The sequence below is a fragment of the Cajanus cajan genome, chromosome 8, assembly GCF_000230855.2.
Source record: "Cajanus cajan strain Asha chromosome 8, NIPB_CcT2T_4, whole genome shotgun sequence".
Taxonomy (NCBI): domain Eukaryota; kingdom Viridiplantae; phylum Streptophyta; class Magnoliopsida; order Fabales; family Fabaceae; genus Cajanus; species Cajanus cajan.
In genome coordinates, this window is record NC_138524.1 from 5848026 (window position 1) to 5991752 (window position 143727).

A 143727-nucleotide genomic window follows, 5' to 3' on the forward strand; every position below is an offset into this window, starting at 1 on the left:
TAGTACCTACTTCTTTACCATTAACTTTTTTTATTTGATATTTTAAATTTAAAGTTAAAAAATAATCGTACAAAAGTATATATTACCTCTTTACCTTAAAACAAAATTCTGTAATATTATTTATATATTACTATTTTAAAAACAAATGTAATTTCCATCACTATCACAGGGGAGGCCCCAAGGGGGCTATTTTCTGGGCTTCAAGGCTAGGCCCATCTAACTCTAACAGGCAACAGCGTTAATGAACAATCTTTGGTCTGAACAATCCGATTCATATATAACCAACGTAAGTCCAACTACGTTTTTTTTTTTTTTTTCAGTTTTCTCTTTCAGCCATGTGTAATCTAATTCCTATTCCGATAACAAAAATGGAAGCAAATTATAAGAAATCAAATAATAGATTCTCATGCAAGAATCAAATCCCATAACGATGTGGTAGTAATAGTTTTTCATGTAATAATTTTTCTCACTTTTAGCTAGCCTACACCCTCAGCCATTTTGGTTTGGTTTACTTAAAGGTGATAGATTTATTTTTTGTTGATGAAGGCCTGAAACCGGCCCAAAACTCAATAAACGAGTAAACACTGTGGGCTGTGGCAGAGCCATCAGTTAAGTGAAAGGCAGATGATAAAACACCTCCACTCTCGTATAAACACACCCCCTTTTTTTTAAAAAAAATATATAAAATGTCTAAATTACCCTTTTAAAAAAATAAAATTCCTAAATTTACACCTCCCTTCCTCGCACCTTCCTTCCCCGCACCAAAACGGCACCAGAACTGGCCGTTCTGCAAGAAGAACGGCCCGTTCTGATTGCAGAATGCCCCGTTCTGATTGCAAAACGCCCCGTTCTGCCAGCAGTACAGGCCGTTCTGGTGCCGTTCTGTTGCAGTGCAGGCCACCGCGTCACTTTTAAAATGGCTACCTTATGACTGATTTTAAAACTCCGATTTTAAAAGTCATTTTTTGTACTAGTGTGTCTTTCCATAGAACAAGTAAAAATCTTTCTCTTACAAGACCACCTGCTGACATTGCGCACCCCTCTTCTTTCTCTTTCTGGCACTCTCCTCTTCTTTTTTTTTTTTTCCCGCACCTCGCACGCCCCTCTTCTTTCTCTTTCTGGCACTCATCTTCTTCTTCTTCTTACTGTTACGGAAAGTTCTTTCTGGAATTATATAAAAATGTTCCGAAAAATACTTTCCATAATATTAAATTCTTATTCCGGAAAGTATTTTCCGAAAATGTTTTGTTACATAATTCCGGAAAGTACTTTCCATAATATTAAAGTTACTATTACGGAAAGTTTTTTTCGGAATTATATGAATAATAATTTTACTTTTCTAGAAAGTATTTTCCGGAATGCTAATGACTGTAAAAGTACTTTCCGGAATGCTAATGACTGTAAAAGAACCTTTCTTATGCTGGTTATGGTGGGGCTAGTCCTTTTTTTCTATTCAGAATGACTGTAAAAGTATATTGCTTAATGACATTGAGCGGAAAAAGGCTTTGAGAAGAAGAGGGGCGTGGAGTGTGGGGTGCGGGGAAAGGGGGGTGCGGGGAAGGGAGGTGTAAATTTAGGAATTTTATTTTTTTTAAAAGGGTAATTTAGACATTTTATATATATTTTTTAAAAAATGGAATGTATTTATACGTGAAGGTGTGTTTATCATCTGGCTAAGTGAAATTTATAAGAAGTCGAGAGCAACATGTTGGATCATCATATCCGCGGCCCAGATCCATCTTCGTCAAACCATCCGCAGCAGAATTTCTCAAAGGTGATGAGAGAGTCAATATAATTAGGTTGCTTCAACATAGATGCTCTAATACTCTTAACTATTTTATATTTAAAATTATATATTAATTACGGACACAGATTATAAATTTAGTATAAAACTAAATAAAATACCTTCATTAAAGAATCAATTGCATTTTTAATTTTGTATTGGCAGTAAGCATTCATCGTAGAATAAGTTGATATAATTGGTAATCAGTCACACGGTCATTAACAAGTTATTTTTCATTGGGAGTGACAATAGTAATTTCTTTAACTGTGTATCAAACTATTTATATATTTTAATATGGTGTTGAGATGTGATGTGTAAAGGATATGATGAGGTTTCTGGTTTGTGAATGTATAGAGTTATGTGGTGAGTTGGAGACAAAAAGGAATGTGAAGGGCGTATAATTATATTGATACTTTTCTTGCATCACTTCACTTGCACGCCGAGTTTTTGTATCATTCGCTTCTCAATTATGTTATGCGTGATTCCCTCACATGCCTCCCACTCTTTTCCATTTCTTCTTTCTCAGTTCTCAGTTCTCACACACCTCCGCTTTATATTTTCATCAAATTAATTATATACTAATTTCAAATATATTTTTAATCTCTAAAACATAGATGACTTTCAATTTTAATTTTTATAAAAAATTATTTTTTTAAAAAAATTGTATAAATTATTTTTAAAAATCATTGTAAAATAATTTTAATCATTATAAAATAAGTGAATTTTGATTTTAATTTCTCCAAAAAAATAATTTTATTTTTCTAAAATATTTCCAGTCTCTAACAATGATTCTAATATATATATATATATATATATATATATATATATATATATATATATTATTTATTTTAAACATCGATAATTTTTTTTTGAATTTGTCACACTCTACTATACTATTAATAATTGTTGGTAACACTTGAAATGATTTCTTAATTTTTTGATAGATAAATAAGTATTTAAAAGTATTTATATAATAATAGGGACTAAAAATAATATTTTTAAATTTTAGAGGATAAACAAGATATTTTTAATGGAAAACAAAATTAAAACTCTCATTTTGTAAAGACTAAAATAATATTTAAATCATAAAATTATTTTAAAACCAATATAAATATGTTTTTAAATATTAATTATAATAAGTAGTTTTTTTTGTCTTATTCTGAGTGTCGATGTCTGTTTGACTATCAAATTATTTTATGTTGCAGTTCTTAAGAACTATTATGCTTTTATTTTGTTGAAAGATTGTTAGTAAAAATCTTGATTGAAAGAGAATGAATTTTAATAATTTATACTTTATTATTTTTGTGTCGTAGTATTGAAGCTAAAATATAAATTTAAGATATGGATTCTTTAATTAAAATTTTCAATTGTTATAAAAAGAAAATGGTGAACCAACTCGTCAACTACCAACTCACCCTTAATCAAGCGTGACCCAATATTTTTAACTTACTTTTGGCAAATAGTTAAATTTATTCAGCCTTATTTTAAAAGGTTGGGACTAAGACGACTAAAATGAGTGAGACTGATCTATTTTATCGTCATTTTGCCAAATAGTAAAAGTTATTTTAATAAATGAAAAAATTAAACAAATCATTTGACATTTAATTAACAATCACATAAATATTGATAATTTTAGACAATGATTACTTATTAACACAAATCATCAATTAATAAATAAGGGGAAAAAAAAGCTTATTTAACCCTAAATAAAAATATCATCAAAACCAACAATAATGGGTTGAATGACTGTGTTTGTACACTAAACTATGATAATAAGTTTGATTTTCATGGATAAAAGTATTATCAACAAACTTTAAATAAAATAAAATTATAGAAACCAAAACTTAAAAAAAAAATTATGCAGAATAAAAATATTTTTTAAAATATAAAAATAAAATGATTTAAATGTAAGTTATCATGTAATTAAATAAAATTATAAATACATAAAATAATGCAAAATATTTTTATCAAGTCCTTCAGTCATAAATCGTCATATAATTAAATATTATAAACTTGTAATAATTACTTTAAAAACATATATATCTATAATTAAAATTTATAAACTTTGTTAATAATTACTTTAAGAAAATATATCTAAGGTGATTTCTATCTGATCAACAATACTCCACATTGACGGTATCAAAATCAAATTCCAAATTAAAACTATAAAAAATATAATTAAACAATTTACCATAATTGACTATACTTTTCTCGTACACACACTTTATATATTTTGCAACATTTAATTGTCTAGTACACACATTTTATTTATTAAAATTTAATTTGCATTTTTTATATTTTTTTCCAGACGACAAATATGTTAGTATATATATATATATATATATATATATATATATATATATATATATATATATAAACGTTTCCTATATTTAGCTACAAAATTTTAAATCATGTACTATTAATTATAAACATTTTAAAAGACATCTACTAAGTTAAGGAGAGAAAAGTAATTTAGAATCTTTCTTCTATTGGTTAAGAAAAATAGGAATATTCATTAATAGAGACAAAAAAAAAGTATAGGGTAGTTTTGAAAGAAAAAAAATATAATTAAAACTACAACAAATTTATTGCTATCAATTACGTTCTTATTTATATGACTCAACTTAAAATAATTGTATGTTTTTTTATAAAAGACTTAATTCATATTGTTTTGTGCATTAATTATTTTTATACTAAAATACTTTTCGATTAAAGTGTGTTCTCTTAGTTTGATAAAATATATTAATTATAAACTTTTTAATTTTAAAAAGTACTTTCTTTGTTCTCTATTATAAACAAAACATATATAATTTTACACATATTAAAGAAAATAGTTATCTACATTAAATTTTACTAATTTCATAACATTATTCCTAGTTTATCTTTGTTATCAATGCTAAAAGAAGTTGTATAAGTAAAATGTCATGCATTAAATGAGAGATATTTTAGGAAAATTATCATTAAATGAGACAAACGTAGTTGAAATTTATTTATATTTAAGAAAAAATGTGTATTTTTTACTTGTAATAGAGAACATAATGAGTATACACTTTAATTAATTAGGAGTAATATAGGACATATACTTTACTTAATTAGAACATATGAGTATTAATTAGGAAAAAAAGTAATATGATAGTAGTTCTAGAATAATATATGTATATATATATATAGGACACATTTATTGTTATCTGTGATAGCTTGGACACACCAAAATAAGAAAGATTTAGAGATTTGTACAAGTATGAAATTGTGATGATGACTTAAAATAATCCATTTGTACTACCTATAATAACAAGATGTATTTTTTTTTGTAGCTTATCATTTGAGAACTTTATAAAGTTTTTCAAAAAGTGTGCAAAGTTAGAATTAATAAAGTACATTGAAAAACATTGTGTTGGTTTGTGGGATTAGACGTTAATCCTAGAAGCAATCAAGTATCTCAAAACTCAAAAAGAGTTATCCACAAAAGATTATGACCAATGAAAAATTGTATGAAGTGTCATGGAGTAGTGTCGTTGCGACATGAAATTTGAGAGGTGTTACGTTGTCAACTAAATTAACAATTGTTCTTAATACCGTTGAATTAAATAATTGAATCTTATATATAGGAATGAGTGTAGTCTATTAACCATTTTTCTTAATTTTTTCGAATTAGATATTTGGATCTTTTATATATATATATATATATATATATATATATATATATATATATATATATATATAAAGGTAGTATTTTACAAAATCAACAAAAAATATTTCATAAAATTAAAAATAAGAGTCACTAAATTTATAGAGACTAGAAGGTAAAAATATTAATTTCAAAATTTTGAGAATAAGAAACATTTTTTAATAAGATCAAAATCAAAACTAATCCATTTTATATAAATTAAAAACATATTTAAAAATAAGTTAAAATATATTTTTTAATCCCTATATTTTCATTTATTTTATTTTCTAGTCATTATAGTTTAAAATAGACATTTTAAATTCTTACATTTATCTTTTTAATCATTTTTAGTTCTTATAGTTTAAAATATATATTTTTAGTACACATACTTGTAGTTTTTATTGTTATATTTTTGTGACGTTATCTTATTTGTGTTGACAGATATATTAATTCAACTGTGTCTGATGATTATTTTGTTGAATTATTCTAAATTAAATTTCTCGTTATTTTATGTCTTTTTTGTACTATCACCTGCAACTATATATATATATATATATATATATATATATATATATATATATATATATATATATATATAAATTAACTATAAGTAATAAGAGGATTGAAATTTTGCATGTATAGTGACCAAGAAGATTTATCTTAAATTATATATACTAAAAATAATTGATAAACAAACAAATATAAAAATTAAAAAATCTATTTTAAACTATAGTGATTAGAAGATAAAATAAATAAAATTATAAAAAATACAGAAGCATTTAAACCCTGAACATAATAACTTATACAAATAAATTAATTAACTCATTATAATATTTACATGTCATTTTAATGCATATGTAAAGTGCAAAATCACAAGTGAACCATATGTACAAATGACTAAAATGGTTGCTTAGTCTCGTGAGTAGTTATGAAGGAAGCACAACTTAGAGTGTATTACGAAGGAACCCAACTTAAAGTGTATTTACGAAGGAAGAGTTGAACATAACCAAAGTTTCTTTCGATCTATGAATATTGCTACTTCATTGTTTTTAAGTTTAGAAAGTAATAGCAGAGAAATCTTCTAAGAATAGCCTTATAATGTGTTTTATCAATAGGAAATTTAAAACGAGAAGTTTTTTTGTTCGAAGAATTTTCAATTTTTTTGAAAAGAAATATCTTATTTGAATGAAAAATTTATAAAAAAATTTAAAATTTAAAATATTTGTAAATTTTTTTAAAATAGTAAAATTTTAAATTCGTGCAAAAAAAAGTAATAATTTATTTTTTTTATATTTTTTTTATTTCATTTATATATTTTATCTTATCTCTTATCTCTTCAAAAATATTTTAAAAATTATTAAACATTATCTAATATTAATTTTTAAAAATATTAAATATTTAAAAAATTAGTTAATATTTATTTTTATAAAATTTGATTTAAAAATTTTAACTTATAAATATATTTTTTAAACTAATTTTACTATGGTAAAATTAAATTATCATATTTTACCTAATAATTTAAAATTTAAAAAATTTAAATTGACTTATCTAAACAAAATATTTTAAAAATAATAAAAATTAAAATTAAAATAATTAAAATACAAAAAATTTAAAATTTATTAAATTTGTAAAATTCCTCGTCCAAATACATTATTATTATTATTGAGACATTTGAATAATTTAAAATGACATGTTAAATTTTAAATTTTATTATCATCATTGTACATGCACATAAAATAAATAAATATTGTGAACAAACATTTAGTCCATATAAGAATGCATTCAAATACTCACTTAGCCTTGAGTATGTTTGTTTTAACTTTTTCATTTTTCTCAATTTTTCTACATGAAAAACTTCATACGCACGTCCAATTCAGCATTCAAACAAACACACACAGCCCTGAAACACCATTAACCATTGATAGTAGATGATAAAAAGGACACTAAATGAACTTATTTTAATTTAATTATTTTTGTTTAAATACTTTTTTTTTTCGAATTAGTTAAATTTTTTTTAAAAGAATGATTATTTTCTTGGAAAAAATTGTATCCAAACACGTGCTCACTCCCCAATGAACCTACACTCTTGTTGTGTTGGTTAGTTTTTTTTTTTTTTTTCATTTACCAAAAGAAAAACGATAATTGGTCTCGAAAAAGTTGTATTTTCATCAGCATAGCCTCACCTTGTAGGAGATTAGATGTATGAGTAGAACAAAATTGTCGTATTTCGTGAAAAAATGGAAAGAATATATGCATAGATTTTGGTGCAGGTTGATTGCTAACTAGCCATAACTGATAGTACCAACTAATCATATAGTTTTGTTTGGTCACCCCTCTTCAACCATATTTATCTTTCACATGATTCAATTTCTATACATTGGCCAACCACTAAGGTTGTCCCTATCAAAGAACCCTAGGATTTGGTGGTCTCCTTCATGTGGAACCCGTTTCCATATCTAATTCTTCTTATGGCTACGTCCCATCTCTTTAATATTTCCATTTTTAAATCAAACAAAAGTTTTTTCTATCCATTTCACTTTGATGCTTCCCTTATTCAGCAAGCAAGAATTACATTGATTTTACTTACTTCCTTTTTCTTTCCTAAAACTAATTCTATATTGTTTTCCCTTTTTCTTTCTCACTTTTCAATCGTTTTAAATATTAATTTACACCAAGAAAAAAAAGGCCAAACTAACACTCTCCTCAACTATAATTTACTTCGCTTATATATTAGACGAGTAAAATAAAAATAAAACAGGATAATATAAGGAAAAGCAAAAATTATTATTTCATTATCTAAAAATATTTATAATAAAACATTATATTATATAATTATTACTAAATGTTATTTCATTTTTTTTATTATAATGAAAAATAATTGTTTCGCTTATCAGAAAAAATTACTGCATAAAACAAAAAATAATTGTATTGACACGATTTCATGTAATAATTTTTTATTAACTTTTTTCTTTCTATTTTTTATGATATGGTGAAAAGAAGATACTTCAGTTTAGGGGAAAAAAAAAAACTTCAAACTAAAAAACAAAACTTACATTTACTCGATTCAAAAAAAATAAACGTAATTAAATTTTATGATCTCAAAGACAAAGAGTGTCTGATGTGAAATGCTACTATTTTGCTGTATTTAACTAAATTTGTTTAAATTTTATACTTTTGATGATATAAAATCAATATTACGATCTTGATTAAGGATTTGAATCTTGACATTAATATTGAAATAGATTATGTTAATAAGTAAAGACTCACTTACGACAGATGTTAATTACGAGTAAATATTTTATAGTAATATTATGGATTAAAAAAATAATCTTAATGTTTAAATTTTTTTTAGGCAATGATCTGATATGAATACAACCGAGTCTAAAGAAAAGAAAGGAGACCAAAATTTCAATGTAGTTGTCTTAATTGTTTTGTCCAGATAAAAATGAAAATGAAAATAAAAATAAAAATAGAAATCCGTAACGTTTGGTGAAAAGGTGCGATGCAGCTGATCATGGTCTATCTAACGGAGTTTGCGTGTAGGTGAAACCAGCTCCAGCGCAGTGCGTAAAGGCAGAGAGAGAGAGAGAGAGAGAGAGTGAATGAGTGAGTTACAAAATGAAGAGTGACGAAGCCATTTCGCCATTATCACTCATCTCTCAGCAAAAGCAATGAAGGTCTAGGTCAGTTCCTTCAATTTCATCCTTCCACTTTTCGAATCCAATCCCTCTCTCTCTCTCTCTCTGCTTCTTCGTCTCTTTCCATTTTTTAATCAATTATCATTGCTGATCTTCGCAGTCGTTGCTTTTCTGGTTTTGATCCGTGCATTTTCCTCTGCCGTTGCGATCTCCGAAGCTGCGATATTCTCCTGCCTCGATTGCGCACTTCATGTGATTATTCTCCCTCTCTACTCCTTCCGTTTCTCTCTTGTTTCGTTTCCGAAAATTAAAATTAAAAAATACAACTAAAGGATTTGTAGTTTGACGAGGAATACACTGTCATTGCGTTGCTTGAATTTTCATAGGCTCAGATGCCAGAACGACATTCCTCTCTCACGCGCTTCTTATCCTCGTCATTGAATTTGAATCTTCGTTTCTTCCATAGAGATCTCGCAGATTTTCTTACTTTTATGTGATCTCAGCCGATAAGAAGCACATTTTTATATTAACGTAATAGATTGTTGGCTAAAATTTTGTAAGCGTTGATAGGAATGCCTTTTCATTTTTTTATTTTGTCATGTTTCTTTACTGCATTTGTTAGTTCTGAAATTTATTCATTCTTGATGTAAAATGCTAGATTAGGCATGCTGGATTTTTTTTTATATTTTATTTTGGAATGAATGGATTTAAGCAATAAATTACTAATCGAAGATAAAACAGAATTGGAAGAATTATTGGCATCTTCCCTCACTGCATCTGTGTATTTTTTTTTTTTTTTTTTTGCAGGTTTGCATTTTAGGAGTAGCTGAATCATATGAGGCGGATGGTCTTTTGTTAATTGCTTCAACATTTGTTGACGAATCTGCCCGAGTGAATCTGCCAAGATTGCAGAATAGATTTTTGTATATATATTGATGTTAGTGCTGGGTTTTTTATTTATTTATTTTGTGTTTGTGTGCTTAATTGTCTTTGCGCTGATTCTTGTAATTGAATTTGCTCTGAATTCACTATGCAGACTGCAGGTTACTTGTCCGGCAGAAAGGATTGAAAATGAGTTGGAACCCACACATGGAGGTCCATTACAATAGCATTAGCTATCCCTATAATACAGCAGGAAGCTTTATCGAATATTTTGAAGGTCTCACCTATGAACATGTCAACTTCATTTTTTCTGGTGCATCACATGCTCAGGTGCCTACAAAAAGTTCATTTATATTCTGTTTAAAATATTTATATAAACCTTGGTTTGATGGAAACTGTTCTTATTTTCTTGTTTTCTTAATGTAGATCTGTGTTTCATTATTTTATCTGGAACTTTGTTGTTGTTCTTTCGATATTAATGAAAGTCTGAGAGATTCTTAATATTCAAGTAAAGACATAGAATTCCATTTATATGTGCAGGAGAGTTCATACCCTTCAAATTCAGGCTTTTACAAGTTTGGACTATCTGAACCCGAGAATAATTCATACTATCGTTACAGTCATGGCTATGAGGTAAATCATCACGAACAACTGGTGGACGAGTATAGGAGACCTTCAGAAAACTCATTGACAGTCAATGAACAGACAGCAGCAGTAAGCACAGATTGGGTTGAAGGTGGAAACAGCGACATGCGAGACAATTCTATTGAATGTACGTTTGTGATTTTCATCTGAAAATATTTTTTGTAAACATATAAAGGCCTTGGAACAATTGAAGCAACAAATGGCCCATCATTTTCCCTGTCTAAATCTTTACCCTGTCTTTTTGCCTAGAAGGAAATAAATGCTAAAACTTTTAACTATTGTTGTAAGGAAAATATGGCCTTGGGTCCTCTGTGGGGACAGATCTATAAAACATGTAAGGGGGGACCTGACATGTATAATTGCATTGAAATATAAGTATGTAGAAGTCAAAATAATGAGCCTGAAAATTGAAGTGACACAAGTGTTTGAGACTGAGAATTAGTGACAAAAGTAAAGTAAACATAGTTTACAACTTATAAATGTTAAATAAACTATGAGGCTCATCCCCCGTTGGATTTGTCTCTGATCCTCTATTAATGCTTTGTTCCACTCCTTAAAGAAAGAGACCAGTTAAATGAGTAGTCCCACTTTGGTAAGCCATCCAAATATGGTAGCCCTTGCGTAGAACAAATATTGTAGGACTTTTTTAAGCTCAGTTCCAAAGACAAGGCAGTAGATTCTGTTAATAGCTTCATTTATGCCCAGGCAAACCCCCTTTTGTAGATCTGTCATTTGATAGCTTTGTGTCCCTTCTCCCTGCATATAAAATGTTTGCTCAATTTAATTAATTTTGTCTCTTTTCTTTCAGGTCCTCGAAGACATCATGGTAATTCAAATGATTATCAGGTATTTGACTTCAAGATTCCTGGTTCCTGAAATGATTAAATACTACGAACATCTAACAAGTTTATGCAGATGCCTTTAGCCATTCATCAGTTGGAAGAATAGTAAATGATTATCTAACAAGCCATTTTGCCAAATTATGCAGGTCATTTGGCAAGACAATATTGATCCCGACAACATGACCTATGAGGTACGATTGAGAGTCTCTGATTCCTTCTCTTTCTAGGCATTATATAGTATTTCCTTAAGTACAACTACTATATATTCTATTTCTTTGGATTCAATCCTAGATATATACAATAGTTAATCTTGTAATTATTTGACTAAGGGAATGTACTTTGGTTGCCATTTATTTTTATGTCTCTGGTTGTTTTACGCATCCCAGTACACATTATTCTACATGGAGATAGCTACTCTTAGAAAATATTGTTTGGCCAAATCATTTCATAAAATTTTTGCAGTTGTGTCCTTATGAGCTAAATTGCGTTACATGTTTTAATTACAATTGGTAAAATCCATATGTTCCTTCTACTGCTGGTTTATTATTTCCAGAGAAAAATAAATGTTAACATTTATGTTAGAAAATTGTCTCAGTTGCACGTGTTTTTCAACTGTGTGGCAAATGGTAGTGTGATCTTCAATCATTATAGTATGTGAACATCTGTATAAACAGCAAATTAGCAATTAGAAAAAGGTGGAAGTATAGATTCCATATATTTGAGTTTATAATTTTCCAAATATGAATATGGTATCATTTATTGCAGGAACTTCTTGAATTAGGAGAAGCTGTTGGAACTCAAAGCCGTGGTCTCACCCAAGAACAGATCTCCTCACTTCCGGTGTCAAAGTACAAATGTGGGTTCTTCTTGAGGAAGAAGTCACGGGATGAGAGGTAATATTTGGGTTTCTGGATTCGTTATGTTTTAATGCAATTATTGCTTTTCTTCTCCTTACACTTTTTGTATAAATTTTCTTTGTCATGTGTCTAGCTTTCAAAATCCTTGTTTGTGCTTTTTATTCTTGAACTCTACTTGTTCTATGTTGAGTATTTTCAATCAAATAGTTCTATTTCTTGGTCCAAATTGATGTTCAGGTGTTTTTGATTGTTGCTATTCAGCTTTTTCTTTGGGTTAAATTTCTATTAAGCTTACCAAAAAAGTCTGTCTCGCACGATCAGTAAATGAGAACAAAGGGTGTGTAAAATAAAATGAACAAAGTTTAGTATTGTATCTCTTTTCTTTCCTTGTATAAAATAGAAGTCGAGATGGGAATAAAAACTTAAAAACTCCATGTATTATGTCTATTGCGTGCATTGAAATTATAACTTGTGTTCTCCCAGCTAATTTATTGGTCTCACTTGTCTTCTTGTTTAGATGTGTGATTTGCCAGATGGAATATAAAAGAGGGGACAAACGTATCACCTTGCCATGTAAACATGTTTATCATGCTAGTTGTGGGAACAGGTGGCTTAGCATCAATAAGGCAAGATATTTACTAATTTATCATGAACTCAATAAGTCCTTTTAGAGCCAATTTTCACGTCTGCTGAGATACTTATCTTTTTGCCTTTTCTGTCGGGCTTTCTTTTTACAGGCTTGCCCTATATGTTACACGGAAGTGTTTGCCGACAAGTCAAAACACAAATAATCTGGAGCGGATAAATAACATGCATATGTTTCTGTTTCTCCTTGAGTGTGGGGGTCTTTCATAGAAATACATTTATTTGTTTTCCCTTTTCGTAGCGAGGTAAGCCCTGGATTTTAGTAAAAATACATATAGAATCCGAAAGTTTTATATAGCATATGGACATGTATAATTATCATGGATGTACTGGAAAGGCTGGATTATGGTTTGTTTTCATAATATTTAATTCAGTGTGTTATGATTTCACGTAATTATTATCTCCTGCTGCTGATACAGCGATATTGGAAAGGCTGCAGTGTGCCAGTGTGAACATGCATTAACCATTTTCATGAAAATTTCTTTTAACACCTTGCCAAGTGCTATATAGTTCACCATTTACATTAGAAGAAAAAACAAATACTTTCTTGTAGACAAATAATATTCAGGTACGTTAGGCACTTGACCCTGATTAAGTTGTGCCGTCAAGGAAATAACCAATGTTGTCTGCTCAGAGAAGCTTTAACTTCTGATTAAACAACCTATCAAATATTGTATTCTTCACGCAAGCAGTGTCTCTTCTCTAACTTGACTTTTTTCATAGCTCATATTATGGGAAACTTTGGTTTTTATTTTATAAACTCTCATTAAACTGTTTTTTTAATAGATTTAAGGTGTATAAAAGTGTGATTTATTTTTTTTTTTGTTTGGGGGGGGGGGGGGGGGGGGGAGGGGTGTTGGGGGAGGAAGGGGTTATTAGGGTAGAAGAAAGAGAACCTAAATTCGATACTCACTGCATTTTTGTAATCTTTTTTGTGGATAAATAAAAAAAAATCAATTTGTGGATATCTTGTGACTTGATTCTAAATTTGAAGGAGAAAATGTTTTGATTAGATTTAGTTTTTTTTTTTAAATAAAAAGTAGTGGTAGAATTTAGTTTAAGATGAGTTATGATAGATCAAATAAAAATAGTAATTCATTAAGGATAGAAGTAAGATAACCTAGATTTGATTCTAGGTGCGTCTTTGTAATTTTTTCTATGGATAAATAAAAATAAATTTAATTTACGGGTTTTATTTGACACAATTCTAAATTTGAAGAAAAAAATGTTTTGGTTAGGTTTAAGTTCTTTTTTATTAACAAAAAATAAAAAATAGTGATAGAATTGGATTTAAGATGAATTATGATAGATAAGATAAAAATAATAATTTATGAAGGATAGAAGCAAGATGACCTAAACTTGATCTTTGTCGTGTCTTTGTAATCTTTTATGTGGATAAACAAAAATAAAATCAATTTATGGATATCATTTGACTTGATTATAAATTTAAAGGAGAAAATGTCATGGTTAGGTTTAGTTTTTTTTTATTTACAAAAATAAAATAAAATAAATAGTGATAGAATTGTGTTTCAGATGGATTATGATAGATTAGGTATAAATAATAATTGATTAGTAAAAAATAAATTTGATTTGTGGATATCATTTGACTTGATTCTAAATTTGAAGGAGAAAATGTTTTTGTTAGGTTTAGGTATTTTTTGATTTACAAATATAAAAAAATAGTGATAGATTTGGATTTAAGATTGATATGGTAGATGAGATAAAAAACAATAATTCCTTAATGTAGGAGCAAGAGGGCCTATATTTGATCTTCGTTGTGTCTTTGTAATATTTTTTATGGAAAAATAAAAATAAATTCAATTTGTGGGTATTATGTGACTTGATTCTAAATTTGAATGAGAAAAATGTTTCGGTTAGGTTTAGATTTTTCTGATTTACAAAAAATAAAAAATAGTGATAAAATTGGGTTTAAAATGGATTATGATAGATCAGATAAAAATAAAAACTCATTAAATTCACTTTAATTTATTAAAGTTTCATTTATAAATTCAGTAATTTAAAGATTCATTAACAACTTTGTTATGAACATATATCTCATTCATCTATAAAAATAATATTTATAAATTAAATAATTAAAATTGAAACTATCAAATTTAGAAAAAAAATCTTATAAGTTATTACATTTTTATATAGTTTTTTAAAAATTTATAAGACTTTTTTTTTTATCTATCAAAACATGTTTTTTTTTATTTATATAATTTCAATTCAATAGATTTCACTTATTGTAATCCAATAAATTTAAAAAAAAATAGTTGATGAATTATTAATGATCAATAATATTAAATGGTTACTTTGAATATGATTTATTATTTATTTTTATCGTAATGGATGGATTGAATGAATTTAATTAAGCATGATGAATAAATGGATTCTTTTACCTTAAGTAAACATTATTTCCTCTCATTTTCTTTGATTCCAAATCTCCCATTCATGCTGGAAACTACAAACTCTATCCAATATGATCATGACTTCACATGTGAAGAGCAAGTCAATTTTCTTAATGGAACAAACAAGAAATCAAATTCCAATTATACATTTTTTCCGTCTTGATAAAGAAGGAACACTCTTATACTATCTTGGTTTATTCATTCAATGACTATAAAGATTATCATATAGTTTTCTTCTCTTTTTGATTTAGTGGAAAAATACAAAATGAGGGTACTAGTCTAAGCTATCCTTGAAAATAGTGGTGGACCTACATTATAGTGAGTGTGAATAGATACACCTCCTTATGTTAATTAAATTATTAGTGTATGTTTTAAAATTTTGTACTTTGCACCCCTTAATTTTACATACTAAACCCACTAATGATTGTTTTTGACATTTATGTTTTGTTCTTCATATATATATATATGATATGATGATTATTAATTTTTATTTTTATTTTTAAAATTGTTTACACTAACCTAGAGTCTTGGATCTATCACTACTTAAGAAGGAGGGTATCTAAACTATGAGAAGTATTTCTCCAAAAAAATTGGAGAATCAACTCATGAACACCTCATTTGGCAAGGAAATCAACTATAGAATTAACCTCACAATACACATGGTAAAAAGATTTGACCCACCCACATGTGGATGCAAGGGGGACACCTCCTAGGACGCATAATCTTCATAATCTTTGAGTTATTAGCCTCACAAGCACTAGTGCAAAAATTAATTTTAAAATTGAGATTTTAAAATCAATTAAGAGAGAACCAATCTTAAAAGTGACGCAATGACAATTTTGTAAATAATGTGATTACTTTTAAGATTAATTAAATTTTAACCAATCTTAAAAATACTTTTAAGATCATTTTTTCTATGACTGATCTTAAAATGTATGTCTGATACAACTTTTAAGATCAGGTATAAAAGAACTAATATCAAAAGTGATGTACAAAATTGGTTCTTTTTATCTTGAATCTTAAAAGTTGTATCAAACATACCTTTTAAGATCAGTTATAAAAGAATAGATCTTAAAAGTTTCTCGAGTATGAATGAAATGCATTCTTCCTATAACTACTTGTGCCTCCATGTCTGTTGTCTCTCTTGGTCTCCTTCGTTCCTCCTCATCTCATCTCATCCAAGTCCCAAACCCAATCAAAAAATCAAAAATCTGATTCCACTAGGTTCCATTTCAAAAAAAGATGGCTCGCAATGAGGAGAATACATAATCGATGTTGAATCGCTTCATCACAATGAAGGCAAAGGAGAAGGAGAAGTCTGTCGATGGCACTAGCAAATCATACATGAGATTGGGCACAAAGTGGTGGAGATCTAGAATGCAGGCCTTGGGGAGCATCGCCTTTGCAACCTCAATGATGAGATCAACAAATTCATCCACGAGAAGCCCCACTAGGAGCGTTGCATCCTCGACCTCGTGCGGGCCCAACCTCGCTAAGCATTCTGCTAACATGAATGACCTCAATGACGACATCGTCAATGTCCCCAACCTCGATGACTGCGACCTCGACAACCGCTATGACATTTAAAAGTTGATACTTTTAAGATTGATTATTCCATAACCAATATTAAAAGTGTACTTTTATGATTGGTTAATAACTGATCTTAAAAGTCCAAATTTCAAGATCATATATTTTAAAATCGGTTAAAAATCAATTTTAAAAGTAAAAAAATTTAATCTTAAACGTCTTTTTCCCACTAGTGAATGAATAAATACAATGTCTTTATTCTTGCAAATACTAAAAGTCCATGTCAAAGAGCAAAAAGTTTTGCTATGACAACATCACCCAAGCCTTTATACAAGGAGTAACCAACTATCCAACTAGCTCAAACTATTTAGTGGCTCATGATATATACACTTATATATATATATATATATATATATATATAAGTACACCTCATTTTTTTAAAAAAATAATTAAATTTCTAAAATATCCTTATTTTTTTTTTTATTTTAAATTTTACACCTCCAATATTCAATTTAGCATTTTTTTTCTTCTTTTCCACACATCTCATTTCCTCCTCTTTTCAATTTTCACATACACCCCTTACCTTTCCCCCACTCCACTTATTTCAATAGGTAGTTTTAATTCTTTCAATTTTACGTTACTCTCTTCCCCCTTTCTTTTTCAATTTTTACACTATTATCCTCTCCTTTTCTTCTTTTGATTTTCACATGCACTCGAAATATAGACCTAGTTTTTGACAACATTATAGGTGTGTTTTTCTTTGATCACTTTCCCTTATTTACATGTCTAGAAAATATAACATCAAATAGTTTTAATGTTCTAGAAAATACTTTTCAGAATCGTAAAATTAATGTTCCTAATAATATTTTATAGAATTATGTTTTTATTATACTTCCATAAAATACTTTTTGAAATTAATTATGTAAAATAACACACTTCTAGAAAGTACTTTCCAAAATATTAATTTTACTATTTCAAAAAATACTTTTTAGAAATGTGTTATTTTACATAATTTTGAAAAGTTTTTTCCATAATAGTAAATTTAGTATTTTAAAAAGTACTTTCTAGAAGTGTGTTTTTTTACACACTTCTGAAAAGTACTTTTTAGAACACTAAATTTATTATTTCGAAAAGTACTTTTTAGAAGTATGTAAAAAACATAATTCCAAATTTTTTTTTCTGGAACACTAATTTCATTATCTTAAAAAATACTCCAAAATAGTGAAATTAGTGTTCTAAAATATCTTTTCCATAACATTAAATTTAATGTTAAGGTTTTTGAAGGTATGAAAGGGGAGGAAGTGTTGGAGGAAAAATGTGCGTTTAACTTGGTAGAAACTATCGAGGAAGCCGCATGTAGCTACAATGCCGTCGCGCACAAGTTCTACAGTTCAGGTGCATGTGAAAAAAAATGAAAAGGTGAGGGGAAAAGAGAATAATGTGAAAACCAAATAAATAAAACTATGTACTAAAATAAGTGGAGAATTAAAGGAATACAAAGGAATGCATATGAAAAATGAAAGGGAGAAGGAAGAAGGTGTGGGGAAAAGAAGAAGAAAGTAGTAAATTAAAAGTTGGAAGTATAAAATTAAAAAATTATATAATAAAAAATTAAGGATATTTTAAAATTTTTTGAAAAAATAAAGGAGATGTATTTATAAAAAAAGAAAAAAAAATATATTATGAATCCTATTTAGTTTATAAAAAGGATCGAGAAAATATTAAATATTAATTGTCATATCATCTACTTCTTCATACTAGGAGTAACTAACCATTCAACTAACTTAAATTATTTAGTTTATAAAAAAGATCGAGAGAATATTAAATATGAATTATCATGTTATTTATTTTAAATTAGACTATGTTTAACATTACAATTATAATAATAAATGGATGAATATTTAATTGTTAGACTAAAATTACATATTTTTATAAAATTGAATAACTAAATATGCATAATTAAAAATTAGAGGATGAAATTACATATGAAATAAAGATACTCAAAATACAATTTAGTCTTAATAATTATATAGAGATTACAAGTTCATAGGTACACTACAAGGAAATGACTTATGCCTACACACAAAAAATGTCACTAAAAATCTAAATTCCATAGGTAAAGGTATCATGGACTTTGACCTACAGACATTGCAATTATCAACTTTGAGGGGGCATATAGCTACAACTAATAGCCTATCACTATAAGTTTTACCTACAGACATAATTTTACCTACAACTACATTTAACTGTCACTATAAGAGCTACCTACAATTTACAATATGCGTGGGTAAAAGTCATTGACTTAAATTTACACTCCCTACTATAGGTAAACACCATTAAATTGTACTTACATGTATGACTGTAGGTAAAAGTCATTAACTTATTCTTACATGCTCTGACTATAGGTAAAAGTATTTTTTTATTTTATTTATATATAATAAATATATATATATATATATATATATATATATATATATATATATATATATATATATAATATCTCTTATAGAGAATATGTATACTCTATATAAAGTGTAATTCAAATTTGATTATTATCTTGTATACAAAAAATGATATTAAAGTATAAAAAAAAGTCAAATTTCATTAACTGATATATTTAATTTAATATTTTTTTCTTGCTAAATTTCATTAAATAATAAAAACTATATATACAAAACATAAAAAAAAGGAAAAGATAAGTAGATGACTTATTCACATACTAGTCTAATATGGAGATTCTATATCAATGTCAACAACCAATAATTGTTAGTACATAAGTACTGAACCCTGTAAAATAAAAATTATAATTGATTGATTTCCAGGCCCAACTAATGAATTTAGGAGCTTAATGACTAAAGGGGGGAAAACTATTCATAAACACACAATCAGGAAAATGTAAGATTTGTACTTTAACTTAAGACAATAAGCCAGCCATCTTCCAAAATGTGGGAACTGAAATTTAGATTAGTACATGAGTAATGAGGATTTCAATATGCACTCATCACTATATAATAACTAGAAAACAATGTGTAATTTGATCACAAACTTCTTTAAGTTTTAACTTAGTATTTAGTACTGCAGTAATAATCATGAGTCCAACATATCACTCAAAATGATAATATTAAAACACCAAATTCAGGTTTTGAAAAAGATTTAAAAATTAACCGTTTTCAAGAAGTTTAAAAAATTATAGAGATGCAAGAAATAAAAGAGATTAGACAACAAAATATTGCTCTAACATCTAACAATATAATAGGAAAGAAAACTATAGATAGGGAAGAATAAGGATTAACTAATTTTGGAAACAATTTTTTTAGCCATCATATAAATATATCATGCATCAGCCACTATCAAGATTGCATGCAACACCAGAGCTACGAATCAATGATGCAGTATTGAATTATTGTGCCTGGTGCTAAAGCTATACATAATTAGAAAAATTCAACTTAATCAATTATTCACTACATTAAAACGAAGGTATCATTACATGTAAGCACACTTTGATTCTCTTTCCTTCACCTCAAATTTGTAATCTCCGAAAAGGCAGATACTTATACAACATATTGCTCCTTGAGTTCCTGGAATTATTAATCACTGTAGCTGCACAAGGCCTTATTTTGCATTAGTATTAATTTTGAAATTTTACTGTGTACATAAAACATATTATACCCCAAAATAGATCAACTGGTTATAAAGAACCCCATCACAACATGAAGATAAATAACAACTTTCAATATTTCAAGTCAACCATATAGTTATGCCATTAAAATAGAAGTGGATTAGTTAGGCATGCATTAAATAGGCAACTCTACAGAGTATGACAGTTCATCATCAGTAAGTTCAATAACTTGAGGAAATCTAAAACGGTTAAATCCCCTAAACAACTCTTTTCACAATATCAGTTTGAGTCAATGCTTTAAATGAAGGGTAGGCTAATTTACTGAAAACCCAGAACTTACTTTGTCCATTGTGTAAATATAATGCTCCCATAAATGGGTACAAAGCCAAGCTCCACCCATTGGCCATATAGCCCAAACGGGCTGATCTTGATATGGTGATGTTTTAGCCCATATGTCTGAAACATGATGTGTAACCCAGCCATTTGCTTCATAGTTCACCTGTACGCAAGATCAAATGAAAATCTAGATAGAATAATAAAATTCATGATATTCTCTCTAGAACTATATATAAGCAAAAAAATGCTTAAACTTTTGGGACTAAAATATACACAAACTTCAAACAAGTCAATTTTATTTAATATTTTTAATACAAAAATATCTTTAAGACAATAATGAGAGTACTATCTAAGATAAATATGATTAAGATATTTTAGAAAATGTAGCGTATATTTTATATGAAATCGTAAAAATCAAATACATTTAACTTTCTTAATTTGTGTGTATTGGTATTCTTTACTTACATATAAGTATAGAGGGAGTAGTATGCCAGACTATATTTTCTTTTGCGCTTTGCTATAGATATGCTGGTATGGGGGGCACGCTACAAAGTTTCTTTTAGGCAATAGCTTAGAAGCATAAAGGATCTCTTTCTTAAATAGAATGACAAGAAAAATATGAAAGAAAGAGGGAAAAGAACAAAATACCTTTGCGGTTTTATTTCCATTGACTGACAAAGAGGAGATGAAATCAAATAAGGGCTCTTGACACTCGTGTAGGTTGCAAGAAAGGGATGGCCAATAATTCATTTGAAGATTAATGTTCAAGTGAGAAGCAGCCCTGGATGACATAAAAAAAAATAGACAAATTACAATACATGATTTGCCATTATTTCACTTAAGATAAGCTAGGTGGGATCATCCGCTGATTTGCCATTATTTCATCTTGAACAGAGTCATCAAGCTGTTGCACATCATAGTTTCATAAGAACAATACATGATTACTTGGGTGGAAACTGTCTTATGTTTAAGCATCCAACAAAAGTAACAAAATTATTTACCTTCATGTGAGACAAAGAAGAATCAGAGGCATTGACTGCAGAGGAATTAAAGGAAACAAACACAACGCACCTTACAATTCTAAAATCCACTTCTTGGTGCTTTTTGTGAACATCAAGTTACGAAATAAATTACCTCTTTCTCGTTAGGGAAAACGTCCTTGATGGCCTTTCTGACCTCTTAAACAGAGGAAACATCTACGCCTCTCGGAACGTTGATTCCGTGTTTGTTCATCAATTCGGCGCCCTGGTTTCCATAATCAACGCTCGTCAATCAACTGAATCAAAAGATTTTCGACAAATAAACATCCACGGTTCCACAAAATATACATTCAAGGAACTCCAGATTTGTCATCCACAAAAATGATTTATTATTACTATTATTGAAAAGAAATACACCAATGGAAGAGCGAAATGAATCAACAGATTCCGTAGAAATTGGAATCGATTCGTAAATTGCAATGATAAGAACAAGAGCGGGGAACGCAGAGAGACCTGGTACTCATGGATGTTGAGGCGGCGGAGCTTCTTGTGCTGCCACTTTCCGGCACGGAGAGGGACGAGAGACGAGCTTGTTGAGCAATCCTCTCACCATAGTTGTTGGGGATTTGGAGATCGGAGAGTGACGCTATCTGAATGAATTTCGAATCGATTCTACGGTGCAAACCTCTCTCTGCCTTTAAACTCCTTCAATTCGACGTTCAAACACTACGCAGCCTAAGGCAGGAGCGAAGACCAGACCCTAGAAACACTCCTGCAATGGGAAGCGGTGCGGGCGTCGTCAGGGCTTAACTTTTCGCCTCTCTTGAGGATCTTGACTTGGCCCATGACGAGGCTCGCGCCAGTGCCTGAGCGATCGTTATCATAGAGCTTCCGCCGACGAGCGTGAGAAGGATTGGGGCTAGGGTTAGGCTTTCTTTGTATGGAAGATGAATAGAGGGGCATTGTGACCTTGAAGACAATCGTGGGATTATTTTGTAGGGTCAAGATAACCCCTAAAATTACAACTTTTTTTGGCGGTTTATTAAAACCGCTAGAAACAAATCGCTACTAATTGACTAATTTTTCTTAGTAATAAGTCTTTAAACTCTTTTACCTACATTGACAATCTATTGGTAAAAGAACTTTAAGGTGTATCGAGTTTTACCTACACCAAACAAAAGTAGGTATAGATTTTTGAGTTATACCTACATTAAAGATTTGTAGGTAAATTTTTTTTTTTAATTTTACCTACACTAATTCAGGTTTATAGGTAAAAGTGTCTGTAGGCATAGGTTATTTTTTTTGTAGTGGTATTAAACAAAATGCACATTGATGGGAGAACCGAATAAAAGCAACTTGTATCGTGATTAATGTCTGAACTAACTTGGTAAAGTTGTGGCCAAAATTTCTAATAGCACAGTACTGAGTGAGACTTGTTATATACCTATCTTTACAAAGCCACCCCAAGCCCGCAGGATTGCGTTATTTGGTCAATTAAGAGTTTGTCTGATTTTTATTACACGAACAAATGATCGATTCATTCCTCTCCATTAGGCCACACACGCGCACTTTGAGATCCAGTTATTTCTGAATAGGAAAAATTTAAAAATAAGCACCAAACCACCAAGAGAATACAGAGAAAATGGAGCTGTTTCACAATTTCAGGAAGACCCAGGTTCATTTTTCTTGTCAAATTTTGTTTTAGCATAATTGTAGTACCCAAATCACTTTTTCGTGTTCAAACTCAATGGCTCAATATTGCTTCTATTACACAAGCAATGATGATAACTTCTCACAAAATCCTTATGGTGTGTTTGGATGAGGAATTTATATGGGGTAATTCATTTATTTGAAGAATTTTAAATTCTTTGAGGTGAAATGCTTTGTTTGGATGATGAATTTACAAAGAATTTGAAATCCAATCATTTGTGAAATTCCTTAAAATAGTAGAATTTCAAATTCTCCCAAAAATGGGAGAATTTGAAATTCTTCATATTTGTTTTTCTTATTTTTTCTATATATTTTATCTTATCTCTTCATTTTTTTAATTATTAGATATTCAAAAATATTTTTAAAATTGTTAAACATTATCTAATATTAATTGTTAAAATTATTAAATATTATCTAATATTAATTTTTAAAATTAATAAATATTTAAAAATGGATTAATATTTATTTGTATAAAATTTAATTTAAAAATCTCAACATATAAATATATTTTTAAAATCAATTTTACTATGATGAAATAAAATTATCATATTTAACCTAACAATTTAAAATTTAAGAAATTTGAATTGACTCATCCAAACAAAATATTTTAAGAATAATAGAAATTGAAATCAAAGTAATTCAAATACCAAGAATTTAAAATTCCTTGAATTTGTAAAATTCTTCATCCAAACACACTATTAGACTTTCTAGTTCTTCAATGATCTGATATTCAACACTCAACAGTAATTTCTTTTCTGAAAATATAATTAATCTTATTGTTTCCAGTTTTCTTGTTTGATTTAGTAGAAATAAAAAGGACTTTTTTAACCATTATGTTCGTCTCATAATCTAATAATACATTGCCCTAATGACGTAAGGAATTTAAGTCAACGAATGCAGCAAATGGAGCAAACTGCGTAAGCTCCAAAATTACACGACTTTGATAGTTTAACTAACAATTGTTACATCGGCCACCCGATGCATATCAATAACACATGATATCAATATCAAACATTGCATATGTATTATTAATTATAATGAATTGGTTAAATAAAGTGAAAAGATGTTCTAACTGCAGAATTTGCAATCTGATTTATGAATTGTAGGGGAAAATGTCAACGTACATAAGTAATAGGAAAGTAGATATTTGAAAATCACGAGGGCTTTGACTAGTATGATTAATTTTGATGAAAATGGAATAAAAGCAATAAGAAAATGAGGGAGAGATCAGGTAGTTAGAAAGGCTAATCGAATGAGGAAGAAACACTCGTCAAGCAAGCAATATGTTAATTATCGCGTTGTCTTAGTCCTAGCTAGTAGATAATTAACAAAATATGTATATATCTTACAAGTAAACCTAATCATTAAATAAATAAGATTACGTTAGAAATTTACCCAGTCAGTTTACATTTCGAGACTTGGCAATTTTCTGTTACAATAACCATGCATGAGCTTTCGAAGTGGTTGATCCACTTATTCTGGCTTAAAATAAAATCACTTGATGGAAGAAAAAAAAATTCCATCAAAGCAAAAGGTTTACTTTTTGTTTTTTTTGGCAAGCAAAGAATAATTTATATTAAACATGAGGTAGAAGGGTACCTCAACCCTAGTACAAAACATCTGCAAGACATTGTAATTTTTCATCCTGATAAATCTACCCCTCTTTGAGAAACTCTTGACTAACATTCCTTAATTTTTTTTTCCCATATACTTTGTTAGTGTATTATAATCAATGTTATTAGAATTGAAGCGAACATCAACACGATCAATATTCACTTCGACCAAAATATTGAGTGATAAATTATTAGTTGAATCGGTAGATTACTCTGTATCAACACCTATATAATATAATGTTTAAAATTTTAAATATAATTTATATATTATTTGTGTCACATTATAACCGAGCATTATGTTAATGATGGTCTAATGGTAACTTAAAGTGCCTAAGAAATTGGGTTCTGGGTTTGATTTCCATATACATACAATTTTAAGTTCTATATTTTATATTAAACAATGTTTATCAAAAGCATGCAGCAACTATAATACCACACACTTGGCCACACACAAAGGTCCTTGGGCAGCAGCACAAGTCACTGCATCTGTAAATTCATAAGCTTTTTATTTATTTATTTATTTATATAAATATCTATCATTTTCAAACACTCAAGTGACACTCAATATTTTTTTCTAACAGATATTACTCTGATAAGAGGATGCCGCCAGAAAAAATATTTCTCACTTGTAAAAATAGTTATTCATAATCAAGGTGATAAGATTTTTTTACACATTTTATATTTTGCTTTATCTTATAATGACTCATTTGTAAATTATTGTATTTTATTTTTTAAAAAATTATACTAAAAATTATTTACAATATTAATTAACCAACTAATATTTTTTTTTTTAAATTTTGTTTTAGAAAATTAGAGAATCATCTGTGCACCTTTTTTTCTAATCTACACTATTTATACTAATATATAAAAGATGCTTTGCTCGGTAACTGCTTTTTTTCCTCCACATTTATTTGATCATTATATTTCTCAATTATTAAGAAAAAGGAAAGTTAAAACTAAAAATTTCTAATAATTATTTACAAGTAAGAAGTGTGTTTCTTTCCTTGGTAACCTATACTATTAATATATATATATATATATATATATATATATATATATATATATATATATATATATATAATATGGGGAATGCTAATATACTCCCACCTATTTTTTTAGTGGGAGTATGTTAGCAACCTACACCAAAATTTTATTACAAAAAAATCACTTATTTCTTTTGATTTGGTCAATTTGTATAAAGAATATTATAGTAATTTAATTTAATTTTAAATAAAAATAAAATATTTTTTTTCTCTTATTAACTTCATTCTCTAAGTCATTTTTCTCTCCTATTAAATTCTTTTTCCAACTCATTTCTCTTTCCTATTAAATTCTTTCTCTAACTTATTTATCTCTCCTATTAAATTTCTTCTTTAACTCATTTCTCTCTCATCTTTCATGATGTCTCCCCCCTCTCTCTCTCTCTGAACAAATAAAAATTAATTAATAAAAAAAATAAATGAATTGGAGAATGAAATTAATAAGAGAGAGAAAATATTTTATTTTCATTTAAAATTATATTAAATTACTATAATATCTTTTGTAGGAATTAACTAAATCAAAAGAAATGAGTGATTTTTTTTATATTAATTAATTTTTATTTGTTAGAGAAAGAGAGGGGGGAGACATCATGAGAGATGAGAGAGAAATAAGTTAAAGAAGAAATTTAATAAGAGAGAGATAAATAAGTTAGAGAAAAAATTTAATAGGAAAGAGAAATGAGTTGGAGAATAAATTTAATACAAGAGAGAAATGACTTAGAGAATGAAGTTAATAGGAGAGAGAAAATATTTTATTTTCATTTAAAATTAAATTAAATTACTATAATATCCTTTATACAAATTAACCAAATAAAAAAAAATGAGTGATTTTTTTGTCATAAAATTTTGGTGTAAGTTGTTAACATACTCCTACTAAAAAATAGGTGGAAGTATATTAGCATTCCCCATGTATATACTCACTAATCATATCAATTATTTGTCTTGGCTTCCACATGCAAGTGAATGTGGAAAAAAAAAATTCCCCGTTTTTTAATTTGATTTTTGGCACTTAAGATAGTTACACTTTAGTATTTTACTGTCCTGAATTTTTGACATATGGAATAAACAACCAAAGATAAATTATAACCATAAGACAGATTATATAATTAATGCTCGTTTAACATTTCACACTTTGGCCTTTTGCTCATTATTTACCTTGTTGGACGCGCTATTCCAATGTTTGATCAAATCTATCAAGTACTTATTCAGCTATGGCATCATCAACTCCCTACCTGACTTTGTTGAGTTCAAGTTGAAATATATAAAACAATGAAAACAATCAAGAGTGTTGCATCAGCCTCAAAACCTGGTCTAATATAATTATAAAACATTTAGCCATGTCCGTTAATGCATTTAACAAACAAATCTTCCCATTTATGATGGAAGCTGCTAACAATATATAAAGGGTTAGAATCCTTACTTTGCTTACCAACAAGTAAAGCATAAACCACAAGTCTTCTAAGTCATAAGGCACAGACAAGGGAAGCACACTAGCTAGTAGAGATGGGAACCTCAGGTGAGCCGAGGCAGTGGCCTCGACTCATCTATGCCCTAATATTTTGCATAATTTCTAGTATGGTGGTTGCTGATGATGACAAGCCTTACTATGGAGACCCACCATACAAGTATCCAACAACACCACCCTATAATAAAGACTACCCACCTTACTATTACAAACCACCACCATATTACTATTACCAATCATCACCTCCATATTACTACAAATCCCCATCTCCTCCATATTACTATCAATCTCCACCTTCTTATGAATACAAATACCCTCCATATTACTACAATTCTCCACCTCCTTATGGATACAAATTCCCTCCATATTACTACAAATCACCTCCACCACCTCCTTATGAACACAAATTCCCTCCACATTACTACAAACCTCCCTATTACTACAAGTCACCTCCACCACCATATGTTTACAAGTCACCACCTCCTCCACCATATGTTTATTCATCGCCACCACCTCCTCCATATTACTATAAATCTCCGCCGCCACCTCCATATGTTTACAAGTCACCTCCACCTCCACCATATGTTTATTCGTCCCCACCACCACCTCCATATTACTACAAATCTCCGCCGCCACCTCCATATGTTTACAAGTCACCTCCACCTCCACCATACGTTTATTCGTCCCCACCACCACCTCCATATTACTACAAATCTCCACCTCCACCTCCATATGTTTACAAGTCACCTCCACCTCCACCATATGTTTATTCATCTCCACCACCTCCCCCATATGTTTACAAGTCTCCACCACCACCTCCATATGTTTATTCATCTCCACCGCCTCCTCCATATGTTTACTCATCTCCACCACCACCTCCATATGTCTACTCATCTCCACCACCACCTCCTGCATATGACTACAAGTCCCCACCTCCACCATCTCCTCCATATTACTAGATAGATCAATCTCTACCCCCACCTTCACCACTTCTCCATCTTGTCCTTCATCCTTCCACCGTATCATTATAAGTCCCACCACCTCCATCGTCTTCACGGACTACTCCATGTTACTACAAGTCTCCAATTCCACCATCCATTATCATCACCTGCTCCACCATATTATCTTTTACGTCAATAACTCAACCCCGGTCACCCATGTATATACGCTAGGGGTTACAGCTATTTGAATTTTTCAATAAATTATGTTTAACATTGTTGCAGTTCGTCACCAAGTTTCATATAATAATATGGTACCTCTGCGCTATAGCAAGAGCCATGTATTAATGCTTGTAAGTTGTACCCATGTATCAGTGAGTGTCATATTTTGTTATTTGTTAATGTTAGGTTTCCATTTCCTTCTCTGTATGCGTTCATATATTTTTCGAAATTAAAATATTGATTTGATCAAAATCTAATATGTCGCCAAAAGGCCGGAGTACGTGAAGTTGCTCTTTCTCTTATCTCTATGCTCGCATGCAGTGAAGTATTAGTGTACTTCTCTAAGATGCCACTCTGTTAAACATTTCTCATTAAGCATTTTATTATATAAAAAAAATCTCATCCGGACACTCACAACACCTTTATGTAAAGATGTAACTTCATTTTGTTATTTCAGACTATTTTATAAAGAAACCAATTGGTTTTGTTGTAAAATAGTGTATTTTAATATTCTTTTGTTAGACACATTAGTATAAGCATAAAGGTAAATATAAAAGAATATGAAAATATTAATCATCAATTAATTTAAATATCTTATTATGTTACTCATATTTTACTTCCTTAGAAATTATATATATATATATATATATATATATATGTATATATTAATATTTATTATATGTCTATTAAAATTAAAGAAATATATCAAAATAATTAATACCTGTATAATTAATAAAGACATTTTAAATTCCAACTTAATAGTCAGTATAGATTTTGAAAGAAAAAAAAAGACTATTTTTAATATTCAAATAAAATCAAAAAAATTAAAAGAATAAAAATATTTTAATAATTATTAATCATTATTAAATTTTCACAAAATTCAATCATTATATATTATTAAAAATTTAATTTGCAAAATAAAAGGAAAAACTTGGTAATATCAAAAGTAAATAAATATACCAAAATAATTAATACCTTAATAATTAATAAAGACATTTTAGATTCTACCTTAATAATTTGTAAATATTTTAAAAAATGATTATTTTTTAATTATATTTGAACATAACGAAAAAATTAAAATAATCAAAAAAATATTTTAATAATTACTAATCATTATTATATTTTTATGAAATTTAATTGTTATACATTATAAAATTAATTCCGCACAATAAAAGAAAAAAATTGGATTAAAAAATATATTTTATGTAAAATATTAAGGACTACTATATTAAATGTATGTGTCATTTACATAATGTATTTGAGTTCAATAATAAAAAATGTGTTATCTAATATGGAAATGATTATTTTTTTATTAAAAGGTAACATATTCTTTTTTTATTTACCAAAATAGTTTATATATATATATTATATTATTTTAATTATATCTTTAAATATTTATACCTTCTAATATTTTTCATTTTAATTATTTTGGTTTAAATTGGTTAATATGTTAAACACAAAATCGAATTGTTTGAACAATGCTAGCTCAAATTTGATTCTTTGCGAAAATAACTCTTAATTAGACTCCGCTTATCTTTTGACTAAGCTAGATTAGTCTAAGGCAAAATCTTAGAGCACTTGTATGAAATAAAAAAATAATTAATTATTAAATTTTATATTTGAGGCCAAATTTATATTTTTATTTTATATGTACATTTAGGAAAAACAAAATTCATGTGTGTATTAAAAAGTTGTTGATTGTCAACTTATACCTAAGTATCATTATTAACCACTTCCAATGTTAACATTCCATTCAAATTTAAATGAAAATAATTTTTATTGGTTATTTCGTTTGTGATTACCATTAACAAAAAGTTAAGGCTAATCTTTAAAAAACGTTAGGTGTATCTTTCAAAACTAATCTTATTATCTTATTTTATGGTCAATATATAACAATTTAAAAAATTATGTTAATGGGTGAATTGAAAATTTTAGTTACTAATAATAAAAGTGGAGATTCAAATATATGTTATAATATTTTCAACAATTTTTTTTCTACAACTTATAACAAAATATATATTTATTTTTTAATATTATTTCTTTAACTTATTCAATATTATTATATTTTATATCTATTATTATTATCAATTTTTAATTATATAATCAATTAAATATCAAATGATCCGATGTATCAAATTATATCATGCAAGGATATCAAATTTACCAATAATTCAAACATAATATACTATATTTAATGTGGTCACAGAATGTTGACAACTCAGTAAATTTATATAAATTTTACTATTTTATATCAAAAATCTAGAATCCTTTTTACTCTTTTATATTTATGATAAATTTTGAAATTTATAAGCGGGTTTTCTTTTGGCTATTGATAGATATTTGAATCATTACTATATTTTTAATCTCATTCTTGTATCTATTGGACTAGCCAAGTTCACCTAGATTTGTTATTTTTTCCCTTTCTTTGGCGCTGGACTTGGTGAGCCTGAGTCAGAGCCCAAGACGTGGCTCATGCTTGAAAACCCTTGGATTGCAAAGCACTGTTGTATGTTGTTTTTCAATCAACATTAAAATCCTTTGATTGACAAACTACGTACAACACCCTAAGATCAAAAAATTGCACCCATGTTTCATGCCCTTTGATTGGAAACCCGCATTCATGTTTTGAACTTTTTTTGCGCCAAGAATTGTAAGGTTTTAATCTAAAACACCATTTTTTATTGAAAAATCACGTAAAATACCTTTCGATTGAAAAATCGCGTACAACACTAAAAATTTGCACACAAGTCAAACAATTTTAAATTGATAATTATTTTTTATTTTATTTTAAAATATAATAAACAATGAGTTAAACATAAATAATGTAAAAAATTTAAATAAAAAATAAAAATCATTTAAATATTGATATAACTTCGTTAAATGACATATTTATTTTATTGGTATATGTTAGAGAAAGTACCAAAATCCCTTAATCTCTAAAGTTATAGTAGCAACTCTCATATATATGTGTGCGTATATATATACTTATTTACTAGTTCATTGTATTGTTTTATTTTAATTATAATATAATATTTAAAATGTGTATAGATATTTACTTTTGAATAATAATATGAAAAAATTCAAAATAATATGAATTTTAATATACACATCTTGAGTATAATATCACATGATTAAATGGATGAATTAGTTAAATTTATATTATATAAAAAAATTATTATAGGTATAAGATTTGGTATAAATTTTTATATCTAGTATTAATGGATCTTGACTCTCTTTTTCTCTCTCTCTACACACACACACACACACACACACACACACACACACACACACACACACACACACACACACACACACACACACACACACACACACACACACACACACACACACACACACACACACACACACACACACACACACACACACACACATATATGGAGAAATTAAATGACACACGTGTAATTTTTATTTATACCATTTAATAACTTTATATTAGACGTGAATTTGTCAATTCAAATATTGAATTTTAACTTTATATTACCTTATATGTTTATGTCAAATTTTGTTAAAATTGATCAACAAAATTTAAGGATAATCAAATTGTTTATATTTTAGTATATTTTAAAATATATATTATCTCAATTTTGATTTATATGAATAAGATTTTATGTAATAGCTGATCATAATTATACTAGTGTCATTTAATTTTTCCTATATATATTGGCAATTTTTATTTATTTATTTTATTTATTAATGTATATCTATAATAATATATATAAATGATATACAACCTTCTTTATACACATTTCATTAAGACATTTTTATCTTCATAACTATCTCCAAATCACCCATTTTCTTATTACAAAGCACCCATTATTATATATATATATATATATATATATATATATATATAAAAGGAGAAATTTTTTTACTCCAATACTTATTCTGTTCAATAACTCATATTCTATATCAAATTTCAATGATCCAATGTTACATTTAAGGTTTTTAATGGTAGATCAAGTTTTTTTTGCAAATTTTTAAAAAATTTAAAAATCATTTAATATTTCATGAGTATCCGTGTATTTGAATTAATGAAATGAAGTATCAAATGATTTTCAATTTTTTTTTAAAAATTGCAAACTTGATCAATGAATCTAAACATTTAAATTCAATAGTTAGATCGTTAAAATTTAACGTAAAACATAAATTATTAAATAAAACAAGTCTAAATAGAATTGTCACTAAAAGAAATAAGTTTTTCTGACAATTTAGTAGATCTTTACTAACATTTTATATAAATGTCGGTAATAATATTAGCGATACTGGATACGCCAACTTTTATTTAAATGCTGGTAAAAAAAATAATAATCATTTATATGGCTGCTAAATAATAAATTAATTGCCACAAAAAGTTAATTTTTGTGTAGTGTTGTAGTAATACATGTCTCAAACAGTCGGTTCCACGCATATCAATAGTTGTTGATATTGTCCAAGTTGGTAAACCAAAATGATAAAAATATGGCTCACATTATATGAAGATACGAGTTTGATCTCGTAAACAATGTAAAATCTTTGTGAGTGAACACTATGTAAGTATTTCTGTAATATTGTTTGAGTGTCGTTAATCTATTCCGGATCTGATGAACTTTTAGGCCCGATTCATATAAACTTTTTTTAAAGAAAATAATGAATAATACTGTTATGAGTGTAGATTTGAATCATTCCCGTCTCATTTATACACGATTGCGGAGAGAAAGTGTGAACGTACGGGCCAACGACGGCTTCACTCAAAATTCAGAACAGTATTTAATTTCCCTCACCATACGAAATAAAGTCTTCAAAAGTGAGCTGGGTACAGGACATAGAAGTAACCTATACCAAGTAATATTAATTAAGTTTTGAATAAATAATCAAATATAATTATATATATATATATAGTTAGAAGGGTATACACTCCCCGTGTCTGCCCTCCACTTACAAAATTATTATACATACCAAATGAACCATTAGAAACAACCTTCATATGTCTAATTAATTAAAATTAACAATATGATATAATTATTGTTTTGGCCAATGAGAAAGAAGACGCTATGTCAAACGAAAAGACGTTCCAACCTGCGCTGGTAGGAAGCAAATTGTTTATGTATACAACAATTTTAATGGGCATGAATAATCGCAAAAAAAGTATTATATATGAATGACTTTTTAATCAAAGTATGTCTCTTTATTAATTACACCTGAATTAATATAAATTAAATAGAAAGTGTCGTTTTTTAATTACTTATATAAATTATTTTAGTCATATTTTTAATTAATTTGAGACTTGAAATAATACTATGGCTTCTAAAGCTAAATATTCTCCTCCGTGAGGCCACACGTACGTTACCTTTTAGGTATGGGAAAAATCTGATTATTTGAGTATCTCAGTTATGACATGAACCTCTTTTAATTTTCAGGTGCATGATCTTTTTTTCCATTTATGTAGCGCACATTTTTACTACAAGAAGCTTAATTGCACCATACGTAACTATAAAATTAAACTAGAAGAATGACTCTTAAAGTTCCTTGGCTATGCCTATGAGTATATATAGTATTACAACCACAAACATGGGTAAGAATCAATACCAAATGGAAGATGCATTGTGATCATTAATTTCGTGTTCAAACTTCAAACCCATGGCATAATTATATTTCTGCAATAACCGGAACCGAAGCAGCGATAGCTAGATTTTTTGTAAAATTTTTATATACGTACCTAGCATGCAGTTCTATTTTCTGGTTCTGTTAATATAATTTCACGTCGATCCTCTCAAGTTTTCTCTTCAGACTAGCAAGAAGTTGAAATTCAAGGGAAAAATTAACCTTTGTATCCATCTACAAACTGCAGTTAAATGACTTCGAAAGTATAAATCGGTTATGATCCTAAATCCAAAGAGGGGCTAAACTAATTAATTTGAAAAAATTCGTAGAAATTAAAAAAAGAACTAAAAGGAGAGTTATCAGCTGGTAGGTATAGAGACTAATTGAATTAATGAAACAGATCACACGCGTTCAACAAGGAAGCAACATAATAATCAAATTAATTATTTTTAGTCTTACGATATCAAATCAAATAAACAATACATAGAATAGTACGTATTACAATGTTCAACACAAAAATAAATAACATTACATCAAATCTTTCCACAGTCGATCAATTTCGAAACCTGGAACTTTTTATAGATACATTCAGAAAAAACATTGTACGAGCTCACGAATGGATTTTCTGCTGTAGTAAAACAAAAACCTAGTCACAGGGTGGAACCGATCAAAGGAGCTATATTAGAACAAACTTTGGTGGTGAAAAAATCGAGGCAAATGGTCTACATACCTGATATTGATTAAAACAATTAATTTAGACCTCCTGGCTTATAAAGCAATTATACCAAGTCAAAAATTGAATTATTTAAGCCACGATGAGAATTTTCTACAGTATTAACATTCGTCAAGTATGTTAGTTAGCCTGTTGACAAGGATGTCTCATAAGCTGAATCAGTTTTCACCGACGATCTTAGCATAAAATAGCAATAAGTTGAGACGAGTTTATGTTTTTATAATCCTTCCATGTGGCCATCTGGAAGAAAGAACCAAAGCTAATTATAAAGAAAAGACATTTTAAAGAATTCGGGCAAGTTTTGCATTTGACTTTATCATCTGTTTCACACTTGAGGCTCGAGATCATTGAGCCTGTTCTCCATATAAAGATAAGGGAAATAATCAGAGTTGCCTGCAATGACGCGCTTTTGTAATTATTTTTTTAAATCTAACTATAACTCATTCATCCGTACCATCACCAACTCCCTTCTTGACTTTGTTTCCATTGTGGAAAATATGAAGTCGATTAATGGACAACCACAACTTCAAGTTGACATGTTAAAATAATGTAAATATATTTTAAAATTTTCAGCCAGTCTGTCATCTAACAAAGATATGATGACGGCAAACACTATATAAAGGCTTAGAATCCGTAGATTGCAAAGCAAGAATTAATAGAGTAGAACAAGAAAAAGAAGAAGGGGTAGTGCTCACTTAATCAGAGAATATGGGAACGAGGCAATGGCCTCGACTGATCCATGCATTGGCATTTTGCCTTATTGCTATCACTGTTTCTGCTGATGATTATAAGCCTTACTATGGCCAACCATCTGACAACTACTATCCACAAACACCACCATCTTACCAAGTAAAACCACCACCTTACTATTACAAGCCACCACCATATTATTACAAATCTCCACCTCCACCACCACCTTATGTCTACAAATTCCCTCCATATTACTACAAGTCCCCTCCACCACCATCTCCCTCACCTCCTCCACCCTATGTCTATAAGTCACCACCACCACCATCTCCTTCACCACCTCCTCCATATTACTACAAGTCCCCTCCACCACCATCTCCCTCACCCCCTCCACCCTATGTATATAAGTCACCACCACCACCATCCCCTTCACCACCTCCTCCATATTACTACAAGTCACCACCACCACCATCTCCTTCACCTCCCCCACCATATGTCTATAAGTCTCCACCACCTCCATCCCCCTCTCCTCCTCCACCATATGTTTACAAGTCCCCTCCTCCTCCATCTCCTTCACCACCTCCTCCATATGTCTACAAGTCTCCACCCCCACCCTCTCCCTCACCACCTCCACCTTATGTTTACAAGTCTCCCCCACCACCATCTCCATCTCCTCCTCCACCATATGTCTACAAGTCCCCTCCACCTCCTTCTCCATCCCCACCACCTCCATATGTTTATAAATCTCCTCCACCACCATCACCCTCACCTCCTCCTCCATATGTCTACAAATCCCCACCCCCACCATCCCCATCACCTCCTCCACCATATGTTTACAAGTCACCACCACCTCCCTCTCCATCACCACCACCACCATATGTTTACAAGTCTCCTCCCCCACCATCTCCTTCTCCTCCTCCACCATATGTTTACAAGTCCCCACCTCCTCCATCCCCTTCACCACCTCCTCCATATGTTTATAAGTCACCACCACCACCATCTCCTTCCCCTCCTCCACCATATGTTTACAAGTCCCCACCTCCCCCACCTCCTTCACCGCCACCTCCCTACGTTTACAAGTCTCCACCACCACCGTCTCCCTCTCCTCCCCCACCATATGTATACAAATCTCCACCTCCTCCATCACCTTCTCCTCCCCCTCCCTATGTCTACAAATCTCCTCCTCCTCCATCTCCCTCACCACCACCTCCATATATTTATAAGTCACCTCCCCCACCATCACCTTCACCACCTCCTCCATATTACTACAAGTCTCCACCTCCACCATCACCTTCACCCCCTCCACCCTATGTCTACAAGTCACCACCACCTCCATCCCCTTCGCCACCTCCTCCATATGTCTACAAGTCTCCACCCCCACCATCTCCTTCACCTCCTCCTCCATATTACTACAAATCTCCACCCCCACCGTCTCCCTCGCCTCCTCCACCCTATATCTATAAGTCACCACCACCTCCTTCACCTTCACCACCTCCTCCTTACGTGTATAAGTCTCCACCACCACCTTCTCCATCGCCTCCTCCACCATATTACTACAAGTCGCCTCCTCCACCATCACCTTCACCACCTCCTCCATATTACTACAAGTCTCCACCTCCACCATCACCTTCACCTCCTCCGCCATATCACCCTTACCTCTATAACTCACCCCCACCTCCCGTATATTAAGTTCGCGGCTACAGCCATTTGATTTTTTTTAATAAAATCATGTTCAGCATTGTTGCGGTTAATTTGTAATTAAGAATTTATTTATAATAAGGTCTACACTGAAGTAAGCCTTATTTTGGCTGTAGTGCAGTCCATGCGTACGTGTGTATTGGTGTTGATTTAAAAGTTTGTATTAATCTCTTTTCCCAAATTTACATTTAATATCATATTCTGTATTTCTGTTCTTCGTTTGTTTTTGTATCCATTTTCCGCAATGCATTGTGAAGATATCATCAAGAAAGCATTCACGAGTCATGACTTTTTATGATAAAATTTGATTCGATTGCACTCTTATGTTACTAAAAGGATAAATCCAGCATTTCACACCCTCCCTTTCTTTTCTTTCTGTAAGTTCTGAGACACAAATTTAACAATCGGATATTGTTATTTTGACAACTATATACCAATTATTATAGATAGTATATTAGATAGTGGTCTAAATTATCGGTTATAATTATTTAATTAAATTTTAATACAAATAAACTATGAAAATTGAAAATTGTTTAGCGTGAAATATAAGAAATTTATAAAAAGAAAAGGCATGCAATGGAATAGTAGAAAATTTGATTTTATAACTAACTTTTTTCATATAAATTCTTTTAAATTTTTATTTAATATTATAAATTATATAATTAATTTAATAGTATGTAATTATATTTAAATTTCAATTTTTTAGGTGAAAAATTTTAGGTTGTTTAAGAAAAATCTCAATTTCTTGATAATTATTGTTAAACAATCCACATTAAAGTTAGAGACCAAAAATTGACTAATAAGACTTATTCTATTTCTAGTAATAAGTGTTATTAATGTTTTATTTCAATCATAATTCTAAAAAGGTTTTTCAACCTCAATTTAAATTAAATATCATGGATAAGTTGATCAAACCATAACAAGTATTATGTATAAAGTAAAACGATTAACTGAATAAATATATTTTATTGAATGAAAATACAAAGAGTTATATAAGTATAGTAGCCACTTCAATCTTCAATGATATAGACTTAGCCACTCATAACTAAAGACTACACAATAAAGATTTTATTTTTGAATGATTCATGAATACAAATATGCTTTCTCACAAAACCCTTTTTAATCTCTTAAAAATTGTGTTAAAAAAACCTAGATATCCTAAAAATCCTAATTTATAACATTCTAAATGGGCTTTTGTTCGTGTATGCTCATTTAGAGCGCCCATGTGACTCACTCAAGCGAGCTTGTTCGATCCTTCTAGAGATGATCTTTGACTTGACTCACTTGGAGCATCTATGTGATCGTTCTAAGCGAATTTCACTTACTCAATGCAAGTAGCTTGCTCACTTAAGCGAGATAACACCCTCTTCTAGGGAATATTCTCTAACTTGACTCGTTACAAGCGAGGTTTTGGTCATTTTGAGCAAATTTTAGCTTACTCAGAGCAAGCAATCGAGCACTCTACTTGCTAGAGTGAGCTAATTCCATCTCCTAATTGTATTATCAGACTTAACTTGTTCAAAGCAAGTTGTTGGGTGTTTTAAGGAAATTTGGCTCACTTAGAGCGCATCCAATTGATCTTGGAGCAATGATTTCCATTTGAGATTTGTAACTTCTAAATTATATTTTCCTCATAATGTCACATTTCCACTAAAAAATATTAAAATATATAATTTTAAACAATTATATCCTAAAATAAAAATAACTTTTGACTAAGTATTTTACGACAAAAAAAAAAGATTTTAAAACAGAAAATATATTTAATAATTATGCAGCATAGGAGAATGGTTGCTTATGCTTCAAGGCAGTTGAAGATGTATGAAAGGAATTACACCATACTCATGACCTAGAGCTAGAGATAATGGTACTTGCCTTTAAGATTTGGAAACATTACTTGTATGGTGTCAAGTTTAATGTCTTTAGCTATCATAAAAGTCTTAAGTACTTGTTTGATCATAAGGAGTTGAATATGAGGTAGAGGAGGTGGATGGAGTTCCTAAAGGATTATGATTTTCAACTGTTGTATCACTCAGGGAACGTCAATGTAGTGATGGATGAATTAAGCAGGAAATTCATCCATGTTTCTTCACTAATGGCCAAAGAGTTGGAGTTGATTGAGTAATTTAGAAATTTGAATCTCTTCGTGGACTTTGCTTTGAATCACATTAGTTGTGAGTTGATTACCATAGCCAATGAGTTCTTGAGGCAAATTGGTGTGAAGCAGTTGCAAGATCAAGATTTGTTAAAGATCTTGGGGCTACTTGGTTCAAAGTAGGTAGTTGGCTTTGAGTTGGGCAATGATGAGATTTGAGATTTAAGGATAGAATTTGCCTATCTCAAGATTAGAGTTGAGGAAAACGATATTGGAGGAAGCTCATAAGAGCAAGCTTAACATACATCCTAGTATGACTAAGATATATCAGGATATCAAACAGAATTATTGGTGGTTTGGTATGAAAAGATGTGACAAAGTATGTGACAACTTGTCTAACTTATCAGGAGGTTAAGATTGAGCACAAAAAACCAAGAGAGTTATTGTAATTGTTGGGGATACCAGAATGGAAGTGGGATATCATCTCCATGGACTTCATATTGTTGCATTGCCTAGGTTGGCTAGGAACAATGATGTTATCTTAATGATTATTGATAAGTTGACCAAGTGTATGCACTTTCTTCTTATCAATAAGAAGTAGTCCTTGGAGAAGCTCACTCAGTTGTATATCATGAAGATAGTACAATTACATTGAATGTCTTCTAGTATTATCTCTAATCAAGATTCAAGATTTACTTTTAGGTTCTGATAGAGTTTGCATCAAGTTTTGAGAACAAGGTTGAGATTGAGTTTCACCTATCATTTACATATAGACAATCAATAATAAAAAAACAAGCCATTCACTTAAAGACTTGCTAAGAATTTGTGTTCTAGATACAATTACTTTTTGCTAGAGAAAAGAGATGTATGTTACCATGTCAAAAAAAAAAAAAAACGACATTTCAAATTGCATTATAAAAAATTACAAGAAAGGAAACAATATGATGCAACATTTTTATTGGGTTTGAATAGTTTATCGAAAAAAAAGTATTATGGATAACTTTTTAATCAATCATGAGGAAAGAATAATAAACATACTACTATATAACTGGAGAGAGAAAATACTTTAAGAGAAAGTACAGGGGAGAAATATTTTATAATTTTCCTGTGTTTGAGAAAAATTATTTCGAGATCTTTTAACATTCTTCTCATGTATAATATGTTTATTTATATAACTATTTTATTTTTTTAATAAACATAATTCATGCATTATTTTAAAATTAATAATTAAAGGTTATTTTATATTTATAAAATAATTTTCAGTCATTAAATATTATTTTAATATAAATAAAAATTGAATTTAAAACACCGTAACATAATTATTTATTAAAATGGAACATTATGTATTATTTATATAACTATTTAACAAAACATGTCTGATAAAACATGTTTAATATAAGATTAGCCTAGTAATTAAATGAAGAGAAATTAGAATAATTAAAAATATTAGAACTTAGGTTCTATTCTCAGCAACCAAAGATATTCTTAGATATTAATTAAAAAAAGTTATTTAAGAAAGACTATAAACCGACGTGGGATAACTGAAAATAGAAATAATAAAGAAGATGCGGGTGACACATGTCGTGAATATATAATGTTGCGAAGTAACTTGTAATTAAAACCGGAACAAATTAATTTTTTTTTAGAGGGAATTAATGATCCACAAAATAAAAAATTAATAGGTATTTTGTAATGTAATTAAAATTTTTTTTAGAAGATATATACTGATCTTGGGATTGAGGTACAAATTTGTAAATTAAGATAATATGTGCAAATTTTTAGATTTGATTCTTGTGATTTTACACAAGAAGTATGCACCATTATTAACAACATGTCTATATATAAAATTAAATCAGAGAAGAATCACTCGGGTGTGTTTGATTTCAGAAAATATTTTTTATTTTTATTTTTAGAAAAATAATTTTTATTTTCTAATTTTAAAATTAAAAAAATATCTTTAATTTGAATATTTTAACAAAATTTTATAAAATATTTTTGGTATAAACTTTACGATCAAAATTACTTTATATAAATTAGAATAATATTTTGTTTTAGAAATATTTTATTTTTTTTCACTCTTTCTTATATTTATTCTTATTTAAATATCCTAAATTTTATTTTAAAAACGTATAAATATCTCTTATATATTTTTTTATATTAAATGAACAATTTCTTATCTAATAAATAATAATTATATATCAAAATAAAATATATATTTTATCTTTATAAATAATATATGAGGAAGGTTCAAACAATACCGATGTAACTTTTACTAAATGTTACACCGCTCAATAACTTTATATTAAATGTGAATTTTGAAAATCCAACCGTTAGATTGAAAGTTTATATCTCTTAGATCATATATATCAAATTTTATATTAATCTAAAATGATTTGATACTTCATTCTCATAAAACAAAATTGACGTAATATATTCATTTTAAAATATACTAAAATATGAACACTTTGATTATCTTCAAGTTATTGTTCAATTTTAACAAAATTTGATATATATAATCTAAGAGATATGATCTTTCAATCTAACCGTTGAATTTTCAAAATTCACATTTAATATAAAGTTATTGAACAGTGTAATACTTAGTAAAAATTATACCGATATCATTTAAACCTTCTTCATAAAATATATATATATATATATATATATACATATATTTATATAATTAATACTGCTTATCTTAAAATATGATAACCAAAATTACTGCTAGCATAAAAAAAAAAAAAAAAAATCTAGTCGCGGAGTGGAATGATCAAAGAATTTCAGAACAAGCTTCTGGTGGTGAAAAATACAAGGCAAAAGGTATATACATGTGTTATTATGAAAACAATTAAGACAGGTCTATTGGCATATGAAATATTAATTATACCAAGTCGAAAATTAATTTTTTTAAACCACATTGAGAATTCTCTACAACCTTCTCATTATCTGTCATGTATGTTAGTTAGCCCTTGAGTTGACAAGGATGTTTTATAAGCTGAAGCAGTTTTAACTTTTCTCCAACAATATAAGTATAAAATAGCAACAGAGATAAATTAATGTTTTTATGATCCAGAAATATGGCCATTAGAAAGAAAGAAGCAAATATAATATTATAAAGAAAAAGATATATAGAGATTCAGGCAATTGTTCTGCATTTGACTTTATCAGCTTTTATCAGATTTTAAGCTTCGGATTATTATAATGTCCAGTTCTATATATGTAAAAGGCAAAGGAAATAATCATAGCAGCTGTCTGCTAGGACGCGATTTTATTATATTGCTTATTTAAATTTAACTATAACTCATTCAGCCATGCTATCACAAAATCCTTTCTTGATCGACTTTCTTCATACCCCGTGTTGTGAATTAAAATATGAAGTCGTTTAATGGACAACCACAACTTCAAGTTGAAATTTTAAAATAATGTAAATATATTTAAAAAATTTAAGCCAGTCTGTCTTCTAACAAAGATATGATGAAGGCAAACACTATATAAAGGCTTAGAATCCGTAGTTTGCAAAGCAAGAACTAATAGAGTAGAAGAAGAAGAAGAAGAAGGGGTGAACACTTAATCAGAGAATATGGGAACGAGGCAATGGCCTCGACTGATCCAGGCATTGGCATTTTGCCTTATTGCTATCACTGTTTTTGCTGATGATTATAAGCCTTACTATGGCCAACCATCGGACAACTACTATCCACAAACACCACCATCTTATCAAGTAAAACCACCACCTTACTATTACAAGCCACCACCACATTATCACAAATCTCCACCTCCACCACCTCCTTATGTCTACAAATCCCCTCCATATCTCTACAAGTCCCCTCCACCACCATCTCACTCACCTCCCCCACCATATGTCTATAAGTCTCCACCACCTCCATCCCCCTCTCCTCCTCCACCATATGTTTACAAGTCCCCTCCTCCTCCGTCTCCTTCACCACCTCCTCCATATGTCTACAGGTCTCCACCCCCACCCTCTCCCTCACCACCTCCACCTTATGTTTACAAGTCTCCCCCACCACCATCTCCATCTCCTCCTCCACCATATGTCTACAAGTCCCCTCCACCTCCTTCTCCATCCCCACCACCTCCATATGTTTATAAATCTCCTCCACCACCATCACCCTCACCTCCTCCTCCATATGTCTACAAATCCCCACCCCCACCATCCCCATCACCTCCTCCACCATATGTTTACAAGTCACCACCACCTACCTCTCCATCACCACCTCCACCATATGTTTACAAGTCTCCTCCCCCACCATCTCCTTCTCCTCCTCCACCATATGTTTACAAGTCCCCACCTCCTCCATCCCCTTCACCACCTCCTCCATATGTTTATAAGTCACCACCACCACCATCTCCTTCCCCTCCTCCACCATATGTTTACAAGTCCCCACCTCCCCCATCTCCTTCACCGCCACCTCCCTACGTTTACAAGTCTCCACCACCACCGTCTCCATCTCCTCCCCCACCATATGTATACAAATCTCCACCCCCTCCATCACCTTCTCCTCCCCCTCCCTATGTCTACAAATCTCCTCCTCCTCCATCTCCACCACCACCTCCATATATTTATAAGTCACCTCCCCCACCATCACCTTCACCACCTCCTCCATATTACTACAAATCTCCACCTCCACCATCACCTTCACCCCCTCCACCCTATGTCTACAAGTCACCACCACCTCCATCCCCTTCGCCACCTCCTCCATATGTCTACAAGTCTCCACCCCCACCATCTCCTTCACCTCCTCCTCCATATTACTACAAATCTCCACCCCCACCGTCTCCCTCGCCTCCTCCACCCTATATCTATAAGTCACCACCACCTCCTTCACCTTCACCACCTCCTCCTTACGTGTATAAGTCTCCACCACCACCTTCTCCATCGCCTCCTCCACCATATTACTACAAGTCGCCTCCTCCACCATCACCTTCACCACCTCCTCTATATTACTACAAGTCTCCACCTCCACCATCACATTCACCTCCTCCACCATATCACTCTTACCTCTATAACTCACCCCCACCTCCCGTATATTAAGTTTGCGGCTACAACAATTTGATTTTTTTTTCCAATAAAATCATGTTCAACATTGTTGTGGTTAATTTGTAATTAAGAATTTGTTTATAATAAGGTCTACACTGAAGTAAGCCTTATTTTGTGGCATTGTGTTATCCCTCATTCATTAATAGTAGGGACTAAAGTGAGGGTCTTATTTTGGCTGTAGTGTAGCCCATGTGTTTGTATTGGTTTTAATTCATAAGTGTGTATTAATTTCTTTTTCGAATTATATATACATTTAATATCATATTTTGTTCTTCGTTGGTTTTTGTTTCCATTTTCCTGGATGCATTGTGTAGATTCGATCAACAAATCATTCACGAGTAATGAATTTTTATGATAAAATTTGATTTGATTGCACTCCTGTGTTACTAAAAGGATATATAAATCGAGGTTTGCTCATTGACACTCTCCCTCTCTTTCTCTTTATAAGTTCTGAGACATAAATTTAACAAGTGGATATTGTTACTTTCACAATTATATACCGATTGATATAAATAATAAATTAGATAGAAGTATAACTTATCAAATTTAATTAGAAAATTTTGAGTTATAATTATTTAATTAAATTTTAATATTAAACAAATAAACTAATGAAAATTGAGAATTGTTTAACATGAAATATAAGAAATTTATAAAAAGAAAAGACATGCAATGGGCTAATAGAAAATTTGAATTTATAATATGAGAATAGTCGGAGATGGATTCACTAACTTTTGTCATGTAAATTTTCTTAAATTTTCATTCAATATTAGAAATTATACGATTAATTCAATAATATGTAATTATATTTAAACCTCAATTCCTTAAATGAGAAATTATAGGTTGTTTAAGGAAAATTTCAATTCCTTGATAATTTTTGTTAAACAATCTGCATTAAGGTCAGAGACAAAAAAATGACTAATAAAACTCATTTTATTTCTAGTAATAAGTTTTATAAATATTTTACCTATATCATAATTCTGAAAGGGTTTTCCAACCCTAGTTTAAGTATTAAGTATAAAGTAAAACGATTAACTGGATAAAAATATTTTATTGAACGAAAACACAAAGTTATATAAGTACAATAACCGATTTAATCTTTAACAATAGAGATATAACCACTCATATCTAAGACTTATACAATAAAGAAAACAATTTTGAATGATTCGCGACTACAAAAATATTGTCTCATAAAACCCTTTTTAATCTATCAAAAATTGTGTTAAAAAAAAACCCAAATACAAAAATCTCCTAAAAATCCTAATTTATAACATTTTAAAATAGACTTTTGTTCGTGTATGCTCTCTTAGAGTGTCTATGTAGCTTGCTCAAGTGACCTTGTTCAATCCTTTTAGAGGTTGTTTTTGATTTGACTTGCTTGGAGCACTTATGTAACCGCTCTAATCGAATTTCACATGCTCAACACGAGTAATTTGCTCACTTAAGCGAGCTAGCATCATCCTCCAGGGTATACTTTCTAACTTAACTCATTACAAGCAAGGTTTTGGTTGCTTTAAGCAAATTTCAACTCACTTAAAGTGAGTACTCTACTTGCTTAAGTGAGCTAACTTTATCTCTTAATTGTAATCTTTGACTTAGCCCGTTTAAAGCAAGTTGTTGAGTACTTTAAGTGAATTTGACTCACTGAAAGCATATATATCCAAGTGATCTTGGAGCGATGGTTTCTATTTGAGGTTTGTAGTTTTCAAATTATATTCTTCCCATGTCACATTTCAACTAAAACAATATTAAAAATATCTAATTTTAAACAATTATATCCTAAAATAAAAATAACTTTTGACTAAGTGTTTTACGATCAAAAATAAAATTTTGAAACATAAGATATATTTAATAATTATCTAAATTAAATAAAAATTATATACATATTTGATAATTATCCTATATATGGAATTAATTGTGAATCATTTTTAGTTTAGATGTCTAATTAAATAGAAACAAATTAGTTAAATAGACTTGTTCTTGAAACCGATCGTATCATGTTATCCATAAACATAACTAATTAAAGATATGCACTTGTAAAGTAAAAATAAAAAGGAAACAACACAAATTAAAAAAGAAAAAACAAACTTTAACAACAAAAAATTTGAGACATGATTCTAAATTATTTTTGATACAATTTTCGCTTGTTTTAGCCAGTGTTTTATAATTATTTTTCGTCTTTTCTTCTAAACTTAAACACAGGCATGTCTCTTATTCAGGGGCAGTGTTGGCTAGGTTATTTCTTTTGCGTGTGTCAAACATCAAAGTTTAAATTTAATCACAATTTTCTTAAAAAATATTAAATTGAATTAATAATTAAAATATTCATAACAATTAGTCACATATTATGAAAATTACATTTATATAAATTAAATAATTAATCAAATATCATGATTATTGAAGATACCATGTTGGCTAGAGATGAGAACATAATAATATATATAAATGAAGAATGATTTTTATTTTATAAATCAATTTTATAAGATTATGATAAATTTTAATTGATTTTAAAAATAATAATAATTAGTCAAATGCGTGTGGTTGACCACTAATATCACAATTGATTTTGTTACCCAACTAGACAACTTGGGCGTTATACATTGAACCCACAACCTCAATTCCTAAAGACGTATATAACCAAATAATAGGACTCATTGTGCCAAAGAGATCGGAGAGAGTAACAGAGATAATCGGTGAAAAGAAAATCAAATTTGGTTTGGATTTGGCAGTGCCACAACGCAATTATTTTGCATAATCGTGTGATCAAGTAATCTATACGTCTAACACAATGGGACGACAAGGAGAATAAACAGAGATCAAAGATGGAGAAACCGAAGGAAATAATATATCACACTCTCCTTTAATTTCATTTAACATTATGGATAATAATATTGTGAATGTCAGTTCATTTTCTCATAATTATGGATATTAATTGACTAATTATCGGTGATTGTTTAATTTTTATATTATTTTGTATTTTAATTTATATATATATTAAATAAAAAATCATTACCAAAAAAGAAATAAAAAGTGGTACTCTTCTAAAAATGGATCCTGAGTAATTAAGTTACTCACTTTCTGAGTGCATGGTCCCTCTTTTAACTTCCAAGTTTAATTACCAGATTAAAATTAAACAATCCATGCAAGAAATGGCACAAATTTAGTAGTGGGAGTTTCAAACTACTTGGATGAACAAGTTAATCCAAAACCTTAGCTATGAGTATAATACAAGGGACACAAACGGTTAAATTTTATCCAGTTATTTCAGACTTGGAAAAATATATATAATAAAAGTAAGCATCAATATGATCAATTGGGAGATGCACCGTAATCCCTTTCCATAATCATTTCGTGTTCAAACCCGTGGCACAATTAGGCTAGCAACATGAATTAAAGGAAAAATATAACCATTCGATATAATTTTTATTCATCTGATAATGCAATTAATAAAGTGCAGCAATGTGTGTTGAGAATTGAGATATGCAATTGAATGACAAGTATAGTTCAATCAGCTTAGAATCTGCATGCTCCTAACCACATTTCTATGGAGAAACCACTGTAATAAACATCAGACACATGCAACATATCAATGCATATGACAATCAATTTCTGATTAACATACAGTGTCATGAATTGAATATAATGAACTCAATGTAAAAAGTCCCGTCACCTGAACTTGCACTGTACTAATTAATGTAATTCGAATTAAATGGGCGGTAATTGAAGACTACAAGTGGGATTAATTTGATAAAACTGCGCAAGAATTTCTCATAAAAATAAATAACAGTATGAGAATTATCAGGGAGTTGGAGGTACTAATTGAATTAAAAAGAAACGTGCATTCAACAGGTACGCGACGTGTTAATCAAAGTATATATTTTTATAGTCTTACTGTCAAATCAAATAAACAATACATTATTACATGTTCAACACCAAAATAAATAAATATATAACATTATTTCAAGATATCTTTTCACAGTCGAGATCTACCTTCCGATCGACACCAAGAACTTCTTATTTACGAGACAATCCACGAGCTTTCAAATTCACAAATTACAAAATTACTGCTAGCATTATAAAAAATCTAGTCCCGGAGTGGAATTGATCAAAGAATATTAGAACAAGCTTCTGGTGGTGAAAAATACGCGGCTAGAGGTATATACATGCATGTGATATTATGAAAAGAATTAAGACAGGTCAATTGGCATATGAAATATTAATTATACCAAGTCAAAAAATAATTTTTTAAAACCACATTGAATTCTCTACAACCTTATCATTATCTGTCATGCATGTTAGTTAGCCCTTGAGTTGACAAGGATGTTTTATAAGCTGAAGCAGTTTTAACTTTTCTCCGACAATGTAAATATAAAATAGCAACAGAGATAAATTAATGTTTTTATGATCCAGAATATGGCCATTAGAAAGAAAGAAGCAAATATAATTATAAAGAAAAAGATATATAGAGATTCAGGCAATTGTTCTGCATTTGACTTTATCAGATTTTTTCAGATTTTAAGCTCAGGATTATTATAATGTCCAGTTCTATATATGTAAAAGGCATAGGAAATAATCATAGCAGCTGTCTGCTATGAGCCTATGACGCGCTTTTATTATATTTCTTCTGTAAATCTAACAAGAAGGCATGCCATCACCATCTCCCTTCTTGACTTTGTTCATACCCCGTGTTATGAATTAAAATATGAAATCGTTTAATGGACAACCACAACCACAACTTCAAGTTGAAATGTTAAAATAATGTAAATATATTTTAAAACTTTCAGCCAGTCTGTCATCTAACAAAGATATGATGAAGGCAAACACTATATAAAGGCTTAGAATCCGTAGATTGCAAAGCAAGAATTAATAGAGTAGAACAAGAAAAAGAAGAAGGGGTAGTGCTCACTTAATCAGAGAATATGGGAACGAGGCAATGGCCTCGACTGATCCATGCATTGGCATTTTGCCTTATTGCTATCACTGTTTCTGCTGATGATTATAAGCCTTACTATGGCCAACCATCTGACAACTACTATCCACAAACACCACCATCTTACCAAGTAAAACCACCACCTTACTATTACAAGCCACCACCATATTATTACAAATCTCCACCTCCACCACCATCTTATGTCTACAAATTCCCTCCATATTACTACAAGTCCCCTCCACCACCATCTCCCTCACCTCCTCCACCCTATGTCTATAAGTCACCACCACCACCATCTCCTTCACCACCTCCTCCATATTACTACAAGTCCCCTCCACCACCATCTCCCTCACCCCCTCCACCCTATGTATATAAGTCACCACCACCACCATCCCCTTCACCACCTCCTCCATATTACTACAAGTCACCACCACCACCATCTCCCTCGCCTCCTCCACCCTATGTATATCAGTCACCACCACCACCATCCCCTTCACCACCTCCTCCATATTACTACAAGTCACCACCACCACCATCTCCTTCACCTCCCCCACCAAATGTCTATAAGTCTCCACCAACTCCATCCCCCTCTCCTCCTCCACCATATGTTTACAAGTCCCCTCCTCCTCCATCTCCTTCACCACCTCCTCCATATGTCTACAAGTCTCCACCCCCACCCTCTCCCTCACCACCTCCACCTTATGTTTACAAGTCTCCCCCACCACCATCTCCATCTCCTCCTCCACCATATGTCTACAAGTCCCCTCCACCTCCTTCTCCATCCCCACCACCTCCATATGTTTATAAATCTCCTCCACCACCATCACCCTCACCTCCTCCTCCATATGTCTACAAATCGCCACCCCCACCATCCCCATCACCTCCTCCACCATATGTTTACAAGTCACCACCACCTCCCTCTCCATCACCACCTTCACCATATGTTTACAAGTCTCCTCCCCCACCATCTCCTTCTCCTCCTCCACCATATGTTTACAAGTCCCCACCTCCTCCATCCCCTTCACCACCTCCTCCATATGTTTATAAATCACCACCACCACCATCTCCTTCCCCTCCTCCACCATATGTTTACAAGTCCCCACCTCCCCCATCTCCTTCACCGCCACCTCCCTACGTTTACAAGTCTCCACCACCACCGTCTCCATCTCCTCCCCCTCCCTATGTCTACAAATCTCCTCCTCCTCCATCTCCCTCACCACCACCTCCATATATTTATAAGTCACCTCCCCCACCATCACCTTCACCACCTCCTCCATATTACTACAAATCTCCACCTCCACCATCCCCTTCACCCCCTCCACCCTATGTCTACAAGTCACCACCACCTCCATCCCCTTCGCCACCTCCTCCATATGTCTACAAGTCTCCACCCCCACCATCTCCTTCACCTCCTCCTCCATATTACTACAAATCTCCACCCCCACCGTCTCCCTCGCCTCCTCCACCCTATATCTATAAGTCACCACCACCTCCTTCACCTTCACCACCTCCCCCTTACGTATATAAGTCTCCACCACCACCTTCTCCATCGCCTCCTCCACCATATTATTACAAGTCACCACCACCTCCGTCACCTTCACCGCCTCCTCCATATTACTACAAGTCTCCACCTCCACCATCACCTTCGCCACCACCATATCACCCTTACCTCTATAACTCTCCCCCTCCTCCCGTATATTAAGTTTGCGGTTAAATCAATTTGAATGTTTTTTCAATAAAATTATGTTCAGCATTATTGCGGTTAATTTGTTATCACTCATTCATTAATAATAGGGTCTACACTAAAGTGAGGGTCTTATTTTGGCTGTAGTGTGGTCCATCATGTGTTTGTATTGGTTTTAATTCAGAAGTTTGTATTAATTTCTTTTTCCAAATATACATTAATACCATATTTTGTTTTTCGTTGGAGTTGGATTCCAGTTTTCTCTATGACGTTATGATCATGATGAAATTCACGAATCATGAACTTTTGACATAAAATTTGATTTGATACGTACTCTTGTGTTACTAAAAGAAGAATTCAAGATTTGCTCACTCGCACTCCCTCTCTCTCTATATCTCTAAGTATGCCACTTACAAGAAATTAACAAGCAGATTCTTTTTAGTTTCAAAAATAAAATATTCTTGTTCACCCATAGCACCACGACACCTACGATATAAAGAGAGAATATACGTTATACATTTGTCAATTGTAAATAGTAAAATGGATAATATATTTGTATAATAACTAATTAATCTAATCAATTTCTTTCTGTATATTAAACATAAATAATTATTTTTCCTGAAAGTGCTTTTAAAGATTATTTTTTGGTGGAAGAGTTTTTTTTAGAATTTTTTTAACTTTTTATTAAAATTAATTTTTATTTACTTTATCTATTTATGAATTAAAATTTAATATTTTTAAAATAAATTATCAATAATTAAAAATAAACTCATGTCACAAAATGTTATTTATATTAAATCGAAAATAAAATTTATATATTTAAAAATAAACAGTTTATTCAAATTTTAAATATAATTTATATATTCATATTTAAATATATTATATATTATAAAATATATTTATATATAATAAAAATTTAACGTGTGAAATATACACATGTTGAAATATCAATTTAATGTTAATTAGGAAAAATAAAAAGAAAGATTGTTTGAAGAATGCATTTTTAGGGATTTGGAGTAAGAAAATAGATTAAAAAGATAGATGAAAAATTTATAATAAAATATATCAAAGACTAATCCACTACTTTCCTCACACGTATTCTTCCTAATTATTATTTAATTTTAGTAGTTATCAAGTTAATTTAACAACAAATGAAAATATTTTAACCTTAATGTGTTAGAAAAGAAATTTTAGATTTCTTTTTAAAAATCTAATTTTTTTGGTACAATTAATTAAACAACTTGCATTAAGATCAGAGGTCTAGAACATTGACTAATGATTCTTATCATATTCATAACATTAAACGTGTGTTATTAGTGTTGTTCTTTATATTGTAGTTTCAAGAGCGCGTTTCTCAGTCTTAATTAATTCTATGTGATCATGCTTTGCATGATCAAACCAAAACATGCAATAAGAAGAAAGAAAATAATAACTAACTAAATAAAAACTTTAATTGAACAAAAATAGTAAAGAGTTACAAGTAGAGCCAGACAACTACATCAATCTTTAACAAAAAGAGACTTAGCCACTCTATGGTTAAGGAATTCACACAAAGACAAAAAGATACCGTTGAGGAATATGTGATTACAAAGCTCTCACTCTCAGTCTCTCTAAAATAAGCTAAATACAAAGCATTCTCTATTTTTCTTAAGCCTTAATTTTATAATGTTGTAAATGAGTTTTCTTAGGAGCATCCTTTCTTAAGCGACAAAATTGGATCACTTAAGCGAGCTCATTGACATATCCATATGGGCTTATGGTGTCCATTTGCTTAGAGCGACCAGTTAGCTCGCTTGAGATAATACCTTATGAGTGCTCTAAGTGCTATCTTTGCTCTTACTCACTTAAGTGGCCAAGTGACTCGCCCGAGTGAGCATATGTTTGTTTAGGGTGTGCTTTATCTTTGCTTTATGTGGAAGTTCCTTATGCTTAGTGCTTTCAATCTTGTCTCGTTAAGAGTTGGATCCCTTAAGCGAGCTTATCATCCTTAACGTCTCTTTCTTGTTGGCCTGAACTCCTCCCTTCATTCTTATATCTCAAAAATTAACAAAAAGAATCAAAAGACCCTAAAACTTTCAAAAACTTACTAATTAAACAAGATTAAATTAAAATATTTTTGATAGACACGTGGCTCTAAATCATATAAGATAAACTTGAGAATTACCTAAATTGAGTAAAAGATATTGACATATTTAACAATTATCATAAATAAAATTATAAAATTGTGCACTATACAAATATCATAACCTTTTTAGTTTGGATGATATTAATTGATAAAAAAAGTAAATAAATAAGTCAAACTAGTGGTCTTTCTCTTTGTCTTTCATGTTTACTATAGTTTAAAATTTAGCGTGTTTGATAACTTGTTAGTATTGAAAATTTTACATTAACTAATTTGGATGATATTAATTAAAGAAAAATAAAATAAAATAAAATAAACAACACAAACTAGTGATCTCTCTCTTTGACTTTCATGTTTACTAGTTAAAACTTAGTGTGTTTAGTTATTTGTTAATATTAAAAATTCTACATTGACTAATAATATAGCTAAAAATAATATATATAATTTTACAAGTTGATTTATGAGTTTAATTTAGGTCAAAAACTCAAAATTTAAAATTGATAGACTTTTGAGTTTGTGCAAGCATAACAATTGTTGCAAACTAATTTAGTGGTAATTAGAAAAATATATGGTTTGGGTTTTAAAATACAAAAAATAAATAAAGCATTTTTAGGGTTTCAATTTATGGAAGCAAATTAAAGATCTATTGTAATTCAAATTTAAATAATGCCAAAGATTTATTTCATTTACCTCTTTCTCACATGTATTGTTCAAATTATTCAATTTTTAGTAATAATTTCATTAATCCAACAACCAACAACAATATTTTAACCTTAATCACTTATTGAGAAATTTTAAGTTTCTTAATTAAAAATTTTAATTCTTTGGTAAAGTTAATTATACAAATTACATTATGATTATGACTAAAAGTTTAAAACATTGACTAATAATTATTCTTCTTTCATTCCTAACAATAAGTGTTATTAGTGTTATTTTATAGATGATAGTTTTAAAAAGATTCCTCAACTTCATATAAAAGGGAAAAAATGTCTATTTTTGCAAGTGTTGCAAGTTTTTTTTTTTCTAGGTTTGGAGATTTGGTTATTACATTCGGATTCTTGGTTGAGGGTTTGTAGATCCTATGATTGTGTTGGGTTTGGAGATTTGGTTGTTGTAATAGGTAGTGAAAGTGTCAACAAAATTTGATGAGAGACCTAGTGGTCACGATGCAGTAGAATTATTAGTCACGATAACTATAATGTTATTGTTATGGTTTAGGATCGAAAGAGAAGAGTGTAACTAGGGATAAATCAGGAAACATAAAGGAAAAAGAAAAATCATTTGAAGTATTAATTTTACAAGAGTTAATCATTCATACATTGTTAGTGTAAAGTTTTTTTATACTGACAATTAATCATATCTTTTAAATTATTTTTTTATTTTTATTTTATTAAATAAGTAACTGACGTGACACTATTAAAAATATAATTAGTTGCGCGTGTAAATTTTTTTTACATTAATAGTGTATAGGTGATTAACTCATTTTATAATTATTATATCTAATTACGAAAACTATGTTTTTTATGGTGGGAGAGATCACACACTCTCTCGTTATAACCTTCACCTAAATATATCATCATTTTAAAAATAACATTACAAAAAAGAACATGATAATTAGAAATATCACATAATAAAAAATAAGATATTATTAAAAAAGAGTAAATTACTTTAATAAAATTATATCAAATGTAAAAAACTTTAATAAGCAGTAAAGCCAGTGTGGGATGGAGGAAGCATAACAATTTCATCAAAATTCATGAAAGGATATTGATGGGCCGGAGCAAAAGCGGGCCCAGGCCCATAGGAGTGTTTGAATTTAAAAGCAGGCATAGCAAGGCGAAGAAAAAAAGAAAAAGAAATCGGTGAAAGATGGTGTCGACGGCGATTGAGGAAGTGCGAACACTGTGGATTGGGGATTTGCAGTATTGGGTGGACGAGTCGTATCTGTCTCAGTGCTTCGCACACAGCGGCGAAGTGGTTTCCATAAAAATCATACGCAACAAGGTGACGGGGCAACCCGAGGGGTACGGCTTCGTCGAGTTCGTCTCGCACGCCGCCGCCGAAGCCTTTCTCCGCACCTACAACGGCACGCAAATGCCCGGAACGGAACAGACCTTCCGCCTCAATTGGGCCTCCTTCGGCGACGCTGGGCCCGACCACTCCATCTTTGTCGGCGATCTCGCGCCCGACGTCACCGATTTCCTCCTCCAGGAGACCTTTCGGGCCCATTATCCCTCCGTTAAAGGGGCCAAAGTGGTCACCGACCCCGTCACGGGCCGCTCCAAGGGTTACGGCTTCGTTAAGTTCGCGGATGAGGCCCACAGGAACCGCGCCATGACTGAGATGAACGGCGTTTATTGCTCCACTCGCCCTATGCGTATCAGCGCTGCTACGCCTAAGAAATCCACTTCTTTTCAACACCAATATGCTCCGCCTAAAGGTATAATCCCCAATTTTCCATCCACTCTCCACCTTAACTTTACTTTATAAGTGGCTACCACTAGGAGCAAATCAATTTGCTTATATATAATTATTGATTTGTCATTAAAAACATCATGACCTTACTTAAATCTTTATGTTTTCCTGCCAAGTCATTGTGTTATCATGGGGTAATAGGATTAATTTTACCTCACAGATGATAAAGAGTAAATAAATGTTATTATTACATGTTTGTTCGGAGATTTGTTATTGATTGTCTGCTTTGGGATATGGACATGGATATGGATCCTAGAAAAAAAAAATGTATATAGCACTGTGGTTAATTTTAAGAGTTTTGCTAACCAAATACTATCCTTAAGACATTCGTTAAGGACCTAAGATGTAAAATATTCTTATTGAAATGCATAATAGTTACATGGGAGTATGTGTAGATGCACTTTTCAATAAAAAAATTGCTTTTGATTTTTAATCCGTGCCTTAGGGCACTAGTTAACATTTTTCTAATTTTAATATTGTAATGAAATTATTGAATTCTAGTAATAATATTGTTGGGACATGTCCACCCAGCGTCAACCTGGATGCATGGTTAATTATGTTTACAAAAGTGATTAATTTTGTCTCGTATATGGATAATAGTAATGACTATTGTTATCAATGTGGTTAATATTAATCACTTGTGGTGGATGCCGGTGGACGTATCCCATTGAGATGTTGAACTTTTTCCATAATCCTTTTATTTAATTTTTATTTTTGTACAACTTAGAAGAGACACTTAACTATGAATTACTTTGCAGCAATATATCAATATCCTGCGTACACTGCTCCGGTGAATACTGTTGCCCCGGAAAATGATGTGAACAATACCACTGTAAGTTGGATACATCACTGACCTATGATTAATGTGGTTTTATTAAGGTGCTCTTACTTACATCGTTTTGTGTTGCAGGTTTGTATTGGTAATTTGGATCTTAATGTGGCGGAGGAGGAGCTTAAGCAAGCGTTTGTGCAATTCGGGGAGATTGTGTCGGTCAAAATTTATGCTGGCAAAGGATATGGTTTTGTTCAATTTGGAACTAGGTTTTATTTTTTTACCCTTAATCTTTAACATGTAAATCTTTATGGGGTTACTCTAATATTTTGAAACTCAAAGGGTAGATGATATGATTTTGACTGTTGCTACCTACCCCCTTTCCAAGGCAATAAGTTTCATGTGGCCTGATGTGATGTGATGTGATGTGATGTTACTCTGCTTCTTATGAGGTCTTCCATCAATCTTAGTTTCTTCTCCTTCTTCTTTATCCTATTGTTAATTGGCTTTTTAACCTGTTCTGTTATTTGTCTCTGTAGAGCTTCTGCTGAAGATGCCATTCAGAGGATGCAGGGGAAGATGATAGGTCAACAAGTGATCCAGATTTCTTGGGGTAGTAACTTGACAGCTAGACAGGTGATTTTGCTTTTGGAAATGATTCATTTATTGACATACTGATTATTTAGTTTGTCATGTTGAAACTGGATGTGGCACGCTTGTAACATGCATTTTAATTTCAAGAGCTACTGCAATGTGTGCAACTATATTAAATCTTCCAATACTTCTAGGTCGGTAATATAAATATGCGTACTCGATTCTAGCATATATTTTACCGGCCTTTATTATGTTTAGGGTTATTCCTGAAAACTTGATATTTAACTGAGTTCAATAGCGTCATGAGATTCATGTAGTCAACCTCACCTAAGGAATACAGCTTTTGTTGTTGTATTATGTTCTGCCATGTTTAGTGGTTTGGCAATTGAAAGATATGTTTGGAAGATGACTAGATGAGTCTAGACCCTACTCGACAATCGTGAGATTATGATGGCTGCGGAGGTTGGTTCAACTAGTAGGGTTATTGAATGTCAATAAAATGGACTTAGATTCAGATTCAGCTGGAGGTCTTTCGTTAGTGGGCTATCCCAATCGCATACCAATCTGGGTTTGGAGCCACTTTCCTCACCTGAAACTTTGATTCACCGAAAGAATAAGGTAACGAGATTGTGAATTGTGATGTTATGTGATGACACAAGGAAAGATGATACCAAATGTAAATATTAGCGCAATGCTGAGTGGTTTCAGTTGTAGTTTAGATGAAGTAGTATAATTTAGGATAGTTGTGGCGGTCACACGTGAATGCTCAATGTGTAGATTGAGGCTCTGAAATTGGACAATAAACAAGAATGGGACTAAAATTTAATTAAATAACATAATATCGCAGAAGGGCCTAAGGGGTATTACTATGGTGTAAATTGTTGTCTTTTCCCCACTTCTTACTGGATACCAAACCTTAGTAGCTGGTATATGGATTCACCTTTTAGTGTTTGTTTGATGTGTAATTATGTTAGCACTGAGAACTTTTTTTAATAAAACAATTCTAGGACGTACCTGGTGGCTGGGGCGCACAGACGGATCCAAATCAATGGAGTGCCTACTATGGATATGGACAAGGTTATGAAGCATATGCTTATGGTGCTACTCATGATCCCTCCTTGTATGCGTATGGTGCATATGCTGGTTTTGCACAATATCCTCAACAGGTAAGTTAGCTTAAATTTAGTACACACACACTGTATATGGTTGAGAATAACTTTCTGGGGCTACTCATGCATATTGGTTACTTGCTTACTTTTCAGGTTGAAGGTGCTCAAGACATGTCAGCAGTGTCTGTGCCAATGGAGGAGTCGTATGACCCCCTGGCAATGCCTGATGTTGACAAGTAAGCTTCTAGTTCCGTCTCCATTTTCAATTTAAAAGTTGGTTATAGCTTTTGCCAATGGGAAAAAAAAATGTGTATTTATTGAATATTTGATTGCTCTGTCAGATTAAATGCTGCATATCTTTCAATACATGGAAATGCCATTTTGGGACGGTCCCTTTGGCAGACGACCTCGCAATCTTTACAGCAAGCCTAGGATCTATTTGTATTGCCCGGTCAATGTTACGCATGAAGGCTTCAAAATATGAGTGGAATAGCTTGTTAATTAGATTAATGGCAGTACTTTGAGGTAATACTGAATATCAAATTTTCTATTTTAGTTTAGGATTTGAGTTTTAATTGTAATCTTATTAAATTTAGATATGGTGTCATGAGGATATTGTGTCTTAATTTTCTGAATTTGTTGTTGTATTATAGGCTCTTTTTCCTTATCTGTGCTTCCTAAATTTTGCTTGTTTATTTTCTTTGGTTTGCGCATCAACCTGCTATATATGAAATGTGTTAGATTCAACTCGGTAGCCGCAGCTGTAACAATAAATTGAGTACACTTTGGTTTATACTTTGTTTGGTTTATCAAAGAGCTATAACAATAAATTGGTTTATGAAAGAAAGATAAAAGAAAGAAAATGAGAAGAGAAAATGAAATAGTTGGTTAAATTGTACCTTTAGTTCTGTTATTTTTATTAATTTGTAATTTTAGTTTTTCTATTTTAAAATTTTAAAAAATATGAAATTTTAGTTTTTTATTCAAATTGACATTTATGAGTCATTAAGTTTTAATATTTGTTTATACTTAAATAAATTGATATTTAGTAGTATGACATGTAAAGATAAAAAACTAAAAAAATTAAATAATATTTATTAATAAAATAAACATAAGTGGTTAAAATAGATATAAATGAAGACTTTTTTGTACATTATTTTTTTATTTTTATTTTTATATGTCACATTATTAAATATATTAAACGATTTACGTCATTTAAATGGTAATAAATTATTAAATTTTAGAGATAGGATTAAAATTTTGTATTTTTAAAAATATGTATGTTAAATGTATTTATTTTAAAATAAAATAATCAAAATTATATATTAATAAAAATAGAGACTAAAAATATAATTTAATCAAATAATTAAATAATAAAAATAAAGAGATTAAAAATATAATTTAATTAGTTACGTAATTGATCTGTGATTTAATTGAAGTTTTTTTTTAATTTTTTTTACATGTACATGAAAGAAAGTCTTTAATTTTTATATATACACATGAAGGAAAGTCTAGAGAAAAATGTGCATTTCTTTCTTTTTATTCTTTCGTCTTTAGGAAAATAAAGAGATTAAAAATATAATTTAATTAGTCACGTAATTGATCAGTGATTTAATTGAAGTTTTTTTTTTTAATTTTTTTTACATGTACATGAAAGAAAGTCTTTGATTTTCATATATACACATGAAGGAAAGTCTAGAGAAAAATGTGCATTTCTTTCTTTTCATTCTTTCGTCTTTAGGAAAATAAAGAGATTAAAAATATAATTTAATTAGTCACATAATTGATCAGTGATTTAATTGAAGATTTTTTTTATTTCTTTTACATACGTATGAGAGAAAGTCTTTAATTTTCATATATACACATGAAAGAAAGTCTAGAGAAAAATGTGTATTTCTTTCTTTTCACTCTAAATCCGAGATCCTCCAAGAATGGCGTCAGCTTCCTTTGCCGTAGCTCGCGCGCGTCAATGTCCTTGCTGCCCATGGCCTTGTGCGACATCGATGGCAGCGATGACCTTGTCAGAGTGGAGTTTCTAGGGGTTTAGGTGGCGAAAACCGTGGCAGCGTGACGGCTAGAGGAGTATATGCATTTTTTTATGAATGAGACATCAGACATATAATAAAATACTTCATGCTAGAACTAGAAGCACTCTCGTCTTTATATTATTCCAAAAAATGCATATGCATTTTTTTTTTCTTCTTTAGCGGCTGGAATCTGTCAATTCCATTTACAATTACGTAAAACATGCAAGTACTTAGTGGTTAACAAACTGAAATATTCGATCGATCCCTAATTACAAAGTTTGGATTTTTTAACGTTCACTCTTTTGCAAGTAATATATATATTACTTCCTTTCTCTCTTCGTCGCGTTATTGTCAATATTTTTTTTTTACCTAATTCACACCTCATAAGGAAGTATGAAATTATGGCATTTTTCTTTACTATAATTACTAGTTTCTCGACAACTATGTTTTCGGTTTCCCTGGACACCGAACAGTGATTGTCTTTTGGTTTTGGGTCTTTATTAGTGGCATGATTATCTTGTGATTTAATTCTCTTTTGTTTTAGACTTTAGAGCATTTGATTGTCCTTTTCTTTTACTTATGTAACGTGGAAAGAGAGAGAAAGAGAGAAAAAGCAAACTCTATCAGGTTTTTAGATATTTAGATTAGATGTACAGTAAGGCAATTCACTCTAACCACCACATTAGTCAGTGGCGTTCAGAAATTAAATTTCATTAAATAAACGGAAAAGGTGGTTCATTTAATTTAATGAAACTCACATCAAGTTGATCCAATATTTACAAATACACAGTGTTTTCGAAAAGAAAACATAGCTAATTAACAAAACAGCCACCAGCAATCGGTATGCTTTTCAACTACCAATATACACGATCACAGTTCTCTACCACTAGTTTTCGTGGCTGCATGCATTCAGTTTAAATAGTCATAATGTTAGGCCATTTTTGGGAGCCAAATAATTAATAAGGTTGGTGGAATTATAATGTGGGGATGAATCTGTTAAATATGTATACATTTATTTTGAAAGAATTGACATTTTAAAATTATAGTTTATTGATTATGCAGCTATAAGTGTAAAATAAATTATATTGTCGATGAATAAAAAATTATTATTATTATTATTATTATTATTATTGTTATAAAAGTCAAAGAGTTTTCATAAAAAAAATTAGCGGTAAATAAATGATTTTATAATACAGAAGTTATAACCTCACTTTTGGTTATATTTTCCTCTTATTTCACTTGCTAAAAATGCTTAAAAATAGTGATTAATTGAGAAAAGAAAAACATGAATCAAAAAAGAAATTAAAAAATAAAAATGATGTCTTCCTTGTTTTCTAATATGTCTTTTTTAACATATGCACGTCACTAAATGGTAAAAATGAGCGGTCAATAATCTTAAAGGAAAAATTTAATTCTTGTGCATCACTTTCTACAATTCATTTGTTCAAGAATTTTGATTAGGAAGACAGACATTTTAATACTTTAGGCCTAAAAATCATATTTCGGGAATAAAGCCTTAAATTAAGAGAAAATAGGATTTTTTTTTATATCCTCATTCAATCAAAATTCGTAGCTGTACTATAAATTTATTGACTTGTATTAAAAACAGTTAAAAGTCATATAAATTAAAAAATTATAATTTGTTGCTAAATAAAACAGTTTGCATTCGCATATTGCGTAATTATAAAACTCTTAATTTAATATATAAAAGTAATATAATTAGTAAATTTGATCCTTAATTTCATAATAACTAATTTAGTGACATAACCAACAATAACATTTATTAATTAATGATTTATAAAATTAGTATTATTATCAAAAACTAAAATAATGGATGATTTCAAAAAATAATTTTGTTTGTTGAAATTTTATGTATTACTTTTTTTATTTTTTTTTATTGACGGTTATGTACAAAAATTAAAAACGGATGGAGTAGAATGATTAATAGTTATAATTTTAGTATTGATTTAATTAATGTTTCTTTTTTGTTGTATAATCTAATTAATGTTTTACTGATAGTAATACATGTTAATGTTACTACTTTTTCCGTTTTATGTTTTTTGATTTTTTTTTTCAATTTTTAATTAATTTTTTTTTTTTTATACTGAAATACGCTTTTATAGAGATTGAGAAAGAGAATAAGCATCATTTAGTAAAATTAATCTTAATAAATACTACAAATATTATCTTAGAATAATTATTTTTCTTGATCTCTTTGAAAAGCCATAAATATCAATCAATATTAAATAAAGAGGATATTATACATAGTATATACTAAATTTTGTGAATAGAAAGATAATGAAGTGGTCATTTTTAAAAAAATAAAATAAAAGATAATGAAATGATTATTAAATAAAAAAACTGGTAGTTATTAAAAAAATATTGATTTTTTTTAATAACATAAAGGTATCATAATACCAAAAATAATTATTAAAAATATATTTCTTTTAGATATTAGTATAAATGTCTTTTGGATGATAATGAAAAATAAATTTATAAAAATTTAAACACAAAATAAACAATATCTTCAGATGTTATCTGTGAAAATCTTCATTATATACAAGATACTTTACTTCTAAAGAAAAATATAAATATTTCCTTACAAACTGCAATAAAATACAAATACAAAATAGTTGGTTACCGAAATTCCTGAGCGGCTAAATTTGATCCAAGATTAAGCGTTTTGATGGTCTTTTTAATCCGAGAAGGACAAGGAGCAATCCCAGATAATCATAGTTGTAAGAGACTTCAAGTAGTTGTAACTTATTTAGTGTCCATGGAGGATATCTAAACCAAAAATCAGTGAGGAAACTTCTTCTCACAATTGCTTTCTGGTGGCTAAATGTGTCAAAGGAGAACTTTCCATGGTACATCCCAAACCCACTTTCACCAACTCCTCCAAATGGAAGAGAATCAGCTGCATACTGCAACAACAAAAATATCATGTAATTAAAATATATATGCTAAAAGATAATTAATTAGGAGTAGAATGATGCTAGTCCTAGATAGGGTATTACTTGTAGAATTGCATCATTGAAAGTCACACTTCCAGATGATGTTTCAGATATCATTCTTCTCTGCAGTGTTTGGTTTTTGGTGAAAACATAAAGGGCAAGAGGCTTAGGTCTACAATTTATGAATTTAATACTCTCCTCAATCTTCTCCACCTGCAAATTATTAATTGGAAGAAGAGAAAAAAAAAAACGGATATCATTGGTCAAGTTAGAAAATAAATAGATATATTAAGCATGGGGTAATGGCCTTCTGATATTTATATATATGTAATATGTTCACTAAGAAAAAAAAATTGAAACTTTATTTTCACTGGTGTGCATGTAGCTTACAGTAATAATTGGAAGTAATGGGCCAAAAATTTCCTCCGACATAATTGCTGCTTCCGGCGGGGGATTCACCAAGATCGTTGGCTCAATAAATCTGCACCAATTCACGTAACGTAATGTGTTTATATTTCTAAAATACGTACTAAATTATGTTATTATTGCTAAATAGGGATTAAAGGAAATAGAAAAATCATGCAAGAATGTAGCGGAGAAAGGTCAGTGTTGGTTAATTAATTACAAGTTCTTTTCGTCCGTTGAACCACCATAAACCACAGATTCTTTGACGTTTTCATCGTCAAGGAGATTCTTCAATCTAGAGAAGTGGTGTTTATTGACTATTCTGGCAATAGTTTTGGAACGTTGTGGGTTCTCTCCATACATTTTCTTGATCCACACCTTCATCAATTCCACCTAAAAGAAAAACAAAATATGGTATATCAAGAAACAAAGAACAGTGAAGATGGTCAATATCAACAGTAAAAATTGTTAAGGGATGTACCAGTTTTAAACAGTACTCCTTTTCCACAATGACATAATCAATAGCTATGCATGCTTGACCAGCACAAGTCCCAAATTTTCCCACAATAATTCTCTTCACTGTCACTCCTAAATCCCACGAAGATGAGAGAGAATCAACAACTGCAGGGCATTTTCCACCCAACTCCAAAGTCACAGGAGTCAGGTGCTTCACAGCAGCAGCCATCACAATCCTCCCCACATGTGAACTTCCTGCAATTGGTTTTTTACATTCATCATGAATTTTATATAACAGATTCACTATCGACATCTAAACAGAAAAACTTAAACATTTTTTAAAATATGGTTAAAAAATTAATGATAATCTTTTTAATAACTATTTTATTGATAAAACAGATTCACACATTTCTAGTTTCTTCGTTTTAGATACTTTTAAGTGGTGCAATTGAAACAATCACAATTAGTAATACTGTTTGAAAAACAACACTAAAGTACATATTTAACGTAAACCACTGTTTTGTGTAACAAAAAAGAATGATCCCATTTACCTGTGAAGAAGATTTTGTCCCATTTTTGCTGTAGTAGTTGCTGAGTCTCTTGAGGTCCACCTTGAACCACCTTAATGGCTTTATTGTCCAAGTAAGTGGCAAGACCAGAAGCAAGTAGAGAAGAACATGCTGGTGACAACTCTGAAGGCTTTAACACTGCTGCGTTTCCCGCAGCTACTGCTCCTATCAGTGACTCCAAGGATAGTCCTATGTTTTCATAAATTAATCAACAAGATGAAGACACTTCTTAGCAACAAAAACCCATGAACGTAATCCAGTGATATATATATAACTGTTGTTTCCAAGGGACTGGTTAGTATGACTCACCAAAGGGGAAATTCCATGATGAAATAATGAGGACCAAACCAAGTGGCTCGGGAACTATTTCTGCACTAGTGAGCAATGCTATTTGCGGCAACTTAGCCTATAAAAATTGATTTGCTCACTGGTTACTTCAAACGATTACCAAGGTGAAGTTATAGCGATATTTTGAAGGAACAACATGTATATCTTACCTTTTTGCCTGACATCCAATCTTTCAAAGACTTCAATGCCAGATTTAAGGTCTTGATCAACGTTCCTATCTGCGAAAATGCATCAAATAATAATTAAGAATGGTTTATTAATTCCTCCCACTTATATTGTAACACAAAAGCTAATGTTTGATGTGAAAAGATATATATATACCTCGTCTCTGAAAGCTTCAAGTTGATGTTTTCCTAGATCTTGCATGAGGGCATTCATGATATGGTCCTGTTTTTCCATGAGGAAACGATGCAACCCTTTGAGCTGAGATTCTCTCCATGACGCATCCTTAGTGTTTCCACTCTCATAATAGTCCCTCATGTTATTCAGGTCACTCTCCAAAGTTGGCATCATCTCCATGGTTCTTTGGGGTGATCATTAACCTCTCAGCTGCTAGTATTTATATTTGTACAACTAACTCACTTCAATTCGGAGTGGGGTCGACTTCCATTAAGGGTGAAAGATCCTTTACATTCTATCACTATACACGTTATTGTCAAAGAACTAGCTACGCGTTGAGAAAAAAATAAAAATAAAAATAGTTGAATAACATAAGTATTATTGTTATTTATCTTCTATCAAATTAAAATTTTGCTTAAATAATATGTATTTAAATTTTGTCCTTAATTATCAATTTTATCTGATTATAAAAAATAAAATAAAACCGTCGAAGGTGTAGAATTATAGTTTTAATCAAAGAACAATCTCATTCGTACATAGAAATTGTATCTATTTTTTTAGAAAAAAAAAAAAACTAGACAAATAGTACATTTATCACGCTGACATGTTAACAACATTAAATACCGAAACCAACTCACACTTTCCATCTCTTTATGAGAAGTTATTATATGATCCATCACGACTCCGATGCAATCGAATTATACTGTCTCCTTGTTTAAAAATATTTAATTTATATATATATATATATATATAAACTAAATTATTCTCGTTTATATTACTTTTCTACTAAAAGTAACAATAATATTTCACTTAAATGAATTTTAATTACTCCATTATATATAAAAGTATTATTGGAAATATATCTATACAAGGTCACGAGCAATTTTGTCATCTCGATCCTTGTCAAATAAGTCATCATCCTTATAATTTCTGTATTTAACATTTTTCTAACCTTCGATCATTCTTGATGGAGAAGGAAAAGAAAATAAGTAAAAAACATTTTAACGTTAAGTCAATTATTGGATTTAGATAAGATAATGTGATTAATATTGTAATAAATATAAGTATTTTTTTTCTACAAGTTATTATTTATAATAATTTTATTGGACCTAGACTTATATGGTAAGCTCATTATAATTATCATACATTTAATATTTTTTGCATTCTTCCTGTACTTAGTCCCTCCCTTTATATAAGAAATAAATTACATAAAAATATATTGAATTTTTTATTTAAAAAAAACAACATTTAAATGACAAAAAAATATAAATTATTTATGACTTAAATATATTTTTAGTCTTTATAATTTAAAATAAATTATTTTTCTCTCAAATTTAAAATAATTTTTTTTAAATTTTTGTACTTTAGAAAAATTATTTCAATACATTATTATTAGTATAATTGACGGTAGTAGATTATGACAGTTATAAAATATTAATTAAATTTAATATAATAATTTTACTAATAATAATATTATTAAATGAATTTTATACACTAATATTTAATATATTTACTATTAACATCGGAGTATAATGATTAAATTAAGATTTTTTTAAAATTATATGTCCTGCAAATCAATTTTAACTTTTAAAAAAATAAATTTACCTTATAATTGAAAAATTAAAAAACATTATTTATTATAGATACGTGATTGTTTGATCTATCTAATAATATAACTTCTCTTCCTCCCCGCAACATTAGATTTGTTTCACTGTTTCAGCATGGAAAATTTTGATAAAACTGAGGCATTTTCTTCATATAACATAATGAGTTAAGGTCCACTTAAGCTCAAAAATTCAATTTTTTCGTCACTAATGAATGTAAGTTGTATATTATTAGTGATCTAGTATCTTCTATGAGTACATAAATATAAAGTGAAATGAGTGTGCGACACGTGTTTGTGTGGAATTAAGATGTTGTATTGTACATTTGAAAAAGAGAGGGGGGTGGGGTGTACGGAGATGCAATGATAGTGTAGTTAGTACTTTATATTAACCGATAATAAATGTTAGGACTTGATAGATTGCACATGGTGCAGTTGCAGGTGCAGTTGCAGTTGCAGGGTTCTCCTTATCATTCTCATCATGTGTCATGTGTGCATGTGTGTAGCTTAAATAGGGTTTTGGCCCGTCACTATATCCACAAGTATGTACGGGAATAAATGAACTTTTGTTCTTAACTTGGCTAACAGGTAAGATCCTTAACTAAATTCATAAACAATTATTTTGAACATCTGTATAATTTATTATTATTATTACTATTATTAACTAAAATTTATTAAAATTAACAAATTTTGATGGATGGCATGCTCCATTTAACCAGTATCTTATGATTTAAAAGTAAGACATAAGTTTAATAATAAAAATGTTAGAAAGGTGATTGACATTCTTTTAAAAAGTTGGGGATAGGTTATATTTATAATCTCTCTGTAACGATTGAATTATTTGATATATCGTTATGTACATTGAAAAATACATATATGAACTTTATTACGATAAATGTGGAGTTAATTAAAAATAAATAAATAAAGGTTTAAATTTATTTTGCTTCATATAGTTTTGTGCATGTATAGTTTTAGTCTCAAAAAATTTTTATTATAAATTTAATCTTATAATTTTTTATATTAAATTAATTCACCATTAATACATTATTTAAAATTATATAAAAAAAAATATTGACATGTCTATAAATGATATTATTTCATAATTATTTAATCATGATGACTTTTATGTAAGAAACAACACGACTTTTATTACAAACAGATTATGTTTCTATTTTATTTCAATTAAAATTTGTAATTTATATTAAAATAATTTATTTAATTTTTAATACTGTTATTCTTTTATGTGGTTAATTAACTGTGAATATTATCATTTATAGACACTCATCATCATTTTTTATTTAATTTTGAGTGATATATTGATTGTGCACAAATATTGCTTAATTTAAAAAATTAGAAGACCATGTTTGTAATAATAATAAAAAAAGAGTTAAAAGACTAAAATTACTCATTTATGAAATTATAAAGATTAAAAGTGAATTTAAGTAAAATATAAATATTATAAAAGTGTACTTTCTTTTAATTCGTAAATTCAATTTATTTTAAATTAAGGGTGTATGTACAATACTTTTCTTTACTTTAACATTTTTGTTTAAATGTATACTAAGACTATTAATATACATTGCTTTTGAAAATAATACTTTTTCTTGCTTTTAATTCATCTTTAGTAATTACTCCCTTCGTTTTTTGTTTTTTTTTATAGTCATTTTGTCAAAATTTGTTGTTTTTTTTCATTGTTATTTTACTAAAATCAATGACTTATTAATTTTTTTTCTTCATTTTTACCCTTGATAATTAATACATGTTCACTAAATAATGTGTGTATTTATTTTTAATGTCTACCTATTTTTTCTTTAACTACCCATATAAAGTTAATGTGCATTTATAAAAGCAATATATTCCTAACAAAATATTATAAAAAAACAAAAAAAGAACAACTATTTACAAGACTCTTTAACTATAACCATTAATTCATGGACAAATATAATTAAATACAGTAGGTTACAGTTCACGTGTAATCAATCTCAAAAATATAAAAAAAAAGGATAAAATAGAAAAATAAGTAATAAATATTTTTAAAAATTAAAATATCAATAATTTTCTTAAATGTCGTGCAAAACTTTAAACGATTATAAAGAAAATGGAGGAAATATTTAATTTGCAGAAAACTTGGTGATGCAGACGAGTCACATTTACCCACATCAGTGGCCATTAATTAGCGTATGGTATTTGACAATGACAACAATATAATGAAGGAAAACCATATCACATTAATTGATGGAGCAGCTCAAAATCCATGATTTGATCAAAATTAATTGGACCTACCTCCTGCCGCTATAAATTCACGATTTATAATTATCAACGCATATTTATTTTTATATATTATTACTTATAACAACTAATTTCGAGAGCCGAGATCTTGAGCAGTTTAAAGATTCTGGTTGTTGATGTTCCATATTTTGATGGAAGAGATGTAGTTGGAGCTGATCACGTCTAACAATGAGGAAAGTTTAAAAAAAAAATTTAAAAGAAATTTTGTACTTAAAATAAAAGTTATATGTTGAGTTTTCTTTTACTAATATATTATGCCTTTTTTTTTTATTTTACAAACTCTAATAGAAAATAATTTTTAATTGATGGAATTAAAACTTGAGCTTTACTAATTTTACTTTGAGGCTAACCCTTAAATAGATGGGGCTAATTAAATATGATTCGTTATGAGAGATTTTCATAAATATTATTATTTTAAATAGTATTTTTTTGGTTTATGATATATACATTATATATATATATATATATATATATAAATAAATAAGTATACTTCTTTTATTTATTTTTTAAAATTTTTTAAAATTTTTTAATTTTTTTTAATTTTTTATTTTACACTTTTAATTTTCAAATTAGTAGTTTTTTTCTTCTTTTTTATATGTTTCTCTCCTCCGTTTGATTTTCACATACACCTTTAAGTCTTTCTTTCACTCTCTACCTATTTTAGTAGGTAGTTTTGATTTGTTTGGTTTTCATATTACTTTCTTCTTCCTTCTTTCTTTTAGTTTTTACATGCATTCAAATAGTACAATTGATGTGCGATAACGTTGTAGGGATGTACGACTTCCTTGATAATTTCGAAGGTGTTAAGTCAAATACATGTTTTTTCTTCGAACACTACTTCCTCCCCTATCATACTTTGAGAAACACTAATATTAAATTTAGTGTTCTAGAAAATACTTTTTAAAACATTAATTTCAATATTTTGAAAAGTACTTTCTAGAATAGTAAAATTAGTGTTCAAAAAGTATTTTTTAAATACTAACATTAGTATTTTGAAAATTACTTTCTGAAATAGTAAAATTAATGTTCTAAAAATTACTTTTTTCAAAAGTGTTTTTTTTACACAGTCTTGGGAAATTCTTTCCAAAATAATAAATTTAGTTGTTCAAAAAATATTTTCCAAAAGTATGTTAAAAACAATTTTGAAAAATACTTTTTGAAACACTAAAATTATTTGGAACACTAAATTTAATGTTGTACTTTCTAAATGTGTAAATGGAGAAAGTGCTCGAAGAAAAAAAATGCACATTTGACTCGACACCTTTGAGCATAGTTTTAAAAATGGAATTGGTTATCAAACCAATTAAGGTATTGAGTCAGTGAGTTAAAGGTTGAACTGATGAGTCACTAATTGAATCACATGACCCAATTTTTATTATTATTTTTAAATATTCATGTTAAATATATTTTATACTTATAAATTTTGATAAATTCTTATCCTATCTTAAATTTTAATTTTTATCTTATTTAAAATTATCTTTAATTTTATTTATTATAAAGAAATACATAAAAAAATATAGAGTTAATCATTCATACACTGCCAGTGTAAGCTTTACACTGGCAACCAATCATATCTTTTAAATTATTTTATTTTATTTTTAGTTCATTAAATAAGCAAATGACATGACACTATTAAAAGATATGATTGGTTGTCAGTATAAAAAACTTTATACCGGTAGTATATAGGTGATTAACTCAAAAAAATATTTAACTTTTTTTTGGTTGAACCGGTTTAATCCACTAGTTCAACCCACTAGTTCACTGGTTGAATCAAAAAACTGACCGATTCACTCTGATTTTAAATAGCTCGAATGCATAACTGATTCAACTTAAGATTCAGACCGACTAGATCACCGATTCAACCGGTCTGACCAACCAGTACGATCTGATTTTTAAAACACTGCCTTGACACTATCAAGGAATTAAATCATACGCGTCCATAACATTGTAACACACTAATTATATGTGTTGGTGTATGTAAAAATTAAATAATTACTTATTTACTTGTGCTGCCAGTCAATTTCTAGTTTATATAATTTACACTTTTTCTTCGATTAACTGAGCTTATTAATATTTTAGGATTTAGGGTTGTTTATTTTGTGGACCCTTATATACCAGCTACTCGGCATGTAAGAGACTCCATTTTTGGCCTACCCTGACGACCTAGGTGGACCAATTTCATACTCCATAGGACCATACTCGATATGCACTTGACTATTAAGTGATTTGGCTAGCTATTATATTATTTTACTCGGGAGATTTGGTGGGATTAGGAATATTAATTTGGTTTGTTGGACATAAATGTTCTTACAACCATATTTCGTGTATATATTTATTGGTTGCCTTTTTAACAGGTCTTAGATGGATTCTATATGTAGCAACTGAAACATGGAGGGTAATTAAGCCAAGAATTGAATGTCAGCAATAAAAGACTATGGGAATCAAGCCAGCAAAGTAGCTATGTAATACCGAATGTGATAGGATATAAATTAGAAGTACTTTTGATAACTTTTTTTTATAAAAATACTCTTTATTTTTAAAGGAAAAACTCTTAGAAACACTTTAAATATTTATTCAAACAGCCCTCATATTCTATATCGTAGTCCTTTCTCACTCTAGCTGATGCGTGTGCAACTGAACTAACTATATTATTTGCTTTGCATAAAACCTCTGCTACCGGCTTTGCAAGATAGCATGGGAGGATCATGCTTTCAACTTTCAAGAGCTTTAAGATTTAAATATAATGAAGCTGGCATTAACTTCTACACACACCTACTGAGCAGCAACTTCACCATGCTGCATAAAGTGTTTCCAAAGAGAGAACATCCATTAATATTACATCCCCATCCTACAATGAAGTCTCTCCATATATAATAGAACCTTTAATATAAGTAATATCTTTTCTTCTGCTGTTCTATAATTAAAAGCAGTGACAGACAATTTATTAAAAACAAAAAAAGGTTAATAACATATTACTTGAATATCAGTTAGTATCAGAACATATACAATAATTTTTCCAATGAGGTGTTGAGGTTGGACTTTCCTTGTATAAGTATTAAAATAATACTGCAAAATAAAAACAAAACATACAGGAGTTTAATAGATAAAAATTTGGGGGAAGCCGGGAGGGGATAAGTTGGTACAAGCCACCAACTTATATTACTAATGTAAATATTACACCGTCATATGAAATCATCTTATGTAGGATTATTAAAATAATTATAAAAATCAACAAAATATGTCATATATAGTAGACTGTAAATACATTCTGATGATAATATAATATATTAATTCGTATATATTACAAAAGTGTTTCATCCCAGAGATATTTCCTCAAGTCTTGGATTCTAGGTTCAAGTCCATTGCCGTACAATCCAAAGCTGCAAAGTGTTGACTCCAAGACTTGACCCAAATCTAAGGTTTTGTAAAAGAAAATGTTATTAAGATAAAATATTTTTAATAATATATGTATATTATTATATACTTGAGAGGTCAAGGCACTTTATATCTCTAATAGTTAGATATAAATCAAAAATATATTAAAAAAAAATTTATATCTAAGAGATATAATAATTTACTAAAAAGTAGAGATTAAAAGAATAAAAGAGTAATTATCAAAATATATCTTCTTTATAATAATTATATATATAGCGTAAAATTTATAAATTTAATATGTCGGTTCATGTAATTCATCATATAATTCACTGGTTTAACTAATACTTCATTCAGTAACCGAGTTGCAGACTTGAATTTGATAACTTGGCTATTACCCTCACTCTTCAAGCTGAATTGCCACGAAAAGACTCAACATACAGTGCCTTCAAAGCTTTAACCATAATCATAGTTGTGGAGGTGTGAAATAAAGAGGTTAGGTTCAAGTAGGGAAAATAAACTTAAATACACAAATCTTGCGTAGTCATATATGTAAAATTATCAGCTACGCACGAACCCGTGAGGCCACTAATGTAAAGAAGCATATATGGGAATGCCTGTGGACTGTGGTGTTCACACAATAATTAAATTTTAAAAAAATAAATGAGAATGAGAGATGCAGAAGGTAAGATAGAGATGAGTTACAGACATGTAGTATATGCTTTCAGCTTGTCGCAAAGGATGACAAAAACGATTATCAAATTAAATGCTCCATGTTGGTGAACCGGGTAATAACAAATCAATTGTTCGTGGAACAACAAATTATTAGTAAAACCAATTTATTTCTCTACTCATATATGCATCTTTCTCCTTATTAGCCATAAAAAAATAAATAAATGAATAATAAAAATAAATAAATAAATAAAACCTTCAACACTTTAGTTAAAAATAATTGCATCAAATAGTATTGTTTACGCGAGTTAGATGTAGCCAGAAAATGTGAATAAGTTTAACAGGAAATGTGGGTTGTTGTTAGTAGTTTAGCTTTATGTGACTGTAACAGCAACTAACCAGTTTGAAACAAAAGAGAAAGCTAATTAGCTAACTGCAGCTAACTACCAAGCTATAAACATCTAATAACTTGAAAAATTACTTACAATTGCTTAGCAAAAACAAAAGCACCATTCCAGATACCAGCTTAAATATTTGAATAAAGAGTCACAATTAGAAATCCAAGAACTTACATTTGATTCAACAACTACTTCTATAGATAAATGTACAATGCAGCTGTTGACAGGGAACAAGTTACGATCCGATAAATACATAGTTCTTACTGAAGAATTACAGGATGACGATTACTATAAATAGGACAGATGCTCATCCAAACTTCAGGAACCCATCCTGTCCTTGTGGAGCTTTTCCTAACCTTGATCGATTTCAGGAAGCACAAGCATTTAAGTAAATAAGTAATCCCCGTCCCAGATAAAGCCATTTCATTTTCCAACACGAACAGAATAACAGCCAGTTCTTCCATGATAAAATGTCTGATGCTATGGTGTAGTTGATACCAATTTTCGATCATTTGATTTAAGATTCTCTTGGGTTTTTGTTACAGCTTTGCCTGTGAGAAAATCATATATACAAGTCTATCGCATCATTTACCATTTTTAAGGGTAGTAGCAACAAAACAAGAATAACGAAAGCAAAATGTGTGCGATATAAATATTGATACTACGAACACCTCAAACATATACTGACCTTCATCTTTTCCTATTTTCCTTCTGCTGCGCCACAGAAGTCGAATGGGTGTACCAGGAAAACCTGCATCTGTGCGCAGTTGCTTCTCCATATAGCGCCGGTAAGTCTCAGGAAAAAGTTTTGCATCATTGACGAAAAACACAAATGTAGGTGGCCTTATAGCAGCCTGCAAGAGGAGATCCAGTTAGAATATAAAGCAATTAAATATATTTTAATTTATGAGTACATAAAGTATACCAGAAGGAGCCCATAAGTAAGCCTGCAGCACTAATGATTTTGTTCATTCTTCTAGTAGACAATTTTTTGTCTAGCATATATTATTCCATACAATATCCTAATAAATGCATGGGGGACGTAATAAAAATGGCACAAGAAGAAATGTATCCAAACATTCACACTCGCAATAAGCTAAAAGACATACAATAACAACTATTAACTACCATCATTTACATGATACAAATACCTGAGTGCAGTAGTAAACACGCCCTCTTTTTCCACCCCGTGTCCTGGGAGGAGGCTTAAAAGCTACTGCTTCCTGAACTACTTGATTCAAGATAGAAGTGCCTAGTCTTCTTGATCTCTCCTTTACAACTTCACTAGCAGCAACTATAATCCTAGTTGTAAAAACAACAAAATAAGCAATCAGCTATCCACTTAGATTTAGGAGACCAAGTCCAATGAAAAATATAAAACCTGAATGTCATAAATTTATCAACAATTATGATACCATGTTAATGTCTACATCCAAAAAAACTTATTTACCACTAAAATTTATGTGCAACACTAATCATGTGCTACATCCAGAAAAACTAAGTGAGGTTACATCCAAATTTTGAAAAGAACCAAGTTCTCAAGTCCATCTCTACATGCATCACTCGAGCTCCAGAAATGACCATGGATTTTTTTTTTTACCCAACATCAAGAAATACGAGTATATACAAAATTGTGCAGAGGCAATGCTTGAAGTCTACCATGACCAAACCATTGCAAGTTTGCAACTGGTACTTTCAACAAAATATATAAAGCTTATCTGCATTCACCATGTGAGATTCAAATTGATTTTTTTTTTTTTTTAGAAATATGAATACTATGAATGGGGAACTTTTTTCAAAGGGAAAAGTTAGAGGAATTCAAAGCATGAAAATTATTAGCATTAATGTATTAATTATTTTCCAGACAAAACATACTTGTCAACACTATGACCAGCTACAGCAGTAGAATAAACAATTGGAGCCCAGTCAAGTGAGCGAAGCTTCTCCCTGACATCTTGCTCATAGTATGCTGCAGTCTGCTGGTTTTTGTTTGGTATTGTATCCCACTTGTTTACAACTATCACACAACCTTTCCCTTCTTTTTCTATCCTTTCAGCTATCTTGTAGTCCTTCAACAGACATTTAAAATAGTTTAAGGAGGGAGGAAGTATATACTAAAAATCTGATATGATATCACATGTGCATCCTAGCCTCCTAGGCCTGTAGTAATACCTTATTCTAACAAGAAGGAAACCAATCTGATTTTGATGTAACAAATAAAAGCATTAATCAGAAACCTGTTCTGTGATACAAGCCATGGCCTCGATGACAAGAGCAACAACATCAGAACGACGAATAGCACGAAATGCTCGATTCACTGATAAAGCCTCTGTTGTACTTCCAGCTGAAGCTATGGCTGTTCTTTTTCTGATTCCAGCAGTATCAATAAGCTTGAATTTCTAGAGAAAGAAAATAAGAATAATTAACGTACTGACTCAAAATACTAAAGGATCACCAAATCACTAAGACAAACTGATATCGTCCAAAAAATATACAGCCTTGAACAAAGTTGAGGTAGGGAAAACCTTATAACCAACTAATCCTTTTCAAATTTTCATTCTCACAGCACATAATGGGCCACTTTGTTTAAAATTATAAAAAAAAAAGTGCTTTTTAAAAAAGTAATTTTTAAAAAGCAGATAGGAGTTGTTTCTAAAATAAAACATAACGGTTTTTTTTTAAAGAAAAATTAACAGTTTAGACAAACATATCAAAAAAGTAAAACAAAAAAAGACAAAAAAACTACTTATTTAATTAAGAAAATGCACTTTCTTAAAAAAAAAGTTTAAACAAACAGCCCAATAAAACATTTGAATAAAGACTTTCTTTTTAGTGTTGTTACAAGCCAAGTGGTTACTAGATAATCACCAAAAGTATCGAACCTGTCCATCCGGTCCAGTAAATTCAGTATCAATAGCATCACGGGTAGTGCCACTGATGGGGCTGACTATTGTTCTGTCCTCACCAACCAGTGCATTCAAAATGCTACTTTTGCCAACATTTGGTCTTCCAACAATTGAAATTGCTGGAACATAATCTTCTTTTACAACAAGATTATTTGATTCCTATTGTTTAGCAGAAAGTAAATTATAAATTGGAAAATCAAGGGTATCAAAATAAGAATAAAATAAAACAACTTGATCCCAAACTATGAAGCATTGACTCTAACACTGGACATGACACCCATACTTTGACACAACTAAAGTCTAAAATATAGGACACAGGGACATGTCATATATATAATTATATATATATATATATGTGTGTGTGTGTGTGTGTGTGTGTATGTATGCATGTATGTATGTATGTATCATAAAAAGTTACTAATTTGATCAAAATATGGTAATTAAGAGACATCATTATCATTGAAAAGAAAATTTTACAACACTAGATCTTTGTCGTTTTACATAAAAAAATTAACTAACAACTTGCTAAGATCTATAACAAAGAGTCCCAAAAAAAACTTATAAAAGGAAACTAGTAAATTTATTTATTACATTCTATTTTTAATTTTAAAAAGATTGGTAAAAAAAAAGGTAATTTTGCCTATAACCATGTCAACCATTTAAGGTGTGTCCTAGCTGTGTCGAAGTTGGAAAAAAAAAACACAAAAGACACAGCAAAAATGTGTCTAACATGTGTCCATAGCGTGTTGGTGTTGGAGTGTCGGACACCAGGACACCTCTGTTGCAAGGTGTGTTGGTGCTTTCTAGCTAGATCCAAAATTGTATAGTGATCAAAAACAATTCCAACTGAATCTAATGACTTATTATCAGTTGGCGAATGCAAAGTATAGTCAAATAAACTTGCTTGCGACATAAAAGTAGAAAATAGCATCTACATTTACCCACTGTCAATGTATATACAAAAGACAATGCAATGCAACCTTTATAGAAAACAAACCTCAATTTTCTGTAGCCCAGAACAAACAAGGTCAAGAAGCTCTCCAGTTCCAGTCCCTGAGATAGCTGATATTGGTAGTGGTTCAAATCTGATATAGTAACCACAATAACAATTTGTTGATTACAACATGACACTTAGGAAACATCAATAAACAATATGATGCAACTATGCAAGAATTCCATGCTGCATGCTTAGACACTAAAAAATTCCTATTTCCTGGTTTGAGAGGTAGTGTTGATTTAGAATTTTAGTTGTCAAAGACAGTCCTTCAATCTCCTATACTTTTAATTTTAATATATTCAAGATGTATCATGATGTTAATACTGAATAGTTTTATGACTTCTAAAAGGTCCAAGTCATCAAGAGAAATGAATTATTTTTATTAATGTGTAATTGTTGTAATATCTTAATTAATAACATGAATATATAAAACTGCATAATGATATATATCTTATGTCTGACCTTCCTTCGTTAATTACTCTATGAACTAATAAGAGGAAACATGAAGTTGCACATGGTAAAAAAAAAAAGGTAAATTGAAACAACGGTAATTCTGTAACATAATTGGGGTTACAACTTACAAGTACCCATTTAAGTTGAACTAACCAAACTTAGCTTAACACAACATTTCATTGCATCATAATTAAAAACTGCTTACCACCTGAACTAACTATTTATTGAAGTTAACCACTAATATGAGTAATTAATTGATTCCCCTTAATGGTCAATTAAGTTTAAATGTTGGCAAAGACAAAGTATCAATGACACCTCTGACCTCAATTGCATTCAAAATCCATAACAACTAATGCTTGTTGAGGCACATTCATAATCAAAACCATATATCAAGTTCTTGTCCTAGATATTCATGCCGTGAAAATATCAGACTATAAACATTATATATTAAAATAGTCAAGTGTCAAGACCATTTTCCACTGTGTTTGGCCACAATCTAGGTACGTAACCTACCCACCCACTTGGGAGTGCATCCTTGCAGAAATAGCTTACCCAAGGGACCAAAATTCAGACGCCTGCATAATTCTTTTGCGTGGAGATTCACACTTGTTAACTGCAAGAATAACACATTTGTCTGAGTAGTTTTTACGTAGCCAATCAGAAATCTCCTCATCAGCTGCTGTTAGACCAGCCTGTTCAACATAATTGTCATTACTGTCTTTGGGTGATGATTTTTAGCAGCTTTATGGAACAGTTGATCATATCATGCTTTATAAATAAGTATAAAAACAAAACTTGATGTCCCATTTTGTTGGTGTATAACTATGTCATGTTGTCCACTTTGGCTAGATGGTACCACTTAAAACTCAATGCAGTAAAATACAGCTAAAAGCTTCCAAGATTCAGCCAGATTCCAGAATTAACAAGAAAATGTCTAATCATGTTAAATGTCGGTGGCCTCGGAGGAATGGATTGCCCAGCCAATACTCAATACAAGTAAATATTATCCTTTAAAAAATTTGTTATCCTTTTTAAAATTATTATATTACAAAAAGAATAAATATTTGAGGAGGAAAAATGATACAGCCTTAGTGAAGCACTAAGGGAAATTATAATATATTGTATGTGAGCATGCAAAATACCTGACCATCAACCAGGAAAATAATAACAGGTGATTCTTCCACAGCTGCAGTTGCTTGTCTCTCTATCATTGAGGGCATCCTGGCAACAGCTGCCTCTCTAACAGCAAGTGGAATGCCATCCATACCAATGGTAGTAGTAATAGCCAGCTCTTCCATAACAGTAGCTTGTGATTTTGAAACAGTGAGAACCCCACCGGTGTCCACAACCATGAATTCATGCTCTCCCCAATATGATCGACCATATAAACGATCCCTGGTAACCCCAGGTTCATCCACCACGATAGCCCTGTTTCCCTACAATTTAACATCATAATGAATCAATTTAAAATTTCAGATTTCAGAGACGTTGAAATTTCCAATGTTATTTCCCAAGAACACGAGAACATATAATGAGAAAAATTAAACTAGAAGAAATATCGAATACCCCAACAAGTCGATTAAATAATGCTGATTTGCCAACATTTGGCCTTCCAACAATTGCAACCCTTGGGAGAAGATTGTCAGGGATCTGCCATTCAAATTAAACAAGTTTCAGCAAGCGACCCTGTTTACTTCAATATCTTCAAAAGAAATAATCCAACTCCTTCTAACTAGTTACAAACAATAAAGAAAAAGTATCCGTTTAAAAACTAAGTGTTCCATGCTCGAGTTTCACAAATGAGCTTGAGAAAGTAATAAATTAAAGTGTCGGTGACAAACTAAATCTCCATTTTGGGAATCATATAATATAACTGAAAAGACACATTGCCTTGTAAACATTAAAAAAGCAAGAGTGCTATGTGCAACTTCACGAAACTTGAGGGGTATGAGTGCAATATACTATATATTATTTAAGAAAACTGAATGTTATACTAACAAATTTTGTTGTACGTGCACTCTTCCTGCGGGATTGAGCTGTTTCCTTGCCATCATTTTTCTCCTCGTCTTCTGAAATAGCCGAACAAAGAAAGATAGTCATTGAAGAGTGAATGGAAGACAAAAAAAAAAAAAAAAAAAAAAAAACGAATTAAGAAAGACGATTCACCGATGGTCAAAGTTTGAGAGAGAGAGGTTGAATACGCTTCGGCAGCGTCCTTGGCTTCTTGCTCGAGGGCGATGAGATCGAGCTCGTCCAAGTTGTCGTCGTCGTCGTCGTCGTCGTCAACGGTGGCTGAGAATTGGGCAGCGGCGGAGCGCAGGACGGAGCGGGATAGGGTCCGGCGAGTGAGGTTGGGGCGAGAAAGGAATGAAGAGGAGAAGGGAAGAGTGTTGTGGAATGGAGAAATGGGGTTTAGGGTTTTAGCGAGAGTGTAAGAGATGGGGCTTAGTGTTAGAGTGTGTGCCATTGCTAACTAACTATATCCTATCGCCTTTTTCCTCGCCCTATTTTATTCGTTACGTTAACAAATATCTTATTCTCACTCACAAAAATCTTCTTCAGCTTACCTTCTTTTCAGACAAAATTTAGGTCATCATTTTTAAGTTTTTAACAAAATTTATGTGTGATATTATGGGAGCTTTTAGCATGCTTTTAAAAAAATTGTATGGAAGAGAGGAAATTTGAAAATAAAAGAGTAAAACACATGTCTCCTTTATTAATAATATAGATAATTTACGTAATAAAATTAGTTTATAACATTGACTGGGGTATTGGTGTAAAAATAAATAAACATTGACAGGCATCACTTCAACGAAGTCTTGTCCTTTTCATCTTCGTAATTTTTGTGCAAGAGGCATCACTGCATTGCAATTTGCAGCTAATACGTATAATATTTTTTTCTTTATCTGTGCTTGGTAAAGTAGAGATAGAGCAAAAATTGAAGAGAGAGCAGATAAGGAAAGCTGAAATAAAAAATTGTTATGGTTGGTCTGTGAGAGAGACACAGGAAAGTAGAGAAATTAGAGTGAACCTCGTGTGTTTTATTTTCGTCGCTGAAGGACGTCGAAAGAGCAACGAAATTGTGTTGCTCGTGAATAATTGGAGCCAGGCTTTTAAAATATCTACCTATTTATATATAAGCTTGATTTTTCACTAATATGTGTTAAATATGAATCGATTTTAGACAATGTTTAGTCAATTAAAACTTTTAATAATCAATCATATACATTTTAGAGTGTGAGGGAATTTTTCATAATCAATTATAAACTTTTTTTACTCTATATTCGCACTGGAGATACCGATTATGCACTATACATGATTTAGCACCCTAAACTCTATACGGGACATAATCGATTATTTGTTGATTCTAATGTTTCCTCTTATCAAATTAACTTTAATCAGTTGTGTTAATCTAATCGGTTATATGTTTGTTTTACTTGATTAAAACATCCTTTTAATTAGTTATAGATTCATTTTAATTGATTATAACTTCCTCTTAATATTTTAGATTCAGTTGAGTTAATTATTACGTCCTTTTAACCAATTAAATGTTGATTGTCGAAATCAATCCATTATGATTTAGTTTAATTAGTTTGCATTTAGTGTTAATTGGTATTTTTTTTGTCACAATTAGACACGCTCACACAATGTTTAAAAATCAAAGACTAATTCAATTATATTTTTAATTGTGATTTCATTTTAATTCAATTATGTATGCATGTATCATTTTCATATACTTAATTTTGTCTCTTGAATGGATATATATTTAATTAATTGTAGATAGTGTATACAGTTAATTGATTGTGATTGTGCATTATATTTTTCTGTTCGCTTTGTCCATGGTTCCATGCCATAATATTTGTTTTTCATTGATAAATTATAAACTAAGACATTCATCATATGGTACAATGTCAATAAAGTACCGAAGAAACCATGAGAAGGCATATTTAATTCAAAACACCAAATAATGGAAGCTACTAATTTCTCGCCTGCCTTAACTTTGTATTACAACATAAATAGCCATCCTTCTAGTCCCTACAAAAAAAATGTTTCTGCGGATCAGAAGATCCACGTTTGCCAGTGACTTTTTGTAGCCAATTGAAAGAGAATACGGAAGCTGCTCTGACATGTCTGCCTGTTTTGTTCAGTGTTAGTAACTCTAGAATTTCTTATCCCCTTATGATTTTTTACTTGCTAACACTGCAGAATCACTCACTTCTTGTGGGTTATCGGGTTTAACTTTTATTTTTACTGGATTCCCAATCTTTGATTTATCTTCCATTCTAGCAATTTCTAAAGCTTTCGTACATACTGGAAAACTCTGATCATCCCAGAACTCCAAAATCACACCAGAACCTATGCATGTTCTTCCCTCATAGAAGGCCGCAAACTGCCCAGCTGCTAGGCCTTGATCATCTTCAGATATGTGGACAACAGCAGAGTGATATTGCCCATCTCCTTCCACTTCCATTTGTAAGCTACAATCATAGAATCCAGGACCATGTCTCACCTGAAAAGGTTAAAATACCAGAAGTCTAAGTACTACAAAAATGGAAAACGTTTTTAATAGCAGGAAAGAGAAATTGATATTCAAGGAACCCACCTTGCATTGGAGCTGACTTGTCTGGCCTGGGGGCAACCCACTAAGCCATTTAAAAGAGCCAACTCGAAATACACGCCTTCTTTTGTCAAAGGAAAAGTAATTTCTTGACACAAAAACTACATTGTTTTTAACATCCTTCTCGACAACATACCTGCATAAATAACAAATGGGATGAATTTCTTTTTCTGTTTTAATACAAGCTCAAACATGACGTCTGGATGCAAATGCATTGAAAGAAAATTTTCAAATGACTCAAGGCGGAGAAAATAATTAAGGGAAAAAAATGCTCCCTTCCAAGTGAATGATCAAAATGTGTGTACAATGCAGATCATATTTATACTTTCATTGTTCTGCACCTACAATGGGGATCAATCTTCAATACAAAATGGAGTGTGTGATTACATTATTGGAAACTTATCAGATAAATGCTAACAATGTCAGAAAGAAATAGAGAGGGAACAGACCATGGACCTCCAGGAAGCCGTAAACCCTGGCGCTGACCAATAGTATAAAACCAGAACCCTCGATGTTTGCCAAGGAAATCTCCTGTCTCAGCTTCCAGTATGATACCTTCTCTCTCCCCAATATGTCTTGCAACAAATTCACTGAATCTTATCTATAACTCAAAAAAGCGAACAAAAAAACATGAAAGAAATCTATCAAGACTTGCTTCTAAACAATAATATGACATTGTTAATGTTTAAAATAGTAAATAAATGGGTACAACAATTCATATGGACATAGTTATAAGGGAGATTTTTAATTTAATCTTCCACTTTTAGAACTACCGGAAAGCTCAAAAATGATTTGCAATGACCTACTTCTCATCACTTTTTCTTTTTGGTCCATATACTTGTCACCATGAAATAGATATGTAAAGAAGCCGTTCACACCACATACCTTGCCCAAAAAGCATATTCCTTGGGAATCCTTTCTATCCTTATTTGGTAGATCAAATTGTGTGGCAAGCCTGCGCACTTCATCCTGCAGATGATGTGGCAGGAGATAAAAATTAGATTAAAAATTCTTCAAAACAACATGTGGTATTACAAAAAAAGTTCTTCATACAGAAAAAGATAACATGTTGGCCTTTATGAATAGTTTTACTATCCAAAATTAAGGGCACGAACAGAACTATTTAATAAATATATTCAGAAAACATACCACCTGATTTCTCATATTGTTTCCCGTATAAAAAGAGATAGCAAGCGGTGTTTTAAAGTGCAAACAACAATTGAATTTGAAGGCACAAAAAAATTAACAAATATATAACAAATCCTGAATTCTCATGTTAGACATCATAAAGTGGCTTGAATCACAGACAAATTTAAATGCAATTTAAGCATTGAAAATGCAACAAAGTCACAACAAACCTTGGGAATGCAACCAAGTGGAAAAAGAAGTCGCTTCAGCTGGGATTGTGAGAGGTGTGAAAGGAAGTAAGTTTGATCCTTTACCTAAAATTTCAAAAATCACATTAGGATCTATCAGCATGCAAAAATATTTTCCCGGGCAATAAACAGGCAAGCAAAGAAATATGAAAAACTTAAGACTAACAAACAATTTATGTCAGTTAATCAGCGAAGATTCTTCAGACAGTGCTGAAAGTGCAGAAATATCACTTATATACAATTACAAACCACAAACACAAACAAGATTTTATAACTCTAAATATATATCTCATATCACACCATGTCTTGTGATAGTTCCAGAACAGAAGGCTCATTCATCTGATCAGCACATGGATGGACAACATTTGCATAATGCCCAGAGGCAACATAGTCAAAACCCATACCACCGATCGCATCCAAGAATGCACCTAACAAAAGACATTTGATTAATGACAGAAAGAAAGAAAACGAAACAAACTACAAAGAGGTAAGACTGGATTCAATGTACGTGACATTGTGACTAGACGCATACCAAACTTTATTCTTGTATTGCAAAGAACATCAGGGTTAGGAGTTCGACCACTACTATACTCTTCAATAAGATAAGAAACCTGATATGCAGGTGAGAAATAAGTCAAATAAGAGGTAGCCCAGACCTACACTATTGCAATTAAATATATTTTAGTCCTGTTTTGATAACCTTCTCGGTCAGCACTTACAATTGAAGAAATTAAGAAAGTAAAATAAATTAAGCTTCTCTTATTAGTTAAAATTAGTGAATACAGAAGTTAATTTATAAAAACTCTCACATTTAGCTTCTCCAAAAATTCATTTTAACTTAGGCATAAACTAATTTTAACTTACCACATAAACTTAATTCATTTTATTTTCCTATAAGTAATTATTCACAAGTTTATCCAAACAATTAGCTTAAAATTCTTGTTATCTAAGTGAATAAAAATAGGACAAAAGTAGTCAAGTCGGTCTCACACACCACACTATTCCAGTATTCATCAGTTAAGTGAACAACTTCCAACGGTACATGAATCTGCAAATACAAAAAACCATATGCATTTCCATCAGTAACGTCTCGATCAGCATAATGTACAACAAAGACGCTGATAACAAAGCGACCTGATTACAAACAGCTTTGGCATACTTCAAATCCTCTTCCCAGGGGCACTCAGACCAAAAGTTCTCGAAATCTTCCTACACAAAACCACACATGAGAAAGCAAGCAAGCAAGAGCCACAACAAGAACGACCTAATTTCAGAAGCGAAGAAGGAAGGCGTACTTGGAACCATATCTTGAGGTAGAAAGCGGTGCAGGAATGACCGGCGGCGTGGAGCAGCCGGAGAGCGACGCTACTGTCGACGCCTCCGCTAACGAGAACCGCGACACGGAGCGGCGAGTTATGCGGCATGGAGCAGCGAAGGTGGCGGTCCACGTCGCCGGAGAGAGGATGCGAGGCATGCGCAACAACAGAAGAATAAGGTCGAGGAAAAAGCTTGAAGGTGCAGAATCGAGGCCTAGGGTTAAGCGTGTGAAAGAGTTGGCACGTGTAGGGAGTTTGAGGCAGAGAAGCCATTGGCCTCCAATTCCATCGCACCGCCACCCTCAACATCACTTCCAACCTCCACTTCTCATCGGTTTACGGTCAGGTACCAGAAATTAAATTATCGCTATTTTATTTTTATTTTTTAATCAATAGAAAAGAAAAACAAACATTTTTAAATTAATTAAATTGATTAAATGGGCCAGGTTGGGCCGTAGTAACGTAAACAGTTTAACTGGGCCGGGTTGGGCTAGCTTATCAATTGTAACCCAGCCTCCTCCGGTATAAAATGCTAAAACCCTTGTTCTATACCCTTGTTTAGCGCACACCGCCTGTAACGGCAAAACGCTCACACATCACAGACTCTCAGAGTGAACGATTTTTGTGGGGTGAGTCTCTCTTTCGTTTTAGTTTTTCCTTCATACATGTAATTGCTTGCTTAGTTTCTCAGATATGAGCATGGGATCTCAAGTTTATGTGGCTCGATGAATTTAATTCACGACTTATTTTATTGTATTATTGTTGGTTTGTATTCTAGATTCATTCTATGGCTATTATTCTATGTTGTTATAAGTTTTGCGGTGATCAACTGAATTTCTAGTATCGTAATCATTCCGATGATACCGCTGCAATTTGCGACATGTGGAATTATCTCTCGATTTCCTTCACTTACATCGCTGCTATTAAACGCGCTTATTTTTAGCCTGTATGGTTACATTTATATAAGAGTATCTGATTGACGAACAACGTTATGTTAAGCATCTATTTAAATGGAGTGTTACCTTGTTGTTTGCAATACCTGTATCTGTTTTGTTTAGCCTCCTTGGTTCGGTGTTTTTTTATGTTTTTTTTTTAATTTTCAGATTTGGTTTATATGTGGTAGGTAGGCTGATACAGCGAGATGGTGCAATATAACTTTAAGAAGATTACTGTGGTGCCTAATGGGAAGGATTTCGTTGATATCATCCTCTCTCGCACTCAGCGTCAGACCCCAACAGTTGTGCATAAAGGATATGCAATTTCACGGCTGCGCCAGTTCTACATGCGCAAAGTGAAGTATACACAGCAAAATTTTTATGATAAGCTCTCCACCATAATTGATGATTTCCCTCGGCTTGATGATATTCATCCTTTCTATGGCGATCTCCTCCATGTGCTCTACAACAAAGACCATTACAAGCTTGCCCTTGGGCAAATCAACACTGCCAGGAATCTTATTGGAAAGATTGCAAAGGACTATGTGAAATTGCTGAAGTATGGTGACTCACTGTACCGATGCAAGTGTCTGAAGGTGGCCGCTCTTGGCCGCATGTGCACTGTGATCAAGAGGATTGGCCCAAGTTTAGCGTATCTTGAACAAGTTAGACAGCACATGGCTAGGCTTCCATCGATTGATCCAAATACAAGGACTGTCTTGATCTGTGGATATCCTAATGTTGGCAAGAGCTCGTTCATTAACAAAATTACAAGAGCTGATGTTGATGTGCAGCCCTATGCTTTCACTACAAAATCTCTCTTTGTGGGTCATACAGATTATAAGTATCTAAGGTACCAAGTAATTGATACTCCGGGGATTTTGGACAGGCCATTTGAAGACCGCAATATTATTGAGATGTGCAGTATCACTGCTCTAGCACATCTGAGAGCTGCAATATTGTTTTTCTTGGACATCTCTGGGTCTTGTGGTTACACTATTGCTCAGCAGGCAGCTCTATTTCACAGCATTAAGTCTTTGTTTCTGAACAAGCCACTGATTATAGTCTGCAACAAGACTGACTTGCAACCATTGGAGGGGATATCTGAGGAAGACAAGAAGTTGGTCAAGGAGATGCAAGCTGAAGCCTTGAAGACTCTAGTTGGTCAAGGGGGTGAGCCTACTGATGATGACAGTGTATTGTTGACCATGAGCACTTTGACAGAAGAAGGGGTAATTGCAGTAAAAAATGCAGCATGTGAAAGGTTATTGAATCAGAGGGTGGAGATAAAGATGAAGTCAAAGAAAATTAATGATTGCTTGAATAGGTTTCATGTTGCTGTTCCAAAGCCTCGTGACCAGAAGGAAAGACCACCTTGCATTCCTCAAGCAGTTTTAGAAGCTAAAGCTAAGGAAGCGGCTGAGAAGGAAAAGAGAAAAACTGAAAAGGATCTGGAGAATGAGAATGGTGGGGCAGGTGTATATTCAATGAACTTGAGAAAGAATTACATTTTAGCCAGTGATGAATGGAAAGAAGATATATTGCCAGAAATTTTAGATGGGCACAATGTGTATGACTTCATTGATCCTGATATTCTGCATAGGGTTGAAGAGTTGGAAAGAGAAGAAGGGTTAAGACAGGCAGAAGCTGAGGATGATGATTTTGAGATTGATGGAACTGAATTGACGCCTGAACAGCAAGAAGCTTTAGCTGAGATTAGGAAGAAGAAAAGCTTGCTCATCCAGCAGCATAGGATTAAAAAGAGCAATGCTGAGAATCGACCAACTGTTCCAAGGAAGTTTGACAAGGACAAGCAATACACATCAGAAAGAATGGGAAGGCAACTGTCATCTTTGGGCCTTGATCCTACTTTGGCAATTAAGAGAATGCGCAGCAGATCTGCCTCTACAAGAGGCCGGAAAAGAGAAAGATCACCTGAAAGGATAAGTGCTGATGGCAGAGATGGAATGGATATTGATGGTGACACACCTAGCAAAAAGCAGCGGTTGAGCAGATCACTCTCAAGGTCCAGGTCGGTGTCACGCCCACCACATGAAGTTGTGCCTGGAGAGGGCTTCAAGGATTCTGCTCAAAAGATCAAGGCAATTAAACTTGCAAAGAAATCTGTCAAGAAGAGAAACAAGGATGCCCGTCGTGGAGAATCTGATAGAGTTATACCTAACCTGAAGCCCAAGCACTTGTTTTCTGGGAAGCGCTCCTCTGGAAAAACTGATAGACGCTAGAACAGGTATGTACTTCGTATGGGCTTCTTGCGTTATTAATCATGTAGCAAGTCAGCTCGCCAAAAATTTGATTACTTGCTCATGTAGCATGCTGTTGAATACTGATTTTGTCTCTGATGACTACTCAGCTTTATTGATTAGTAGAAGACAGTTTTCATTATTCACAACTAACTGGTGTCTGGAAAAAAAAATTTCTGCAGGGGATGCTGTTTTATGTTTATTAGAGACATTTATTGGCATTTTTCGCGGCTGCCGGAATTTTTGGTTATTTCATACTAGTAGTTTTGTTCTGTCGGAGTTTATGGTTATTTCATACTAGTAGTTTTGTTCTGTCGGAGTTTAAGGGGAGTGATAGCAACATAGTTTACTTATACACCTCTGCCTCATTTTATTAAACCTGTCATTCTGTATTTTGCAATTTTAAACCTTGCGCTTTTGGTCTTTATTTATTTAGTTAAATTCTTTAGATCATGTATGAAACTATGATTGAAGAAACTTCTTTTGGAATTTTGAGTCGCAACATTGAGTGTTGTTTCATATGTATTTTACATACTTTAAAACAATGAGGCCATCTGTTTCATATGTGGGTGATTTTGTTCAATCTTGCACAAGGCTAGATATGATACATTCGTGTTTGACTGGATCCAAATTTGAACTGCCTTATGATATATTCTTGCTTGAGTCGCAATCCAATTTTGAAGTATTTTATATCGCATGTTTTTCACTCGTGTGTGCGCTTCAGGACTGGTTTTACAAGTCAATAAATTGATTTAAATTGAATTCGATTTAAAATTGGTTCAGTTCTGAACTCGCTTATTATAGCGGTGCAGTTCATTAGAGCGCTTCTGTTTGATGTGTCAATAAGTGTTGCAACAAAATAGAATTGGATTCATTCTTAAAATTCGAATAATTTGTATAATAGTATTAGGAAAATAAAAATATATCAGGCTTAATATGTAACTAATATTGCAAAGCACGGGACTTGGATTCTACCGTGGAAATATAGGATGTCGTTGAGATTTTGTAGTGTTAGTTTCTTAAAATTCTTATCAGTTCTTCAGAATTTTCTAATGTCTGGCTGTGTAAACGATTGATTAGGCCAGCATATGTAATTAGAATGGATGCAACTTGAGTTTTACACTGAAAGTAGGAGGTTTTAGTGAGGTATACAAGGCAATTGACTCGAAACTTCTGTGATATAGTCGTCTCAAAATTCTTATCAATTAAGTGTTGGATCTAAGCTAGTCTTATAGTTTATTACAGTTAATTTTTATTTTGGTATAAAGATAAACTTTAAGTAAATATTAAGAATAATTAATTTATTTTTAATTTGGATCAAAGATAATTTTGAGATTCATTAAAATTATAAAAAATATATAATTAAATTTATAAACTTCGGCAAAGATGTATTTACAAAATTCATGGGGGTTTTTAATTTATTTTATTTTTTATGAGGGGAGGGGTAATCAAATATCAGGTCACAATTTTATGGTGGCTGGACCGAAAAAGTATCTATTATTGTAAATCTTTTCACTGGACATGAATGGACAATAAAGTAGTTGAAAACAATCCCAACAATTCAAAACGTATGGCGATGGATCAATTTGAATTTACGGGGGTTTTGGTTTACCCAATTTTGAGGCTTGTTTTTCTTAAAATGGGACGAGTGTGAACTTGTCGGGTATAAGAGAGTATAAATGGAAAATTAAAAATTTTATGTAGTAACACACCCTTTAAAAAATAACAGATATTACTCTGATAAGAGGATGCCGCCAGAAAAAATATTTCTCACTTGTAAAAATAGTTATTCATAATCAAGGTAATAAGATTTTTTTACACATTTTATATTTTGCTTTATCTTATAATGACTCATTTGTAAATTATTGTATTTTATTTTTTAAAAAAATTACACTAAAAATTATTTACAATATTAATTAACCAACTAATATTTCTTTTTTTATTATTTTATGTTTTAGAAAATGAGAGAATCATCTGTGCACCTTTTTTTTCTTTCTAATCTACACTATTTATACTAATATATAAAAGATGCTTTGCTCGGTAACTGCTTTTTTTTCCTCCACATTTATTTGATCATTATATTTCTCAATTATTAAGAAAAAAGAAAGTTAAAACTAAAAATTTCTAATAATTATTTACAAGTAAGAAGTGTGTTTCTTTCCTTGGTAATCTATACTATTAATATATATATATATATATGTTAGTAATTTTTTATTTATAATTTGATACATGTGTGTGTGAAATTTATAAGGTGTACAAATTATATTTTATAAGGTAACCTAATGGTTCTTTCAAGTTTAAAGACAAAGAAATCCAAGATAGAAGTTTATAAGGTGTACAAATTATGGAGCACGTCACTTATTTTTTTTTCTTTAAACACACATGTATATATATAATATCAACATATATTAGAAAAATTTAAATCTTTTGGTTTTGATGTCATTTCTAGCTCAAAGTATGTATATTGAAGTGATAAATTAGGATAACAAAATTAAAAAGAGTTAATGTAATTGAAAAGAAGTTTTACTTATTTGCAAGATATTTCCAGAATACAAGAAGAGAATTCCAAAGAAAAATTTTGGGATATTTTGGAAGAAGGGATAAAGAAAAGCTTCGATCAAGGATAAGCTGATAGATGCATCTTCCTTATAAGAGGTGGTTATTTATAAATACAAGGGTTGTGGATTTCTGTCGCAAAATTTAAACTAATTCATAAACAAAAATGCACTTTTAAGAAATAATATTTCTTTTGAAAATTAGTTTTTGTTGTTAGATGTGGTTGGCCAACAATTCTTCATAAGATTTTTTTTCTTAAAAGTAGAGCTTCAATAAGTCATTTGTCATTTGTGTCGACAATTTTAATTGGCTTACAAACAATATTCAACTTCTAATTGAATTTTGACTCTTTTTCTTTCAATTTATTTTCTTTTCTTCTTTGTTTCTTTTTATTTTTTCTTTTAATTTATTTAATTTTCTTCTTTTACTTTTACTTTTTCTTTTTCTTACTTTTATTGTTTTTTCGTTCACTTTTTCCAAAATTGTATTTATTTTGAAATCGATATTAATTATTGATTGTTCTTGAATTACTTGGATATTTATTGAATACTACCATCGATCTTTTAAATCTGGAATTGACTAAATGCCATAATAATTGTCTCCATTCTACACATAAGGATTAGTGCTAGTACAGTTATTGTCTTCTAGTTCTTCCATTTCTTCATCAGAGTCCAAAGATGATAAAATTGTTAATAGTTGAGCTTTTATCTCCTCTTTGAATTTTCTTTCTAAATTTATTTCTTGGGATACATAGGGAGCAAGAGACTCTTAACGAAAGTTGTATGCCCTTTGAAAATTTTGTCTTTACATTTTTTAATTTCTCTTCAAGATATTTTATTTGAAATTTCTTCCACCAATAAACTCTAATCTTAAGAAAAAAAGACCTTATAGGATAAATGGCTGATAAATGTTGATGGAATTCATAAACTTGTTGGAATAACCAACTAATAGTCATTTTTAAACAAAAAGTAATTAATTTCAAATGGAATTCAAGATTGGGAGTACTATCTTTGAATAATTCATACAACTTTTGGGGTAATATGGCCTTAGCTGGTCAAAAAAATGGAACTAATCTTGAAATTATAAAGCTTACATACCAAGAATGGTAAGGATTTGATTCAAAAAGAATTTTGAATCAAGCTTCCTTGTAGCCAAAGTAATTAAAACTAGGGGAATAAAATGGACGAGAAAATTTATTTTCAACGAGTAGATTTTGACTTCAATCTGTTCAGGTTAGAATCTTTGAGATTTATAATTTGGAATAACAAACTTTAGTAAGATCTTTGTGATCAAATTTTGAGATAATTTTTGTAGATTGGGTATCAATCAGAACAAATTGATAATTTTTTATTTTTCTTTTAGGATTGATCCTTAGAAAGCCATTTTCATTCTTTTGGAGACAATTTGGATATAATTTGATGAGGGTCAAAACCCTTAAATTCATTTTCCAAACATATAATTCTTTGGTTTGATAATGTATTCTAAAGGAGACTCGTCTGGGGTTGTGTTGTGTGGGTAATCGAGGATTATCTCATAGGATAATTTATTAGATCTTCCTATAATGGAGCCAAGGATAATTAAGGTATTTTGGATTTTTTTGGTATTTGAGGAGATGGTTTTTGAGGTATTTCATGTAAATTTTGAGAATGAAGGGGCAAAGTCGTCCGAAGACAATCCCTTAGACAATGAAGATGTTGATAGTCTCATTTCCCCGTAAGAATTCTCTTGTAAAAATTTTTGGAATAAAATTGTTTTTTTCCTAATGAATTCTATTTCAAAATCAAAACAAGATAACAAACTTTGTTATTTAGCAAAAATCTGTTTTAATACAATATTTATAACATCTTTTTCTAAAACTTTTTTAGCTGACTTGCAATCAATGCGAAGTAAAACTTTTTATTTATCAAATCATTTTGAAATTTGGTAATGCATAAAACAATAGATAAAATTTCTTTCTTAATAATATTATATTTGAGTTGGCTTCCATTCCACACTCCAGAATGAAATTTTACTATTTGTTTAAGATTATTTCTTAATTTTTGTTTTAGAATACCACCAAAACCAAATTTTGAAATATCAGTCTCTACAATCATAGAGGTGTCTTAATAGGTTATTCCCAAGCAAGGTAATGACTTGACTAAGAGTTTAACTTCTTTAAGTATGTTGGATAATTCATAAATCTAAGGTTTATGGTTCTTCCTAAGTTTATTGAACAAGAGTTTACAAACAATTCAAATTCTAAGAATGAAATTTGCTACATAATTTAGAGCTCTTAAAAGTCTTTATAATTGATTTTTATCTATAATTTCATCAAGAAATTTAATAGACAATCTTATACTTCTTTTTATTGGTGCAATTTTTCCTTGAAATATTTCGTGTCCCAAAAATTGTACTTTTGTCCAGGCAAATTTCATTTTCTTAGTAGAAATGACAATTCTATTTTGTTTAATAAGGTTTTTAAAGGTATTTAAGTGTTTTACGTGTTTATCAACTAATGTTGAAAAGATTAAAACATCATCTAAATAAATTATATATAGAAAATTTTGAATAATAATTAAAACGTTATTCATAATATTTTGAAATTATGATGAAACATTTTTCAATTTCATTGACATTACATTCCAATCTTAATGTCCAAAAGGAATAGTAAAATCTATTTTATATTTATCTTCTTCCTTAACTTTGATTTGAAAGCATCCTAACTTCATGTTAAACTTGGAAAAAATAGTTTTTTGATAGAGTCGGTTAATCAAATCTTAATTGTTTATTTGAAAGAGGATATCTAATTTATTTTAAAACATTATTTAATGATTTGTAATTAATAACCATATGAAGTTCACCTCATTCTATTTTAGAAGCATTTCGAACATAAAAGGTTGCACAACTCCAAGTGGACTTGTTAGGCCGTATTAATTTTTTTATCTAAAAATTCTTTAATTTCTTTTTTATAATATTCGAGAGTTTCTTTATTCATTTGTACAAGTCTGACCTTAATAGGAATTTGACTGTAAAACAATTTCTATTCTAAAAAGCATTTCATATTTTTGCACAAACTTCTTTTAAAAAGATTTGCTCAATTTCTTGAAAATTTTCGATTACTAAAGGATCTCGAAATTTTTTTCTTCCATTTTTTCATAAAGTATTTATTGTTGTAACAAAGTAATTTGAGTTTGCTTGTTAGTAATTATATTAAAAAAAGGCTTAAATATATTTTTAGTCCCTCAAATTTAGGGTAAATCTATTTTTGATCTCTCAAATTTAAAATTATTGTTTTTAGCCCCTGTAATTTCAAAAAATCTTATTGTAGTCCTTATATTCAAATTTTGTTAAGAAATTTATCAAATATTATTGCATAAAATCTATCTATTCGTGTCTCTATTAGTGAAAATATTACATTAAATCCGGTTGATATTGCATAACTGTCTTAATTAGTCACTTTCAAATATGTTATTAGTGACCTAAGAGACTAAAACAAGATTTTTGAAAATTACAGGGACTAAAAATAACAGTTTTAAATTTGAGGGACCAAAAATAAATTGTTCTTAAATTTGAGGGACTAAAAACATATTTAAGCCTTAAAAAAATTAATTCCTTCAATTTTTTTATACTTTTTATCTCTCTGTATCGGATTGGTCTTATAAAATCAAAGAGATTATTTTTTATATTAAATCCAAATTCAAAGACTTTAAAGAGATGAATTTGTGTCCAAAAAGGAGTTCTTAAAATTATTTGTTTAGAAATGTTTTTTTTATTAAAATAAATTTATTTTTATAATGAATTCCATTATTGTAAATACTTGCATTTGAAAGTTTATACTAAACCTTTAAATTAGAATTATTAGCGATGAAAAGTTTTTTCTAGTGTTTTCTCATAAAAGTGAGTTGGAATTAATCTCTCTCTCATATAATTTAGATCTGCTTCGAAATCAACCAAAGCAGTAAAAGTTTTATGAAAATTATTTTTAATTTTTAAGGCAACTTTGATTTCCCATTTTTGTTGAAAATTTTTAATCTGATTGATGGTTTTAGAAGAGCCTGCTTCTTTTTCAATTCTTGTTGGGGTATCAAGTTCAACTAATTTAATACCTTGGATTAAGTTATTTTCTTTAATATTTTTAATTCATTTCTAATGATTTGTATTTCTTCTTTCAAGTCTTTTACTTCTTTATGCAAATCATTAATGATAATTTTTCTTTCTTGTTGTTCTACCATTTTTAATATCTTGGCAAAATCATAGCCTTCAAACTTGCTACTATCAACAGGTTTAGAGGTTGATGATTCTGCATCATTTAATAGCATACTTTTAATTTTGATTAAAACTTCATATTTTTCTTTGTCTTGAATTTTTCAACCATTTCAAGAACTAATATAGTTTTTGTTAATTTAATCAAATTTATCTTATAAGAACATCCACAATTTTCTTCATCTAAACATTCACATAATCTTCTTCTTCACTTGTAGTATTTATTAGATTGATATCATCTTTGGATTCAACCTCTAAATCAAAAGAATCTTCAACTATAATTTTAGTAATTTGGATTTTAAGTTCTTTACTCATACTAAGTTTATTAATCTTTCTTCGAACCTGACAAAAAAATTTCATACGGTCAAAACGACCACATTTAAAACATACCAAGTCATAGGAATTTTATTATTCTTTTTATAAGGCTTTTTATAAGACTTCTTTGTATTGCCTTAGGTATTTACAATTTTTTTTTAATGTTTTTTTGTAAAATTTTGAGGACTTTTATAATTAGGAGCCCTTCTTTTGGCAATGAGAGGGGTATTAGGCTTCTCATTCTCATATTGGACACAAAAGTTTCCTACCTCTCTAATTACTATTACGCTTGACTTTTCTTAATTCTATTCTCAATTTTCATATTGATGCAAATATGGATTATGTATGTTTTACTAAAGAGATAATTTTACCATAAGTTAATTCTAGAAGTGGGGTATTTGGATATTTATGTTGGATTTTTTCTCTAACCTTTTTAACAAAGACTTAAGATAATACTACTATAAATCTTTCTTTCGAGAATGACTCTTTACTGTCTTTTCTAGTAAGAATCAGAATTATCGATATATATATATATATATATATATAAATGTGTGTAAACTTAAATTTTTTAGATTTAAATATAAATAAATTTCAACCAAAATCAATTTGTTTAATGTTCTAAATCTAAAAACATCTTTAAAAAATGAGAGCATTGTCTACAAAACAATAATTGTGATATAGAATATTTTAGTAAATATATATCTTATATCAAATTGTAAAAATTAAATACATTTAACTGTATAATTTTCTTAATCTATGTTGAATTATTATTATTATATATATATATATATATATATATATTTATAAAGAGCACTAAATTCTATTAATTTAAGAATAATACATTAATAAGTCAAACTTTCTAAATTTTTTAAACTAATTTTTTAATAATTCTTTATTTACAAAAATTATAAGAAAAAATAAGAATTTAATTACACTTTTTATAATTTAGAGACCTAGTTAAAAAAACCACAAAAAATCATGCACCTGCACATGTATTAATCCTAAAAATAATGAGTACATACTACAGCATGCAATGCAATTGAGTATCCAGGTTGTTTAGTTTTACTCCATCCAATCCAAATCCCTCTACGACCAATACAGATATTCATATTTATTCATAATTCATACCTACCATATCATGTTTTTCCACTTCTTGTTTGTATAGCTGTTTTATGATGAGAATCAATGAATCATGCATCCTAAGAAAACGTTCCCCGTATCATGTATATGCCCACTGCTTTTACCTTTGGAGATATAGCAAGTCCGTTACTCTGGTCTGGTGGTTGCACTTTAATTTCTTAATTTATTGCTACGTTTTTAATGGAATGTTTGTTGTTGGTAGGACCCTCCTCTCATCTAACTAAAGTCATGCTTGCTTATTTATGAGGTAATCAACTTTAACAGTGCATTAACACAATATGCAGTACACACAAAGCATAGAAAACCAACCTCAACCCTTATTCGGATTTTGGAACTTATATCACTACTATTTTCACCTTCCTAGCTAGTAGCTAGTAATAATATGATAATATCCCTTACATGTACGTAAGTATGTGGAAGCATATTCAAACACGGATTAAGACATTACGTTTTTTTTTGCATCCCCCGTCGTTCTCTACTTTCATTAATTCTACACTTTATTTCTATATATTGATTAAGGATGCATTTCGAAGCAACTTGAAAATGGGTCATTTCTTATGATGTGATTTTTTGCGAAGGTTTTAGGATCTGTGGACACGAACCATTTCGCATATTCTGCTCAAGAGCCTGCACTATTTGTTAAAACTGCGATTAATCATTATATTATTTGAAGTCAAAGCAATATGATGTGTTGTTAACGACATAAATTGGAAGTATGAGGTGGATGAATGTTTTTTTCTTTTTTCTTTTTTTCTACCTGCACCAAGCAAATATCCCATGCCACATTTCATAACCCTAAGCGAATCTGTAGCCACTTTGATAGTTTCGTAAACGCATGATTTTATGACAGAAAATATCATCCTCATGCCCACTTGGTCCCTCTTAGGGGATGCCAATTTATTAAATTGATTGCTTCTTGTAGCTTTTTCTTGTACTATCTTGCAACTTTTTGACAATATTTTTAACCTTTTGAGTTTGTAGAACTTGTATATATAAGGTGGTTACAAAACTTACAATGAAAAAGAACAATCATAATAAATATATCTACAGAATGAGACTATAGCTAGAAAGGGCAATTCCATTATCCTTATTCCAATTGGGTGCTCCTTTCCTCGTGCCGGAAGTGGGTCTCTACTCATTGAAAAGATTTTGGCTGTTTTTTGTTTTGATACATTCCAATTAATTAACTTAGTGCCTACACCAGTTACGCAGCTAGCAATGGAGGGTCTTTATCTTTCTATGGTTCTTCCAATCATATCCAATGTGCTTTTGAGAAGTGTTTAGTCCCTAGTCTCTACATCCACCACTTTAACTACCACACAATATAAGTCCTCCAAGGATAGTTTTGTTTTGTTTTTAAAATAAGGAAAATAATTTAACCCTCACGGCTAAGATTTTATCATAAGTACGTCAGCAGAATGCTAACCTCCAAGTAAATTTGGGGCAACTTGTTTTGCAGGTAGTGATGTTAATTAATTAGTTAATTTATTATATAATTAAGGAAACTGCAATTGTCCATATGTGAATATATATTGTCCTTGCTTTTTAAAGATGGTCCGAAAAGTCAATTATCTGTTGCACCATTTCTTTCTTCTTTTTCTAGCATGATTCACCTTTATGTGTAGAAGAATATGCATGACAAAACCAAAACAAGGCTAAAGTGAAATCACTTTAATTCCTTCAATCGCAATTTACTAAACTTCGTCTTTTCGTGACTATTTATGGAAGTCAGCATTATATTCCTCTGCAAATTATATAACACCTGCTATACCCTACCCTTGGTCCCAACCTTCATATACCCACGCTAGGAAGTTTATAAAACCAACACAATTAAATTAAATACATAGATATTTAACGAATCTTTATTTCTATTTGGTTGGTGGTAACAGCTAGACAGACGCAGTATTGGCTTAATATCATGCTAGCGTATCCGGTGTTTAATTTTCATACGAGATTCGCTGATTTAAGAATACTATATGGGGTAAGGGGTAGGGGTTGTTAATACATATATACTTTCATTTGCTTTTCAAGAAGAGTATCTAAGCACATTTTGTGTGTTTTAACCAAAAAATCAAGTCATAAGATGCTAAAATATTCTTATAAAAGTTATATTAATACATATACGTGTTAATATACTATTAGAATTTAAGTGTCACTACAAGAAATGTTACATATAGTGACATATAAAAAATATCATTATAGGTACAATATATGTAGATATATGTCTATTTAACATATAGTTATACACAATTTTAGTGTTAATTTTGAATAAGATTTAACAATATATTTTGTGTGTTACTATAGTCTATATCCAAACTTTTTAATAATATACCAACATATTGTAGTTATTGTGTGGGTAAAAATAATTTTTAGTAACATGTATAGTGTCATTATAAGATGTGTGTCACTATATTACAATTTTCTTGTAATGTGTAAAAAAAATCTCACATAGAATTATATATGTTAAATAGTATATAAATAAAAAAGTACGATTTGTTAACTTAATGTTTTAAGATTTTGAAATTAGGATATAATATCAATTTTATTTGTGTAATTTACTCTATTCTTATTGATAAAGTTCTTTTAACATTTAATATCTATGTAATATTATCGATATATTCACTTGTGTGACTTATTCATTATTCATTAATAAAGTTCTCATTCGTATTTAATTCACTTAGAGTATTATCAACATCTACTTTAATTAAAAATAATTATTATTATAATTTAACAATTACGGAAATCTAGAGAGAGAGGAAAAGAGATCTCCAAGTTTCTTCCTTCGTCACTTTTCGTGAATGATCAAAAGAGGCGTATATAATTAACATGTATATGTTCGTACATATATTGAGTCTGTTTTACTCCTTTTTTATGCAATGATGAAACTTAAGCATGTGGATCTTATGCACAAAAATAAAATAATAATATAAGTTAGAAACTTTTTTTTTTTTCAGGATGTGCCGTCATAATAAATAAACTGATTATCTTTTTATGTGTTGATCAATATATCTTGAACTACACGTGTGGGGGTAGAGAGGAAGGGATGATTATGTGAAGTGGAAGCAAATAACTTGGCTTGGTTAGAAAACAAAGTTGTATATATACTATACATATATTGTTTTGGTGTGTGTATGTGTGTGGCATCCTATGGTTCACGTATGATGATTACCTTGTGAGTGAAGAAAAAAATAGAAAAGAATAAAAAAGACAAGGCCATGGAGTCAAAGACAAGAAGACACCCATCTTTCTCAATCCCTCATGTCCCTCTCCAAACCGTTTTCTACTAGACTCATCAACCAATTCTCTCTCTCTCTCTCTCTGACTCTTCCCTATTTTGTAAGCAAACCCCACAACCATCAACATCATTATCATCATCATTCCCACCCTATGAAGCTTCTTTCATATATTTCTCTCTCTATAAATCCTTCTCTCTTATCTTACATCACACCCTTGGGAGAGGAAATTTAATTTGCCATCACTATGAGGAAGCCCGAGGCAGCATCTGGAAATAACAACAAGCTTAGAAAGGGGTTGTGGTCACCCGAAGAAGATGACAAGCTCATGAACTACATGATGAACAGTGGACAAGGTTGTTGGAGTGATGTGGCAAGAAATGCTGGCCTTCAAAGGTGTGGCAAAAGTTGTCGCCTTCGATGGATCAATTACTTGAGGCCTGATCTTAAACGAGGTGCTTTCTCACCACAAGAAGAGGAACTCATCATCCATTTGCATTCCCTTCTTGGAAACAGGTCTACCCATCTTTTCTACCTACATATATATGCATTTCTCCCCCAAAACTTGTACATTTTTTACCACATATATTTGTTACATGCATATTTTTTATAACAAAATTTCAACTTAAGATTTCGTGTATAATACCTCAAACTTCAGACTGAACTTGTGAAACAGGGTTCCATGCATCAATAACATTACGATGCTAGTACTGATAATTAATTAACAGTAACACTGCCATATATAATGCATTTTTAAACTTAATTCTATATAACACTATGCCATGTATTATATATTTGTAAACCCCAATACACATACGCGTGCACTATCTCATATATACTTACTTGCCATTCAAATTCAATAAATGTATCTAACATCTCTAACATATACGTAGCTCCTCCTAACTGTAGCCATCATCTTTATTTGAAAAAGTGAAAGGGAGATAGATACATGATTAATGTTTGAAAAGGAAAAAAGAACGAGTCTTAATACCATTATCAAAATTCTTTATTACTTATGCAGCCACTGGTTGGCTTGGGTGGGGTTAATTTAGATGAAATATATGAAGAATTAACAAAACCCATGTGCCATCATTTTCCCATTAAAAAAATTTGCATGTACCTTAAGAATGTATCACCCTTAAAAAAATTTGTATCTTTTCGAAAACGTAAATATTATTGAAATGAATTTTATCACCCTTAGTTTTTTTTCATAAGAAAAATCAGCTACCTACCTAGTGTTGAACCTAGTTGGTCATACTATGTCCAACCAACTTAACTATATAGAAACGATACTTATTCTAAGATGCCTTGCATTTACAATAAGACCGACAAAGTTTTCAAAATGGTTTTGTTAAGTCTTTGATGTCAATATCTATTTCTTCTTAGTCTCAAATATGACACAAATAATTCCAAGTTAAAATATACATGCACAACATGCATTAAATATAATATTCATATATATAGTCCTAGCGGCTCCTTGTAGACGACAAAAGGACAACTGAAAACAACACATGGGCATTGTAATTTGTCTGTATTTGGACTTCGAGTTGAAGACACTCCATTATCTCAATCGCATAACATACTTTACTATATAGCTTCCAAGAAAAAATTATGCATTATTTTTCATTCAGCCACCAAACTCAATTAGTTTCTGCTGTGTACAAAGCTGACAAATATTGAATTGCATGTGTTTCACTTTTAAAGATGGTCTCAAATAGCGGCGCGCTTACCTGGGCGAACTGACAATGAAATTAAGAACTTTTGGAATTCAACAATAAAGAAAAGACTCAAGAATTTGTCGTCCAACAACACCTCACCAAACGCAAGCGAGTCCTCATATGAGCCTAACAACAAAGACCTTAACATGGCAGGGTTTACTACTTCTAATGACCAACATCAACATCCTGATTTTATGCCTATGTTCAATTCATCATCTCCATCACCATCCATGCATGCCACGGTTCTCAATTCCATAATTGACAGGTTGCCTATGCTAGAGCATGGACTGAACATGCCAGCTTCTGGTGGTGGATTCTTCAATGGCACAGGGCCATGCTTCTCACAAAGTGGAATTGATCACAACAAAGGCTTATATTTGGAAAATGGAGGAATATTTGGGAGTGTAAATATTGGGGCAGAAGGGGAAATGTATGTTCCTCCTCTAGAGAGTGTTAGCACTACTTCTGACCATAACCTGAAAGTGGAGAGCACATGCAACACAGATACTAACAATAGTTACTTTGATGACATAAACAGTATCCTTAATAATTGCAATAATAGGGCTGGGGTGGAGAATTTATTTCAAGAAGAGTTAACCATTGGAGAGTGGGACTTGGAGGAGTTGATGAAAGATGTTTCATCCTTTCCCTTTCTTGATTTTTCAAACTGATGATGAGGATAACGTTGATCCAATAAGTGATCCCATTGGCTGCTATAGCTAGTCATTATTGGAAATATCAGCACTGCCACATACATATATCTATCCCATGCATCATATTATTAGGTACACTTTGTAATTTGTACTTTTGGCATTATACTGGAGGAGCAAATTCACTGATATAACAAGGTAGGTCTGGAATAAAAGTCAATCATGTATATCTGCAGGATTATTGGTGATCATGTAATTAGTCTTGCAAATTTGTCATCTTCAGGACATTGATCACTTTGTATCCCGGAGGCCATTGTAGTTATTTACAAGAATGTCATACTTGTGAATTAGAGATATGTGAATAGATTGTCAAACATTATTTTTCTGTTCAATTATTGGGTGAATAATAATACTTCTAGATATATTATTGTTTACTCAGAGCTACTTTATATATATATATATATATATATATATATATATATATAATATTTTTATACACCTTGATTTTGTTTTATTTTTCGTGAATGTTTTCATAATATTTCAAAACTTATTTCAAGAAAATGTGATAATGAGAAATGTAAATTTTCACTTTTCAAACATTATTTTATATATATATTGTAAATACTTTTTTTTATGTCATGTTATTATATCACTTATAGTATTTAAATTTCTCTCTTTCTAAAAAAAGTGTTTACTAACAGCAGGAAAATGTCCATATATCATTTTCTTAATTATTATTATTAAATGATTTAGAATGAAATGATAGGAAAAGTAAACAGATGTATTATTATTGAATAAATATTAAACCTAAGAAAATAAAAGAAAAGTTTGGATTTGACGGAAATGAATGGTGCAGTATTATTGAATCGTTTTAGTCACTTTTTAGTCAACTAAAATTCGAAATATCCAACATTATTGTTGTTAATAATATACTGTGTACAGTACCCTGGGATGTATAATTTATAAAGCAGCAAACATAATGATAAGTTTGTAAGATTGCTTCCCCCAACCCCGTCAATTTATTCAAATTGAATGGCATTAAGATCACGATGCTTAATGATTCTGCTCTTAGAATTATGCAAGTAACAATCAGATTTGCATTTATTAAATATATGTCCACTACTGTGATGAATGAATATCATGGTTAATGGGTACTTAGTCGGATTAGTTTATAATTAGTCTGTGGGTGTTCATGTCATGATATAGTTATATGAAAGTTAGTTTAAGCAAAGCGGTTGAATTCTAATAGTAATTATAACTCCAGCTTTGGTTTTCAACTTTTGAAGATAGCTGAATGAAATTGTAATGACAAATAATCAGTGCAACGAGAAATTTGGCATTGTGTATTGAATGAAGTGAATTTAAAGCAACTTAATTTGATGACAAGTTGGCTTACCAACGGGGAGATAGGAGTGCCTTACGATATCATTTCTCATTGGAATATTAACCCTCCAATAATCCCCATGCCATAATTATCACGTGTACGTTTCACAATTATTTTAACCTATAGAACCACAATCAAAATCAATCATCATAACGAACAAGGGCCTGTACGGTAACCTAGAAATTAACTAAAGCAAATTTTAGGCTATGCTGCTTTTTCATACAGCAGGAAATATGACACAAACTGATTTCTTTAGTAAGAGGGAAAAAAAAAGGTGAAATAGTATATGAAAATAGAGATGAGAAAAATATGGTGAATTAAAATAGATAAGAAATAAAAGAAAATAGTAATATTTAGTTTAAGAAAAGCAGGAAAGGAAAAAATTTGAGAAAAAAAAGTAAAATCAATTTTTAAATTAAATAAAAAAAATATTTTTTAATTTAATAAATTAAATATTTAATTAAATATTTTAAATAAAAAACAAATATTTATAATAGAATTGAGTGTTGATTATTTATTGATTATAACTTCATAATAATCGATTATCGGTATTGATTTACATGTGAAAGGAAGAGTTTTGATGTAGTTTAGTGGAAAAAAAAATGCATAAGTCTTACATATTTTTATTATCTTTCCTACTTATTTTTATTATCTTTCCTACTTATTCCTCTTCCATACATGTTTTTTCACCATTTCTACTCTACCAATAAAACATAAGACCAATCTTTATAACATTTTTATTCCAAACTTGGTGTAAGTTCATCCTACATGGTTAACCAGTACTTTAGGTACGATTTTTTCCCAATTGTTATTCTTGCTATGTCTTATTTAAGCGCTAAAGTCTATACAAATAGCTAGACATCATAGTTACAAACCTCTGAAATCTACACCAGTTCACTATCACATAGGATGTATTAAGCTGACTGCAAACTTAGATTTTTCAATAAAGATAAGATATCAACTTAATAGGTAAATATTTTACACCAATAACATATGGTTATAAAAAAAAAAAAAATCGATATTATTAAAGCATAAAATGATTTTGCTTGGGGTTTGGGATCTGTTACCATTATGAATTTATTTTACTAACTCTTATAAAATTGTACTCACGTTTATAGTGAAATTATTGCATTAGACTTCTGTTAGTGTTGATGTGACGACTCCAACACGTTCAATGGCTGCTTGTGCAAGATGAGTGAATAGTCCGAACGTGTAAAGTAGCATTAATCATGACTTTTTCATTTAATTGCTAACGAGATATTAGGGTTGGTAACGTGACATTGTTTTCAAAGCAACTTTGGTCCATTACACTAGCACACAAAAAAGAAACTTGCAATCATGAACATTCGTCCTCTCTGAATATGAACCCAACTTATTTATAGATAAAAGAAAAATGATAAATGTTTTTTTTCTTAGGACAAAGAAAATAGAAGAAAAAATATTTAATACAAACTTATTTATTTAACTTTTATTTTAAAATAATTAAAAAAAACTATTCAATACATTATATTAAACATTTCTGTATCAAAAATGATTTTATTGATTATGTATGTAACTATAGTGATACGTACCTAGGACCTAGGTTGATGTAGTAATGAAATAATGGATTTATGTATGACTAACTCAAAAAATATGTCGTTGTCCGCAATGGAGGCTACGTTGTCGTTGATTATAGGCTACTTATGTGTCAGAACTTTGAAACATTGACACTATCATTTGGAACAATAATAAAACAAAAATATCAAAAACGATCGTCGCCTGAGAGATTCGAACTCTCGCGGGGAAACCCCATGTACTTAGCAGGCACACGCCTTAACCACTCGGCCAAAGCGACTTGGTTATTCCTTTGTTACTATGTACAATTTATAATCTCATTTTAAACCATTCTATCATCTATCCTTATATAAATTCTAACCTTAGCACTTTAATAATTTTAAGGGAAATCCCCTCAAAAAAAAAATAATAATTTTAAGGGAAACTATAAAGTTATATATATATATATATATATTAAAAAAATACAATACAAACTAAAGTCTAATAGAAGTTACATCTATAATATCAATTACAGTAATAAAACTTAATTATGGAGGATAAGTTTTTTATGTTATCAAAAAATTTGGATAAAAAGAATCTTGTCTAGTTAACCAATTTACACATTGATTTCCTTTTGTTAAGGTATGATGAAGAGAAACTTGTCAAGCTTATTATCTACCAATATATATACTCTACTTTTAATTCATTTGTATCCCATTTTTTCTCCTATTTTAGTGTACCTCTTTTTTTCATTAAATCATATTATCACTTTCTTACTCTACTTTTCTTTCTTTTTCACTATGCCAGTTTGTTTAAAGTTAGAAAAATAAATTTTTTTTAAGTAGTAGATAGAATTGTTTGGTAAAAAATAAAAACTAATTTTTATAATAATTTAGACAAAAACATTCAGAAAGTATAAAATTTTCTTTTTAATATTAAATAAAAAAGTGCCTTAAAAAATAAATATACCCTCTGTCACTTTTTTGTTTTCACTCTAATTCACTCCCAAAATCTTTTATTTAATCCCAAAATAGGTAGATTCTTATAAATAAAATGTTAGAAAGATGATGTTAAAGAAAGTATCGTTAATATTTTTTAAAAAAATCATTATAGAATTAAAAAAACACACGATGAAATTATTGTACATCATCATATGACATTTTGTCTTGTTTTCAAAACAAATAAACAATGGGCCAGAAAGTTAGGTTGTAATTTAATAATTTTTTTTAGGAAACTGAAAGCGTTACTCTTAACCTTAATTTTTCAAAATATTTTCCCTTATTCGCTAAAGAGCCAAAAGCAAAATAAATGTTTGCTTAATGCATCGATTATCGTGGGTCTACGAAGTTCAATAATGTATATTTCATTATTATATCAGTGGCATGTTTATTTTGTCTGCACATTGCCATTTTGTTTGATTCCCTTTGTAAATTGCTTTCTCATCATTCTTTTAGTGTTATGATCAATAATGTGTGCTCTAATACCTAAAAATTCCAACATTATGAAGGATGTAGTAGATAGCTGTATCGTTCCTCGTCCAATCATAATGCGTGTAGTCCATATATAGATTAATATATAGAATAAGAAAATGAAAGTATATAGAAAGAAAACGTGAAGTTGATGTTGCATTGCATGGATCTTTCTATATATTGCGTTAGAATGCATGCTTTTCTTCTTTCATACTGGTATGAAAAAACAAGTGCATGACTCAATAAACTTATACCTTCAATAATTGTGTTTATGAATTTTAAATAATTTTTATCATTTAATGGCCCACCTTTCCTTCACCATATAAAGATTAAAAGCGATGTTATGTTATTGGCTTCTTGGAGTGGTCGTCACCGCAAGTCAGTGCTCACTGATATTTTATGATATATCGTGTTCAGAAACTAGAAATCACAAAAATATTTTATACATAAGGATATATAAGAGTCACATGGCATGAGACATATTAAAGAGTTTTGTTGTATATTTTTTTTAAATTATTGAATGAGATGGGATGCTCCCAATCCAATTGAGAGAACTGGATATGGGAAATTTATTTACTATTTTAATTATTTAAATTAAAATTTAATCTAATTAAATATAATTTATTTTCATCAATTATTTTTATATTATTTATTTTCAAATAAACCAATGAATATGAAACTTTTTTTTACAAAGAAAAATGTTAACTGTGATAATTAATAACTTTGTGAAATTTAGCAATTATCCTAAAATTTTATAGTTGTCTTGGTATTAACCATTTATATTTGGTTAATTCAATTAAAGATGTTTGAATTAATGAATAATATTATTGATCCTCTCTCTAACACTTTCTTTATCATTGATTAAAATTTACTAAAAATAATAAATTTTGTGAGTCTCACATATTATTTAATGAATATTAAAATTTATAAATTTTAACTAAGAGTGTTTGAAGGAGAGTATCAAACAAAATGTCGCTAAAATTTCTCTTCATTCAATTAGTTGAAGAATGAATATGTGCGTAGTTATTGAAACTCTTGGCACCGAAATTGATTTCTACGTATTAAAATATATATTAAGTTAGGCTGAATTTACATTGATAGCATAATTTTTTTTAAATAAATAAATATAAATAAAAAACTCATTCTCAAGTATTTGAATCGCAACCAGCCTGCTAGACCTAGGCCCGATTACTATATATTTTTAGAGATATGATGTATATAAATATGTACATAAGAGTAGGCAGTGTAGCCCAACTGTTAAAAATATTGTATTAAGCCCAATGTCAGAGTGGATCATCTTTTAGGGAGAAAAAAAAATCTAATGTTCTAAACCCAACTTTGAATTTATTAATTATTATAATTGGACGATACCATGATTTTAGATTAGGATTAGTTTGGGATTATTTCACTATGTTCACCAAATTCTCTTTAAATCTTCGTGATCTCATTATTCTAAGTTCTAAGGCACATGTCGATCATTTGTATTATTTCTAACCTTGCACAAATGGATCTACTTTCACATTTTTCTATTATTTTTTTAAAATATAATTTACATGTTTAATTATATCTTAATTTCATAATTTGAAATTCAATAAGAAAAAATCAATTTATAACATGAATATTATTCCCCACATAATTATATGTATATATAAAAAATAATTATCTTAGAAAATAAGATTTTTATTTGTCATTGATTAGATGTTAGTACTCAACTAACTTTAATACCAAAACAATTTTAACATTATTGAGCCCTTTTTTTTAATATAGTCAATACTAGTAATACTAGTATCGTACTAGTTTAGACATATACTAGACATTTTGTAACCACTAATAACTAATTTAGACAAAGAATTTTACTTAGTTTAGACTTAGTGATGATTAACATATTGTAAGCTCATTTTTAAAGCACACATGGTATTCAATATAATTGTTTATACATGTGTGGCACAAAGTTATTTTAATAAAAGTTATTATAAATTATATCTATTATTTTAAAATCTCCCAGCAACTCAAAGAAATAAACTTATTTATAACTAGCGTCAAAAAGATATTTTGTACTTTCATAAATTATTTCTTAAAATAATAAATAATAAAAATTATATAATAATAGGTATTTATTAAAAATACAGGAGTGGTTGTTTATGAAGTAAGAGAAATTTGAAAAAATAAAGTTTATATGAGTGAGTTAGAAAGAATTATACAAAGATAAAATGATAAAGAAATGTGTAAGAATTATTCAACATATTTTTTATTTATCTGGTTATTCTTTCCCTCACATTATAAGTTAATTAAACTATTTTATATTAAAAAACAGAACAGAAAAGCAAATAATAAAATAATTATGATTTATGACCATCTTTTGACATTTAAAACTTGTAATTGGCAGTAGTGAGTTTTGAGTGTGTTGGGTTTTTTAGATGCTCGAAAAGCCCAAAGCAGTTTCTATCGGAGCGATGCCATCACCACGTGTTCATCCGACGTGGAAGATGACCCACTCAAATGTCGCCACGTGTCCCTCGAGTAGGGTCCCCACGGAGAGAAGAACAAAACTAGATCTGATTCTCTTTCTTGTGAGTTGTGGCGGAGACATCGACATCTCAGACGTCAATCACAAAGCGAAAGAGCACTGAAGCCACCAATTCCTCACCAACAAACAAAGCCGCATATTCCACACCCAATCTCCACCGTCCAATCCAAATCCAACGCCCCACATCACACGCCGCTACTCTATTAAGCTCCAACACCGCCACCTCACCAGATCCCCACTCCCTCCAATCATGGCCTCCCTAGCACTCACCACCACCGCCCTCCCCTCCCTCCGCCTCCGCCGCAACTCTACCACCGTCAAACCACGCCGCTTCGCCTCCATTCCTCTCAAACAAAACCTCCACGCTTCCATTTCCACTTTCCCTAATTTCTCACTCAAAAAACCGAACCTCGTTTCAAATCGCAAACTCCCCTCTCTCACCGTCCGAGCCTCCGCCGCCTCCATCACTCCGGCGCCGGCGCCGGCACCACCTCAGCCATGGCAAGGCGCTTCAATAAAACCTTTACTAGCCTCCGTCGCGACGGGAGTCTTACTCTGGTACTCTCCCGTTCCCGCCGGCGTGAACCGCAACGCGTGGCAGTTACTCGCGATTTTCCTCGGCACAATCGTCGGCATTATAACGCAACCGTTACCCCTCGGCGCGGTGGCGATTTTAGGCTTGGGCGTTTCCGTCCTCACCAAAACCCTACCGTTCGCCGCCGCGTTCTCCGGCTTCGGCGACCCCATCCCGTGGCTCATCGCGCTCGCGTTCTTCTTCGCCAAGGGATTCATCAAGACCGGCCTCGGAAACCGCGTGGCGTACCAGTTCGTGAAGCTCTTCGGTAGCTCCTCGCTAGGGTTAGGTTACAGCTTGGTCTTCAGCGAGGCATTGCTGGCGCCGGCGATTCCCTCGGTGTCGGCGAGGGCGGGGGGGATTTTCCTGCCGCTGGTGAAGGCGCTCTGCGTGGCGTGCGGGAGCAACGCCGGCGACGGGACGGAGAACAGGTTGGGGGCGTGGCTGATGCTTACTTGTTTTCAGACTTCGGTGATTACGTCGGCGATGTTTCTGACGGCGATGGCGGCGAATCCTCTGTGCGCGACGCTTACGTTGAACTCGATTAATCAGACGATAGGGTGGTTGGATTGGGCCAAGGCTGCTATTGTTCCGGGGTTGGCGTCGTTGGTGTTGGTGCCGTTGATCTTGTATGTTATATACCCGCCGACGCTGAAGAATAGTCCAGATGCTCCTAAGCTTGCGAAGGAGAAGTTGGAGACGATGGGGCCCATGACTGCCCATGAGAAGATCATGACCGCCACTCTGTTTCTCACGGTAATCAAATCTTATTGCGTAATTTAGGTGTATTTAGTGTCCTCAGTAATAGTGTTTTGTAGGATGTAACATGTGGGTGTTATTGTTATGCTATAGTTATGTTGCAGTTAGGACAAAGTTGAACGTAACTGACATGAGGTTAAAAGAGTATTATGTTTTTAAAAGTGATTTTAGTTTATTAATCGAATGGATGAGTCTATTTTGCTGTCTATGCAACGGACTCTACACTTGAATGGGCATTGTCTAATGGAGTGAAAGTGTGAAACGACTAATTTGGAACGATGTTTGTGGACGAATTTGATTGCATTAGCATTAGCGACTCTGTTATTTGGTTTCTAGCAGTCTTAGCTTGTCAGTCACTCATAAGCAGCTTTGGATATCGTTATCAAATGTTCTCTTCTGTGAAAAATGCTAATCAAATGTAGAGTTGGTCCTTAGGGCTCATTTGGCCATTCGCCTCCGAATTATGGTTGTTCTTTGTTATTACTTTTAACGTAATGTTATGCTTTGGTTTCTAATCTGTGTGCTATTGGGTTTTCTGTCCTTGGTTGAGTTTAACATTCAATTTCAGTGCTATTCTGATTGTGACATAAGTTCATTTTGCTTTTTGGTCAAGTTAACTGTAAAACTCAAACATTGGTTATGACAAGTTGTGCCCTCTTTAATTTTGTTTAGTTGCAAGTCCCTTGGTTGGTTACTTGCAGCTTCTTATTGGTCTGTGAATCTAACCATTTAATATAATTGTGTTGCTGTATGATTTGTGTCTTAATAAGGTGAATAAATACGTGGTACTTTAAACTCTAAGAATCTTGTTGTTTAGTAACTTATTCCCTCTCACTTGCCAGGTGGGACTTTGGGTATTTGGAGGGCTTCTTAATATTGATGCTGTATCTGCTGCAATTCTTGGATTAGCTGTACTTCTTGTCACTGGGGTTGTAACATGGAAGGAGTGCTTAGCTGAAGGAGTTGCCTGGGATACTCTCACATGGTTTGCTGCCCTCATAGCAATGGCTGGGTATTTGAACAAATATGGTCTCATTTCTTGGTTCAGTCAAACTGTAGTCAAGGTATTTTTTCAGTTTCGTATCTTCTCACTGCTGGCTAATATTCATTTAACATAACTTAAGCTGCACCTGATAATTGCTGTTTAGTCCTTTTGCCTTTTTATCTGTTATTTGGGGTGAAATTGTGAATGCATGGTTTAATATTTGACAATTAGTTTCAGTTTGTCATTATCAAATTGTTGTAGTTGTTTTAGTAGACCAGAGAAACACATGAAGTCACGAACCTTTTTATTGTTCTGAAATATGAAGAAGCTAACAAGTTTCCAACTGCATATGATAAAGGGACATACTTGCCTCTAATCTTCATTATGCATCTAGTTTCATTTCTCTGCTTTGTTCCTACTTCTGAGTTTATCAACATCGCTGTCATAGTCAAAACGTGATGATTGCCCCTGGAGAAATGCTCTTCAATTGTAATAATAATTTACATGCATACTTTATATTATTGGTACTTTCCAGATTTGTGGCATCAGCATAAGAGAATATGCATTACGCAACGTGTATGTGTTTATAAAATTTAATTTTACATTTTGAGAAATTAAAATAATTTGTTATATTCCTTGATTATTTTGATGAAATGATTTGCAAATGTCGTTATTTATACAGTTTGTCGGTGGATTGGGTCTATCATGGCAACTATCTTTTGGAATTCTGGTCCTTCTCTACTTTTACTCTCATTACTTCTTTGCAAGTGGAGCTGCTCATATTGGTGCCATGTTTACTGCATTTTTGTCTGTTGCCACTGCTCTGGGGACTCCGCCATTCTTTGGAGCCATAGTGCTGTCCTTCCTCTCCAACCTTATGGGTGGCCTTACTCATTATGGAATTGGATCAGCTCCAGTGTTTTTCGGTGCCAACTACGTTCCTCTTGCTAAATGGTGGGGCTATGGATTCGTCATTAGCATTGTTAACATTATAATCTGGCTTGGACTTGGAGGAGTATGGTGGAAATTCATTGGCTTGTGGTAAGAGGCCTACTATATAAATTTGCCTACACTGAATTTCTAATTTAAGAATTTTGTATACGTTCATGTATGAATCCTCCTTATTATTATCAGCAGTTAAAGCAAACTGCTAATCTTTTTTCCGATTCTTTCTAAAATAATCTTGGGGAGGTTTTGATGAGATTTAGGTGCGACATGGATACAGTTGGTCATTTTAGATCCGGGGTAGAACATTTACTGAAATGTAAGGGCATCCTGCCATTCAGGATATGTTGTAGTTTATGCCTTGAATGGGTTTTTTTCTATAAATTTTGCAGAACAAGTGTTATATTGTTGTGTGTGAATTTAGATATTGCATTCATATAGCTGAAATTTGACAGCTATCATTATCCGTCAGAAAATTCTTTTCGGATGTTCCAATTTCCAGTTAGTGAATGCTCCGCACACCTCGGAGTTAAAGATGAATTCTTCGTCTTTTTCCCTTGTGTTTTACTTTGTTCTTATCCTTGTCCTCTTGTTCCATGTTTTTATCGATGTTGCGGTGTGCGTCTTCTATGTTATTAATCTAATTGATTGGATGGTTATAAAGATATTTGACTTTTAAACAAAGGAATAAAGAGAACAAGAATGTTTGAAATATAGCTTTTGAATGCATCAGCGCTTTTCTAGACGGTTATGAACGGAAATGACGTTGTTGATAGTTAAACCAAGTGTTTTAAATACGTAAACTAGGTGGTTTTACCTAACATCCTCAACCTAGAAAATGACTCATTAAGTTATATGGTTGAGCAAATACTTGCTTTTGGAGTTTCAATGGACCACATCACAAATATTGGCTGAATTCTTTAGGTATCAATTATGCATTATGGGTTTATATAGTGTTTATTTTAACTTTTTGAGTTTTTCTTTTTTGTGAAAAATATAAATTGGATCAAGTAAAAACTAACAATATGTTAAAATAAAAAAAAGTTATTTGTTTAATAAAGAACGTTCCAAAAAGAGTTCTTAAAAAGTTTTAAGTTTTTTTCTTTATTTCAAAAAAGCATATTACTTAAGAAATATTAGATTATATATAAAAAAATTATTAAATACTTCATCTTTAACTTAAATATTTTAACTTTTAAATAATTTTTAAGCTATAGAAAATAAAGTCTAACAATAACCCAAATATTTGAATCCACACAGGCATCAAAATTTAACGTTTAAGAAAAACAATATAAGTAATTTATATTATAAAAAAAATTGATACTGCCACGAGTACAATTTGTAATTTTTTTTAGAGAACTGCTATGATACCCATGATAATTGAAGGGTTTTGATACTTCAAATTATGCGAACAAATAAATTTTAAAAAATAAATTTAAAATAACATAAATTTTAGATAAAAAATTTGTAGAAGATAAATCAATCAAAAAAACTAATTCAAAAAAAATAATCAAAAGCTTAATTTTCATAATAAATTTTATTTATATGTGATAGAATTAAAAAATTAAAAACAAAAAATATAATAATAGTATAAAAATATTAAAATAAGAAAAAAAATATATAATTGAAAAATTAATTTATACTATATATTTAAAAAATTAATACTAAAAAAAATTAAAATGTATTAACAAAATATTAATATTAATATTAAATTATTTAATTATAATAGATGCTACATTAAAATAAAATTTTAAAAATATAAAAATAATTTAAAGATATAGAAAATTTTATAAAAATAAATTATTAAAAATAATAAATAAAAATAAAAATAAAACAAATAATTACAATAAAAAAATATAAAATATATTCGACTATTCCGGTACCCATGCGTACCGTAAAGTTTTCCTTTTTTTTATGGGATTTTAGTTTTGTTTTCCAGTATATAAGCATTTTTTTACTGTAGAAGAAACAAATTTATGGGTAAATTTAAAAAAATAAATAAATAAGTTGCTTGAGCATGGAAAACCCGTTTGTCTTAACTTAAAGAAAGTTAAATTAAAATAGAGAGAATGTCTACTTATGAAGTATTTTGAAGCTTTGACACAACTAAAAAAAAGGGAATTTAATAATATATATATATATATATATATATATATATATATATATATATTAATAAAAATTCAAACATTGTTTACAATTTTGTTAATTATTATTTTAAGAGTACTAATTAAATAATTAAAAATAAGCTTAAATATGATTTTAATTGCTACAAAATAAATATATTTTGATTTTGGTTCTAGTAAAAAAAATTGTCTTTTTCATTCCTCTAAAATTTAGAATTATTATTATTAATTTCTATTATTATATAGATATTTTTAACTACTTATTTGTTTATTAAAAAATTAAGTGACTATTTATTGTATTACCTACAACTTTTATTGATAGTGACACCTCTAAATTTTTTATAGGTTCTTTGAATAAATGTTATTTATCTTCATTAAAATCACCATTTTGGTTAAAAAATAGAGATTTTAGAGTTTAGAGTGAAAAATTAGGAAAAATATTTCTCCAAGAACCAAAACTAAAATTTGCTTATTTTACAAGGATAAAAAATAATGCTTATAAGTTTTAGGAGGATGTGTAACGACCCACTCTAGGCCGTCACATCCAGAACCAACCAAAGATAAATAATATATATTAAAAAAATAGAACAAGGGTCAGCTACGCTAGAATGTAAATATACAATAACATATAAAATTGTTTCCAAAATATATAACATATTTTTATAATAAAGTCATTATCCTCAGTAAGGTTATACAGTAATACAAAAAGGTAATATAATTACAACGTCATGAAGACATCAAAATAAGACATCCTAGGTGCTGGTCAAGCTCTAAACCTAGCCACTTCTCAAAGCAGTTATCCAAAAGACTCCTTGCTATCCCAAGGCCTCACACCTGATCTGCTCTCCCACATAGTGAGATCATCACAGTCCATCATGAAAATATAAGGGATAACACATATAAAACCAATCATAGTACATCATAATAAAATATCATTAAACATATATTTATCCACAGTATTTCTCCAGACCAACAAGTCATTTCCAAGCTAAATATAGACCAATCCAAAATATAATGTATACACATCCATGCCAACGCATACATATTTTATGATAATAAAGAATCCATAACCAATGTATACAATTCATACCATATGTATACATATTCCACATCCAAAACAAAGTCACACCACAGTATAATCCATGATGTAACCAACACATCCAAACCAAATGTTGGCCTCAACACATCCAAACCAAGTGTTGATACGGTGAAACATGTCATCAACCCATGTCTCACGCCTAACCTCTCATGGAAAATATACAGTTGGATTACGTCGTCACGTAACCCTGGTGATCGTGGCCACCTCATCCATCGGTATGACTCGGCCTGGACCCATACCGGTAGCAAATAGAATACTTAGAGGAGTACTTTAGAATTCACCTAACATCTGAAGTGGTTTATCATATAACCTTTGAAAAAGTTCTATATTGGAATCCTCACCATGGGATTCCCAAATTCCATATTTTTCAAAGATTATATCCTGATCTCACCAAGAGATCTAATCCATACCATAACCTTACTCCTCTAAGTTCTATTAGCTTTCCAAACCACACACATATATCATATTCCATAATTACATACAAAACTTTCCATAACCATGCCAAATCATTCAATATAATAACATAAATAACTAAACACTTAAAACAACCATCAACTTAAACAAATGATAATCTTCATATAAACAAAATAACATATTAAAAGTTATACTACCCCTATCATGCTCATATATACTAGATTAAGTCTTATAAGTACTACCCTTACTTGGATAAATAGGAATCGAAACTAGGGCAGAACCTTCTCCTCTCCCTTCTCTTTTCTTTCCCCTAGCAGAACCTCCTTCTCTTGGATTTCTCTTTCTCTCTCCTCTTTTCTTTCCCCTCCTCTCTCTTTCTTTCTCTCTCTCTCCTCTTTCTCTCTCTAGGACCTCCTCTCTCAAAATCCTCCTTTTCCAAACACCCCAGCCCCTATTTATAGAGTTTTGCCCTGCCTAACCCGGAACGACCCGTTCCAAAAGTGGAACGCCCGTTCTGGGCCCTTTAAATCTACGTAAATTTTTGAACTGGAACGGCCCGTTCTGGGACTCATCCAGAATGGTCCATTCTCCTTCCGGAACGGCCCGTACTCCCTCCAGAACGGCTTGTTCCAAAATCAGAACGACCCGTTCTCCTTTTGGAACAGCCCGTTCTAGGCCCGTTCTCAACTTCTTAACTAGTTTATTTTTTGTGCTTGGAACGGCCCGTTCCGCTTTTAGAACAGCCCGTTCCAAAATTACCAAAACACCCTATACCTTTATAAAAATTTACGAAAATGCCATTAATAAATAATAATAATAAAAATAGATATTACATGATGAAAAACAAAAAAAATTTACAATACCAAAATTAAAACTCGATCATTTTATAAGGAGTAAAAATATATTTAAGTCTTAAAAGTAAATAAATATTAAAAAATATAACAATTTATTAATGGTTATTACCTTTAACAAAATCATATTATTTAATATTCAATCTTTTTTTTTTTACTATAATTTAAGTGAGTCAATTTATTTAATTCACCAATTCATGGTAATTTGAGCCGGATTAATTTTTTTATGCTCACTAAAAAAGAAGTTGGGTTAGGTTAGCTCACCTATTATCCAATACATGATGGGTTGGATCGGGTTTAACGAACCATTTTGACAATTCTATAAATATCTTAGTTTTAGTCTTTTTTAGCCGATTTTGATATTATCATAATATTTTCTATTATATCTTCATATTAATCTTTTTTATACGACATAAAATAAGAATTAAATAGAAATAATTATATTTAGTTTCTTAAAAATATAAAAAAAAATTGTTTAATAAGTAAAATAATTTATAAATTTTTTACAATAAAATAATTTAGAATTAGAAAAATATCATTAACATACTTTCGAACACATCTTTTGAATACTAATGTTCGCTGATTCAATTAGTGTTGTGATTGATTTTTAAACTTCAAAATTTTAAGATCGAGTCTTAAATTTGATAAATAAAAAAATACTAAAAGAGATAGTCTTAAAACGGTTAAAATTTTGAGAGAAACTAGCTTTCAACAAAGTTGAAAAATATTTATGTTAATATCGTAGCTAAAAAAATCTTTTGAATAAATTCTATTTACAAGTGACCAAAATTTATTGAAAATTATATTTAAAAAAATTGTTTGCAAGTCTTTAGTTAACTAGTCTAGTTTTGTAGGTTTTAATAAATTTTAACCAAACAATAATAGATAATATGTTAAGAAGTTTGTCTTGGCGTTTACTTCTTAGTTCTTAGAATTATTCGTTCCATAGGACGTTTAGCTGATAAGCCTAACACTAATAGCAATAGCTACACTTTCTATAACTATGTAAAAAAAAATTCACACATATTTGAGAAAATAGTTCAATGTATTTAATATTCATAATTTTATATAAAATATAGAATACATTTACGAAAATATTCGTATTCATATTTATTATAAATAATATTCTCATTTATTATTTTAAAAATAATTTTAGATTAAAAACATCAAATATAGTTGGCATAAAAAATTAAGAATTTTTGGCATATATATGATACGGAGAGAGTCCTCTCTGGTCTGAACCAAGGCTTTAAGAAGCACCAATATACCATCATGGTAAGTAAACATCACTAGATTTGGTGTTAATCGCAAGTTGGCAATAAGCAGACAAATTCAGTTAATAAAGGACAAGAGAATTGTGAAAGCAAACGTAATGCACTTGCTAATACCTTTGGAATTGGTTCTACTTTCTTTTACACAACTATTTGCTTTTGAATAATGTGCATGTCTCTCTTTCGTTGTTTCCCAGAGAGGGTGGTGTTTTTATGTGGCAGGACACTTACCGATGGTTGTCAATTGCCACGGCCACTTTTGGTCTAACTTTCCTAATCTCCTACCCCTGCCAACTGTGCTACTTAACGTTTTTCTGTTCAAGTGTTCTTATTCTTTTTCCTTCTATGCTAGATATTCTATATCCTAATAATTAGGTCTATATGTGCATAGAGATGTTATAATTACACCGGTATAACTTTGATTAAGTGTTACACCGCTCAACTCCAAGCGTGTGGTTCAGCGGTAGGGGTTGATCCACGCTTAAGTAAGGTCAGGGATTCAAATCTTGCCTTGTGTATGCAGCCGCGTTAAATCTTGGGACCAGCTATCCCACCCTTTGAGGTGCCTCCAACATAGCGGTGAGATTAATCACCACCTACCAGCCTTGGATATTTCAAGGACGAACAAAAAAAAAGTGTTACACCACTCAATAACAACAATTTGAAGGTGATTGTTCATATTAGTATCAAATCATCTTGAATTGATATAAAATTTTGTATATATGATCTAAGAGATATGAACTTTCAATCTAACGGTTAAATTTATAAAATTCATATTTAATATAAATTTATTGAGCGGTGTAATACTTAGTAAAAGTTATACCGGTGTAATTATAACCCCTCTCATATATATATATATATATATAAAAGTAAGAAATAATTTTGATGAATTCCATAATTCAAGTTCTAAAATGGTATAAATTTATTTTAAAAGATTGTTGTTACATCTTTTGTATAGATAAGAATTATTTATTGATGTCTAATCTTATAAATTTTATGTTCAAAATATCCTATATATTATATATAAAAAGAAAATAAAATTAATTTTTAAAGGTTAAGTTAAATTCATAATCTACTTTCCAAAGACCTACCTCGTGATCTCATGAAGAATATATTATTATGTTGTTTTTTCAGTTTTCATGGGCAGATATAGAATAAATTTGGAAGCTAACATAAGATGTTTTAGTACGCTAGAACTTTACGTCTACATGACAGTACATACACCAAATATTGGATGCTGTTTTAGTCAAGGGAGAATCTCAATGGCAATTAACTATCATCCTTTGTCTTATATGGATGGACTTGTGCAGTTGTGCCGGTCTATATACACCCTCTTTAGGTCTTCTCTTTCGAATCACTCTCATGTTTCAGTTTCAAATCTCAATGGTCCAACTTTGCTCATGTTTGAAGCTGTTTCCAAGGAAATTTCCTTTCAACTTCCTCTGGAAGTGAGATAGGTAACTTACTGTTTAAACTTTTCGGTGTTGGTACTATAATCAAATAAACAAGGAGAAACGTTCTCTGAATTCTGACATCACTTAATTGTAGCAATCAATGCCAGCCAAAAATTGAAAAGACAAGGCATTTCTATTTTCTACTTATTGGAGCCCATTTTATATCCTTTCATTTTCGTATTAGTGACTTAACTTATAACTCTAAATTCTATTCAACTTCTGTTCAGTGGTTTTCTAAGCAGCATTCTGAATTTGGCATCCTAGAGATGGCAGGCAAAGATAGTCTCCATTCATCAGGAAATGGGAGGAGAATTCCAATTTTCAATTTCTTTACAGATGCTAGGTAGGGTTTATTGGCATTTCAAATGAGTAAATGTAAATTTCTCAATAAAAGGAGAAAATAAAAATAATAATAATTAAACCTCTCTTATAAGTTCAAATCAACGTATGTACCAAGTCAAATAAAATTTAGATGAAGGAGCATCTAAAAAGATTAAGGTACATGAGTTAATTTTAGTTTGTGGGAGAAGTTTGATTCCTTTTTACCTCTTTGGTTTCTTTTTATTTTATTTTGTACTTGTTTTTGTATCTTTCTTCTTCCTCCCTTTTAGGCATTATGTACAAGGAAAATATCTTCTTTTTTTTTTTTTCCTGAAAAATCCAAAAATTTAGGCTAAACTTTTAGTTTCGTTCATTCTACAAAATTCATAGTATCATTTAAACCGTAATTTCTTTCCTCTGAATTTTCTTTTTTAAATTTGAATGATATTAATTTCATGGTATAGTGAAAATTTCAATTCCACTGCCCTTCCCTTGCCTAGTGCTTTCATTGTTTTGTAGTGACTAGGGAAGCTTTAACCACATTGATTTTAGTTTTTCATTCTGAGTATTTATTCTTACACTCTCCTAATGCAGTTCCTGATTTTCATCTTACTGCAGACTAGTTTTCAAATCTGACAATCTTGGTCGTGAAATATTGTCAATTGCATTGCCTTCAGCAATGGCTTTGACAGCTGACCCTATTGCTTCCCTGGTTGACACAGCATTCATTGGTCAAATAGGTACTTTCTATTAGTTTACTAACTTTGAGATTTGTATAAACAATAGACATCTTTCTTAATCTAAGTTTGTCATATGACTATATATTGTTGAATGTTATTTATTCACCATACCTACAGGTCCAGTGGAGCTTGCAGCTGTAGGGGTGTCCATAGCACTCTTCAATCAAATATCAAGGATTGCAATATTCCCACTAGTTAGTGTCACTACCTCTTTTGTTGCTGAAGAAGATACCCTTAATGAAGCCTGTCCTTTAGTAGAGAAGAGTAAATGCTTGGAAGAAGCTCCAATTATGGCTGATGAAATAAAAGAACTAATGCCACGTAAAGGTATCTTTTAGAGTAAACATCTTATTGCTTCACAGGACTGCTAATATGAAGTTTCCTACATTGGCACATTTTGAAATTTGAATCCTTTTCTGGTCAGACACAGGTGGAAATGATCAAATATTAGATTTGGTTGGTATTGACTTTAAGGTTGAACATAAGAGAAAGCATATCCCTTCTGCTTCATCAGCATTAGTTATTGGTGGTATTATTGGGCTCATCCAGACAATGTTCCTCATATCTGCTGCAAAACCTTTATTGAACTACATGGGGGTAACCTCAGTAAGTGCTTTATAGAAATATTAAGAGAATTTTGCTTTTACTTTAAGCAGCTTGACATTTTTTTTAACTTGTTCCTTTAGTGATTGGACCTTGTAACAGTATGGATGAATGCTAAATTGTACATTATATTTATTCAGGACTCTCCTATGCTAAGCCCTGCTCAGAACTACCTGATATTGAGGTCCCTTGGTGCTCCTGCAGTTCTTCTCTCATTAGCAATGCAGGGAATCTTCCGAGGATTTAAAGACACTAAAACACCTTTATATGCCACATGTATGCCTTAACAGAATTGTATTGTTACTTAGTTGTAATTTTGCTGGAAACCCCACTAACCATCACCTTACAAGTCAATTTTATAAAGTTGAGTCAGACGAAATCTCACAAATTTAAGAAATATCTAGTTATTTGCTATTATCTGATTGATTCTAACGACTCTTCTCTGATATAATCAAGTGGCAGGAGATGTGACCAACATAGCATTGGATCCTTTGTTCATATTTGTTTTCCGTTTGGGTGTCAGTGGTGCAGCTATTGCTCATGTTATATCTCAGTAAGTATTATTTCATTGCAGTCCAAATGCTCTGATTATACTGTCATTTAGATGCAATGCAGCATTATCACGTCAGTTATCTCTTATTTTTCTTTTTCTTCTTTTGGCCTTAGTCATCTCTTATTTTCAAATTAACTGGGAATTTAGGTACCTAATTTCTGTTATACTTCTATGGAGCTTGGTGAAAAAAGTTGATCTTATACCTCCAAGCATCAAGCATCTACAGTTTGATCGATTTCTTAAAAATGGTATGATTTATTTTGCTAGACCAAATGAGCTTCAAAAAGGGGATAGCATTATCAATTATGTTATTCATACTTTTGAGTTTATTATAGAAATAAATACTTTGAAGCTTCATATTCTAGATTACAAAACAGATTACTGGTTCAATCAACTTAATTTTATAGAACAGAATTTTGGTCTGGAGTCGCAGTAATGAACTTGCAATGACACTATTAATGAGAGAATGCATAACTTTTTCTTATTTCATTTTTATGCTATTTAATCACATATTTTGGTGCATCTAGAATGTCTTACAAAAAATTTCTACCATCTCTTCTTCTTCCTTTTGTATTCAAGTTGACACTTCTATTATAAATTGTTCCCCTAGAATTGAAGTCACCTAGCACTTGAGCATTGACATTAGATCACCTAGCACTTGAGCATTGACATTAGGTCACCTAGCATTTGAGCATTGACATTTGACACTATTTGTGCTTCCCTGTTTCATTTTTGTCATCCAGGCTTTCTTTTACTAATAAGAGTAATTGCTGTAACATTCTGTGTGACACTGTCAGCATCATTAGCTGCGCGTCAGGGACCAACATCCATGGCTGCATTTCAAGTCTGCCTGCAGATTTGGTTAGCAGTGTCCCTTCTTGCTGATGGTCTGGCTGTTGCTGGCCAGGTTAGATATCATGTCAGCTCATTGTCCAGTAATTCACCTGCCGTTTTAATTCATGCAGGTTTTATATCAAAGCCTTGCACATTGTTTTTGCAGTGTGACAAAGTTTTGTTTAACTTAATCTATTGATTGATTTAGAGAACCTGCCACTCTTTAGGAATAAAAGAAATTATCTTTACTAATTGTTCATAACTTGTATGATAACATCATGCTTGTTTCAGGCAATTCTTGCAGGTGCATTTGCCAACAAGGACTATGAAAAGGCCAAGGCAACCGCATCACGAGTAATACAGGTTTTTTACACTGTGAAAAGATCTCGCCATCTTTCCGCCAGAGATTGATTAGTTGTAAATTGTAATGTAACAAACAATTAAACTGCAGCTAGGTTTGGTTCTGGGGTTGGCTCTAGCATTCATTCTTGGAACAGGATTGCATTTTGGAGTTAAACTTTTTACAGAAGATGTTAATGTCCTTCACCTCATCAGAATTGGGATTCCGGTAAATTATTGATGTTCAAATCACTACCCCTTCTTATAAACTCCCAAAACGGTGGAACTTGCATTCATAATGATTTTGATCAGTTTGTAGCAGCCACTCAACCCCTCAACACTTTGGCATTTGTATTTGATGGTATCAACTTTGGGGCATCTGATTTTGCTTATTCAGCCATTTCTTTGGTGGGTATTTTTCTTTCATGCTATAAGAGATTATACACAGCATATTTTATGTAAACCCAATAGCCTCTTCCTACCAATATTGCACCACTCATTATAAATGATCTAGGATAAATACTCAATATCCAAGCTTCTAAATTGCTTCCTCAATGACACTCTATACACAGTTTTTAGTAAGATAAACATGCTTATTTTTTAAAATTATTAGCAAAAGTAAACGCAATAGAAATGCGTACACATATTGGTAGCAACTAGCAAATATGAAGCAAAGGAAGGATACTAATTGATTTTGTACATTATGATGATCTTCTGCACTGTGACAGGTTGTGGTGGCAATTGTGAGCATAATTTGTCTACTTATTTTATCATCTGCTGGAGGTTTCGTAGGAATTTGGATTGCTTTGACCATCTATATGGGTCTTAGAGCATTTGTTGGCTTTTTGAGGTGATAATCTATTCCCCTCTATTGTTTCCTAATGGTTTTATTCTTTTTTTTTTTTCCTCCGAATTGATCATTGTTGAGGAGCCAATAATTCTTGAAACTTGGATAAATTCAAGCCAATAAATGAATTACGTTGATGCAGGATTGGAACTGGATCAGGAGCTTGGGAGCTGCTTAGAAGCTGAAAGTGACAGCAGCATCTACACATCAAAGCTTGATATTTGTTTGGCCCCATGAACATGATCAAATATCTAATCCATTGTACCAGGTGGATTGATTGAAATGCTATTCTTGTGCTTCAGAATATGTACAGAAAAAAAAAATCTGCAACTGTGCTATGACATACACAGAAAATAAATAAATGAAATAATGGATCGAGCCTATGCATGTAACTCTGCATAAAAAGTAATTTGAAAAACTGACAACACGAAAACGAAATAAAGATTCCATGTTCTCTTTTTGATCCATATATTCCATGTTCTTTTTTTTTATTATTTAAAATGTTGTACATATTATTTTTTTCATGTATTGCTAAAGTTATTTAATTAAAAAATAGTATATATTTTAATATTTTTTTCAGACTTTTTCGTTGCATTTCAAATTTTGAAGTGAAAACTTTTGTAACTAAAATTATTTTACATTTATTTATTAACCAATTGAGATTAAAAAATTATATTAAATTAAAACTAAAAAACCCTAAAATATAAAGGAATGAAGATTTTTTTTAGGTAAGCATGGTGTCGAAAGCAATGATCAAGTGTTGTCAAAGACCAAAGACTAGAAGAACACAAAAGGATTGGTTAAAAGATACAAATTGTTACTATTTGGATCAATCAATATTGATATAAAAGAATGATATTAATTATAAGGTCTACTTAAAAATAATTAAATCCATTGAATTGGAAAAAATGTCAAATTACATTAAGTAATAAAATATGTTATATCTATATTTCTATACTAATAATAAATAAAATATTTTCATTTTAGCGTATACAATTTTTTGAACTATTTTGTCCAAATATTTTTTCTTTTAAATTTTTATTTAGTTTTTTTTTTCTTTCTTCACGGTAAATATCACACTTTTCAAGTAGTTGCCCGCTATATAATCATGTTTTATTTTATTTTTGTTTTTTTAATAAATAAAGAGGTGCTGAATGCCTCTTTTTCTCTATTGTTATTATAAAATAAAAAAAGTGTAAAAAATATATAATATTAAGTAACACAAGTTTCAATTCATATGAGAAGTAAAACAAGTCAGCCTGTTCTGTTTCGGCCTGCCTGACAAAATTTGGTTACGATGGGCTGAAGCCCTTAGCCTGCCCTGCTTAGAAGTAGGCCACCGTGTTGGCCCACCAGATTATTAGAATAAAAAACATCTTACACATTTTGTACATATTGTTGGACTTAAAAGGTTCAAAACTAGTTCTTTTTTTCTTCTTTTCGTTCTATTGTCAATAAGAATTAGCACATGAGTATTTTCTTTGTCACCTAAAGATTTGCTTATATTACAACCACTGGTAGCAAAAATCATAAGATCTACCTTTTTAATTAAGGGGGTGAAAATTATATATGATAGAGTTGTTGCAACCTAACCCAAAAGAAAATTGAAGTAAATTTCCTTCACTGAAAAATTTTAAAAAAAATCGCCAACACAAATACAATAGTTAATAGTTATCACTTCAACCAACATAAAATAATTATACTCCTTCAAAAAAAACCAAAATAAGAATAGTCTTCAATAATAATTAACAAGTCTATCAATTGTCAAACCATAATATCTTCACAATCAATAAAATCACATAATAAATTAAAAATAACATTTAAAAATTAAATAGACTGACAGCTAAAATGTTTGGGTGGACCTGGTGAAATAGAGAAATGAGACCTTCGTGTTTTGACCAAACAAACAAACAAAACCCTCCATAATTAGATCTTACTAATAACGGGCTAATTGGGTTTGGATCACATGGGCCTGTAAATATATTAATAGCTCAGCCTACCTGATAAATAAAAAAATCAGCTTACAAAAAAAGGAAAAAATCTAATTTATCTTTTTCTCTAATTTAGGGTGTAGAGACGCTAAAGAAAGAAAATTTCCAGATTCAAGGAACATAGTTAAGACTTAATTCCACAATTTACATCTGTGATTGACGATTTAAATCTGCAATTTACAGGTACCATTTGTGTTACCTTTTTCTCTAATCCAACAACATTAAAAATGAAACGAAAAGGTCCTAGGGCTCAAATTGGTCCACCTTGGTCAATATGGAACGTTTATGTATCCTTCCCATGCTTTTTCGTGTTTGTCAGTTGCTTCTGACATTGAATAATTTTCCTTCAACAGATTTGTGCCCTGTTGTTACATCTGCCAAAGTCTGACTCAAAATCTTTACTTAATATCTTCTCCTCGTAATGGATTTCTTATTTCAATTTTTGTTTCTGAATTTGCATTTTGACCTGTGAATTATTAGGGTATCTCAAGCAGACACAGGCAGAGTCACAGACACCTTTCGTTGAACCAGGGAACATCACAAACCAATCCAAGTAATAATTGATTTGTCACACTTCATACTGTTTAGTGAATATTTCTTTTTTATTCTGACTGCTTGGATATTTCCTTAGAGCATCTCCAATGGGAGTTGCTTATAAGCAACTCCTTGTGTCACATCACTGCCAACTCAGCTCTAACCCACTTTTTGGGTTGCTTAAATTTTAGCAGAATTGCTTGTAGAAGCAATTCTGCTAAAATTTAAACAACCTATAAAGTGGGCCAGAGCTGATTTGGCAGTGATGTGACATAGGAGTTGCTTATAAGCAACCCCCATTACAGATGCTCTTAGAACTCCTCTTCTAATTTAATTTCATAACTTATGTTGTTTTAATGGGGAAAAATTATGTTTATTTGAGTACCTTAGTTGCTAACAATTACCAAGAACGTTTTTTTGTGGGAGTATGAACACGCGCAAGGTTATTATGTGCACCTAATTGTCACAGTAATGATAAATATATGTCCACCACTGTTGATAGAAAAACTTGAGATGGAAGCCTGAGCTGATATAGGGTCAAGGTCTTTGTTTTTGTATAGTAAAGGAGATTAATATCTATGGTCAAGTTGAGCTAGTCTACGGTCAACTCTAGGAAATTACCTTTCGCTAATTTCATTCTTCAATTTTCTAATCACAAATTATTGTTGAGGCGAGTGTCTAATGATTTTATATTTTTTATCTTGACAAATTTGGCCTAGTGTATAGTGGTTTAAGATATGAAGGATGCTGAAATTTACTGTGTTCATGAATTTGTTTAGAAAGTATACGACTTAGGTGGGTGAGAATGGCTGACAAGAAATAAGACGTCTTTTACATGAATCTGAGCAATTTGAGATTCACAGCATTGGACCAAAAATACAAGAGAGAATGCAAGGATGCCATAGCCATCGCAATTAGGAGTCTAAAGCATATATAAATTACATACAGCTAACAGCAATATATAAAAAATTTGCTTGATCAATGTGGGGAAGTAGAAGAAAGGAAAAAGACTATACAGTTTCAATTTCTATACTTCCTGGTTTCGAGTGTTGTGCCATCTTTAAGACTTTCCTGTGCATCATTGTCCATGCCAAGGTTGAAGAGAGCAGCTGCTTGAAGATAGTATGCAGTTGGCCAGGCGGGAGATATTGATTGAGCTTGCATGGCATCTCCAAGTGCTTCTTGTGCCATGTCATTCATCAGGTAGCATAAGCAGCGCCTGGCATACACGGTTGGTGATATCATGGTTCCACCGTCGATAAACTACACAAAACAAGTTAAGAAGTATTGTGAACTTCTGTCTAACAAAAGAAAGCTAGCACGGATATCCATTAGCCACTGATCAGTCTTCATGAGTAATGGCCTGGAACATATGATCTATGATATTGGTAAGGTTTAACTGGCTTTGTTAGTGTATATTATGGACATATCTCCCTCTTTTTGCAAATTGCAAGATATATAGTACCATTTAAAACTGTCCCCAACTTAAAATTCTAAAGGCTTTTGGATGATTCAAAGTAATAATCCCTTTATTCTACCAACCCATGTATGATTGTTCTAGCCAAAATATTCAATGTAGTAAAGACAAACGTTGGTGGATATGCTGGCTAATACTTCATCAAATTGACAGTAGTGAAGTATTTTATTTCCAGTGTCAAAAGATTGACACTGATGTTACAAAGAATTGATGTTAGAATGTTGTTTTGCAAATTTATCCTGGATAGCCTATTCCTAGTTCTAGCTGACGTACCTGTGTATAGCAGTCAATGGCCTTTGAGAAGTCTCTAGCATGAAAAGCAGAATCGCCTTGCTTCTTAGAATTTAGAGTTTCTTGTATTTGATTTGTCCACATTTGGAAGGACAGCTGCGACACAATGAAAGGACACAAATCCATTAATATCATTTGTAAGGAAGGTCCACCTCTGCTAAGAACTAAAAAGAAATTAGCAAAGAACGCATTTTTTTGCCATACTACATATTTTTTCCCATAATGGCATTGGAAAACCAAAACCAAAACCAAGATGGTATTCACTAGAATGAAGACACACAAAAAGGTAAAATGTCATGGATAGGAAAGATTTACAACACCATGTCTTCAGTAACCTATCTATGGGCTATCACCAGTGTCTTTTTAGCAAAAGATCACACTTGTCTATATATAGACCAAATCCAGACGGTGTCATGTGACCATTTTTCAACACAATGAAAAAGCAACTGGAAGTTCATTAAACGTTGACCTCAAAGCAACTGAGCCAATTGGAAGAGACTTAAAGAAAGAAGACACCAGCATTATCAGAATAAAAGTCCAACTGAGGACGAAATAGAAATAATGAATTACCTCATTTGCAACATCTTCATCATCCTTGTATGCCACCTTTTCCAAAATTTCATGTATTGCAGTCAGATCTCTTCTTGAACAAGCATCACCGAAAGGTGTCAATGAAACTGTTTCCTTTGATGACAGACTCCTATCTGGTATGCCCATTAAAACATTTGACGGTATCTGCAAAATACCACAAGCTTTAAACCAAGTACATTTCTATGCTTCCAACTGGCTTCACTAATATACACATATCAACCAAGTAAACTTTGATCAATGATTGACTTGTAATAAAAGAACTCGAGACAAAAATCAAAGAGAGAAAAAGAAGAGCATACCGAAGTTTCTTTCTGAAGAGAGGATAGAGCAGTCACAAGCGACTTAACATTTGGTCTCTCACGAGGTTCATATTGTAAACATCGCGAAGCTAATCTCACTAACTCAGTTCCATCATCATTTGAAAAATGACCTTCCAAACATGAGTCCATCAGCATCAGAAAATTTTTACCTCGTATAAGGTCAAGTGCCTGCAAGTAAAGGGATTACTTTACCTATTCATTTATGAATTTATATATGCTATGACCGTTTTAAGCCAAACCATCATAGGATGTTCAGCAAATCTAGTAAAATTCAATCATGAAGTGCTGACATTGTACAGGTCTGATTTACTGAACACAATGCCAACTTAAATTAAAATGAAGACAAGAAATGGGAAAAGAGGGTGTGTACATGACTGGGAGGGATATGCTTTCCACTCAGAAGATCAAGCAATAGGGTGCCAAAACTGTAAACTACACTTTCAGCAGTGATCCTTCCTGGCAAATTTTGAACACATGTGAGCTCACTCAGGGAATTAATAATCAGAAGGCTTATTAACAATACAAAACCCTTTAGCCCCAAGTAAAACAATAATAAAAAAAGGCTATATTATTACCTGTCCTCAAGTACTCTGGAGGAGTGAAGGCTAAATTCGTACTGTAGCTTCTGCCATCCCTACTGTTTTTCATGAGTCCAAAACAAGAGAGTCTAGGGTTGCCTTCCTGTTTTCCACCATTGGTACCGTGTAAGTTGACAAAACATAATGGAGGAGGCACAAAATCAAAACATAATAAAAGAAGCACAAAACTGGTTAAGAGATGAAGTACCTGGTCAAACAAAATTCTATAAGCATTAAGATCATGGTACAATGCCCTTCCCTTACTGCTGCAGTATTCCAAAGCTTGAGCTAAATACAAGGCCACCCTCAGCCTCATTGCCCATTTCATAGGCTCGCTTTCCCCTGCCAGAGCAGTTTCCAATCACAAAATCAGGGGCACAAACGGAAACAATATTTCACACACTACATCAACAAACATGGGGACAAAATTGAGAGAGTAAATCACTAAAATTTGACCCTTGATGTAGCTTCTAAAGCATATCATTCAAATCACAATAGGAGTTTAACAAAATGACATCAAAATCAGATCTTCTCTCCTGTTGATTTCTGAAGAAAACTAAAACTCACAGTGAAAAAGATGTTTGGAGAGTGTTTCATTAGGCATGAACTCTGCCACAAGCAATCTCTCCTCCCCCTCACAGCAACATCCAACCAAGTTAGCTAAACGCTCATTCCTTAGCTGCCCCACTGCACGTGCCTCCTCCTAAAAAAAGTCGAACCAAACCAGACGCCAAAATCGAACATAAATTTCCACATACATGCAAGAAAACACAAAAGCAAAAGCAAGAGCAGAAGAGCACGAACTAGGAATTGTCGAGAATCAGGCCAAGCAGACTTGTTGAAGCGCTTCACAGCAACCACCCTATCATCTTCAAGCATCCCTCTGTAGACAACATTTGGAGCCTTCTCTCCATGCTCTGAGACAATGTTGTCCGGTGAAAATCCTGAGGTGGCAACTCTCAGCTGATCCAAACTGTACTCACTGAACCCTCCCCAAGGATCCTTCTCATTCCTCTTCCCATCATCATCTGCACCCACAAATCAAAAACACAAATGAAGTTAACATTCAAATTAAAAATTACATTTTTATTGTTGGTTTGTGTTCCCAGAGAAGTGGGAAGAAGAAGGTCACCAACTCACCATTATCAGACAAGTCATGAAGGTTTGATTTGATGTGGGAAGGCCACCAGCAGAGAGAGAATTTAGAGCAACGAACTCCCATTGGTGAGTGTGAATGAGACCCTTTTCTCTCCAACAGTGGTGAAAGGGTGGAGAGAAGAAGAAAGATAAGATTAAAAAAGAAGAATTGAAGAGAAGTGTGGCATGGAAGGGATAAAAGAAAGCGAAATACGGCGGTGTTTGGGAAGAGAGAAAGTGGGGTGGGAAAAAAGATGGCTTTTTTGGGATCCAAAGGTTTTCTTTTTTTCTTTGCTCTTTGCTCTCTCTGCTGCAGTGAGTGAATGATATCAGTCACCTCTTCTCTTCATCATTCCTCCTTTCTTCTCACCTATGCTATGCACTTCCTTTGCTTTCCCCTTTTTAATTATTGTGACATTTAAGGTTAGTTATCAAATCAAATAAACATTTTAAGGTTCTTTTGGTTTTAGATGGAAATAGTGAATGAATACAACTATCGATAAGCGCTTACATCATCATCTCATATTCTTCCAATTTTTATTAATCAATAATCTCATATTAAGTATATAACTGCATTAAATGATATGAAATGCTTGTTTAAGGTTTTTTTAACTATAGTCAAATTTGTAAAAAAAAAGTTCAAAATAAATTATTTTATTAAAAATATTTTTTTTTAAGATATAACTTCTATCTTAAAAATTCACTTTTAAAAAATTATTTTTTAATTTTAAACAAATTGACCTAATATTTAGATAATTTTATTAAACTTAAATACAATTACCTCTCTTAGAAAATACTTATAATTTTTTTTACCAAACATATAAAGATACAATAAATTTTAAATTGTTGAATGTAATTAAAATGTATGTTTATATTAAGAACATGTTTCGGACAACTTATTTCTTTCAAAGATTTATAGAAAAAAATTATGTTTAAAGAATAATTTCATCAAACAACCTTGTAAATTACTAAACCTTTTTTTTATAATTATGTTATCAATGCGATACTAAACTTCCTTCTTCTAAAACACAGTCTAATTTTAGTAATGAATTTTAGATTAAAACTTGTGTTACAGCAAAATAAAATATTTTAAATAATAGTATGCGTGGAAAACTCGAAAGAATTTAGCTCTCAATTAATTACTAAAATTAGATTTACTAATACTTTGATGACACTTTTTATTTCTTTTTATTTCTCTCTTCTTGTCATATTATATTGGTAATTATATCGATTAGTTATCTTTCATTTTTTTTTCTTATCTTTTTCAGAGTGTCACTTTTTCATGGTTCTCTACATTCTATGTTTATTAAAGTTAATAAATATAAAATGTGCTTAAAACAATTATAAAAATTAAATTATTTAAATAATCAATTATATATGTAATTAATTATTATTACAATTGATGATAATCAAAATGAATTTTTTATTTAGGTAATTTTATGAATAAAATATTTTTGAAATATTTAATTTTGTTTGTATAAACAACAAAGTTAATTTTTACTTAATAAATCGGCTTTAATAGGAAAAATTGTTAAAAATTAATCATAAGTTCCAAATTTTAAGATGTATGAAAATAATTTGTTTTAAAAAAATTATAAATTTTATCTGTTGTCTTAAACATACAACTTTTTTGTATAAATAGTTTTTGCTTCTTCTAAAACCCAGCTGGAAAATGGTGGGAATTAATTTTTCTCAAATATGATCTTACTATGCGTAATAAATTGTAAATTTTTTAATTTAGTTAAAGTTTCAAAATTATGTATTTTTTAATAGTTGTCAAAAATATGTATAATCCTTATATTAATTATTTAACAAATCAAGCGTTTGTTAGGTTTCTTGTTTTAACTCACCGAGAATCCAATACACGTGACATGATACACCAAGACAATAATTGGCAAGTATTGAGATTACCTAACCATTTTTATCTTTTTCCAAGATTTTCGTATTTAAGAAATGATTCGTTATTTGGTCAAAGAAAAAAGTTATTAAAAAAACAACATTCTCTTTCAAAATTACCTAGTATTAACTTTTGTTAATATGTAATTCTTTGGTTTATAGAAACGTGGAGGGAAAAAAAATATAGAAACAAACAAGTAATTTAACTCCCTTTACCGTGCTGTGTCCCGCTTCATATATATATATTGACCGTTTGATATTATTTTTTTATTAATTATATTATAATTAAATTATATTTTTAAGTCTCTATTTTATAGGTTTGTAATTTTAATTATTCTATTTTTTAAATAGATACATTTAATTATTTTAATTTTAAAAATATAAAATTTTGATTCTCCAATCAAATTGACATATATAAATAATCATGTTTTAACGTTTATTCATACTTAAATAATGTTATATTTAATAATAAGGCATTTGCAGTTAAATTTTTAAAAAAAATTACAAATAAAATTTATTAATAAAAAGATATTAATCACTCGTTAAAATTTATATAAACAATTTTTTTTATTTATTTTATCTTTTTTCTTATATATCATTTCACTAAATATTTTGTCCCTTAAGTGGTAACATGTCACTAAATAACATCAAAATTTAACGATCAACAAATATCAAATTAACAATAAAATTAAAATTTGTATTTTTAAAAATAAGCAAATATTTTTATCTTAAGATAGAATGATCAAAATTGTATATTGACAAAATAAAGCAATTAAAAGTTCAATATATATAGTCTTATATTATTTTAATGTCAAAGAATAAATTTTACTCCCTTTAATCCTTATTATAAGTCATTTTAACCAAATTGCACGTGTCAATATAAGTAGTTATGCTGATTAATTTTATTGGCTTTATAAAACAAAATCATAATTTACTCCCTCTATTCTCTATTATAAAAAAAATTAATATAAATAAATTTCAACTACTTTTGCTTCATTTGATGATATTTTTCTAAAATATTCTCCCTTTACTGCATGACATTTAAGTTGTACTACTTATTTTGATATTTATTATGGAATAAATAAAAACACTAGAAGGAGGGTTTAATAGTATTTATAAAAAAAATCACATTTTTTTAATTAGTGAAGTAATATGGAACGCGGTAAGAGTGTAGTGGAAGAGTTAATCAAAATAGTACAAAGTATTTTATACAAGTTTGTCTCAACTACCGAGACCATATTTAGTTCTTGATCAAACTCAATCAAATTTTACTACTTTTTGCAAAGATACAAATATTCTTTTACAATTTACTTCTGACTCAAACTAAGTATTTGTTGACTTGATTCTTTAAACCAATATTCAGGTAATGTTTTGCCACAAAGCCTTTTCAAACTTTAAATACCCAAGTGTTTTATTACTGTCAAGTCTCTTCAAGTTCAAAAATACATGAGTATTATTTAACCAACTAGCATCTCCAAACTCAAAGCAATAACACAAAATTAAAATTAAATAAATTATTACTAAAGATAACCATTAATAATCCTTAAGCGTCTCTCATAAGTAGGAATGACAAAAATACCCGCACCCGCCGGTATCTATGGGTAAAATCTGCTACGAATAATAAATGGATAGGCTAATTGGGTACCCGCGAATAATGGAGACGGATAATTTTTTACCCGTTTATAAATGGGGCGGGAGCGGGTATGATGATATCCATACCCGCAGGTACCCGTTTAATAATATTTCTTAAATATCCTAATTATCCTTGTATCACATAACTCTAAAACTACACTCTCTCATATTATTTTCTTACAAAAGTGTGGTTGATGAAGTTACCAACATGTGTTAAGCATGTTACAGAATTATGTTGGATGTAATTTGATTAATTTTTTAGCTTTGATTGGACCAATAAAATTTATGTATTTTAAGTTGTTTACTTTCGTTTGGAATTATGAAATTGAATTATTGTAGTTTTGTGATGAGACATTAACTTATTTGTGAGATTGATGTATTTTAAGTTATTGATTATGTTACATTTTTATTATTATTTCAACAAAATTAACGTCAAATACAAGTTCAAAATTAACATTGAATTTTTATTTTTAATATTTCAATGACATTAAAAATAAACTTAAAATTATTTGCAATATAAATTTTTTTAATTTCTTAAAAAATTTATAAATATCCATGAATATTCGTGAGTATTCAAAAAATTCATTGATACCTGCTTAATGGATACCCGCGCAGATATGAGGTGGGTACGAGGCTAATTTTCATTCAGCGGGACGGGGGTGGGTTTACTATTACCCGCCCCATAGGGCCCCATTGCCATCCTTACTCACAAACATGTTTTATTTGTCTTTGATTTTTCATTCTTTATGAAGAGAATTGTTTGTTAGTGCATTAATTTCTTGCATTAAATACGATTCACCAAATTATTACTTCTTATTTAATCAAATAAACTATTTATCATTGTTTAAGTACCAAACAAGTAGTGTCATGCATGTGTCATTTCAAAACAACTTTTTTTTTAGGATTTTTGTGATTCATGTTTTTTTACAAGAAGTATTTTTTTTTTCTTTATCATTATAGGTACCGATAAAGTTATTTTGCTTTGATTTGTTAAAGAATAATATGCACAAAGATCAATTTAGTTATTAGACATCACAAATGACATTAATTCATAATAAATGTATCTTATATGAAATATTTTATCTATTAGACACTTGTGTTAAGATAACATATTGTCGTAATACATCCTTATTTAATAGAAAAGAAAACATGATTTTGGTGTGCACAAATTTTCTTATTTTACCTCTATGACTACTTCGAATTACTTACATCCTTCAAAAGCAAGCCGCTCATTATTATTTAATTTTTATTGTTTATATTAATATTTTAATTTTAATCAAAATAAGTATAGACACAAAGTGACTCTTTAATTCTCATTAGTAAACAATAATACAAAAGTAACAATTTATTTGTCCAAGTAAGATTAGGTGTGAATCATTTAAGTAAAGACTTATCAAAGTTTAAACACAATTTATCCGAGATTAATAATAAATAAAGTTAGTAGATATTTACACTAATAAAATTGTGAGAAAAAAAATAATAAAAAATAATTACTTGCATTCTCATCATCTATTTTTTTTTATTAGTTGAAATGATAATAACAATACACAACTTCCAACATTTTTCTCTATCTAACTCTTACACTGTTGTTTGGTTATGAGGAGAGGAAAAAGTGAGTAAAAATATGTGAGAAATATAATGAAAATTACTTTATTTATTTAAAAAAATAGGTAAGAAATAATATTATATACTTGTGTTGATTTGAATGAATGAAGAAGAAATAAGAGATAATAATTGAAGAAAAAAAAATTATTTTACCCTTTCAAAATTAACTACCTACTATCTACGGGGGTTATTAGTTGCCTTGTATCCAATGCATGTCACCCATAATCCATTACAATATATTTTGTAATGAATGAAATTTTGCTAAATTACAACATATTTTTGCAATCAAATGAATTTTTATTGTAATCGATTACAGTGAAAACTGTATTCAAATACAAAATATAAGCATTCGAGTGAAACACATACACAATCGAATACAAAACATACATATTCAAATACAACATGTACACAATCAAATACCATACCTCATCATTCAAATACTTTACCCTTCGTGCATATTAAATTGACGACTATAAACAATTAAACAAATATTTTAATTGATTATGATCTCTTAAAATTTACAAGCCTGTCATTTTAGAATCCAAGTAATTTTTTTTAAATTAATCCTTACACACCAAAAAAAGACTTACGAGATAATAATGAGGAGAACCTTTTCTCCTCAATTTCGATCCGATTTCCTGGCACTATTGCCAAAAATTAAAAAATACACGAGTTCATGTCAGTAATTTCTCATCTCATAAAACTCACCTCTACCAAATGTGTAAACATATTTCTCCCCTCTTATTTCTTATCCTCTTGTCTATTTTTACATTTGGTATCAACCAACCAGAGTGTTAAGTTTGCCAAATATTATATAATTAGTAATTACTCAAGAAAAACAATGGTGCTTTTAATTATAATCTGGAAATGGCATGCACTGTGGAGATTCGCAGTGGACATGACATGACAACCCGATCCAGCTATAATTCTCAGAATTGTTTGATAAGTGGATGGACACTTGACACGAAGGGAAGGGTCCCTGATTTTCTTTTAACACTCACATTCCCACTAATAATGGACCTCCTTGGGGAGACACGCCCTACATGTTTAAGGAAAATCAATCTCCAATTAAAGCCTTTTTTCTTAATCACCCTTTCCAGCTCTCACTTCCTCACCATATCCTCAAGTACTGTCCCACCTGGCCCTATTCCTATTTGCCTTACAACACAACACACATTTTTTTACTCTTCTCTCTAATAGATTATGCCAAAACCTTATGACAAGTAACAAGGGCTTTCCTTGCATTGCATGATGGAGAGATATATATATAAAAAAAAAAAAATTCCCAAGATTTCAGCACAGACACTATCGGATTTGCCACGGAAATCTCCAACATGCCTCAACAAAATTCTGCTTTCGGATGAGTCTAGGAAAAAGGGTTCTCCATTTTTTTTATCCAACCCAAACCCACATGTTGGCCATGATAAAAAATAATAATACTAGGATCATAAAAGATACGTTATTTATTATGTGGATTTTATGTTATTGTATTGATAAATTATTTTATATAAAGTTATATAAAATCTAAACAACTAATACATTTACATACAACATTTTTTTTAATCCGCATGATAGTTATTCACTTAGCACCATATAGGGCATTTTTTTTTTCAATTTGTTTTGCAGGTACATGTTTTTTGTTTAAAAGATAACCTGGTTCAGACATGGTGGTGAACATTTCTATTAGAATGTGTACACTTTTTTATTAACAGAAAATAGGGTGGAAAACATGGCAAATTTTGTGATCCCCAATGAGAGTGTGGAAAGAAAAGTACAGACGCATGTGTAATAAATACTAATGATCTCTTGGTCTGTGGTGTAATTGGGAGTCTTTGTCATTGAAAGGGAAGGAGAGAGGAAATGTGAAAAAGAAAATGAAGAAAGGCTGTGATGTAACAAGAAGTCTCCTATTCCTATATCATGCATGCTTGCTTATAATCCCCTCCTACCTACTCATAGAAAGAGTGCAAGGAAGAGAGTTTAAATGGAAATATATCATCGGGACAATGGAAAGTAAGCAGGGGCTGATGGAGAAATAAACAATCAATATTATTAAACTAACAACAATTTATTTGCATATCAATTCACTTGCAATTTCTAATATTCGTTTTAGGTAATAAAGAAACATACTTATCATTGTAGTTGAGATTACCACATTTGATTAAAATGTCATTCTCTTTAATACTCATTAAATCATCATATTTTTATTTTTAAAAATATGTTTTTGGCGGATAAAAGAAGAAAGATATTTATAATTTATTTTGATCTTGACTTTTGAGTAATGTGAAATTTTTTAACATACTAGGACATAAGACATGTCTCAAATTAAAAAAAAAAAACACTTATATATGTGTTTACAAATTATCCACCAACAATTTTTTTAAGTGTATTTTTCTTTTTTAGTTTTGAGGTCTTTTGTGACCTTAGTGAGTGCCTACCTTATTCTCTAAATTTTATCTCTTAAAAAAGAAATGATAAGTATGTTTTTTTATAACCTAAAACAAGTGTAAGAGAATCTAATTGAATTATCATCTATCAATGTATGAACAACAAAATTTGATCAAATAATCAAATATAGTGATGAAAATTAAAAAATAGGTAATAGGCAAATGGTTTCTTAAATAATTATGTACATTCCTTAAAATGATTAAATGTTCTTATCTAATAACTTGATTAGAGAGAAACATGATAAAAACCAAATTAAATATAGAAACGAAATTTTAAATTGCATTATCAAAAGCATGTACCAATGGGAGGGGAAAGAATAAACATAACATATGAATGAAAAATACCGTGATTTTATTTTTGCAGTTATTAGTAAATAAAAGATAAAAAATATTATTTTACCTGTAATTCATAGAATTATAGTTATTTAAAAACAAAATATAGAAGACGCTAACTAATGAATCCAAATTTGGTAAATCTTTTAGAATTACCCTCATCTAATTTTATCAATAAAAAAACCTTTATTTATGTGTAAAGTGATTGAAAATACATATCATAAAATATGAACCTTGGTAAAAAAAAAAAAGAGCATCTAAATTACAAATGGAGCGGAAGACTGTCCTATAGTTGTGTGTGTGTTGTGTCGGGTTATGTGGATCCGGTAGCCCATTGAATGATTCCAAACATGTTGATGATATATACACCTCCTATCTTTTATAAATATATCTCTAATTTTACTTTTTTTTATAAATAAAATTCTTAAAATATTTTTCTAATTAAATTTTTATTTTTAAAATTGTTTTTTATTTATTCATTTCTTTCATCATTCTTCTTCTTCTTTCTTTTTCTTCTTTTTCTTATTCTCATTTTTCATCACTTTAGTCATTTTTTGATGATTTTATTCTTTTTCGTTTTTCATCCTTGATTTTTCTTTTTTTACAATCAACATAATCATATTTTATCTTTCTATTTTTTAAATTTTATTTTTCACTTTCTACCCTATTCTTTCTTAAATCATAATTTTTTATTCAATCTTCATTATTCTCTGCATTCAATACAAGGTATAAAATAATATATTAAATTACATTCTATATTTATAATTTTTTTAACTTATTTAACATTACTTATGGACAATAGACTTCTTCGATCATAGACGATAGTGGTGGATGACGGAGATAAAGAAACATGTAAGTTAAATTTGTCATACTTTCAAAAAATAAGATTTGAAATGTTAATTTTAGCATGCCGGAAAGTACTTTCCGGAATAGTAAAATTATTATTCCAGAACTTATTTTTTAGAAGTTTGTTTCTTATATAATTATATATAAAGAACTTTCCGGAACAATAAGTTTAGTATTATGGAAAGTACTTTTCGGAATTATGTAACAAAACATTTCCAGAAAATACTTTCCGGAATAAGAATTTATTATTATAGAAAGTATTTTCTGGAACAAAAACTTTATTATTACGGAAAGTACTTTTCAGAACAAAAATTTTACTTTTCTAGAAAATACTTTCCGAAAAAAAAAAACTTCTTATTATATATTTCCCTTTTTCGATCATATCTACAAACCTGCTTATATATTATTTTTTAATTACAAAACCTAAAAAGGGTAAAAGAGAAAGTAGAGAAGTCGGAGAAGAAAGTAATAAAAAAGAGAAGAAAAGAAAGATGAAGGGAGGTGCAAGAAAAAAAAGAATAAGGGAAATACGAGAAAAAGAAAGAACAAGAGAGATATAAATATAAAAATTATAAATTCTAAAAAATATTAAAAATAGTTTAAAAATTTAATATATTTATAAAAAAAAAGTATATTTATATAAAAATGGAGGTGTGTTTATCACAAGCTTCCAAACTTGGATACTTATTTAGTTAGCCCAATTCTATTTAGGCCTGATCCAACAACATTAAATGTACCAGTTGTAGCCCAAGATAGGAAGAAAAAAAAAGAGTACTCTGACTTTCCAGAAGATTCAGAAAGGTAAAGGCATTAAGTAGCTCCTTCTAGTTGTGGTTGTAGAAATACGGTTGGTAGTGAAAGATGTCAATTGTTCCTAGGGACGGTTCCAATTCCTCTCACGAGTTTTGGGATCTGAATGGCTTGGCTATGTCTATGTGGGATCCATTCGCGGATTTCCCTTTCCCTCCTTCCATTTCTGCCTTGGGATTCGGGTCATCGATGAACACACGTGTGGATTGGAGGGAGACACCGAGAGCGCACGTGTGGCAGGTGGTGCTTCCGAGGTTCAGCAATGAGGAGGTGCTGCTGGAGCTCCAGGACGAGAGGATGCTTCAAGTGAGCGTGGAGAGCGGAAACTTCCTCACCCGGTTTAAGATTCCCGACAACGCTAACCTCGAACAACTCAAAGCCGACATCAATCACGGGGCTCTTCTTGTCACTGTTCCCAAGTTTCCCCAACAACCTCCCACTACGAATGTCAGGCTCATTCCTATTGACGCCACCGACTGAACCGGTCTCAATTCTCAAACTCTGTCCCCCTTTAATCCATCGCATTTCTTCTCTTACTCCTTAATCTTACTTCGTGTGTATGCATGTATGTGATTGTGATATATCCTGTTCTGTTCTGTTGAGTTAAACCAATGTATATTATTATGTATGCTAAAATTCTAATTTGATTAATTATAATATTTTAAAGTTTTAATTTAGTTTCAATTTAATTTTAGGTTTAAATTTAGTCTTACTTATTAAAAATTCTAACAATGGTAGTTATGAGAATCATGTTGGTGAGTTTATTAAAATTTTAAAATATTATAAGAGATCAAATTAAGATTTTAGTTTATTATATGTGTATCTTATGGCTGTGTTGGTGATTTTGAGTTTATTAATTTTGAGTAACTACTTTCTTAATATTGCAAAGTTTATTAAATTTGGAAAATTTAGATTCAAGATCATGATTCACAACTAATTGACTAGCTCCTTCGGTTATGTGATTGTCAACCATGAGCCTCCTTAGTCGTAACTGCTGTCAATGGTTGAATTTCACGTTTAGCGATTGGTCCCTTTCCTAATGGTTTATTTAAATTAATCTAGCACTAGCAGCACCAATCCTAAGGTGCCAGGGGTTCAATCACTCACAAGAAAGGATTATTTGCAAATGCTACCATGAACTTCCTTCAAAATAAATATTTCTTTATATGCTAGTATTATATTAAAATTAAATTCCAACTTTAATTTGTTAAATCGACCTGTCACGAAGATGAATTTGTTTAAGAATCCAATTCACAAGACACGTCAGAGCATACGTCTATGAAATTACTCTATTCATGTTTTGCTAATCTTAGGAGGCAACATAATCTAGTTGATACACTAAGCTTGTGTTTGATAGAGAGGAAATAGATAAGTAAGAAATATGATGAAAAGAAATAAAATTTGAGTGAAAATAGGTAAAAAATAAAGTAAAAATTTGATTATTTGGTTGAAGAGAAATATAAAAAAAATAAGATATTTATAAGAGAGATGAGAGAGAAATAAATAAATAAGAAAGTAAGGTCTATCATCTTTTAATTTTTCACCTTTTTATTTTTTCTCAATTTAATAACCAATCTTGTTTCTATTTTCTCTATCTTACTTCTTACATATTTCTCTTTTACTAAACAAAGCCTAAATGTTTCCCAACAGTTACAACCAAGGAGAAATTGATATTTAACCATACATTTTCTTTTATGGAACAGGAGTGAAATTAGATTTGTTTAGGAGCTCATGCAATTTTTAGTCCTTACATCAATTTAATGAGATTTAATATTTTTCTAGACATTAACAAATGCACAAAGATAAAAAGGGAGAGACTGGGGGGAGGGGGGGAATAGTTTCCAGTTCACTACAAGGTGGCATGTGATTATACATAGACAATTTTTATATAACAGTAATATTATTGATTATAGATTATGAAATAGATTTAAAATTTTTACGATTGCTTCTTTTTCTCTTATACAAGTAATTGTCTTCTTTTAACTAAATTTTTTTAATGTGATTGCTTCTTTTTTATCTTTTCTCCACTCTTTTGGCTACCAATCTCTCAACTAATTGTTTCTTGTAATTCATTTAAATTAATCTCTCCTAAAGTATTTGTAGCACCAACACTTGCATCTTCACTATCACCTGAGCCTTCCTCTACGTCTAAACAAATTTCCTCTAGACTTGAATGATACACATCATTCATATCAATTCCAAGATTAGGAGACAACACTCCAGATTAGGGACTCCATTCGTACTCTCCATTAGCAACTATACATTTTTAAAAAGTATAGTTAAATTGTGAGCAAATGGAAGTCCCTTGTTTCTAAATTTTTCGTATAGAAGATTTTTTTGCACATTCACAATTTATAATAAGATAAATACATTAAAGTAAAAATTTACAATTCTTATATATATATATGAAATCAATTACAATAACACATACCAATTGCTTTCTCTCCCACCATTCATCATTTGCATTAACAGTATTCTTCACATTGTCCCATCCAAGCCTAGTTTCTTTACGAAATAATTTATATCATAACCTCCACTCCCTTCTTAAATTCTCAAACCTATTTTTAAACTTTATTTTTTTTTCATAAACCTTTCCTGTTAACTCCTTAAATTTGGTTGCAATTTCAATCTATCCTTTCTTAGTAAAACTAGTACCCAATCGTTCACCATTAGTCACTTGTTCCAAGCATGTTATGATAAAGCATTCAGTTGCTTTAAGATCCCAACAAACTTTTTCTTTCTCAAAACCCATACTTCTACATTAAAAGGTTTAACAAAATATAACTTAGCAAATAATACAAAACTTATACCAGAGACCTCTTTCAAACTGTCAAAGAGAGAGAGTGAGAGAGACTATATTTAAAAAATCACGAGCAAGCCAAAACAACCCCTTAATTAAAGGTGAAAGCCACAAAGTGGAATAACTAGATTCATTAACACCCTAATTTTCAGTAATCAGAGAACATGCTTCAAAAGACAGACCCAACTTTATAAGCTTAACCAGAAAATAGTCAAAGAATAGACTTACATGTTGACTCCTTTCTATTCAATGTATCTATTTTAAGATGAGGTATGCTAAATTTCATAAGTTTTGCATAA

General features: G+C 30.7%; 16 protein-coding genes, 1 long non-coding RNA gene and 1 other non-coding gene across 25 annotated transcripts; 12 read left to right on the top strand and 6 right to left on the bottom strand.

The window, feature by feature from the left end:
- Positions 1–8970: 8970 nt before the first annotated feature.
- Positions 8971–13353, top strand: LOC109813392 (E3 ubiquitin-protein ligase BIG BROTHER). Its single transcript, XM_020377570.2, has 10 exons — positions 8971–9133; positions 9249–9340; positions 9896–10025; positions 10125–10300; positions 10511–10742; positions 11424–11461; positions 11604–11648; positions 12223–12350; positions 12832–12940; positions 13052–13353. The coding sequence occupies exons 4-10, from the start codon at positions 10160–10162 to the stop codon at positions 13103–13105; spliced, it is 747 nt and encodes a 248-aa protein (XP_020233159.1). The 5' UTR covers positions 8971–9133; positions 9249–9340; positions 9896–10025; positions 10125–10159; the 3' UTR covers positions 13106–13353.
- A 6091-nt stretch (positions 13354–19444) lies between these two features.
- Positions 19445–22999, bottom strand: LOC145950701 (alpha-L-fucosidase 2-like). 2 transcript variants are annotated; one of them, XM_083062358.1, is made up of 5 exons: positions 22343–22999; positions 21984–22094; positions 21498–21630; positions 20854–21012; positions 19445–20494 (listed from the first exon to the last, which is right to left on the bottom strand). In XM_083062358.1, exons 2-5 carry the CDS (start codon positions 22043–22045, stop codon positions 20486–20488), a joined length of 363 nt encoding a protein of 120 aa, XP_082918484.1. In that variant the 5' UTR covers positions 22046–22094; positions 22343–22999; the 3' UTR covers positions 19445–20485. The 2 variants fall into 2 exon arrangements, with proteins under 2 accessions (XP_082918484.1, XP_082918485.1); XM_083062359.1 differs by having other exon boundaries at positions 21984–22125.
- A 4604-nt stretch (positions 23000–27603) lies between these two features.
- Positions 27604–29018, top strand: LOC109813380 (uncharacterized). The gene has a single exon (XM_020377557.3). The coding sequence runs from the start codon at positions 27696–27698 to the stop codon at positions 28614–28616; it is 921 nt and encodes a 306-aa protein (XP_020233146.2). The 5' UTR covers positions 27604–27695; the 3' UTR covers positions 28617–29018.
- Positions 29019–35786: 6768 nt separating this feature from the next.
- LOC145950615 (uncharacterized) lies at positions 35787–37750 on the top strand. Its single transcript, XM_083061847.1, has one exon. It carries the CDS (start codon positions 35860–35862, stop codon positions 37525–37527), a length of 1668 nt encoding a protein of 555 aa, XP_082917973.1. The 5' UTR covers positions 35787–35859; the 3' UTR covers positions 37528–37750.
- Positions 37751–43154: 5404 nt separating this feature from the next.
- LOC114916849 (uncharacterized) lies at positions 43155–44955 on the top strand. The gene has a single exon (XM_029274386.2). It carries the CDS (start codon positions 43206–43208, stop codon positions 44676–44678), a length of 1473 nt encoding a protein of 490 aa, XP_029130219.2. The 5' UTR covers positions 43155–43205; the 3' UTR covers positions 44679–44955.
- A 4570-nt stretch (positions 44956–49525) lies between these two features.
- On the top strand, positions 49526–51540 carry LOC109813374 (uncharacterized). The gene has a single exon (XM_029274383.2). It carries the CDS (start codon positions 49601–49603, stop codon positions 51311–51313), a length of 1713 nt encoding a protein of 570 aa, XP_029130216.2. The 5' UTR covers positions 49526–49600; the 3' UTR covers positions 51314–51540.
- Positions 51541–55249: 3709 nt separating this feature from the next.
- On the top strand, positions 55250–59034 carry LOC109813391 (RNA-binding (RRM/RBD/RNP motifs) family protein). Its single transcript, XM_020377569.3, has 7 exons — positions 55250–55857; positions 56651–56724; positions 56803–56933; positions 57204–57300; positions 58266–58424; positions 58521–58603; positions 58709–59034. Exons 1-7 carry the CDS (start codon positions 55287–55289, stop codon positions 58797–58799), a joined length of 1206 nt encoding a protein of 401 aa, XP_020233158.1. The 5' UTR covers positions 55250–55286; the 3' UTR covers positions 58800–59034.
- Positions 59035–62909: 3875 nt separating this feature from the next.
- Positions 62910–65669, bottom strand: LOC109813397 (aldehyde dehydrogenase family 3 member F1). The gene is made up of 9 exons (XM_020377578.3): positions 65448–65669; positions 65276–65344; positions 65088–65184; positions 64761–64967; positions 64235–64464; positions 63974–64146; positions 63739–63829; positions 63412–63561; positions 62910–63318 (listed from the first exon to the last, which is right to left on the bottom strand). The coding sequence occupies exons 1-9, from the start codon at positions 65643–65645 to the stop codon at positions 63052–63054; spliced, it is 1482 nt and encodes a 493-aa protein (XP_020233167.1). The 5' UTR covers positions 65646–65669; the 3' UTR covers positions 62910–63051.
- Positions 65670–73892: 8223 nt separating this feature from the next.
- EMB2738 (GTP-binding family protein) lies at positions 73893–80681 on the bottom strand. Its single transcript, XM_020377587.3, has 12 exons — positions 80322–80681; positions 80154–80224; positions 79722–79805; positions 79298–79591; positions 78708–78847; positions 77703–77790; positions 76682–76864; positions 76037–76198; positions 75675–75868; positions 74951–75101; positions 74488–74653; positions 73893–74350 (listed from the first exon to the last, which is right to left on the bottom strand). Exons 1-12 carry the CDS (start codon positions 80620–80622, stop codon positions 74280–74282), a joined length of 1905 nt encoding a protein of 634 aa, XP_020233176.2. The 5' UTR covers positions 80623–80681; the 3' UTR covers positions 73893–74279.
- A 1322-nt stretch (positions 80682–82003) lies between these two features.
- LOC109813394 (tRNA (5-methylaminomethyl-2-thiouridylate)-methyltransferase) lies at positions 82004–85830 on the bottom strand. Of its 2 annotated transcripts, none has more exons than XM_020377574.3 (10): positions 85445–85830; positions 85284–85358; positions 85144–85197; positions 84682–84760; positions 84450–84577; positions 84132–84215; positions 83659–83742; positions 83223–83374; positions 82759–82909; positions 82004–82665 (listed from the first exon to the last, which is right to left on the bottom strand). In XM_020377574.3, exons 1-10 carry the CDS (start codon positions 85772–85774, stop codon positions 82333–82335), a joined length of 1470 nt encoding a protein of 489 aa, XP_020233163.1. In that variant the 5' UTR covers positions 85775–85830; the 3' UTR covers positions 82004–82332. The 2 variants fall into 2 exon arrangements, with proteins under 2 accessions (XP_020233163.1, XP_020233164.1); XM_020377575.3 differs by having other exon boundaries at positions 85284–85354; positions 85445–85588.
- A 135-nt stretch (positions 85831–85965) lies between these two features.
- LOC109813393 (nucleolar GTP-binding protein 1) lies at positions 85966–89244 on the top strand. Of its 3 annotated transcripts, none has more exons than XM_020377571.3 (3): positions 85966–86094; positions 86589–88648; positions 88844–89244. In XM_020377571.3, exon 2 carries the CDS (start codon positions 86607–86609, stop codon positions 88641–88643), a length of 2037 nt encoding a protein of 678 aa, XP_020233160.2. In that variant the 5' UTR covers positions 85966–86094; positions 86589–86606; the 3' UTR covers positions 88644–88648; positions 88844–89244. The 3 variants fall into 3 exon arrangements, with proteins under 3 accessions (XP_020233160.2, XP_020233161.2, XP_020233162.2); XM_020377572.2 differs by having other exon boundaries at positions 86027–86094; positions 86593–88648; XM_020377573.3 differs by having other exon boundaries at positions 86037–86094; positions 86569–88648.
- Positions 89245–100151: 10907 nt separating this feature from the next.
- LOC109794399 (transcription factor MYB83) lies at positions 100152–102949 on the top strand. The gene is made up of 2 exons (XM_020353847.3): positions 100152–100663; positions 101852–102949. The coding sequence occupies exons 1-2, from the start codon at positions 100395–100397 to the stop codon at positions 102534–102536; spliced, it is 954 nt and encodes a 317-aa protein (XP_020209436.1). The 5' UTR covers positions 100152–100394; the 3' UTR covers positions 102537–102949.
- Positions 102950–105651: 2702 nt separating this feature from the next.
- On the bottom strand, positions 105652–105733 carry TRNAS-GCU (transfer RNA serine (anticodon GCU)). The gene has a single exon. It is a non-coding gene; the product is annotated as a tRNA-Ser (tRNA).
- A 3729-nt stretch (positions 105734–109462) lies between these two features.
- Positions 109463–113094, top strand: DIT1 (dicarboxylate transporter 1). The gene is made up of 3 exons (XM_020350631.3): positions 109463–110758; positions 111604–111825; positions 112429–113094. The coding sequence occupies exons 1-3, from the start codon at positions 109679–109681 to the stop codon at positions 112789–112791; spliced, it is 1665 nt and encodes a 554-aa protein (XP_020206220.2). The 5' UTR covers positions 109463–109678; the 3' UTR covers positions 112792–113094.
- Positions 113095–119747: 6653 nt separating this feature from the next.
- On the top strand, positions 119748–124607 carry LOC109791349 (protein DETOXIFICATION 42). Of its 3 annotated transcripts, none has more exons than XM_020350637.3 (14): positions 119748–119906; positions 120131–120246; positions 120843–120964; positions 121082–121291; positions 121389–121570; positions 121708–121843; positions 122024–122120; positions 122268–122368; positions 122864–123027; positions 123246–123317; positions 123406–123522; positions 123606–123701; positions 124022–124143; positions 124283–124607. In XM_020350637.3, the coding sequence occupies exons 2-14, from the start codon at positions 120170–120172 to the stop codon at positions 124323–124325; spliced, it is 1539 nt and encodes a 512-aa protein (XP_020206226.1). In that variant the 5' UTR covers positions 119748–119906; positions 120131–120169; the 3' UTR covers positions 124326–124607. The 3 variants fall into 3 exon arrangements, with proteins under 3 accessions (XP_020206226.1, XP_020206229.1, XP_020206228.1); XM_020350640.3 differs by having other exon boundaries at positions 122918–123027; XM_020350639.3 differs by having other exon boundaries at positions 121395–121570.
- Positions 124021–131198, bottom strand: LOC109791347 (serine/threonine-protein kinase BSK5). The gene is made up of 10 exons (XM_020350635.3): positions 131063–131198; positions 130727–130950; positions 130490–130625; positions 130131–130264; positions 129920–130025; positions 129715–129800; positions 129324–129512; positions 129004–129168; positions 128416–128529; positions 124021–127928 (listed from the first exon to the last, which is right to left on the bottom strand). Exons 1-10 carry the CDS (start codon positions 131142–131144, stop codon positions 127686–127688), a joined length of 1479 nt encoding a protein of 492 aa, XP_020206224.1. The 5' UTR covers positions 131145–131198; the 3' UTR covers positions 124021–127685.
- On the top strand, positions 126172–128206 carry LOC114915312 (uncharacterized). Of its 2 annotated transcripts, none has more exons than XR_014428775.1 (3): positions 126172–126314; positions 126612–126684; positions 127445–128206. It is a non-coding gene; the product is annotated as an uncharacterized LOC114915312 (long non-coding RNA). The 2 variants fall into 2 exon arrangements; XR_014428776.1 differs by lacking the exon at positions 126172–126314 and adding an exon at positions 126326–126513.
- Positions 131199–140614: 9416 nt separating the features above from the next.
- LOC109791344 (17.5 kDa class I heat shock protein) lies at positions 140615–141305 on the top strand. The gene has a single exon (XM_020350632.3). The coding sequence runs from the start codon at positions 140680–140682 to the stop codon at positions 141106–141108; it is 429 nt and encodes a 142-aa protein (XP_020206221.1). The 5' UTR covers positions 140615–140679; the 3' UTR covers positions 141109–141305.
- The last annotated feature ends 2422 nt before the right edge of the window (positions 141306–143727 follow it).

What these genes read in the sequence shown, in the direction of transcription:
- LOC109791349 (XM_020350637.3), top strand. Translation starts at nt 120,170, where the DNA reads ATGGCAGGCAAAGATAGTCTCCATTCATCAGGAAATGGGAGGAGAATT. An exon ending in TCATCAGAATTGGGATTCCG is followed by an intron (nt 123,523 to 123,605) that starts GTAAATTATTGA and finishes GATTTTGATCAG; the next exon opens with TTTGTAGCAGCCACTCAACC. An exon ending in CTTATTCAGCCATTTCTTTG is followed by an intron (nt 123,702 to 124,021) that starts GTGGGTATTTTT and finishes GCACTGTGACAG; the next exon opens with GTTGTGGTGGCAATTGTGAG.
- LOC114916849 (XM_029274386.2), top strand. Translation starts at nt 43,206, where the DNA reads ATGGGAACGAGGCAATGGCCTCGACTGATCCAGGCATTGGCATTTTGC.
- LOC109813380 (XM_020377557.3), top strand. Translation starts at nt 27,696, where the DNA reads ATGGGAACCTCAGGTGAGCCGAGGCAGTGGCCTCGACTCATCTATGCC.
- EMB2738 (XM_020377587.3), bottom strand. Translation starts at nt 80,622, where the DNA reads ATGGCACACACTCTAACACTAAGCCCCATCTCTTACACTCTCGCTAAA. An exon ending in TATTTAATCGACTTGTTGGG is followed by an intron (nt 79,592 to 79,721) that starts GTATTCGATATT and finishes GTTAAATTGTAG; the next exon opens with GGAAACAGGGCTATCGTGGT. An exon ending in GTGTTTACTACTGCACTCAG is followed by an intron (nt 74,654 to 74,950) that starts GTATTTGTATCA and finishes CTCCTCTTGCAG; the next exon opens with GCTGCTATAAGGCCACCTAC.
- DIT1 (XM_020350631.3), top strand. Translation starts at nt 109,679, where the DNA reads ATGGCCTCCCTAGCACTCACCACCACCGCCCTCCCCTCCCTCCGCCTC. An exon ending in CCGCCACTCTGTTTCTCACG is followed by an intron (nt 110,759 to 111,603) that starts GTAATCAAATCT and finishes CTCACTTGCCAG; the next exon opens with GTGGGACTTTGGGTATTTGG. An exon ending in TCAGTCAAACTGTAGTCAAG is followed by an intron (nt 111,826 to 112,428) that starts GTATTTTTTCAG and finishes TTATTTATACAG; the next exon opens with TTTGTCGGTGGATTGGGTCT.
- LOC145950701 (XM_083062358.1), bottom strand. Translation starts at nt 22,045, where the DNA reads ATGTTTCCTCTGTTTAAGAGGTCAGAAAGGCCATCAAGGACGTTTTCC. An exon ending in TTTTCCCTAACGAGAAAGAG is followed by an intron (nt 21,631 to 21,983) that starts GTAATTTATTTC and finishes TATGTCATCCAG; the next exon opens with GGCTGCTTCTCACTTGAACA. An exon ending in ATGGAAATAAAACCGCAAAG is followed by an intron (nt 21,013 to 21,497) that starts GTATTTTGTTCT and finishes TCTTGCGTACAG; the next exon opens with GTGAACTATGAAGCAAATGG.
- LOC145950615 (XM_083061847.1), top strand. Translation starts at nt 35,860, where the DNA reads ATGGGAACGAGGCAATGGCCTCGACTGATCCATGCATTGGCATTTTGC.
- LOC109794399 (XM_020353847.3), top strand. Translation starts at nt 100,395, where the DNA reads ATGAGGAAGCCCGAGGCAGCATCTGGAAATAACAACAAGCTTAGAAAG. An exon ending in CATTCCCTTCTTGGAAACAG is followed by an intron (nt 100,664 to 101,851) that starts GTCTACCCATCT and finishes TCACTTTTAAAG; the next exon opens with ATGGTCTCAAATAGCGGCGC.
- LOC109813397 (XM_020377578.3), bottom strand. Translation starts at nt 65,645, where the DNA reads ATGGAGATGATGCCAACTTTGGAGAGTGACCTGAATAACATGAGGGAC. An exon ending in AGGAGTACTGTTTAAAACTG is followed by an intron (nt 64,147 to 64,234) that starts GTACATCCCTTA and finishes TTTTTCTTTTAG; the next exon opens with GTGGAATTGATGAAGGTGTG. An exon ending in TCAACGGACGAAAAGAACTT is followed by an intron (nt 63,830 to 63,973) that starts GTAATTAATTAA and finishes GAATTGGTGCAG; the next exon opens with ATTTATTGAGCCAACGATCT.
- LOC109791344 (XM_020350632.3), top strand. Translation starts at nt 140,680, where the DNA reads ATGTCAATTGTTCCTAGGGACGGTTCCAATTCCTCTCACGAGTTTTGG.
- LOC109813392 (XM_020377570.2), top strand. Translation starts at nt 10,160, where the DNA reads ATGAGTTGGAACCCACACATGGAGGTCCATTACAATAGCATTAGCTAT. An exon ending in CTGGTGCATCACATGCTCAG is followed by an intron (nt 10,301 to 10,510) that starts GTGCCTACAAAA and finishes TTATATGTGCAG; the next exon opens with GAGAGTTCATACCCTTCAAA. An exon ending in GCGAGACAATTCTATTGAAT is followed by an intron (nt 10,743 to 11,423) that starts GTACGTTTGTGA and finishes CTTTTCTTTCAG; the next exon opens with GTCCTCGAAGACATCATGGT.
- LOC109791347 (XM_020350635.3), bottom strand. Translation starts at nt 131,144, where the DNA reads ATGGGAGTTCGTTGCTCTAAATTCTCTCTCTGCTGGTGGCCTTCCCAC. An exon ending in TCATGACTTGTCTGATAATG is followed by an intron (nt 130,951 to 131,062) that starts GTGAGTTGGTGA and finishes TTGTGGGTGCAG; the next exon opens with ATGATGATGGGAAGAGGAAT. An exon ending in CTCTTCAGAAAGAAACTTCG is followed by an intron (nt 129,169 to 129,323) that starts GTATGCTCTTCT and finishes GGTATTTTGCAG; the next exon opens with ATACCGTCAAATGTTTTAAT.
- LOC109813394 (XM_020377574.3), bottom strand. Translation starts at nt 85,774, where the DNA reads ATGTTGAGGGTGGCGGTGCGATGGAATTGGAGGCCAATGGCTTCTCTG. An exon ending in CGGCTTCCTGGAGGTCCATG is followed by an intron (nt 82,910 to 83,222) that starts GTCTGTTCCCTC and finishes TTATTTATGCAG; the next exon opens with GTATGTTGTCGAGAAGGATG. An exon ending in CAAGTCAGCTCCAATGCAAG is followed by an intron (nt 82,666 to 82,758) that starts GTGGGTTCCTTG and finishes TAACCTTTTCAG; the next exon opens with GTGAGACATGGTCCTGGATT.
- LOC109813374 (XM_029274383.2), top strand. Translation starts at nt 49,601, where the DNA reads ATGGGAACGAGGCAATGGCCTCGACTGATCCATGCATTGGCATTTTGC.
- LOC109813393 (XM_020377571.3), top strand. Translation starts at nt 86,607, where the DNA reads ATGGTGCAATATAACTTTAAGAAGATTACTGTGGTGCCTAATGGGAAG.
- LOC109813391 (XM_020377569.3), top strand. Translation starts at nt 55,287, where the DNA reads ATGGTGTCGACGGCGATTGAGGAAGTGCGAACACTGTGGATTGGGGAT. An exon ending in ATGATGTGAACAATACCACT is followed by an intron (nt 56,725 to 56,802) that starts GTAAGTTGGATA and finishes TTTGTGTTGCAG; the next exon opens with GTTTGTATTGGTAATTTGGA. An exon ending in TTTGTTCAATTTGGAACTAG is followed by an intron (nt 56,934 to 57,203) that starts GTTTTATTTTTT and finishes TTGTCTCTGTAG; the next exon opens with AGCTTCTGCTGAAGATGCCA.